This window comes from Schistocerca gregaria, chromosome 2, assembly GCF_023897955.1.
Source record: "Schistocerca gregaria isolate iqSchGreg1 chromosome 2, iqSchGreg1.2, whole genome shotgun sequence".
NCBI classification, from domain to species: Eukaryota; Metazoa; Arthropoda; class Insecta; order Orthoptera; family Acrididae; genus Schistocerca; species Schistocerca gregaria.
The window spans coordinates 153,934,309-154,078,487 of record NC_064921.1 but is presented as its reverse complement, the minus strand read 5'-3'; the positions used below and the strand labels follow the sequence as shown (position 1 = coordinate 154,078,487).

Sequence of the window (144,179 nt, the reverse complement as noted above, 5' to 3'; positions counted from 1 at the left end):
CTGCAAGTACTTCGGAAAGACACCAAAGCTACTCTAATCGTTTTCTTATACAGGGTGTTACAAAAAGGTACGGCCGAACTTTCAGGAAACATTCCTCACACACAAATAAAGAAAAGATGTTATCTGGACACGTGTCCCGAAACGCTTACTTTCCATGTTAGAGCTCATTTTATTACTTCTCTTCAAATCACATTAATCATGGAATGTAAACACACAGCAACAGAACGTACCAGCGTGACTTCAAACACTTTGTTACAGAAAATGTTCAAAATGTCCTCCGTTAGCGAGGATACATGCATCCACCCTCCGTCGCATAAAATCCTTGACGCGCTGATGCAGCCCTGGAGAATGGCGTATTGTATCACAGCCGTCCACAATACGAGCACGAAGAGTCTGTACATTTGGTACCGTGATTGCGTAGACAAGAGCTTTCAAATGCTCGCATAAATGAAAGTCAAAAGGGTTGATGTCAGGAGAGCGTCAGGAATTGGTCCGCCTCTACCAATCCATCGGTCACCGAAACTGTTGTTGAAAAGCGTAAGAACACTTGGACTGTAAAGGCACATGATCTACCAACACAGATAGAGTATCCCGTATGAAATCATGATAACGTGCTCCATTGAGCGTAGGTGGAAGAACATGGGGCCCAATCAAGACATCACCAACAATGCCTGCCCAAACATTCACAGAAAATCTGTGTTGATGACGTGATTGCACAATTGCGTGCAATTTACAATTTGATCAGGTTGGAATGAAGCCTCATCTGTAAAGAGAACATTTGCACTGAAATGAGGATTGACACATTGTTGGATGAACCATTCGCAGAAGTGTACCAGTGGAGGCCAATCAGCTGTTGATAGTGCCTGCACACGCTGTACATGGTACGGAAACAACAGGTGCTCCAGTAGCACTCTCCATACAGTGACGTGGTCAACGTTACCTTGTACAGCAGCAAATTCTCTGACGCTGCCATTAGGGTTATTGCCAACTGCACGAAGAATTGCCTCGTCCATTTCAGGTGTCCTCGTCGTTCTAGGTCTTCGCCAGTCACGAGTCATAGGCTGGAATGTTCCGTGCTCCCTAAGACGCCGATCAATTGCTTCTAACGTCTTCCTGTCGGGACACCTTCGTTCTGGAAATCTGTCTCGATACAAACGTACCGCGTCACGGCTATTGCCCCGTGCTAATACATACATCAAGTGGGCATCTGCCAACTCCGTATTTGTAAACATTGCACTGACTGCAAAGCCACGTTCGTGATGAACACTAACCTGTTGATGCTACGTACTGATGTGCTTGATGCTAGTGCTGTAGAGCAATGACTCGCATGTCAACAGAAGCACCAAATTCAACATTACCTTCCTTCAATTGGGCCAACTGGCGGTGAATCGAGGAAGTATGACATACTTTAGAAGTTTTAATATCTACCATTCTTGAACCATTCTACAATCATTAACGTGCTGTTTTTCGGTGGGCACTGTTGACACTTAGAATAGTTGTTACGAAATTTATGTCGCTTTCAACTCATTTAAGGGATCAACCAGCTTTCCCGTCAACCTAACCACCGTTCTGTATGTTTTGCCGTCCGTGGATGCGCATGCGCGCTCCACATGCACCTTTGCTCCATTTCTCTGCATGGCGCTTCCGCACTTCTGTACTTCCGTTTTGACGCGCCACCTGTTAGTACCCATCCAGTGCAAGCCCTTGCGATGCTAAGAGCGGCCCCTTGCCATATGGTTCTGCAGTGCTCTTCTAAGCCTTAAAATAGTTTTATGTTGCATTTTTTTGGGAAATGACAAACAATTTAAGACTGGATAATGTGCGTTTTTACCAGAATGTTTTTTATACAATTTTAGGTGAATGAGGCATTGGTGCTGATTAATTTTAAATATTCCCGTAGATGATCATATACAACCGGTTTTTGACCATTTTCTCGACATGTGGGAACCCGTTAGCTCACCAGGTACTGGTGAGTAGAACTTTGTAGTATTTTACCTAGCAGCTAGTTTGTTGGTAGGAACTTCACGTTTTAGTTTTTGTCCTTTCTAGGTATCACGGGAGCGTTCTGTGTTGTTTTGTGCTGTTTTGTAATTGTCTTTCGCTACATAGCGAAAAACTGCTGACTATGAATGCTGGGTCACCCCTTCTCTTTGTTGATCATAACATGACATGATTCTGTGAGTGCGTTTCACGTAAATCTTTTCCTTTTTCGAGTGTTTTTTTTTCCTTATATGAGTTCTTGTCTATTACTTTTACAGACTGCAACTGATGCAACTATAATGCTGCGAAACCGGTCGTGCTTATAAATCAAGTAGTTACACCAGAAATAGACCATTTGTCCTGTGGGAAAACCTGCGTGTTCTTGGTATAGACAAATTAAAAATGCAGATGATCCCATCGTCCTAGCTGATGAACTAAACCGGTACTTCACATTACTTACAACGACAATTGAACCAAGAACTAAACAGAGCCGCACTGATTACTTCATAGGGGTAAACGTCTGTAGCCACGAAAAATTCTATCAAAAGTGTATTACTTGCAAACTGTCTAAAACGTCAGCACCCATATCCGATCAGCATCTACTGGATACGATGGTATCACAATCGAGATGACTGAACCACTATTGCACGCTTCAACAGACATCTTCAACCACTCCTTACCTTGAGACTTGGAAACCGGGAGTAGTTAAGCCATTACCTAAAAAGCATAAGGGCGCCTGGAACTGGTCACAAATGAGTGTTCCTTACATCTGTGACGCTCGACTCTTCAAACGTATTTCACCATCATACGTGCAGCTATCCTAGCTACGTGCAGACAAACGTAGGTATTTCCATACACTCTGTCTTCTTTACTGTAGTACCAATGAACACTGTCCCTGGTATCCATCCTCGATATTAACGCTCTTGTCTACACAACACGGCAGGCACCCGTTCCCATGAGAGAAAATCCTTTCTGTCCCACTCCATCGTTCAGCCACCTACCTGTAGTCCTTCTCAAAAGGTGAAACCCTACTCTAGAACGACCTTCCACATCATGTTACAGATCTATGTAACATCTCCTGCTTAGAAGACAGGTAATATATATGCTACAGCAACAATAAGACTGTGAATGTAAATGTGCGCACTCTTTAGCATCGAACATCCATCTTTCCAACCTGATCTTCCTAATTGGACAGTGTTCTTAGCCGATATAGTCCCCTTAAATTTTCTTTTCCCAGAACTCTCTATATCAGCAAAAAATCTATCATTATTGTTATTAATGTCAGAATTACTTTCATTATTATTATTATTTCTTTCCTATCTCAGACGTTATGTCTGGTCAAAAGTAGAAAGTGACGCGGACCTTGATCAAGCGTGACTTCCTTTTAACTGTATGGTATATGTTAAATTGCATTTAGGGACTTTCGGGTAATTGAACATGTATCAATAATTACGGGTTTCTGTAGTTATATATATAAGTTTGGATGTAGCTGTATTGCATGGATGTACTGGTGGATATTGTGGGGTATGACTCCTGTAGTTGATAGTGTAATTGATATAATGTCAAGTTTATCCTGATGCCACATATCCTTGACTTCCTCAGCCAGTTGGATGTAGTTTTCAATTTTTCTCCTGTTTTCTTTTGTATATTTGTTGTATTGGGTATGGATATTTCGATTAGTTGTGTTAATTTCTTCTTTTTATTGGTGAGTATGATGTCAGGCTTGTTATGTGGTGTTGTTTTATCTGTTCCAGTATAATTTGTATTCATCTTTCTCCAGTACATTTTGTGGTGCATGCTTGTATGTGGGAACGTGTTGTTTTATATGTTTATGTTGTAAGGCAAGCTGTTGATGTATTATTTTTGCTACATTGTCATGTCTTCTGGGGTATTCTGTATTTGCTAGAATTGTACATCCGCTTGTGATGTGATCTACTGTTTCTATTTGTTGTTTGCAAAGTATGCATTTATCTGTTGTGGTATTGTGATCTTTAATAATATGCTTGCTGTAATATCTGGTGTTTATTGTTTGATCCTGTATTGCAATCATGAATCCTTCCGTCTCACTGTATATATTGCTTTTTCTTAGCCATGTGTTGGATGCGTCTTGATCGATGTGTGGCTGTCTTAGATGATATGGGTGCTTGCCATGTAGCGTTTTCTTTTTCCAATTTACTTTCTTCATATCTGTTGATGTTATGTGATCTAAAGGGTTGTAGAAGTGGTTATGAAATTGCAGTGGTGTAGCCGATGTACACTCCTGGAAATGGAAAAAAGAACACATTGACACCGGTGTGTCAGACCCACCATACTTGCTCCGGACACTGCGAGAGGGCTGTACAAGCAATGATCACACGCACGGCACAGCGGACACACCAGGAACCGCGGTGTTGGCCGTCGAATGGCGCTAGCTGCGCAGCATTTGTGCACCGCCGCCGTCAGTGGCAGCCAGTTTGCCGTGGCATACGGAGCTCCATCGCAGTCTTTAACACTGGTAGCATGCCGCGACAGCGTGGACGTGAACCGTATGTGCAGTTGACGGACTTTGAGCGAGGGCGTTTAGTGGGCATGCGGGAGGCCGGGTGGACGTACCGCCGAATTGCTCCAACACGTGGGGCGTGAGGTCTCCACAGTACATCTATGTTGTCGCCAGTGGTCGGCGGAAGGTGCACGTGCCCGTCGACCTGGGACCGGACCGCAGCGACGCACTGATGCACGCCAAGGCCGTAGGATCCTACGCAGTGCCGTAGGGGACCGCACCGCCACTTCCCAGCAAATTAGGGACACTGTTGCTCCTGGGGTATCGGCGAGGACCATTCGCAACTGTCTCCATGAAGCTGGGCTACGGTCCCGCACACCGTTAGGCCGTTTTCCGCTCACGCCCCAACATCGTGCAGCCGGCCACCAGTGGTGTCGCGACAGGCGTGAATGGAGGGACGAATGGAGATGTGTCGTCTTCAGCGATGAGAGTCGCTTCTGCCTTGGTGCCAATGATGGTCGTATGCGTGTTTGGCGCTGTGCAGGTGAGCGCCACAATCAGGACTGCATACGACCGAGACACACAGGGCCAACACCCGGCATCATGGTGTGGGGAGCGATCTCCTACACTGGCCGTACACCTCTGGTGATCGTCGAGGGGACACTGAATAGTGCACGGTACATCCAAACCGTCATCGAACCCATCGTTCTACCATTCCTAGACCGGCAAGGGAACTTGCTGTTCCAACAGGACAAAGCACGTCCGCATGTATCCCGTGCCACCCAACGTGCTCTAGAAGGTGTAAGTCAACTACCCTGGCCAGCAAGATCTCCGGACCTGTCCCCCATTGAGCATGTTAGGAACTAGATGAAGCGTCGTCTCACGCGGTCTGCACGTCCAGCACGAAACCTGGTGCAACTGAGGCGCCAGGTGGAAATGGCATGGCAAGCCGTTCCACAGGACTACATCCAGCATCTCTACGATCGTCTCCATGGGGGAATAGCAGCCTGCATTGCTGCGAAAGGTGGATATACACTGTACTAGTGCCGACATTGTGCATGCTCTGTTGCCTGTGTCTATGTGCCTGTGGTTCTGTCAGTGTGATCATGTGATGTATCTGACCCCAGGAATGTGTCAATAAAGTTTCCCCTTCCTGGGACAATGAATTCACGGTGTTCTTATTTCATTTTCCAGGAGTGTATTTATATGAGTGATTGCTTTGTGTATTTTGCTAGTTTCTGCTCGTTCTAGAAAGAATTTTTTTAAATTGTCTACCTGTCCATAATGTAGGTTTTTTATGTCAATAAATCCCCTTCCTCCTTCCTTTCTGCTTAATGTGAATCTTTCTGTTGCTGAATGTATGTGATGTATTCTATATCTGTGGAATTGTGGTAGTGTAAGTGTATTGAGTGCTTCTAGGTCTGTGTTACTCCATTTCACTACTCCAAATGAGTAGGTCAATATTGGTATAGCATAAGTATTTATAGCTTTTGTTTTGTTTCTTGCTGTGAATTCTGTTTTCAGTATTTTTGTTAGTCTTTGTCTATATTTTTTTCTTTTAGTTCTTCTTTAATATTTGTATTATCTATTCCTAGATTTTGTCTGTGTCCTAGATAGTTATAGGCACATGTTTTTTCCATCGCTTCTATGCAGTCGCTGTGGTTATCCAATATGTAATCTTCTTGTTTAGTGTGTTTTCCCTTGACTATGTATTTTTCTTACATTTGTCTGTTCCAAAAGCCATATTTATATCATTTCTGAATACTTCTGTTATCTTTAGTAATTGGTTGAGTTGTTGATTTGTTGCTGCCAGTAGTTTTAGATCATCCATGCATAGCAAATGTGTGATTTTGTGTGAGTATGTTCCAGTAATATTGTATCCATAATTTGTATTATTTAGCATGTTAGATAGTGGGTTCAGAGCAAGACAGAACCAGAAAGGACTTAATGAGTCTCCTTGGTATATTCCACACTTAATCTGTATTGGCTGTGATGTGATATTATTTGAATTTGTTTGGATATTAAGTGTGGTTTTCCAATTTTTCATTACTATGTTTAGGAACTGTATCAATTTAGGATCTACTTTGTATATTTCCAATATTTGTAGTAACCATCATTTGTAGTAACCATCACTATCAAAAGCTTTTCGGTAATCAATGTATATGTAGTATAGCGACCTTTGTATAGTTTTAGCTTGATACGTCACCTCTGCATCTATTATCAGATGCTCTTTACATCTTCGTGCTCCTTTGCAACAGCCTTTTTGTTCTTCACTTATAATTTTGTTCTGTGTTGTATGTGTCATTAATTTCTGTGTAATGACTGAAGTTAATATTTTGTATATTGCTGGTAGGCATGTTATGGGGCGGTATTTAGCTGGGTTTGCTGTGTCTGCTTCATCTTTAGGTTTCATATAAGGAGGAACAAGACTTTTGGTCAGGTGAATACAGGGTTATAAATACAAAATCAAATAGGGGTAATGCAGGAGTAGGTTTAATAATGAATAGGAAAATAGGAGTGTGGGTGAGCTACTACAAACAGCATAGTGAACGCATTATTGTGGCCAAAATAGACACAAAGCCCATGCCTACTACAGTAGTACAAGTTTATATGCCAACTAGCTCTGCAGATGATGAAGAAATTGATGAAATGTATGATGAGATAAAAGAAATTATTCAGGTAGTGAAGGGAGACGAAAATTTAATAGTCATGGGTGACTGGAATTCGTCAGTAGGAAAAGGGAGAGAAGGAAACATAGTGGGTGAATATCGATTGAGGCTAAGAAATGAAAGAGGAAGCCGTCTGGTACAATTTTGCACAGAGAATAACTTAATCATAGCTAACACTTGGTTCAAGAATCATAAAAGAAGGTTGTATACATGGAAGAATCCTGGAGATACTAAAAGGCATCAGATAGATTACACAATGGTAAGACAGAGATTTAGGAATCAGGTTTTAAATTGTAGGACATTTCCAGGGGCAGATGTGAACTCTGACCACAGTCTATTGGTTATGACCTGTAGATTAAAACTGAATAAACTGCAAAAAGGTGGGAATTTAAGGACATGTGATCTGGACAAGCTGAAAGAACCAGAGGTTGTACAGGGTATCAAGGAGAGCGTAAGGGAACAATTGACAGGAATGGGGGAAAGAAACACAGTAGAAGAAGAATGGGTAGCTCTGAGGGATGAAGTAGTGAAGGCAGCAGAGGATAAAGTAGGTACAAAGACGAGGGCTGCTAGAAATCCTTGGGTAACTGAAGAAATATTTAATTTAATTGATGAAAGGAGAAAGTATAAAAATGCAGTAAATGAAGCAGGCAAAAAGGAATACAAACGTCTCAAAAATGAGATCGGCAGGAAGTGCAAAATGGCTAAGCCGGGCTGGCTAGTGGACAAATGTAAGGATGTAGAAGCTTATCTCACTAGGGGTAAAATAGATACTGCCTACAGGAAAATTAAAGAGACCTTTGGAGAGAAGAGAACCACGTGTATGAATATCAAGAGCTCAGATGGCAACCCAGTTCTAAGCAAAGAAGGGGAAGCAGAAAGGTGGAAGGAGTATATAGAGGGACAATATTATGGAAAGGGAAGAGGATGTAAATGAAGACGAAATGGGAGATAAGATACTGCATGAAGAGTTTGACAGAGCACTGAAAGACCTGAGTCGAAACAAGGCCCCGGGAGTAGACAACATTCCATTACAACTACTGACGGCCTTGGGAGAGCCAGTCATGACAAAACTCTTCCAGCTGGTGAGCAAGATGTATGAGACAGGCGAAATACCCTCAGACTTCAAGAAGAATATAATAATTCCAATCCCAAAGAAAGCAGGTGCTGACATGTGTGAAAATTACCGAACTATCAGTTTAATAAGTCACAGCTGCAAAATACTAACGCGAATTCTTTACAGACGAATGGAAAAACTGGTAGATACGGACCTCGGGGAGGATCAGTTTGGATTCCGTAGAAATGTTGGAACACGTGAGGCAATACTGATCTTACGACTTATCTTAGAAGCTAGATTAAGTAAAGGCAAACCTACGTTTCTAGCATTTGTAGACTTGGAGAAAGCTTTTGACAATGTTGACTGGAATACGCTCTTTCAAATTCTGAAGGTGGCAGGGGTAAAATACAGGCAGCGTAAGGCTATTTACAATTTGTACAGAAACCAGATGGCGGTCATAAGAGTCGAGGGGCATGAAAGGGAAGCAGTGGTTGGGAAAGGAGTGAGACAGGGTTGTAGCCTCTCCCCGATGTTATTCAATCTGTATATTGAGCAAGCAGTAAAGTAAAAAAAAGAAAAATTTGAAGTAGATATTAAAATTCATAGAGAACAAGTAAAAACTTTGACGTTCGCCGATGACATTGTAATTCTGTCAGACACGGCAAAGGATTTGGAAGAGCAGTTGAATGGAATGGACAGTGTCTTGAAAGGAGGATATAAGATGAACATCAACAAAAGCAAAACGAGGATAATGGAATGTAGTCGAATTAAGTCGGGTGATGCTGAGGGAATTAGATTAGGAAATGAGACAGTTAAAGTAGTAAAGGAGTTTTGCTATTTGGGGAGCAAAGTAACTGGTGATGGTCGAAGTAGGGAGGATATAAAATGTAGACTGGCAATGGCAAGGAAAGCGTTTCTGAAGAAGAGAAATTTGTTAACATCGAATATAGATTTATCTATCAGGAAGTTGTTTCTGAAAGTATTTGTTTGGAGTGTAGCCATGTATGGAAGTGAAACATGGAAAATAACTAGTTTGGACAAGAAGAGAATAGAAGCTTTCGAAATGTGGTGCTACAGAAGAATACTGAAGATAAGGTGGATAGATCACGTAACTAATGAGGAGGTATTGAATAGGATTGGGGAGAAGAGAAGTTTGTGGCACAACTTGACTAGAAGAAGGGATCGGTTGGTAGGACATGTTTTGCGGCATTAAGGGATCACAAATTTAGCATTGGAGGGCAGCGTGGAGGGTAAAAATCATAGAGGGAGACCAAGAGATGAATACACTAAGCAGATTCAGAAGGATGTAGGTTGCAGTAGGTACTGGGAAATGAAGAAGCTTGCACAGGACAGAGTAGCATGGAGAGCTGCATCAAACCAGTCTCAGGACTGAAGACCACATCGACAACAACATCTAACATGTGTGTCACTTCGTGTTGTATTTGTACTTTTTCTGGTGGCAGTCTTAAGATTTCGTTTTCCTCTGATTGTTTAACTGATGCGTGTTGTTCTTTGTTTGTTTGCTCTGGGATGTGTGAGTCCATTACTGTATTTTCTTCTTCTTCTGATTACACATTATTTTGTTCCAGCATTTGTTGTACTTGTTGTTTAATATTTTCTAATTCTGACTGGGGTATCCTGTTATTTTTTATTATTACACGGATATGATCAGCCAGTCGTTGTTCTGTTAAAAATTTTAATTCTGGGTATCTGGTAATAAATGTTGTGTATACTTGTGATCTGTATCCAGTTGTGTTGGTTCCTAGGTTTGTTGCTTGGTAATAACAGAACATGAGGTGTCGATTAACTTCATCTGACCATCTCATCCTCTGTCTTTGTTTTATTATTATTATTATTGGGTTATTATTATTATGATTATTAATATCACTACTATCAGTTACTGCAGCTGCTGCAATACCAGTGATGGCAGTATTAAATTTGTTAGACCATAGTATAATTTACTCACGTCGCCACTGCAGCCGCTCAAATAATCTCAGTACTAGTAGTCATACCAAAATTGTTATTTCCTTCGGTAACTATTGATCTAACACATACTGTATGTGTGAAATCCTGGTCTGATATGAGAGAAGCCTGATAGTTCTAATCAGATGAGTTTGAACAAATAATATAAATGTAGTCGCATCGCGGAAAATGAGTGATATTTGTTTTTCCTATTTTGTAAATCAACATTTACCTCGTCTACGCCTTTTTCGCTTTTGGGCCAGTGTAATATTCCCTGAGTTCTGTCTGTCGAGTGGGTTTGTATGTTTACTTGCTTTCTATGTATGTAGGGTACTATCATATGTCCTAGCAATGGGTGTGTGGAGCGCGCCTGTGTACGTGTGTGTGTGTGTGTGTGTGTGTGTGTGTGTGTGTGTGTGTGTGTGTGTGTGTACGCGCTCGTGCGCGTTGCTAACCTGGTCGGGGCGAAGTTCATTCCTTACCTTCCCTTTGTGTTAGGAAGGAACTAGTAGATTATCTCTCCTGTCTTTCCTATGTTTGATTTCTTGCCGTTTGCAGATTAGCTTCAAATGCCGGTTCTTTAAATTTTCTCGGTAGTGTTCCTCCAAAAGAACATCGGCTTATCTTCAGGGAGTCCCATTTGAATGCCCCCAGCACCTCCGTAACATTGCGTATTGTTCGAACCCCTCGTGACAGATGTAGCAGACCGCTTCTGAAATCTGCGACGTTTTCCTCTAAGTCGACCTGGTACGAATCGCAAATACTCGAGCAGTACTGAAGGATAGGTCCCAATAGAGTCCTATATATCGTATCCTTCACGGATGAACCCCACGTCCCCAGTATTCTCCCAATGAATTGAAGACGGGGGCCTTCAGTACCACAATGCTCACATGCTCGTTCCATTTCATATCGCCCAGATATTGAAACGACGTGACTGTTTCAAGCCGGACATTACTAATTCTTATTGGGACATTACGGGTATGTTTTTCCTACTCACCCGCACTAACGCACATTTTTGTACATTTAGAGATAGCTGCCAAACATCACACCAACTAGAAACTTCAACTAAGTCATTTTGTATCCTCCCTGCAGTCACACAACGGCGACACCTTCTCGTACATCGCAGCATCGTCAACAAACAACTGATTGCTGCCAACATTTACATTTATAAAGTGTTTCAAAGCTTTTGCGTCAAACTGAAACAGGTGATAGTGGATCCATAACCGATTTTATTGAGATAGGGAACCAGTGGTCGGAATTGCAAATTTGTTGTGTTGCGTACATACACAGCTTACGGTAAATAACAATAACGTAGTTCATAGTAATTGTTCAATGTGATGACTGCCAGTCTTAATGCATGCATGGAAACGGCACATGGCGTTCTTTCGCACTGTCTCGAAGACCCCTGGAGTCTGTTGAACGAAGAGATATGCAGCTTGGACCCTAGCAAGCAGGTTTCAACGGGGGTTCCATTCACCAACAACTCGATGTATTACCGGAGGAAAACGTCGAGAGGTGTGAGATCCAGTGATTGCGCTGAACATTGGACAGGCCCTCCAGTTCCAATACAACGATGAGGGTACATTAAAATCGAAGTGGGCTTTTGCACCGTTGATTTGAAACCATATCCTTCCGCGGACAACAAGAAATGCAGTCTCCAAGAACTGTGGCAGCACATTTCGCAGGTACACCAGGTAATGTGGACAAGTCAAATGGGGAGGCAGCAAATTAGGTCCTATTATGTAATATTGGGCAGAGCCTGTCCTGACAGAGAATCATTGCTGGCGGCCACCGCTGAGGGTTGCGTGGCGATTGTCCTTACCGCAGACATGGATGTTGCGGCACTTGAAAACACCATCGCTGGTGAATAAGGCCTCCTCCTATAACTATACGAAGTTCGGCACTACAACACTGCTGTGGATAATCGATTGAAAAAAAGGGAACGTGGGGCTGAAAATCCGTTGGTTCCAGTGCTCGTCGGAGGTGAGGGTATCATCTGGAGTCCCCCAGGGAAGTGTGGTAGGTCCGCTGTTGTTTTCTATCTACATAAATGATCTTTTGGATAGGGTGGATAGCAATGTGCGGCTGTTTGCTGATTATGCTGTGGTATACGGGAAGGTGTCGTCGTTGAGTGACTGTAGGAGAATACAAGATGACTTAGACAGGATTTGTGATTGGTGTAAAGAATGGCAGCTAACTCTAAATACAGACAAATTTAAATTAATGCAGATGAATAATAAAAAGAATCCTGTAATGTTTGAATACTCCATTAGTAGTGTAGCGCTGACACAGTCACGTCGATTAAATATTTGGGCGTAACATTGCAGAGCGTTATGATGTGGGACAAGCATGTAATGGCAGTTGTCGGGAAGGCGGATAGTCGTCTTCGGTTCATTGGTAGAATTTTGGGAAGATGTGGTTCATTTCTAAAGGAGACCGCTTATAAAACACTAATACGGCCTATCCTTGAATACTGCTCTAGCGTTTGGGATCCCTATCAGGTCGGATTGAGGGAGGACGTAGAAGCAATTCAGAGGCGGGCTGCTAGGTTTGTTACTGGTAGATTTGATCATCACGCGAGAGTTACATAAGTCCTACAGGAACTCGGGTGGGAGTCTCTAGATGAAAGGGGGCCTTCTTTTTGTCAATCTCTACTGAGGAAATTTAGAGAACCAGCATTTGCGGCTGACTGCAGTACAATTTTACTGCCGCCAACATTCATTCCGCGGAAAGACAACGAAGATAAGATAAGAGAGATTAGAGCTCGTACAGAGGTATATAGGCAGTCATTTTCCCCTCATTGTGTTTGGGAGTGGAACAGGGAGAGAAGATGCTAGTTGTGGTACGAGGTACTCTCCGCGACGCACCGTATGGTGGATTGCGGAGTATGTGTGTAGATGTAGATGTAGATGGTTGTACACGTTCTGTATAATTAGGGGTGTAATACTAGTTCCACTAGTACTCTCCACACTGTATTCTCCGAAGTGTACGTCTCACGAGCACGTTGACGGGGGCTTACTGCTGAGTGGTCGGCTACACGATACAACACCACCTCCTCTAAGTTTGGCGTTCGGATATGTGTTCAGCGGGAACCTTGGCCGGTTCTCTATAGTGCGAACGCTCTTGTAAGTTTTTATCCACGCAGATAAACTTCTTGCAGTTAGGAAGACGCCTGTACATTCATGCTTGTTTACGGGTAGTATATCCTGCCGCACCATATATTAAATACATGTCTGCCAAATCTCGTGACGAGTAACGTTCGATATTTGACTACGCGTCACGCACTGTACACAGTAACACACATCATCATGGACACATAACAAGCTGATGCGATAGCAACTGACAAGTTGAGGGCACGGCGTTAGGATCACAATATTTGGTTCATTTGGTTCTAATGGCTCTGAGCACTATGGGACTTAACATCTTATGGTCATCCGTCCCCTAGAACTTAGAATTACTTAAACCTAGCTAACATAAGGACAGCACACAACACCCAGTCATCACGAGGCAGAGAAAATCCCAGACCCCGCCGGCAATCGAATCCGGGAACCCGGGCGCGGGAACCGAGAACGCTACCGCACGACCACGAGCTGCGGACCCTCACAATATTTACACCAGACGTTGTACACCTTTAGTAGACGCTTAAAACAACATACTGTGTAAATAGGAAGGTGCACTACTCTGACAATTCCGAGAAAATTGCAAGAAAAGTTTTACGTGTCTCTTCTGTGGCTTACGCATTTGTGCGTAGGTGCTGGACGTTAGAGTTCGTGGTGGTCAAGTGATTGCTGGCCCGGTAGTTCAGCATGCTCGGTCAGAGGGTGAGCTGCCCTCTGTGATTAAAAAAACTGAGTGAATGGATCAACAATGAACTTGAAGCCGGCACAGTAGCTCAGCGAGTTCAGTCAGAGAGCAGCTTGCTCTCTGCAATAAAAAATAAAAACTGAGTAAAGGACTCAACGATCAACTTGAACGTATGTCATCTGATGTCATGTCAGCCCAGACAAAACGCAACGAACAGTACCAAACAAAATAGAAAAAGAAGAGAAAAAAGTGATGAGCGTTCGAACTTCGTAAGACGAACGTGTATGACGCGACGGTTTGACTCCCGCTCAGACTGAGTTATTAATCTCTTTTTTTTTCGTAACTGGCCATATTATTTAATTTGTAAGACACGTGAGAGGTAAAATAATGAACACGTGCATTTGTACTAAGTATTTGCATGAAGTTTCAGTTTATGTTTTCGACGACTGTAAGGTAAATAATATCCTCCAATGCGTGATGTCGCGAGAAAATATGACGACTAATTCTATATTCCTCTTGTCGGCTGGTACACTGTGGGTTACTACTCTACTGATAGTGAATAACGCCATTCGCAACATTATCTATCGAGGTTTCGTTCAAATGGCTCTGCCGGCCGCGGTGGTCTCGCGGTTCTAGGCGCGCACTCCGGAACCATGCGACTGCTACGGTCGCAGGATCGAATCCTGCCTCGGGCATGGATGTGTGTGATGTCCTTAGGTTAGTTAGGTTTAAGTAGTTCTAAGTTCTAGGAGACTAATGACCACAGCAGTTGAGTCCCATAGTGCTCAGAGCCATTTGAACCATCAAATGGCTCTGAGCACTATGGGACTTAACAGCTGAGGTCATCAGTCCCCTAGAACTTAGAACTACTTAAACCTAACTAACCTAAGGACATCACACACATCCATGCCCGAGGCAGGATTCGAACTTGCGACCGTAGCGGTAGCGCGGTGCCAGACTGAAGCGCCTAGAACCGCTCAGCCACTACGGCAGGCTCACTCTAAGTTAACCCTTCAGTTTTGACTTGGGTTTTCCAAAACCTATACTGCAAATAGTAAATAGTTCAATTACACATGAAATTCACTATAACTTCATGAAAATACACCTGAGTTTTTGTCATTATATTACTTCTCGAACTTCAAAATTTGGAAAAATTGTGGTAAGTTTTTATGGGACCAAACTGCTGAGGTCATCGGTCCCTAAGCTTACATACTACTTAATCTAACTCAAATTAACTTACGCTAAGGACAACACAAGCAACCATGCACGAGGGAGGACTCGAACCTCCGACGGCGGAAGACGCGCAAACCATGAACGACAGTTGAGATCACATGGCTACCCGGCGCGGCTCGAACTTCATATAAATTAAATATGTGACCAGTGATGGAAAAAGTATTGATTAAAAGATTAGTATTAGTGTGATTCGAACCGTTGCGTCCTCCACGGCCATATTACTAAGGGATACGCTACCCACATAACCACAATCACTTCTTACGACCTGCACCTTTGCATTGATACATCATTTATATAATAGGCGTGTAAAAATTCTCTTGCGATTTTCTCGGAACTGTCAGCGTGGTGCATCTTACTACTTTCACATTCACATTGAATGGCCTATTGAAGGTGTACGAAGTTTGAAGTAAATCCGTGATCCAAACGTTGCGACCTCCTCTTGCGAGACCATGGATAGTGGTGTGCGAGCGATGCATCACATGACATACATGCTGTGAGCTAACTTACGTACGGTATACCAGGGGTGTACGCTGTTCATCACACGCTTCGTATTCCAGTGAAGAACAGTCACGCGGGATGTTCGCGAGAGTGCGATAGAGCTGCATGCGCCGTTATTGTGGATACATAGATACTGACGATCGTCGGTTTGAACAATTACTTTAAGCTACGTCGTTCTTACTGGGTGTACGCTGTGTATCTCCACAACGCAATAAACATGCATTTCCGACCATGGCTGGTTGTGGGACTAATACACCCCTTTCAATTTGACACAAAAGGTTTCAGGCGCCCTGTATACAGTGTGTTTCAGATAAGTAATGGTCAAAATCCACACATGGACATTACAGGCCAAAAGTAGTTAAAAAAGCTCCTAGATACATGGGTCCACAAACTAATCGTTCTCGAGATACAACAAATTTTCTGTTGCAGGTGATCAGTGCCTAGGAATACATGGCATCCGTAAACGATAAAACAAGTATTCGAAATGTTGTCCACGTGTCTGAATGCAACTTTGAACTCGTCTCTGATATGAGTTGCGAATCCTTTCAGGGAGTTCTGGAGAATTCTGTAAATGTTGGATGGCTGCTTCAATTCGCAAGCATAATTGCTCACGACCTTGGTAGCATAAATGAGACTTTCGAGATGATCCTACACACACGAAAAAACCACGGTATTTAAAGACGGAGACCTTGGAGGTCATGGCACAGGCCCTCCTCTACCTATCCAAAGGTGACCATACGTTCGACTACGAAGCCGACGCACTCGTAAATGAAAAGGTGCTCTACGCATGAACCACATGTTTAGGCGTTGGTTCAGTAGGACATCATCAAATACATCTGGAAATCAATCCACAGAAACTGCATTTACTGCTGTCCAATTAGTCTCTGTGGTAGGAAGATCGTCCAATTATGCGGTCTCCGGAGCAGTCCTGCCTAGAATTTCAACGCATAACTCTTCTGTTGTCGTGATACGTGTGTTGCATTAGAACTGACATAGGCCCAAATGTGACAGTTACGGTAATTAAAAATACCGCCAGGGGTAAATCCAGCCTCATCTGTGAACAGAGTATTCCTTACAAAACACACAGAGCGAGGTGGCGCAGTGGCTAGCACACTGGCCTCGCATTCGGGAGGACGACGGTTCATCTACATCTACATCTACATGACTACTCTGCAATTCACATTTAAATGCTTGGCAGAGGGTTCATAGAACCACAATCATACTATCTCTCTACCATTCCACTCCCTAACAGCGCACAAGAAAAACGAACACCTAAACCTTTCTGTTCGAGCTCTGATTTCTCGTATTTTATTTTGATGATCATTCCTACCTATGTAGGTTGGGCTCAACAAAATATTTTCGTATTCGGAAGAGAAAGTTGGTGACTGAAATTTCGTAACAAGATCTCGCCGCGACGAAAAACGTCTTTGCTGTAATGACTTCCATCCCAATTCGCGTATCATATCTGCCACACTCTCTCCCCTATTACGTAATAATACAAAACGAGCTGCCATTTTTGCACCCTTTCGATGTCCTCCGTCAATCCCACCTGGTAAGGATCCCACACGGCGCAGCAATATTCTAACAGAGGACGAACGAGAGTACTGTAAGCTGTCTCTCTAGTGGACTTGTTGCATCTTCTAAGTGTCCTGCCCATGAAACGCAACCTTTGGCTCGCCTTCCCCACAACATTATCTATGTGGTCTTTGCAACTGAAGCTGTTCAATCCCGCGCCCGGCCATCCTGATTTAGGTTTCCCTAAATCGCTCCAGGTAAATGCCGGGATGGTTCCTTTGAAAAGGCAAGGCCGACTTCCTTCCTCTTCCTCCCCTAATCCGATGAGACCGATGACCTCGCAGTCTGGTCTCCTCCCCCAAAAACAACCAACCAACAACCTTACAAAACATGGGATTCAGGGAAACTGTTGCACCAAATGGCAGAAATTCTCTCTAGTAAAGAATTCTGCATTGTTGAGGACTTAAAATTCGGTGAAGATAATATGAACAGAGTATTCGCCGATGCAACATCCACCACACACTAGTATGACGCAGGACAATCTCGTGTATAGCAATCTTCCTTGTTGAAGTACTCAGACGTTCTTGTACAATGTGTAACACCCTTACCTCAATGTCGTGTGTTAAGGATCTGAGTCGACCTTTTCGTACAGGATGTGCGAAGCTCCCGGTTTCTCTAAGGCGCTGGTTTAACTGGCTCAATGTACGCCTGTCGGGCTACCTGCGGAGGAGAAAAGCTTCTTCATACAATCGTGCAGCCTCAAGGGCATTGCCATCCGCTTTGCTATGCCTTAAAGTGGGGGGGGGGGGGGGGGGGCGGAGGGGGTAGGACTTCAAACGGGCCGACTTGGAACAGGAGAGGCGCCACAGGACATTTTAATTTCCACTGTCTATACTTTACAAATAAATTCATAAAACTTTGTCAGAATGACCAGGAAGGATTCAGAATTCACACTCATAGGAATGGAAGTTCGAAAACAACGAAATATTTTTTTACATGTGAAATTTCATCATTTTTTTCACTTACTAATGGCAGTATTTGTTGCTATAAGTACACTTTCGTTCATAAGCAAGAGAGATTATTCGATGAATTTTGCACAGCATACAAACCGTACTTAAAGGTAAAACTCTAGAATTTTCCAGATCTACTAATAACTGTGGTAAAAACTGAGGTAATTAACTATAAAATTTGTGTTTTTTCTAAACATGAAGTTTAAAATATATCAGTTCATTCGTTTTTTCATAAATTAAATAAATTCTGGAGTTTCATGCATCTGTGACTATGGTATGCATTCTGTGTAAAATTCATCGAAGAATCTGTCTAACTTATGAAGAAAAGTGTACGTATAGCAACAAATGCAGCCATTAGTAAGTGAAAATATGATGAAATTTCGCACGTAAAAAAAATTTATTTTGTTATGTTGTCGATCTTCCACTGCAATGAGTGTGAATCCCGAATCCTTCCTGGTGTTGCTGACAAAGTTTTATGAATTTATTTGTAAAATTATAGACACTGTAAATTAAAATGTCCTGTGATGCCTCTCCTGCTCCAAGTCGGCCCGTTTGACAAGCGCATGTAGCGTACTCTTCATTGGTGTAACCTCTGTCTGTGGTGCTTTCACACTCGTAACTGATTGTGAAGCTGTGAAGCCTGTACGGCAGAGTGCACGGAGCGGGAAAGTAGGTTTTTTATGTGTGTGTGTCTGGCTAGGACCTCCCGTTGAGCAGACCGTTCGCCGGGTGCAAGTCTTTCGATTTGACGCCACGTTGGCGACTTGCGTGTCGATGGGGATCAGGTGATGGTGATTAGGACAACACAACACCCAGTCCATGAGCACAGAAAATCTCCGATCCAGGCGGGAATCGAACCCGGGGCCTTAGGATTGACATTCTGTCGCGCTGACCACTTTTCTTCTTTTTTCTTTTTTGTTGATCTCGTTTTGTTCGTCATTGTTAGTTGTATTTGATCGAGGCGGACGTCCCGTGACACCCGTTAAAGTTCATCCTTGATGTATTCACTCAGTTTTTTTTATTACAGAGGGCAACTATCCCTCCAACCGTACACGGTGAGCCACCGTGACGTCACCACTCAGCTACCCGGGGCGGACAGGGAAGTAGATGCACATCCGTAAACAAACAGATAGTCGATCCCAAACTCTGACATATCAACGCAAACACTGTGATAACTGGTGGCGTTTACAGTTGGTTCCCAACTCGAATTATGCGATATCCCGGCAACCCATGTTTCTTGGAGCTTTTTAGCTACTCTTGGCCAGCACTTTGCGTTATATCCACAGATTAACACCCATGTGCGAACAAAAATTTTTGTAAGGTGGAGCATGGCCACTGCTTAATTTTACAAAAAGTTAAACTTTCTTCGAAAACAAAAGGCTTTTACGAAAATTTTATAACGAGCCAAAGAATATGCCACCTTATTGAATTGAAATATTAGCAACTGAACTGAATTTACGTTCCTTTGCCGGGTTTTCTCTCGACGCTTTCCGGCGGATGTACAGGAAGTAGACGGGCGCAGAGTCCGGGGTCGATGGCCGGCGTAGCGAAGTCGTGGCATCCTAGACTTTCCGGCTGCGTCGAAGTCTCTTCCGGGTGGCGGTTCGAAAGACGCCTGCTTCCCTTTCTTCCGGCTTTTTAACACGGCGGCTCCAGTCTTCCTCCGCTGATTCCGCTGTGATGATTGGCGGCCGTTGGCGATCCCTGACTGGTGGATGGTGATACCACAGTGTGACCATCCGCGCCGGAAAAGGCTCGTGCGCGTGCGTTGTTCGGCGGTGATTGAATGCTTGGCGGGAACGCCTCTAGCGCCGGCTGGCGGAAAGCTCCTGCACTAAGTTGCAGGCGCCGCTTAACTCTGCCGACCGTTGCTTTCGGATGCTGTTGCTTTTTCCACTGATAGCTCTAAATCTGCTGATCATGTGGGATGTGCCTTCCCGTCCTCTGTTGCAACGGAAAATAATCTGCTGCCACCTTCATGTGGGGTGTTTACTGCGGAACTGGTGGCAATTTCCCAGGCCCTTACCTTTATTGAACAGTACCAACACAACCGCGTATTGTTATGTACGGACTCAGTGAGTGGCCTTCTGGCTACTGACCGGTGTTTTTCGCGCCATCCCTTGGTCTCTGCCATCCATGACCATCTCGCTGATGTTCACCGTGCTGCTTGTTCCATTGACTTCCTCTGGGTCCCTGGCCATGTGGGTATCCCGGGTAATGAGATCGCTGATCGTTTGGCTGGGGGAGCAGTCACTTACCCCCGTTTTCTGTAACCCCTCCTGCAGCGGATTTACGGCTTCACATCCCACTTCGCACAATCATGGGCCAACTCTTGGGAGGCTACCTCCCTGTGTAATAAACTTCGTGCGATTACAGTGACACCAGGCCGGTGGCGTTCTTCCTTTCGCCTCTCCCGAAAGGACTCTACCACACTGTGTCGTCTCTGCATTGGCCATACCAGGCTGACCCATGGTTTTCTTTTGCGTGATGAGCCACCCCCACTTTGTGGTTGTGGAGCCTTCCAGTCAGTAGTCCACATTTTGGTTGAATGCCCCCTTCTTTTGGCTCTGCGTGCTGAGTACAGACTCCCCCGCACTTTACCTTTGATGTTGGCTGACGATTCCCGGATGGTCGACGTGGTTCTCGGTTTCCTCCGGGAAAATGGTTTTTATTCTCAGTTGTAAGGTTTTTAATCTCTCTCTGGTGTTGGGGCAGGGCGGTGAGTGTTGGGGTATCTGCCACTGTAAGCCGTGTTTGGGCATTCCCGACTCCCTTCCCTGGCTGAGATCCTCTTTTCTCTCTCTCTCTCTCTCTCTCTCTCTCTCTCTCTCTCTCTCTCTCTGTCTCTCCCTTTTTTTTAAAAAGAAAAAAGAGATTGGTTAGTTTCATTTTCCCATGCACAGTTCTATATTCTAGTGGTTGCACCTTTTAAGTAGCAGGTGGTCTTGCCTCTGCTGCTTCAGAGGTGAGATATTTCCTGCCTCTAGCATAGCGTTGGATTCGCTCTCTTGCTGACTTACCTCATTTTGTTTTTACCATTGACAACCAGACTGCCCTTTCATATTTTTTTAGCCTTTTCCTTTTTATCATTCTGAATTTTCTGAGATGTCAAACTATCGGAATGGACCACATTTGAAACATGGGACTGATGACCTTGCTGTTTGGTCCCTTCAACCCCAACTAACCAACCGCTGCGTTTGTGTGGCTGTGCGGGCCACGGCACTTTCCATGTGTGAATTGTTGACCATCACTTGTGAAAAACCCTGTAAAACGTAATATTGGTCCTTTGACATTAGTAACCGTCCGGGGTGGCCGAGCGGTTCTAGGCGCTACAGTCTGGAACCACGCGACCGCTACTGTCGCAGGTTAGAATCCTGCCTCGGGCATGGGTGTGTGTGATATCCACAGGTTAGTTAGGTTTAAGTAGTTCTAAGTTCTAGGGGACTGGTGACCTCAGAAGTTCAGTCAGAGCCATTTGAACCATTTGACATTAGTCTGGGTCACTGTTGACGAAACCCCTGGGGCTGTTTCCTTCTTCGACGTGTCTTTTGAACCCATTATCTCCTGTAGCCTGTCAGTGTGCACGTCTCTGGATGACCGCTGGCGGAGCGGCCGGTAGGTGGGCCTTTGTCGCGCCGCGAGTCTGCGGGCAGACGCCGCGTGGGCCGCGCCCGTGGAGGGGGCCCCGCCAGGTTGCCTGCGCCGAGCCCTTGTCCGCCTGCCCCGGCCAGTCTTCCGCTAGACCCGGCCGCGCCGCGACCGCAGCCGCAGCGAGCACCCGCGCGTGTGCCGAGAGCGAGGCTGAGTGGTGTGTTGTGGCCGGCGTGTTGCAGAGCAAGTGCGTGGTGCGCGGCGCAGCGGCGGAGGCGGCGCCGCGACGCTGGAACAGCGAGGACCACCAGCACCAGCAGCGCCTCAGCCCGTCGTCGGAGGCGTCGGCGTCCCGCCAGCGGTCGCCCAGCCAGCAGCAGCTGCGCGACGCCGCCATGGCCACCACCAGGTCAGCACCCGCTTCTTTTCTTTCTGCCGCTGTCCTTTCCTGCAGTGAGGACACTTTCAGATGGCTGTCGCTTAAGTATTTATCAATGAAAGACACGATGAACACTATTTGTTTGGGCTGACTACAGTAACACAACGCAAAAACGAAACTGCAGCTATCTGCTGAAACAGCAGAGAAAATGAGCCTACCGACTCTTACGAGAGACAACCTGCATAGTTAACGAGGCACAGTTCACAGTCGACAATAATGCGATCCAATACTTGATACAAGTATCAGCCAAAATACTCAATAAGGGCAGCGTCCTAAAAGACTCGAAGGCAACTTGAAAGACGTCACTCGTACACCAACGAATAACACCGCCTCCTAAGAGACGTTCCTCAGAATAGAAAACCACAGTTACTTCCTAGAACGACGTTTGAACACTGTTATCCCACGCTTTAGGTACAAGCCACGGCCTCGTCAGAGAGGTCCACCGCATGGGCGTCTAGGGAAGTGATTCCAGTGGTGGTTTCCCGTTGCTTTCCACTGATTATGATGAAGTGATAATGAGGACAACACAACACCCACTCCCTGAGCGGAGAAACTGTCCGACGCAGCCGGGAATGGAACCCGGGCGTCTTGGCGTGAGAGACCGCTGCGCTGACCGCTCAGCTATTGGGGCGGACGCACTAAATAAGAAAACAGACAAATTACCTCTCCCAGAAGAGACGCTCAGTGAACCAGAACGAACTGACCATAACTTCACTTTGACAAAGACTCGCGTCCTCTTGCAACCACAGCCGTAACCATGCTAATACGCTCCCATCATCTCCACATCCACAAGAACGTGACGAACACAGCATGAACTGTCCATTATAATTGTCCGGACTGTGATGCCGTGGTCGGTTGATGAATTTTGTCTCAATTCCCAACTGCGGGAGACATCTTCAAGGGGGTCCGTAGGTCGATGGAAGGTCCAACACACCCACTGGCTCGCTACTGACTGCCGCTAAATTCCGTGTCCGCGCGCTCCCGCGCCGCGGTGTGACGTCACGTGTTTTGAAAACGTCAGTGCAATTAGCCGCTGTCCGTCGCCGTCGATCGCCGTTGCCATCGCCCAGTAGTGGACGGGTGGTACACATCACCGGCATCCATATACCATTTAATTTCACGCCTTCCTCCTTTCAGTTGAAATTATTTGGGTGTTTAGCGATTTCGATTGCCTCCCTGTAGAGCCTTTCGTAGTATCCGCATGTGGCCGCTAGTACTTGCGTCTCCTCGAAACGAATACTGTGGTTCCCTGGCTGGAAAGCATGCTCCGCAACAGCTGATCGTTCCGTTTCTCCTCTTCTACAGTTTCCCTTGTGCTCTTCCAAACGTTTAGAAACAGTTCTTTTAGTTGTACCCACATAAACATCACTACAGCTGCATGGGATCCTATACACTCCACCTTTTCCCAAAGGTTTGCGAGCGTCCTTGGCAGGCTTAAGGAATTCCTGTATCTTCCTGGTGGGCTTGTAAATTACGGTAATATTTCGCTTCGTCAAGATCCTCCCTATTCTTTCCGTTACATTTTTAACAAACGGCGGGAAAACCTTAGATTTTGCAGTAGCCTGTACGTCAGTATTATTTCTGCGTGGCTGCCTCAACGCACGTTTTATTTCGGCGGACGAATATCCGTTCTTCATTAGTGCATTGTGGAGATGTTCCATCTCAGTGTCGAATAACTCAGTTTCACAAATATTTCTAGCTCTGTCCGCTAACGTCTTGATAACACCCCGCTTCTGTTGTGGGTGGTGGTTCGAATCCCGGTGCAAATAACGGTCCGTGTGCGTGGGTTTGAGGGATATTGAGTAGCCCAAACTACCATTTTCGTTTCTAAAATCAAGCACATGGAGGAAATGTTATTTGCCGTCCACCTCTTCCTCCATTGTAAACTGAATTCTCGAGTTTATGTTGTTTAGATATTCGTGGAAGCGGCTTAGTTCCTCCCTACCATGTCTCCACAGCACAAACGTGTCATCCACGTATCGGAACCGTACATTTGGTTTTTTGCTGGCAGTACCTAAGGCCTGTTCTTCGAATTTCTCCATAAAGAAGTTTGCAATTACGGGACTTAGGGGGCTTCCCACAGCCACGCCATCCGTTTGCTCATAAAACTGTTCATTCCACTTGAAATATCGGCAAGAAAAATTGGATCCAGCTGTTTCAATACATCATTAAGTGGAACCATGGTAATCAGCGATACCACATCGAAGCTGACCAATATGTCCTCCGGCTGGACCACTATGCCATTCAATCTGCTTATGAAATGTGTCGAATTCTTTACTTAAGAGTCCGAACGGCGCACATGTGGTTTCAACAGCGTAGTCAAAAACTTGGCTAACGAGTAGGTGGGCGAACCAATGGCACTTAGAATCGGTCTTAACGGCACATTTTCTTTATGAATTTTGGGCAATCCATAAAGCCTCGGTGGTAGCGAAACCGAATTGCAGAGACCTTTCTGTACACTCTCTTCAACGGAGGACTTTTTTTATTAACCGCGACACAGTTCTCAGAAAGTTGTTATTGGAGTCCTTATTCAGCTTCCTATTGCTTGCGGATCCAATAGGTCAGTAATTTTACTCTGATAGTCGGCCACATCTATAACCACCGTTGCGCTTCCTTTGTCAGCTGGGAGAACTAATATACTATCGTCGTCATTCAGGAGTTTTAAAGCTCTTCTCTCACCCACAGTTATATTACTTATCGGCTTTTGCAGTGAGACAGCATGAACTGTCTCATTGCAATTCATACCCAGCAATGAGAAGAAGGCAGGCAGAGAGCCTGCACTCGTCGCCTGAACTCCCTTCATCTGTCTAGACGCCATACTACATACTCAGCGACGAACAAAGAAAGGGACGGAACCTGCGTTCATTGTTGGCATCTGCGCACATTCCATCCACTCGCCGTGCTCCAGACACGGCAGCAACCAGATGACGCCCAGTCTGCAGCTGCCGACAGAGGCTCTGCTCTCTGGTTCAAATGGCTCTGAGCTCTATGGGACTCAACTGCTGTGGTTATCAGTCTCCTAGAACTTAGAACTACTTAAACCTAACTAACCTAAGGACATCACACACATCCATGGCCGAGGCAGGATTCGAACCTGCGACCGTAGCAGTCTCGCGGCTCCGGACTGCGCGCCTAGAACCGCGAGACCACCGCGGCCGGCCAGAGGCTCTGCACTGACCGGATGCATCAGTGACCGCACCTCAGTGGTTCCATAAACAGACTGACCGTTTCTCAGTACACACCTGCCGGCTGTGTGTGTCTTCCTCATATGCAGGCCATGTGTGTCTAAGGTTCCGCATTAGCCGACGCTGCTCCACCTCCGTCTCAGCAACAGATAACACTCGCCACATAGCAGTCGTGGTAAGTCCATCTCATATCGATCGCAGAGACTTCGGAACTGCTAATTATTTTACGCAGAACAATCTGAAACAAGATCCTAACGAGACCCAAGTCTGCAGCTTCAGACTCCACAACAAAGAGACAAGGAGAAAGCTTAACATCAGATTTGAAGACGTACTCCTGTAGCAAGAACGCCACCCCAAGTATCTGAAAGTCAGATTGGGCCGTTATTCTTTCTTGCAAATAACATTTAAAATGGAAATGTCGTTCATGGACTGTATACTGGGGAAACAAACGTGCACATGATGGAGAGCGCAATCCAAGATCATAAAGACTACTGCTATTACTGTATATCTAGGAGCGGGAGGGTATGCATCGCCAGTGTGGCAAGCATCTACTCACTTAAAGCTAGTAGATTTTTCCTGCAGTGATTCAACAAGTATTGCTACGAGATGCTTGAGACCTACACCTCTGAGCACTGTTTCCCTCTTGCAGTTAGAGCATAAGAAATTAGAACAGCGCTGTAGAAACAGAGGAAAGATCGTAGACATGCTATACTACCACAGTATTGTCAAGGAATGCCTGAGGTCGACAAAGCGTTTCCTCAGGAGTACTATCCCTGTAATAGTTCCACCTGAGACCAGGCACATACATCTACGACAGGAGACAGAAGTACATCTTACTGTCGAATTGAAAGAAGAACTTTTTTGGAAGCTACACACTCACACACCACACGTGGAGAACGCTGATTCGTCTAAGATCAGGAGTCTCCAAATTTAAGGACGTTCTGAAGAAATGGGGATATGTAGAGGATGACTGAAACTAATGTGGGGAAATCAAAACATAATATCGCATGCTACCCGGGATACTCCCGGACAATGCAATGAATTTGGAAGACTTAATTTTACCGGCCTGCAACGCTGTAAAAGCTGCTGAATACTTCAGATTCAGTACGCAATGGACACTGAAAGTGAGTAAGGTAAGTAACGTGGTAGTGGGCCGCGCGCGTAAACAAACGAGACCTTAGACCGCCGGAAGGGAGCAGAGCAATGCGAGGAAACAAAGCCCGCCTCCCTGTCGCACGGTTGGTAGTCAACACCCGCAATTTGTAAATGACTGGCTCTGAGCACTATGGGACTTCACATCTAAGGTCATCAGTCCCCTAGAACTTAGAACTAATTAAACCTAACTAACCTAAGGACATCACACACAACCATGCCCGAGGCAGGATTCGAACCTGCGTTGTAGCGGTCGCGCGGATCCATACTGAAGCGTCTAGAACCGTTCGGCCACACCGTCCGGCCGCAATTTGTACTAACGTGAAAACAGAACTGGGGCCTGGTCATAGTGATTTCAATCGCTTCTGGTGACGCGAAAATTCTACTCAAACACCGTGGTAGTCCGGAATTAGTGTCTTCTTTCATTTCAAAATTAGAAAGGAAACGAACGAGCAGTGAACAACACGAAGTACGCTGAGGTGACGAAAGTCATGGGATAGCGATTTATACCAGGTGATCAAATAGTCGGTATAAATAACCCAAAGCAGCCGTTTGTGTTGCGCTGACGTCATTCTACGCACTGGATGGTTATTATCTCGTCTGACTGCTACCAGTCTCCGACCAGTGTAGCGGGATGGCCCAGATTCCATTGTTTATAGATCTGATAAAATTAAATTTTTCTCATGACATTTGAGTCTCATCTTTATCTGCGACATCAGTCTTTATCTACGATAATGATTGAAGCTGAAGAAATCAACTAAAATTTGTGCAATAGCTAGGAATGTAACCCGGGTCTCCTTGCTTGCTAGGCAGGTACGCTAGCCATTACACCACCACACACTATAGTGGCATGGATTACCCAAATCCAACGCCCTCCGTAACACAAACTTTAGTTCACATCTTCAGCTTTTTTTCCCATTCAGATATTCCATTATTTGTTCCTGGACGACAGGCGTAGCTGTGAAGGTGTTACTATATATTCTTGGTGCCCATTACAACGACCATCCCTCGTGGTGGTCAGGCGAAGTCGACCAACGCGTATCCCATGCAATGCGACATCAGTCCTCCGTTACATCCAAATGCTCTACAAATCTGTATGCAAACGGAGCGGGTCAAACAGAGATCCACAATACTGCCCCGTTCAAACTCACACTTGTACACGACATCGCCGTGTCATTCACAATGATCATTTAACATGTTACGCTGTTCATACCTCTACCCTCCCAAGCCTGTTAACAACACTAAACAAGATCAACCCTAACACACTCCGGTGGCTGTTCTAACTCTCACAGAGAACTACAGCTCTAATTGTTTACGTACCATCCGTTGGTATGTACGTGTGTTCATGTGTACTGAGTTACTCTGACATTAGAACTGTCTTCAGGGTGTTTTATTTTCTTTTCCCAGGCAGTTTATTTACAGAATCTTATTAAAAGTAATCTACATCAAATAGCAACTGCGTACATGAAATATTTATAGGTTAGTGAGAACTGCTTTTAAAAATGATACTCCAATAACTGCCACAAGAAATATACAACAAAAACTGTAAGAAGTTCACCAGCAGTAAATTTATGCACCCATACGTGTATAATTATTTTATCACTTCACTGTAATTTGACGTCTCTAAATCTGTAACGCTGTAACGATATTAAGCTTGTGGATCCATATGATATCAAGAAATTCGTTGTCCAGTATCTCGCACATTTGCCATTGCAATATTACACATGATCGATATAAACATAGAAACACACAAACTGAATCAGGAGTCGACTCATCGACTCATTCCTTCGCATTACAATGCCGATCCATGAGCGGTAAAGTACTGCATAAATCCGAGGTGTAAACATTTTTCTTTGTTTCCAGTACTATTTTTCACACTAAGAGTTCCAAGATGAATAAAGTAGGTCAGAATCGTGCTCAGATGTGTACACGTGTATCAAGAAAGGTTGGAGAGGCTTCATTGTTAGACAGGTTTTTGTTTGCTTCATATTTCAGTCCCGGCACCACTCTAACGAATTCTAACATCTTGCTTAGTATCGTTCTGCGCTTTTTCATGTGTTACCAGTATGCAGCTTGCGAAAAATGAAGCGGTCCTTACGAGTAAAATAGTAGAACGCGTTCGCCATGTTTTTATTGTAAACGGCAAAATCTGTTATGAAGATTTTTGCACCAAGTAGAGGTTTATTTCAGTTCCCATTGAACACATCAGTCCACGTTTGTCGCCTGTAAGGATTTTCTTTTATACAGTCGTCATGTTACATGGGCTTAGTAACACAAGAGACGCATGTTAGACAAAGTCTCGATTAGATAATTACATCATTAGTACATTTCCTAATCTCTCTCGTTTCGGAGATTTCGTGAACTCTGATTCTGGGAGCAGCCTTTGTAAACAATTCTGCAACATCAGAAGGGACTGCAAAAAGTTTGCAAAGGCCATTGTCTGCTTTGACGCTCTGGACTACCGTGAAGTTTGGTCTCAGCACACAAACGAACATAATTTATGATTGAAACAGGGTTTTAAGAGAATTAACTTGTGCTGTTCTGTTTTAATTCATGTCTCTAGGTTGCAGGGATTATGATAACTGCAAAATGGAATTCTATTTTGTCGCGTGAAGAACTCGAATTACTTGATTAATGTCGACAACAACTTTTCGGTCAAAACTCCTAATAACAATCTATTAACTCACGTAGGTTGAACAACTATAGTTAATAAAACGTCATAGTGAAGGATGTAAGAGAAAGCAAGGCTAGGGTTTAACGTCTCGTCGATATCGGAGTCATTAGAGATGGAGCACAAGGCAGATTGTTTTGTTAGGAATGGGAAGGAAATCGTTGGTGCCCTTTCAACAGAACCGTTCCGGCATTTAGGGAAATCGTAGAAAACCTAAATCTGGATGGACAGAGGCGGATTTGAAATGCCGTTCTCCCGAATGCGAGTCCGGCGTGCTAGACACTGTACCAGCGAAGAATAATATTTGCGCTTCTATATTCACGGCACTCGCTGGACGGTATAGCTGTAATGATTTCTATACCGGCAACTTTTACATAAATATTATTTCATAACAATGAAGCAGTGCATGTCTATCCACGTTTCACGTCATTAGCATAGCTTTTCATCTGTCGTTCACTGGAGATTAATTATACATTGACGGGCACTAGCAATCATTTACGAATAATGATATTATGAATTTATTGATACCTAGGGTTACACTTACTGCAGAGTACCATCGTTTTATCTTTCACTGTATTACGTGAAGACTGGAGTTTTTCGACCGCAGCGGTTGACTTCAGTAATTTCTCAATCCAATGTTGGATTTTCGCACGAAAGGCAATGAACAAATAGCTGCACTGAGACAAGAGAACGGCCCATCTAAGAGTGTTACCAGTTTCTTGCCCCGCAGAATGACTGTTAACACAAATAGGTACCGCATAACTTGGCAGCGTACCTCCTACCTTCGACCATGGCGGCCAAGGTCGCTACGATGCAAGGCCATTACAAAGGCGGCGCCGCAGACGATTCAACGTATGCTGGAGTCAGTGAGTAGACCAAGTGTGTCAGGCACCGCCCGTATATAACAGATACAGTGGAGATATTTTCTGTTTAGTTCGGCGTGGTGATACAGTAATTAAGTCTTTTTACGCATAATAACTGAACACCTGCTGCAAACAAACTTCCTTCACATAAATTACGGTCCTCACCACGAATGTCGAGACTTCTGCATCCAATTGAACTATTCCGGATTTCTCGAGCACAGTTTGACTTAGTTACTACTGTTTACAGCAGATATTGATTACATTGCGGATCGTCTGAGATCCGAGCATATATGTTTTGCACATCGTGTGGGTCTTAATGAGAATATGTTAGATTACACAGATTGCAGTAATACCAAACAAGACACACGCACAATATCGGTCTGATACATAGATTGATCAGTAGTTCATAAAGCAGTTCTAGATATGCATAGTACACAAAAAGTAAGGATGCGTTAACTTTCGATCTGACGATTGTTTACGTACCACAACTATTAATACGTACACTTATATGAAAAAAGCCTCGGGATTGCACGAAATACCGTGTCGGACCTCCTTCCGGCCAGCGTTGCGCAGTACCTTGACGTGGTATAGACTTAAAGACTCAAAAATTCGCCGGAAGTCCCCAGCAGAAATATTAAGCCATGCTACCTCTGTGGCCGTCCTTAATTGCAAAAGTGTTCCTTGCAGGTCCAGGATTTTGTGCATGAACCTTTCGGTTATTCCCCGTAAATGTTTGATGGTATTCATGTCAGACGATCTGACTGGCTAAATCATTCTCTCGAACGTTCCAGAATGTTCTTCAAACAATTGCGAACAACGGTGTCCCGGTAACCTGACATCGTTGCTTGGGAACATGAAGTGCATGAATGGATGCAAATGGTCTCCAGATAGCCGAAAATAACCATTTACAGTCAATGATCGCTTCAATTGGACCAGAGAACCCAGTCCATTCCATGTAAACTGAGCCGACACCATTACAGAGCCGCCACCACCACCTTGCACACGCCCCTATTGAAAAATAGGCTCCATGGCTTCGTGACGGCTGCGCAACACTCTAACCCTACCATCAAATTTTACCAACTGAAATCGGGACTCATCTGACCAAGCCACTGTTTTCCAGTTGTCTGGCTCGAACCGATATGGTCACGAATCCAAGAGAAAGGCGCTGCAGGTGATGTCGTTGAGACGTTTTGCGGCTCACGTTGATGCGGTCGCTAGGTTGGCAGCGCTTAGTTGGTGTAGTTAAGGTTTTCGACTTCTTTTTGTGTTCTTTGGCGCCATTCCGTTTGGAAGCATTGTCTGTCCGCTAGTGGCAGCAGTGGCGGTTATCGATATGTAGTAACGGTGGTACCACAGTCTAACATAACAGTAGCGACACCCACTGCTGTAAAAATTGTTGCCGTTTGACAGATGGATCGACAATAGCGTTCCAAGCGGCGGGTAAGGTCAACTCCAGACGCGTCGTAAGCATAATGTTTGTTTGCATCCATTTCCTACGTAATTTCCGATTTATTCGAGTTATTTTCTTGCCTCCAAGAGTTTGTGTAGTATCAGAAGGCATATACGTTTCTAAAAATGATTCTAAAATATGCGCAAGTATGGACAAAAACCATGAATAGAGTGGCAAGCTACAACACATTCGTGAAGAAACACTTGTGACATATGTGAGAATTGCAGCTTACCACGTTGATATCAAAAGAATATAAACACACAGATTCACATGTAAGAAGCACAGACACGTACCTCTACATGCAAAAGCGATCGATAGCTCGTTTATCGTTCTGTAGGCTTACTGTGTTTGTCACTGTCGCCTGTTGCCACAAGTACGACCTTCATCTTTATATTATTCTACGTGGGACAAGCAACAGCTAAATAATGGGAGACATATGCTGAAAACACTATAATGAGCTGATTTCACGAAAAACCAAATATTTTAATAATTTTCAATCTGTCTGTAGGCACTTTCCTTGTCCCGTAATAGTTTCGCTTCTGCACATTCTGACACTTCACATGCTTTTGTAAGACACGAACAGCTGCACTTAATTTAACCACTTCATCGTCAAAGCAGGTCTTTGTTAATGATTCACTGATCTGGCACTGATACATGGAGAGTCGAACTGGCTGCTTCTGTGTCATACAACTGTTTTACAGCTTTAGATTGACTATGCAATCTTTGTGGCACTTTCTTCTTCATCGTCAGTTGAGGGGGTTTATTTGGAATGTCAAACAGTGTGGGTACTGCATTCCAAACGAGTTTGTTATTGTCTGCGTTCATGAACCGGTTTTGTTCCAAATGTAGCTATCAAAAGCTAATATTATTATACAGGTAAACTGGGTCTTTCTTCATAACGTCTTCTCGTCTGCTATTAACTAGCCATTTTCTGCTCCTAAAACGAAGTATTCATCATTTATACACATATAGTTTGCAAGTGAATCCTGACGATACAGTTTAGTAACATGATGGTATATACCTTCCAGGATCCTTAGGAAACCTAAAAAAAGACAGCTGTGGTGTCTTCGTCCTGTTGTTGCTGCAATTTATTGCGCTACAAACGCCCCCGATGGTAAAAACCATTGTATAAATCAAAATAAACAATCACTATTCGCTTTCACGATCGCGCCGAACTCACAGTTCAACCTACCGGCGGCTTGGGGCGCTGCTGGCGCTGTAGCAACAAAATAGAGGCGAATTGTCGCGACTGTTACGTTAGACTGTGGTGGTACGATCTCTGGGGCGACGTTGTGGTGTTTCTGGGAGGTGAGTCGGCAGTTCAGTTGGGGACGGACGAGCAGCCAGGTCCGCGCAGCACGAGAGCATGCTGAGACCGCTGGCACCACACATGCACTGCCGGATGGAAGGGCTGTAGTCTCGACGGATAAAAACTCGTTGTCAGTCGGGCCCAGGAAGTTTAAGTTGAGTGGAGCTTAATTCAAGTAGTGAAACCTCCACCATTGTGAGATCTCGCCATTTGCTTGCGTGTTGCTGCTCGCAATGCCCCCAAGCCGAAGAGCAGCGAGTGGAGAAAGCTTGCAAGGGTGTTGCAGGGCAGGCTGTGCTGAGAAACAATTGTTAACAAAATAGTTCGGTACACTGCAGAGTATCCGAGTAACTTAGTCCTCAAGTTTGCCAATCAAGCCATTGCGCATGCAAATTCAGGCACTAGCGTGCGCTAAAATGCCATAATGCACAGGAACATGTCCTTGTCGGTCCACCGACCGAGGTGGCGCAGTGGTTAGCACACTGGACTCGCAATCGGAAGGGCGACGGTTCAACCCCGCGTCCGGCCATCCTGATTTAGGTTTTCCGCGATTTCCCTAAATCGCTCCAGGCAAATGCCGAGATGGTTCCTTTGAAAGGGCACGGCCGACTTCCTTCCCCGTCCTTCCCTAATCCGATGAGACTGATGTCCTCGCTGTTTGGTCTCTTTCCCATAACAATCCAATCCAATCCAATACTTGTCGGTCTGTGAATTAACACTTGTTGAAATGTTCGTAACCGGTTAAAATGTATCTTTTTCGGATGCGATGAATTTACGCTAGGTCAGTAGAGGCTACGTTTGTTGTGTTTGAGAAAACCAAACAAAGTACACGTTTGGCGACACTATCTCTGGCAGACTGCTTCAATTTCCGCGCTTGGGGATGTGATTGGCTACTTTCCATGCTAAATAACGCATAAATGATCCAGTTTTTTTGTTAACAATTATTTCTCAGTACACTCTTTTCTGCAACACCCTTACAAGCTTTCCAGACTATTTCTGACCATCCTGTGTAACCCAACACTCAGACAAGCCGAGTGAAAAAAGTTCTGACGAGATATGAGTAACCTAGTGTGACGTCAGCACTGTCTGCCATCCCAAGTGCTTAAATTTATACTATATATTTAAAAAATTCTAATTTTCATCATTGATTTTCTTGATATAGCCAGAAAACATTTTAAATCGTCTCTACTTCCTCAATCGTCTGTTATTTTCCTGACCAAATGGCAAAACTCAGCCGTTACTTTTGGTATTTAATTTCGTAGCCCGATTCCCTCATCATCGCCTGATTTAATTCGACTATACGTCATTACCCTTGTTTCACTTTTGTTGATGTTCATCTTGTGATCTATTTTCAAAACTCTTTTCATTACGTTCAACAGCTGTTTCTAGATCTTGGTTGTCCCTGAGAGAATCAGAATGTCATTGGCAAACCATACAGTTTTTACTTCTTCTCCCCTGACTTTAACTCATTTTCCATATTTTCCCTTGTTTCCCTTTACTGATTGCTCAGACTGAATGACCACGACGACGGGTTACAATCCTGTCTCACTCCCTTCTCAACCTCTGCTCCCCTTTCATGTCCTTCGACTCGTACAACAGCAGTCTTGTTGCTGTACAAGCTACAAATAACCTTTCGATCATTGCATTTTATTGCTACTACCTTCATAATTTCAAAGATTGTAGTTCAATCCACGTTGTCGCCAAAGTCTACGAGTGCTACAAACTTATGTATGTTTATCTTTAACATATCTTCGATGTCAGCCATATGGTCATTGCTACCTCAAGTGTTCCTACATTTCTCCGGAATCCGAACTGTTCTCCCCAGCGTTCGGCGTCCACGAGTTTTTCCATACTTTCATAAATAATTCGTGTCACTCTTTTGAAACCATGACTTCTTAAACTGATGTTTCAGTGGTATTCACACTTGTCAGCAGTTACCACCCTTGGGACTGGACTTATTAAAAAAATGCTACATTTTTATCGGCGCTTGTCACTTCAGCTTTCACTTCCTAGCAATAGCTTTCTAGAAATGACTCTCACTCGTGGTGGATACGTCACTGAGAGTTGAAATACTTTTTGTACATCATTTATTAGGGTTCCATGCCTCAGTCGGTAAAAACGGAACCTTTATAGGTCCACTTCGTTATCCCTCTGTCTGTCCGACTGTTAAAAAGCCTATTTCTCAAGAACGATGAGACACATCACGTTGAAATTTATGTCATATACCGGTACTGAAGTCTGTGGTCCCTTGGTGGCATAAAAATTTCAAGCTTAAAAGTCAATGCGACCAAAAGACGTGGCCATTTAGGACACATATTTTGATACTCGTAAACCCAGTTACCAGAGTTATGGGTACGTCCCGTTGACCAAACATCATGAAATTTGGCAAGCACAAGTAAAGGGTAAAAATCCTAAAATTGTAATATGTAATTGTATGACATGAAAAAAAATTCTCCTGTCATTTCTTATCAGACGTCAAAGTTGAAATTAAAACCATCAGTAGTTCTGCATTCAGGCTGACTGGGTCTCGAAGTTAGTCAAATACCAGGCAGAGATATGATTTTGTTGCTCACGTGAGACTTTCCGAAAATTATTCATCAGATACCCATGAGTGATTACTGCACGGAACTAACTGCCCTATCCACAACCGCCCAATTTTGACTTTCATGGAATCACAATTCACAATATGTTGATTTACGAAACGTCTTCTATACCTCGTAAATCACCAAAGCTTAAATCCTCAGCCTTATTTACGTTCATAATCACGAATCGATCCCATACTTTCTCTGGGATATATTGGGACTACGAAGTTTTAATAACTGCGAGTATTAATAACGTTGCTTGTACAGTACACCAGGGCATAACAGAATGTGAATTTGTAGCTACGGATGGTTGCTACCAACTGTCGTGAGAACTCGGAAAAAATATTTACTGTAAAATCTTTTGAATCTCCATTTCAACTCCCGATAGGTGTCTTAAATAAAGGCAAAGTTATTGTTTACTCCTATAATGTATTGCAACTATAAAAAACAGTTTACACATCTAACACATTTATTTAGGTCGTCAATGATTCTTTGCACAAGATAACTTGTTCTATCTTCCTCTAACCCCTTCTGCATACGCAAACCTGATCAGTAACCTTCCACTACTTTATTCTACCTAAAAGTCTAATTTTATAGGTCACCGAAGATCGTCCTATGGCTATAGAACCAAAATCTCCTTAATTAATCCATACCACTATCTCTCCTTGCCCCTCATAATCCCAACACTGCTCTCTTTGGTCCACACACAGGCCTCCTGCGCGACTTAATGCCGCGACTTAAATTAATAGATTACATTAAATGTGCGGAAATAATTCATATTTAGAACAGAATCAGAAATAAACGTAGACAGCAACACAGTATCCTATAAGCCATTAAAAATTACGAAAGACATTAATGGTTTGTGTTATTCTATGTGCCGGCCGCTGTGGCCAAGTGGTTCTAGGCACTTCAGTCCGGAACCGCGTGACAGCTACGGTCGGAGGTTCGAATCCTGCCTCGGGCATGGATGTGTGTGAAGTCCTTAGGTTAGTTAGGTTTAAGTAGTTCTAAGTTCTAGGGGACTGATGACCTCAGATGCCAAGTCGCATAGTACTCAGAGCCATTTGAACCATTTGTTGCCGGCCGCGGTGGTCTCGCGGTTCTAGGCGCGCAGTCCTCAACCGTGCGGCTGCTACGGTCGCAGGTTCGAATCCTGCCTTGGGCATGGATGTATGTGATGTCGTTAGGTTAGCTAGGTTTAAGTAGTTCTAAGTTCTAGGGGACTGATGACCACAGCTGTTAAGTCCCATAGTCCTCAGAGCCATTTTTTGGAACCATTTGTTAGTCTATCCTGCTCATCTACAACAATGGTTTCCTTCTCTTTGTCTAGTTTACAGCCACGGCATATAATGTGGCATCCCAGGGAAAGCAAGAATTGCTGAATTCCTTTCAGCATTACGCACCATGGTAGCTGAGTCTCTATGCACGATGTATTGCCCTCCTTGACTTTTTCCCGTTCGCCTTACCGCGCACTTTGTTGCGCGCACCAAAGATCGTGTAAATCGTCACTAACGGAAAGTGAGCTCAGAAGACATCCAGGAGCATCAAGGATGCGAATAGCTAGCTGCATCCAATAACAATGGAAAATACCTAAAAGAGTCTTGTATACAGCTATGTATGTCACATGAGTGTTGTTGATGATGATGAATAAGGAAATACTCGTGTTTATGTAACAGAAATGTAAATATTAAAACGCTATGTTAAAAAGCTTTATGATGAAACCTTTACGCTCAACTAAAAAAATTTCTTCAGTAACTTGTTATTACCGGCTTTTGAGTGTGTTATCTACATCTACATAGATACTCCGTAAGCTACCATACAGTGCATGGCGGAGGGTACCCCGTACCACAACTAGTCATTTCCTTTCCTGTTCCACTCCCAAACAGACTTAGGGAAAATGACTGTCTATATGCCTCCGTATGAGTCCTAATTTCTCGTATCTTATCTTCGTGGTCTTCCAGTTAACGTCATCCTAGCATTGCTTTTCCTACAGTTAATATTTTGTGATCATATCACTTGTAGGCCTCTCTGGAAGGTTACACCTTGTTACTTTACGGTTGTTGTTGTTATTTTCAGTTGTGTATTCGAACACTAATGACTCCTTTCGCCTATTAATGCGCAAAAAGCTACATTTATTTACGTTCAGGTTCGACTGCCGGTCGTTGCAGCAGTATTCCATTATCTACAGGTGTTACGCGTTTCAATGCTGCGACGTTCAAAAGAACATAATGAAACTCTGCCTGAGATGAACATTAGCAGAATGACACTTCTTTTGATAAAAACTTACGAATGATCCAAAGAAAGAGTGAAGTTTAATGTTTATTATGTGAATGTGTGTCCTACCTTCGGTGCACTTTCAGTGTCCCCTTGAGACCGTATTTGTTTTCACATGAATCAGCACATAGTTTCGACACTGGCCTTTACAAGGTGAACCAGACTGCCTGACGCCCCCGGGTCCACACCGCTTAACCAAACCAGATCTTGTTGTGCAGACCACGTTTCGTGCAGTCTGCAGGTGTCTTTACATCAGGCTGAACTAATTCGGCTACAACTTCGCCAGTGGTGAGGAAAGAACTAATAGGTGCAAGGTTGAAATCTTTACTAGGATTAACCGTGTTATATTTCGACTGTGCTGTTGAAATCTTTACTAGGATTAACCGTGTTATATTTCGACTGTGCTGTGATAAGTCTAAGTTCTGTGTATTTTCTTAAATCACCTGGGTTCTTTCTTCTCTTTTTTCTTTAACTGCCTTTTCTGTGGAGGAGAGTAACCTGTAAGAATGTGATGACTCTACATTTTTCATAGCTTGCTTAGTTTTCTTCCCCCGAACGCCTATTATTATCGAAGGAGAATATTGATTACTATTGTTATATTCGCGAAAGAGGTGTACTGTACTCCCTGATTTTAGTATACAGCATCATTGCGAATGTAATTAAGGTTGGTTATGTACGTTTGATTCTTGTCTTCTTCAACTTTGATTTTTGCCAATTTTATGAATATTTAAAACTTCATCGTCATCTGCATGTACGTAGATACTCCGAGAGCAACCGTACCATGCATGGCAGAGTGTACCCTTGACCATTACTAACAATTTCCTTCCCCGCTCCACTCCAAACAGAGCGAGGGGAGAAAGACTGTCTGTATGCCTCTGTATGAGCCCCTAATTTTTCGTACACTGCCATTGGTGTCATTTGCAAAATTTGGGATGGTGGCAATAGAATCGTTTTCAGTCAGCTTCTAATGTCGGTTCTTTAAATTTTCTCAGTAGTGTTCCTCGAGAAGAACGTCACCCACCCTACAAGGATTCCAGTTTGAATTGCCGAAACATTTTCGTAACACTTTCCTGTTTTTCGAACATACCGGTAACAAATACAGCAGTCCGTCTCTGAATTACTTTGATAGCTTCCTTTAATCAGACCTGATATGGCCCAAAACACTCGGAACTGGTCGCACCTAGCTTTCTATATGTTGTCTTGTTTACAGATGAATCACACTTTCCTAAAATTTTCCCAATAAATCGAAACTGACTATTCGCCTTCCCTTTCACTATCCTCATATGCTTCTTCCATTTCATATCACTTTGCGATGTTTCGACCAAATAATTTAACGACGCGACTGTGTCAAGCAGGACTTTTTTTTTCATTTAACCACTTTACTGAATTCAGTATATATGCAGCAAGTCATGGTCTCTTAGTCGTTGCAGCCACTCACAAATGTTTTGTTTGCGAGTGACTGCGCCGTTTCCCGTCCCTAGCCACGAGAAGGCGGACCAGATCTTCGCTCTCAAATGCTGCGTACGTTGTTTAGTGTTACTTTAAAATGTTAATAAACTTTTAACAAATGTATGAAACCAAGAAGAAAAGAACATACTGAATTGAAATCGATATCACTTTAAAAATAAAAAATTATAAATTTTGAAGGAGAAGGAAGATATGTAACGATAGATGGATTGGAATTGTGCAGAGAAGAGCAAAGACAAAATTACTTTAGATATAAAGTTAGGATTGAAATATCGAGGTATAAATCTATTTGTAGTGGTTATGGAAAAGAGAAAGTTAGAGAACTAGAGTTATGTAGAGGAATATAGAAAGTAACGGGTTCCCTTTCCCCATAAAAGGTACAATAACTCGAAAGGTGTGAGCGTATCGTACTCATGTGTTTCATACGATGTGCAGAAAAGTTTATATAGTGCTATGTGTGCGCCCTACAAATGTGCTGCGATGTATACTGTATTATGTTTTTAGCGTATTATTGACATACACATTTACTAAAGGATTTACATTGGTGATGTCTGCTGATGGACACATATACTACATTTTTCCAATAATTACTACTGTTCTTACTACTTGGCTCTGTATTGTATACCACAGCAAAGTTCTTCTTTCTGTTTGAAGGAGATGTATCATATGTCCTACTCCTGAGACTGATTTCGTGTGTATGAAGTATTATACTTTTATACAATATATACCTCCTAAAGACAATGCTGACATATTAATTTTATGTTACTTTCAGGGATACAGAACACATATTAATTACATATTACAAGGAAATACTTATCTCAGTACATAACACAATACACAAGTAATCATAAAATACCCAGAAAGCACGTAAAAACAGGCAAAATCTGTTCCTTTTGTGAGTTTTAAGTGATGGTACTTCCAAATTTGCACGCACTGTCATGGGTTTATACACGTATCGTCCTATTTGATGCATGTCGTTTGTGAAGTTGTCAGCCCAAATAATGGTTCAAATGGCTCTGGGCACTATGGCACTTATCTTCAGTCCCCTAGAACTTAGAACTACTTAAACCTAATTAACCTAAGGGCATCACACACATCCATGCCCGATGCAGGATTCGAACCTGCGACCGTAGCGGTCGCGGGGTTCCAGACTGAACCGCCTAGAACCGCTCGGCCACCCCGGCCGGCGCCCAAATAATGGGATTAAGGCTTTAAACCGAAGCAACACATGACAAACAGATGTGATCCTACAAGTGTGCAGTACAATTTTACATAATGATTTTAAATTACAACGGAATTACATGTGAGAGAACTACATTGAACTGTGTAGTGTACAAAAGGCAAGCTACAATATTACCAATACACAGTTATATACATTTTTTGGATCTTTGCGTTAATCTGGTCTCGGTTATGTTCATTCGAATAAAACTGATTTAAAAGTGTGCTTACAATCGTTTCATAACATTCTTATTACTACTTTTTACAGAAGCTACAAACATGCTAATTGTTCAAGGCACGTCTGGTTTTCTTATAGTTGATTGCCCTTGTTGCTTAGAAGCTGAATTAAGTACAAACACACAATTACAAAAACAAACAGACAAACAGACAATCTGCTTCAAAAAGGAGGATAAGCACAGCACAAACACTACAATATTGTCATTGGTCTACATACAGCCTTGTCTCAAATAATATTGTTTTAACATTTAAAGTAAGATTTTAATAAATTACTTCATACTGGTATTAGCCGATGCCTGTCAAGAATGACAGTACTAATGGAGTATTGGAGCATTACCGGTTCTTTTTTCCTACTCAATCCCATTAACTTACATTTTTCTACACTCAGAGATAGCTGCCACTCATCACATCAACTAGAAACTTCATCTAAGTTACCTTCTATCCTCCTACAGTCTCACAGTGACGACACCATCCCGTACAGCACAACATCATCAACAAACAACCGCAGATTGCTGCTGAACAGTAACTTTTGCCCTCCACAGTATAAATCTTGTCCATCGCTGTCCGCTCTTACAGAATTCTTCCTCAAGGTTGTTTCTGATGGCACAATGCAAACGTTCCTTAGTTCACGCGTTATGCGTCTGAAGTACTAGGCACGCCCTCTCCGAGAGCAGCCATATCGGCGGCAATTCTGCATGTGGACGGGCGGGCGAGGGCGTGTAAGGCGCGGGCGGGCCGCCATGAGCTCACCAGCGAGGGCCGAGTCGTCGGCTCTCCATGAGGTCAGGTCATTCTGTGGCTCGGAGGCTGTAAACGCACGTGGCACCACCGCCTCCCTGTCTGTCCTGCGGTCGCCGACGAATGGGCGCTTTGGCGGTGATGGCTCGCTAGTCTTATAAGCAGACCAGTTACACCACACTTACTGGCACTTCCTCTGGTTAAGCTCCTCCCACCGTCGCACCTTGTCATAAGAAACTGCAGTGAGAGAAGCAGCTGGAATCTACAGCCCCTACAGTGCTATACTTTCCCCAGAACAGACGTCTGGGCGTGTCTTCACGAATATTGTGGGCGCCAGAAACAGTTTCCTGTGTTTAGGAGGTGTAGGCCTTTATCTGGTCAGGAGATGATGTGCCGGTCGTCACAAATACGGTAGTGGTGTGGGCTGTCTATGCTGATTTTAAGGCTGTTGTTTCCCAGCACGTATTGTAAATACAGTATGAAACCCCTTATGCCGTTATGTGATAGTCAAGATCTGTTGTATACTGGCTTTGTCAGTAACAGCTCCTTTATTGCCTTAGCACCTTTCCCTCTTCCTGCACTAGTACACAGTGCAGGTAAAAGTCACCCACTTGCTGAAGTTGGCAGTAAACACTGGAAATTTTGTGTCATAGTTGACACTGTAGAGCCAACGGCCTTGCTGCAGTGATAACACCGGTTCCCGTGAGATCACCGAAGTTAAGCGCTGTCTGTTTAGGCTAGGACTTGGATGGGTGACCATCCAATCTGCTGAACGCTGTTGGCAAGTGGGGTGCACTCAGCCCTTGTGAGGCAAACTGATTAGCGGCTTCGGTGTCAGCTACTGACATACAGCCAGGAGAACGGTGTGCTGACCACATGCCCCTTGAACGGACAGATTTAGATTGTCCTTTTTCCACGCGCCATTCGAGAGTGGAATGGTAGAGAAGTAGTATAAAAATGGTTCGATGAACCCTCTACCAGGCACTTTAGTGTGAATTGCAGAATAACCACGTAGATATAGGTGTAGATGTAGATGCATATCCGCATCCAGTGATGCCTATGAGCCTAGGATGACACGGCGGCCGGTCGGTACCGTTGAGCCTTCATGGCCTGTTTGGGAGGAGTTTAATTTAGTTTTTAGTTGACACTGTAGAGTCTTGTACCAGGGGAGGTAACGAGAGGATGTTGTTTGGTTGCCAGTACCCTCTTGCTACAACACAACTACACACATGTATTAACAGGATTCTTTATCTACCAGAACAGAAAGCTTCTTATCTTTAAGCTATTCCATGTGTTGCAGTACAAGCTCTTCTGTAATAGCCCACGTTATCCTCGCTGCTGGTGAAGTTCATGTCTGCTATACACAGTACTGTGGTCGCTACTTGCAGCCTCAGGCTGAGACTCTGATTGCGGCTGCGACTGCGACTAGCTGGGCCCTCCGGTCTTCGGCGGCGATCTAACTACTGGTGGCTGAGAGAGCATTGGCGGCATGTTGCTTGCGAGTGTGTCCTTCACCTCTTTCCTGAGAGGCGCGCTTGATTCAACGCCTATTATCGATTTTCTTGCAACTTCTTTACCGACCAGCGTGCTGGCGACAGATTACGCCAGCACATGAAACACAAGGGAATTGGCGCAGTACCCTTGTGAGATGAAGAGTTTGGCACAGGAGAGCATTTCGTGGTGCGACGCATCAGATCACTCAGAAGACTGGCGACTCAAAAGAAATCGGTTTCTTTACCAATTTGGTTCTCCAATATACCTGACATTGTCAAATGCAAAAAGTTAAATACATGCATCAAAAAAAGTTTTCCATCAGCCCAGTTACAAGCACTCCTGAAGATAGACATTGACTGTGGATATTGTATCACAGACACCGATGAGTGTCGCATATGCCTTCGACAAGACAATCGTCGGAGACGTGTTTGGAGGCAACCCGGTTAGGCTGATCGTCTTATACACGCTGCCCAGCGAGTGCAGCAAGGTAGAGGTTCCCTGCTGTTTTGGGATGGCATTACGTGGGGCCGACGTACGATAATGATGGTCATGGAAGGCGCCGTAACGGCTTTGCGATACGCGAATGCCATCCACTGACCGATAGCGCAACCATATAGGCAGCGTATGGGCGAGACATTCCTCTTCGTCGGCCGCGGTGGCCGAACGGTTCTAGGCGCTTCAGTCTGGAACCGCGCGACCGCTACGGTCGCGGTTCGAATCCTGCTTCGGGCATAAGTGTGTCTGACGGCCTTAGGTTAGGTAGGTTTAAATAGTTCTAAGTTCTAGGGGACTGATGACCTCAGCTGTTAAGTCCCATAGTGGTCGGAGTCATTTGAACCATTCGTCTTCACTGACGACAATTCGCGCCCCCATCGTGCACATCTTCTGAACGACTTCCTTCAGGATAACGACATCGCTCGACTAGAGTGACCAGCATGTTCGCCAGACATGAACCCTATTGCTAATGCCTGGGATAGACTGAAAACGGCTGTTTATGGACGACGTTCCCTACCAACCACTTTGAGAGATCTAAGCCGAATCGCCGTTGAGGAGTGGGACAATCTGGACCAACAGTGCCTTGATGAACTTGTGGACAGTATGCCACGACGAATACAGGCAAGCATCAGTGCAAGAGGACGTACTACTGGGTATTAGAGGTTCCGGTGTGCACAGCAGTGTGGACCACCAGCTCTGAAGATCTCGTTGTACAACATGCAATGAGTGGTTTTCATAAGCAATAAAAAGGGTGGAAATGACGTTTGTGTTCCGTACAGGTTCTGAAACACTCGGAAACGATGTGTTGCATAACTTTTTTGATGTGTGTAGTTAATTTTTTTGTGGTAGTACCGTCAACTTTATGTTTGCCTTCGTATTTAGTGGAATGTAACAGCTACATACTAACATACTAAAAGATGTCGCATTTACTACGAACAATAAACACTGTGCTCCACAACACCAGTCTGCCCTAGCGCCGACCGAGGTTGCCGCTGATGACACAGTGTAGCCCTCCATTAGTGCAGCCATTATGGATCTTAAGTACTATGAGCGCCCTTCCCTAGTGTTAGAAAGGGAACTCGAGCCGTAGTGGCGGCAGTTCTGCAGACGGACGGGAGGGCGAGGTCCTCTCGGCGTGGGAGCACCGCCGTGAACTCATCAGCGAGAAGCGTGTCGCCGCCTCTCCACGAGGTCGTTCTGCGACCCTAGGGCTGTAAACGCCCGTGGCGCCGCCATCTCGCTGCCCGCGCTGCGGTCGACCGCGAAGAGGCGCTCGGCCGGTGATGGCCTGCAGGTCTTATAAACAGAGCAGTTACACCGCCCTTACGGCCCGTTCCTCTGGATACGGGACAGAGGAAGCTCTTCCCACTGTCGCACCTGGCCGTAAACAGCTGAAGTAAAAGACACAAAGAAGCAGTGGTATTAACAGCCACTGCGCCGCTGTACTTTTCACAGGACAGACGTCTCGTCAACATATCGTTTTCTGGCCCTGACTGTTTGTGCGTGCCGTGGCTACTGTGTAGGCCAGTTTCGGTTCCCGCTAATCAAGAGAAATGGGGGGCTTAGGTGGACTGTCTTCCCTTAATCCTTCGAACTGGGTTGTGATCTGGGCTATCTATACTGATATCAATTTCAGTATGAGATTTTCACTCTACAGTGGAGTGTGCGCTGATATGAAACTTCCTGGCAGATTAAAACTGTGTGCCGGACCGAGACTCCAACTCGGGGCCGTTGACTTTCGCGGGCAAGTGCTCTACCGTCTGAGCTACCCAAGCACGACTCACGCCCCTTCCTCACAGCTTTACTTCTGCCAATACCTCGTCTCCTACCTTCCAAACCTTACAGAAGCTCTCCTGGTAGAGCACTTGCCCGTGAAGTATTTTTTTTTATTGGTAACGCCGCCGCCACGTAGCGCAGTGTATGAGGGTCGCTGGCTGTGCCGTGTGCAGTCTGTGGCTGGTTTGCATTGTTGTAATACTCGCCATTGTATCGTTGGGCGGTTGGCTGTTGCCGGCGCGTAGCGTTGCGCACTTGGAGGTGAGCCGCCAGCAGTGGTGGACGAGGGGAGAGAGATGGCGGAGTTTTGAAATTTGTAAGAATTGGTGTCATGAACTAATATATATATTATGACTATAAAGGTAAATACATTGTTTGTTCTCTATTAAAATCTTTCATTTGCTAACTGTGCCTATCAGTAGTTAGTGACTTCAGTAGTTTGATTCTTTTAGTTAGCTGGCAGTAGTGGCGCTCGCTGTATTGCAGTAGCTTGAGTGACGAAGATTTTTGTGAGGTAAGTGATCTGTGAAACATATAGGTTAATTTTAGTCAGGGCCATTCTCTTGTAGGGATTATTGAAAGTCAGATTGCGTTGCGCTAAAAACTATTGTGTTTAAGCACAGTCGTGTATAATTTTTCTAAGGGGACGTTTCAACTTATAATAATTACATTTACTAATTTTAAAAATTGCACTTGGATGCAGGATTTTTAATCAAAATCAAATAAAAGGTCTGAGGATACAGCTGCAAGAATGCAAGAACACAATTAAAGAATAATTCCTGTAATATAAGTCCGCACAGAGTCTCCAATTTTCCAAGGATAGTATAACCACCTTGCCCATGTAACAATTTATCTAAGCCTGCATGCTAAATGTGGAAGCTAAAGTGGTTGCGCCCGCCCGGTTGGCCGTGCGGTCTAACGCACAGCTTTCCGGGCGGAAGGAGTGTCTGGTCCCCGGCAAGAATCCGCCCGGCGGATTTGTGTCGAGGTCCGGTTAACCGGCCAGTCTATGGATGGTTTTTAGGCGGTTTTCCATCTGCCCCGGCGAATGAGGACTGGTTCCGCTTATTCCGCCTCAGTTACACTATGTTGGCGATTGCTGCGCAAACACCGCGTACACCACCATTACTCTACCACGCAAACATAGGGACTACATTCGACTGGTGTGAGACGTTCCCTGGGGGGTCCACCGGGGCCCGAACCGCACAATAACCTTGGGTTCGGTGTGGGAATACAAATTGATTGCAGTCACTTTTTATAAAAACTATCCTGCCACTATTAACAAATTTTCATCTCATTGAACTATGTTTTTCCTTATAAAATTAAAAAAAGGGGCCCATTTCGTCAATGAAAATGTCAGGTGAACTTACGTGGATGTTTGTCATTAACCTGAGACAAACAAACATTGGCAGGTGAACTTGAACTTGTATGTGCTACTGCTTTTCATTGTCTGCCATTACGTGGATAGTATGGTGACGCAGAGAGACTTGTAGAACTGAATTTTGTGGTTCAGCAGTGGTTCCCAGGCGACAGGTGTGAATTTGGATGCAACCTGTGATCTGTGTCTACCAGAAGTGACTTCGGTTTACTGTTGTTGCGTACATCCTCAGTCAAATGTTGCTGTGCCTCGCATCAGGTCTAGTAGGAAAGTTTTTAGCAGCAGGATTATCACTCTGTCTCTACTCTCTTGTGGTGTACTGAAAATTTTCTCTGCCCGCCTCACGTGCAACTTTTCTCCAATAAAATTATTTGTTATCAACTTTCGGTGCTAAAACTGGCAGAAGTAAAGCTGTGAGTACCGGGCGTGAGTCGTGCTTCGGTAGCTCAGATGGTAGAGCACTTGCCCGCGAAAGGCAATGGTCCCGAGTTCGAGTCTCGGTCGGGCACACAGTTTTAATCTGTCAGGAAGTTTCATATCAGCGCACACTCCGCTGCAGAGTGAAAATCTCATTCTGGAACTTTCGTTGCTATTTTCTTTAACTCTTTCATTACCCTCCCTAGTGATCATTCTCCAAAGATGATAAAAATGTTCAATTTGGGCCGGCTGTTGTGGCCGAGCGGTTCTAGGTGCTTCACTCCGGAACCGCGCTGCTGCTACGGTCGTAGGTTCGAATCCTGGGTGTGTTTGTGCTGTCTTTACGTTAGTTAGGTTTAAGTAGTTCTAAGTCTAGAGGACTGATGACCTCAGATGTCAAGTCCCATACTGCTCAGAGCAATTTGAACCATTTTTGTTCAATTTGGAGAGATGTTTCCAAGGGTACTAATTCTTTCTCATACTTTCAAAAATAATACTTCTTAATTCTTAGATTTTTATCGACGTTAACGAATTTCTCTTTCATGTAAATACTTTTGAAGCCATTGTCAGACTGCCCTTCACATCACACTTGAGTTTGAAAGTGCCACCGGTCGTCGAGTTAGCACGACGACTGTATGTAGGAAGCTAAAATGAATGAGGTTGCAATGTTCAACTAGCTCCTCACGAGACAATTTCTGCAGTCAGTGCTAAGCGACACTTGAGGTACCACAATATTGGCTTCTCATAGCAACAGAGCGCTGGACTGCAGGTATTCAATGGTGAGCACAGCATGAGGATACGGAGGGTAGCTGAACTGCTCAGTCTATGAGTAACCCACAACAGTGCTACAGTGATACTGGTTTTGACAAAAAGAAGAGAAACGGCAACGATAAACAAAGCAAATAATGCATTAAATTTACAACAGCAGTAGCTGAAGGTGACATTAGGTCAGAAATGAAAAGAAAAGGAACTTCGCAGAGTGAGAAAGAAGTGGCAGTTCAAATATTGGCGTTTCTGCAAGATGAGTCAATGGAATGAATGGTGACATACACGCTCGACTGTAGGGGCAATGTACATGACAACTTCAGAGATGACGGTACGTACTTAAGAAGTGGAAACGATATTGAAAGATGTATGGAGCCATGTAGTTCATCGTCCTTGTAGAACGGGGAACCAGAAATCCCGTACCAAGTGAAACGTAGTGAAGGCCAATTGTCCAAGAAGCAGGTACTGAACATAACTACGTACTTGGAGGATTATCCGAAGCCTACTTAAAAAACAATTATGAACAGATTTCGAATAAGTCTCCTGCAATATGACCATGTAGTGCACAAGAGAAACTACAAATATTCAATGGAGGACAAGGGTCACTTGTTACAAAAACTGTTGTTTCTGGGTTTCAAGGATGCTCGATACAATTTACTCGATGTGTATGATCGTAGCTTATGTACTTAAAATTGCGCGCGACGTAGATTACAGTGATTTCAAGGGAAGCAGTAGACTGTTGCATAACTTCAAACAGTGCTACAGGATTGGAAGACGTAGATGACGAAATTTCAAGCAAACTTGACCATCCATTGCAAACTACAGAATCTGCACGAAAATTTGTAGATGAGATAAACAAACTTATCCCATCGTTTAGGAAGCAGTTTGTTTCCAACTCCGACCAGTCGAGATTTGAAGAGGAAATGCATTGAAAGGAACCCTGGAAATTAGTAGTACCAAGAGAGTTGTATCAAGTTCAACTACTATCAATGCCTTAACGCATTCGTGTACAGTTACGCCCACTGTTGATCTGGATTATAAATAGGGTGGAAAATTACTTATTGTGCTGCGAGAAGTTGGAGGTACTCCTCACACTACGATTCTTTCTCGTGTGCGTAATCTTGCAAGGCCAGTAGGGGAATATTTACGGCATAGCAAGTAAGAGCGGGAAAACGGGAGTAACAGAACTACAATTGTGGTAAGAGCACTGCTTTTGGCCAATAGCTAGTCCAAACAACTTCTTTTGCTTCATTCCTGGTATGGGCATAATAGTGACACTCCCTTAGAGGAATCCATCTCCCTCAGAAAGCGTGTAACTTTGCAATTCATACCATCTAGAAACATTGGAGAATTTGAACCTCTGGATGTTTGATTGACCAGTCGACGGGTGCACTGCTCGTTCACAGTGTCCAACGGGCACAATATTTCGGCAATCAGACACGTCGCCATCGTCAGGTTCGCTGAGTAATTGAGTTCCAGAGGGCGCGTGGCCGTCTAATATCCCCTGCCCCCGCGAGCCGCTCCGTCCGTGGACTGCGCCCGCGTCCGCGTCTGTGATGGCGTTGATGTAAGTTCTTTGTCCGCCCTGGCGGCCAGATAGTTTTGTTTGGTGAAGTCTTCTTAATTAAACCCAGTGCTGGTTCTCAAGCCTTACTAAGATTATAGCCGCAATCTCGGTTAATGAGATCGTCCCTGGTACGAATTTCTATGGCCTCTCTAACGACGCTGTCCCAGCATTTGGAAGTCAGTGAGAAGATCCTAGTGCGTTCGTACTCCATCGCGTGATTCTCGGACAAGCAGTGCTCTGCGACCGCTGACTTGGGATACACCAATCGAGGCTACCTCTGGTTGTTTCTGCAACGATGTTCGACACTTCGCACTGCCCATGTTTTCCCGCATTGATATGGAATCTGGTATACGCCAGCCTTTGACACTTCCCGATAATGCTTGTGTTTTATTGGACAGGCAAAAGACAGCTATTACTCGGTGTTTCTTCAATATGCTTCCGATTTTTCTCGATAGTGTGCCAGTGTGCGGTATAAGGGCAGTGACTGAGTCTTCTTCCGTGGCTTCTTCCGCCTCCACAGGTTGTACTGTTGTGGTGGACAAGAGAGCGCTCCTAATCTGCCACTCTGGGTACCCGGAATACGGTTCCGAGGTGGTCCAGCTCCTTGGGCACACACTCTGCGTCTGAAATAGTGGGTGCTCTGTGTACTAGTGTTTTAATACCCTATTCCTCTGCCTGTTAGATGACATGAATCGGCAGTACGCCGTGGACTGTTCGACCAGCAAATACGCCGGGTGAAACTGAAGGATCAAGATAGTTGTTTGTTTTTTCTGTGCCCATAAAATATATTATAGCACTATCTGTAGCTACGCCTTAAAGGCTAGCCAGTTTCGACGATGTCCATACATGCATACATCCCATAGGGGATTGATCTCTACACTTTCCGGAAAATCATTTTCTGTCGCCCCCTGATACACATGGTGAGTCGCTAGCATCTAATATTTTACCTGTCATAATTGCTAACACAACACTTTAAAATGAGCCTTATTAAACATCTACATCTACATCTACATCCATACTCCGCAAGCCACCTGACGGTGTGTGGCGGAGTGTACCCTGAGTACCTCTATCGGTTCTCCCTTCTATTCCAGTCTCGTATTGTACGTGGAAAGAAGGACTGTCGGTATGCCTCTGTGTGGGCTCTAATCTCTCTGATTTTATCCTCATGGTCTCTTCGCGAGATATATGTAGGAGGGAGCAATATACCGCTTGACTCTTCGGTGAAGGTATGTTCTCGGAGCTTTAACAAAGGCCCGTACCGAGCTACTGAGCGTCTCTCCTGCAGAGTCTTCCACTGGAGTTTATCTATCATCTCCGTAACGCTTTCACGATTACTAAATGATCCTGTAAAGAAGCGCGCTGCTCTCCGTTGGATCTTCTCTATCTCTTCTATCAACCCTATCTGGTGCGGATCCCACACTGCTGAGCAGTATTCAAGCAGTGGGCGAACAAGCGTACTGTAACCTACTTCCTTTGTTTTCGGATTGCATTTCCTTAGGATTTTTCCAATGAATCTCAGTCTGGCATCTGCTTTACCGACGATCAACTTTATATGATCATTCCGGTTTAAATCACTCCTAATGCGTACTCCCAGATAATTTATGGAATGAACTGCTTCCAGTTGGTGACCTGCTATTTTGTAGCTAAATGATAAGGGACCTATCTTTCTATGTATTCGCATCACATTACACTTGTCTACATTGAGATTCAATTGCCATTCCGTGCACCAAGCGTCAATTCGCTGCAGATCCTCCTGCATTTCAGTACAATTTTCCATTGTTGCAACCTCTCGATACACCACAGCATCATCTGCAAAAAGCCTCAGTGAACTTCCGATGTCATCCACCAGGTCATTTATGTATATTGTGAATAGCAACGGTCCTATGACACTCCCCTGCTGAACTTGCAATGTCGCACTCAAGAGGCTTCTTTTAAGTAGTTGAAACCATCGACTTTCTTCAAGTTTTGTGCATCCAACTGGAATGTTTCTTCCCCTTGTCCTCCTAGGTAATCAGAGTTTCACAGAGAGTGATCTTTCTTATCGCCGAGAAATTCATGAGGTTGTAACGTAGCAATGTACTACGAGTTGTCGTCTTGGATTGAAAGCATAGGTTGCCATGGAGCCGACAGGAGTGCAGATTTGGTGCTAACGCTGGCTACCTGGCAGAGCGGGCGGTGTACTGGCTTAACGCTCCGTGCAATACGTTACACGTACTCGCTATAAGCCTAAAGAAGCACTACTAAATATTAACTGATATTTTTCGTACTTAGAATGCGAAGTTCTATGGATAACATGAGCATACTGTTAAAATTTCAAATGAACAATTTCAGTACTTTCGGAGATATAAATTTTTACATAAAACACATATGTGCTGGCATTGTGTAACCGAGTTAGTTACTGTAATGTATTCATCTATAGTATCAGTTGATACTACAACCAAGAGGATAGCTTCACGTAATCTAATTTTCTGAAATTTTCTTTAGTTTCATTATAACAGATTTCTGACGTAATTAAAAGTACATTGGAGAATTATTATTTCATTGCGTTTCGGCTGTGTGAGTGTTTTCGAGAGACTGAGAGAGTTAACAGAGGACGTACGTATTTTAATAAAACTACGTATATGTACGTATGAGAAGCTTGTTGTACAATAGGGGAATTGGTGACGTATGTCCGAATGAGCTTGATTATGTAAAAGGCAGCCAGAAGGGGCTTGGAGTCATAAATTGTTTAGTAATTTATTTTGCGGAGCCGGCCGATGTGGCCGAGCGGTTCTAGGCGCTACAGTCTGGAACCGCGCGACCGCTACGGTCGCAGGTTCGAATCCTGCCTCGGGCAAGGATGTGTGTGGTGTCCTTAGATTAGTTAGGTTTAAGTAGTTCTAAGTTCTAGGGGACTGATGACCTTATCAGTTCAGTCCCATAGTGCTCGGAGCCATTTGAGCCATATTTTGCGGAAAGCAATCGTATTTTGTTTCGTTAAATTTGTCGTCTAAGTTACTGTATTAGAAATACCGCGAGCGTAGAAGAGGTCGAGATAACCTGATTGGCTGTTTAACATACAAGCCAATAGGGATTCAGCATTTCCCGCGTGTTTGAGTAGGGCTTTGTGCCTCAGATCTGTGAGTCGATAGAGTCGCTCGGGCGCCATCTTCTGGTGAACACCTATGTTAAACGACGCTGCTCAAATTTGTGCCAAAACGAAGGAATTAGCGCTTTTGATCCGCTCTCTTGTCGTTGACGAAAATCTACTACAATATTGAATATTTTGTGAAAGTTTGAGAGATGAAAATGGTTTATTTTTTTAGATGTTTGCGTGTGAACCTTTCACTTCGTATATAAACACAGCGTGGTGTGTTTCGTGCAGATTACGTGACATCATGGCCAGATCTTCCTTACAAGAAGCCTACTGAACAACAGAATTTCTTAACTCACAATTGATCGTGAGTCAGTAACTGTTTAGAACGTTCAAAATACGGGATCGGACTAAATATCTTCTGGCGGCTTTCGGATGTGAGCTTTAATAGAGACAATCAGTAACATTGCGTAATTGATGTCGGGATATTAAATACAGACCTGATAGACATTTTCTATGTCTTAAAGACAATAAACCAACTTAAAAACTCCAAACATCATCAAGGAGACGCTCACGAGTACGTCCTCTAAAGTCAGATTCGTGGGCGAACCATCGGAACCTTTTGAAATCAGAACAGGGGTCCGACAAGATGGTCTCTCACCCCTGCTATTTAACTGTGCACTCGAAAAAGTTCTGAGGAAATGGAATGCAAGAAAGAGATGAGGAATAAGACTTGGCGCAAAAAAACAAAGGAATCACGATTAAGTGTTCAGCATTTGCGGACGACATGCCGCTGCTCGCGGAAACGTGGGAGGAAGCCAGAGAACAAATCGCCGAGTCACAAGAGCAGCTCTACCGAGCGAGGTGGCGCAGTGGTTAGCACACTGGACTCGCATTCGGGAGGACGACGGTTCAATCCCGCGTCCGGCCATCCTGATTTAGGTTTTCCGTGATTTCCCTAAATCGCTCCAGGTAAATGCCGGGATGGTTCCTTTGAAAGGGCACGGCCGACTACCTTCCCTAAACCTATGAGACCGATGACCTCGCTGTCTGGTCTTCTCCCCCCCCCCCCCAAAAAAAAAAAAAACAAACACAAGAGCAGGCAGGGAAGACAGGACTTAAGATTTCTTATAAAAAACGAAGATAATGACGACTATACTAGACACTCCTAAAAGAAATAAAGTAGGAGCTCAAAAAATAGAGGTGGTTAGGAGTTTCAAGTGCCAAGGGGAATGGATTGAATGGAACAACCTTGAAAGGAAAGCAATGGAAAAGAGGACCAAAATGGAACCACCTTTCCAGAAAATCAAAAACACATACAAAAAGAAAGCCCTCTCTTGAAACACCAACATAAGGCATTACAACACAGTAATTAAGCCGGAAATACACTATGCAGCAGAGACACTTGTCATGGGGAGTTTTTTTTTTTTTTTTTTTTTTTTTTTAGAGAAATGAAGCCCTTTATGCAAAGATCCGCCAGGTTAGCCGAGAGCGCTAACGCGCTGCGTCCTGGGATTGGGTTGGCGCGCTGGCCCCGGATCGAATCCGCCCGGCGGATTAACGGCGACGGATGTGGTTGTGGATGTGGTTTTTAGGCGGTTTTTCACATCCCTCTAGATCAATACCGGGCTGGTCCCCACGTCCCGCCTCAGTTACACGGCTCGCAGACATCTGAACACTTTCACACGATTCCAGGGATTACACTAGCTGCAGACAGTCGGGGAACACTAATTGCGTCCCAGGTGGTATGGGGTGGCAGCAGGAAGGGCATCTAGCCACCCCTTCCAGTAACATTGCCACATCCGATTAACCATACCGACTCTGCGTATCTGTAGGAAACAAGGCACAAGCAGAAAGAAAAAGAAAGAGCCCTCTATGCCAAGTCGGACAGACTCTTGCAAAACAGTGAGGAAAAAGAGGGTTGATTTCTATGACCTCATAGTCAGAATTATTCCCGACACACTAACAAACCTTAAATCCAGTTGGTTTCAGGAAGTGGAAAAGGATTTGAGAGAACTCCAGGCTATGGAAGTCATGTTAAAGAACGGTACAGCCAAGACCGTGACGAAAGACAAGACTAAGAGGTATCAAGTTAAGATCAGCACCAGGAAACCTTTTCATATATCAGTGGACGAAAGAAAGAAAGAAAGAAGACATCAGATAGAATGAAGAAATATTGGGGGGAAAAAGAGAGCACAAGCATCTAAAAGTGATGGATCTGACGTACCCCGAAGATGGGTATTTCGAATTGAAAAAATCACTAACTTAAAAGAAATTTTAGGCATTTCTTCAAATTACACAAGAATTCCGAAATGTCGATAGCTGAACTTTCAGATACTGCCCGTGGCCATTGCGTGGTAAGTATTTAGTCGAATTTTCGTCAACGCTGCAGTATATACCATCGCAGACTGAAGGGCCAGACAGCCTGAAACGCATCCGAGTATATGGACTGAGTTTTCTTTGAGGGGGTAGGACGTCAAACGGGCCGATTTGGAGCAGGAGAGGCACCACAGGACATTTTAATTTCCACTGTCTATACTTTTACAAGTAAATTCATAAGACTTTGTCAGCATGACCAGGAAGAATTCAGGATTCACACTCGTAGCAGCGGAAGTTCAAAAACATAACAAAATAATTTTTTTACATGTGAAATTTCATCATTTTTGCACTTACTATTGGCTGCATTTGTTGCTATAGGTGCACTTTTCTTCATAAGTAACAGAGACTATTCGATGAATTTTGCACAGCATACAAACCATACTTACAGGTGTCTGAAACTCTGGAATCCATTTAATCTATGAAAAAATGAACGAGCTGTTACGTTTTAAACTTTATGTTTAGAAAAAAGTAAAATTTTGTAGTGGATTCTCTCAATTTTTACCATAGTTTTAGTAGATTTGGAAAATTATAGAGTTTCATACACCTGTAAGTATGGTTTGTATGCTGTGCAAAATTCATCAAAGAATCTCTCTTACTTGTGAAGGAAAATGTACCTATAGCAACAAATGATGCTGTGGTGTATCGAGAGGTTGTAACAAGGGAAAATTGTACTGAAATGCAAGAGGATCTGCAGCGAATTGGCGCATGGTGCAAGGAATGGCAATTGAATCTCAACGTAGACATGTGTAATGTGCTGCGAATACACAGAAAGATAGATCCCTTATCATTTAGCTACAAAATAGCAGGTCAGTAATTCGAAGCAGTTAATTCTATAAATTGTCTGGGAGTACGCATTAGGAGTGATTTAAACTGGAATGATCATATAAAATCAATCGTCGGTAAAGGAGATTCCAGACTGAGATTCATTGGAAGAATGCTAAGGAAATGCAAACCGAAAACAAAGGAAGTAGGTTACAGTACGCTTGTTCGCCCACTGCTTGAATACTGCTCAGCAGTGTGGGATCCGTACCAGATAGGGTTGATAGAAGAGATAGAGAAGATCCAACGGAGAGCAGCGCGCTTCGTTACAGGATCATTTAGTAATCACGAAAGCGTTACGGAGATGACAGATAGACTCCAGTGGAAGACTCGGCATGAGAGACGCTCAATAGCTCGGTACGGGCTTTCGTTAAAGTTTCGAGAACAGACCTTCACCGAAGAGTCAAGCAATATATTCCTCCCTCCTACGTATATCTCGGGAAGAGACCATAAGGATAAAATCAGAGAGATTAGAGCCCACACAGAGGCATAGCGAGAGTCCTTCTTTCCACGAACAATACGAGACTGGAATAGAAAGGAGAATCGATATAGGTACTCAAGGTACCCTCCGCCACACACCGTCAGGTGGCTATCGGAGTTTGGATGTAGACGTAGATGTAGCAATGCAGCCAATAGTAAGCGAGAAAATGATGAAATTTCACATGTAAAGAAATTTTGTTATGTTTTTGAACTTCCACTGCTATGAGTGTGAATCCCGAATTCTTCCTGGTCATGCTGACAAAGTTTTATGAATTTATTTGTAGAAGTATGCCGGCCGCAGTGGCCGAGCGCTTCTAGACGCTTCGGTTTCGCGACCGGTACGGTCGCAGGTTCGAATCTTGCCTCGGGCATAGATGTGTGTGATGTCCTTAGGTTAGTTAGGTTTAAGTAGTTCTAAGTTCTAGGAGACTGATGACCTCAGATGTTAAGTCCCATAGTGGTCAGAGCCATTTTTGTAAAAGTATAGACAGTAGAAAATATAATGTCCTGTGGTGCCTCTCCTGCTCCAGGTAGGCCCGTTTGACGTCCTACTCCCCCTTAAGAGATAGCGAGAGCACAATCCACCTCACAGCAAGTTCGTCGAAGATTACAAAAGGATCACTTTCGGCCGGAGTAGCGAGATTCGGCTGTCTGCGGAGGAAAGTGGCACAGGCGACCGGCACGCCTCGGAGACGCGGTGCATCGTGCGAGGCCGGCCGAGGTTCGTGGACCCTGGCGGAGGTCACTCAGCTGTCCGCGGTGGCGAAACGGCGGCCCACGCGGCGGCCAAACGGGGAGCGAGCAGGCTGGACTGCCCACGCCGGCCGTCAGGCGTCAGACCGCTCCCAGCGCCTGCACGACGCGAAGCGACGCTCCGCCGTTTCGCAACGTCGGACGTCTGACGCCACACGGCAGGGGCGCTCTCTCGCCAGAGACGAGTGTCATACTCGCACCGCTCTGCCAGTGACACACGTCGCACCGTGCCGCGCGTCTTGTCAGCGTCAAGCATTTGCTTGCTTTGCCTGTCAGAGTTCCACCAACGCATGTTCCATTGTACGAGTGGAATTTCTGCTGCTATTGCGCCACACTCTGGTGATACTTTGCTTCCCTACACGTATGCAGAACATTTATAAAACAGTCACACATACTCGTATTACTACAGGAGATGCTATTGGCCAAAACTAGAAGAAAATTTATCCAATGATACACAATGTAATCAAAAGTATCCGGTGCAGCGACCCTTTTTTCTATCCCGACTTCCGTAACTTGCCTGAAAGTAGGAATGTTAATTTATCTATACATTGACTGGTATAGAGGGGTTTTGTTTTATCCCGGCAGTGAGTCACTACACGTATTGTCTTCCCAGTTCTGAAGGAAAAAACCATAAGTAAATTAATACTAGTGTTTTCAATAGAGTCTCGTTCATTTGTTACAGTTACTAGTCTGCAGTTCATACTAGGTGAAAATCACGTAACCTAATTATTTATGAACCTAAATCGAAGTAAAGTTCAACACGAATAGTCACTTTCAAATTAACACGTTATTTTAATTAACAATAATTATTAACAAATCAGTACATTCACACGATCGCATTCAACATAAGTATCTAATCAAGAATCCCATCAATATCAGAGATATTACACAATGTTCTGTCACTTTCGATAAAAATATTGTTTCCGTTTAATATCCATAAACTGTCACGAACTATGATTACCAGTCGCGTGAAGTAATGCTTTTCCACTATCAAAGACGGAATCTGTCCAAAAATCGTTAATTCCGTATAATATTTAAATCTTCACACGAAGTGACGTTAAAGTCATAGATTATTGATCACCTCCCCGTTCCTCTAATATGACAAAAGTTCTAATTCTGATCTGAAATTAATGCTTCCCAAAAAACAATCTCGTCGCGATTTATTCTTGCGCCCTGGTTTAATAAATCTCTTGTTGTTGCTTACTAAAGCTGTACGTCCTAACTAACTTCGAACAGACTAGAGGGTACTGACTGGAGTATCATAATTGCATTGTATGTCTTTTTATTCTTTAGTAAGGATCTTTGGTGTTCAAGACCTACGTTCTGTGACTATAATATTGATTTTCTCATATATATAAGAATAACTAATAATTTAACCATTTCTATCGTTTCCTCCCCCCCCCCCCCCCCCCCTCCCATGCTTCCAAAATTTATGATTAAAATTCTTTTCTTTTTCTATTATTTTTCTACTATAGGTTTCCCTCTATTTGTCTCTTATTTCTATTTCGTAAATTACTACTTGTGGAGCGGCTTGAGACATTTTCTGAATTTATATTTCGAGGGCATGGGAGATAATTTTGGTAGCTATTTTGGTTTATTAACACCGAGAGGCGTTGTAGGTGTTACACCGGCCACCTCTCCTCACACACACAGAACATACGTTTTTCGTATTAGGTGCATTTCGTTGCCACCTACTGCCAGGTACTCCATATCAGCGACCTCAGTAGGCATTAGATACTGTGAGAGAGCAGAACGGAGCTCTCCGCGGAACTCACGGACTTCGAACGTGGTCAGATGATTGGGTGTCGCTTGTGTCATGAGCGAGATTTACACACTCCTAAACTTCCCTAGGTACACTGCTTCCGACTGTATGGTGAAGTGGAAACCCCGAAGGGACACGTACAGCACTAAAGCGTACAGGCCGACCTCGTCTGTTGACTGACAGAAACCGCCGAAATTTGAAGAGGGTCGTAATGTGAAATAGGCAGACATCTATCCAGCCCATCACACGGGAATTCCAAACTGTATCAGTATCCACTGCAAGTACTATGACAGTTAGGCGGGAGGTGAGAAAACGTGGATTTCATGGTCGAGCGGCTGCTCATAAGCCACACATCATACCGGTAAATACCGAAAGACGCCTCTCTTGGTGTAAGGAGCGTAAACATTGGACGATTGAACAGTGGAAAAACCTTGTGTGGAGTGATGAATCACGGTACACAATGTGGCGGTCCGACTGCAGGGTGTGGGTATGGCGAATGCCCGGTGAGCGTCACCGGCCAGCGTGTGTAGTGCCTATAGTAAAATTCGGAGGCGGTGGTGTTATGGTGTGATCGTGTTTTTCATGGAGGAGCCTTGCACCCATTGTTGCTTCGCATGCCACTACCACGGTACAGCCCTACATTGATGTTTTAACCACTTTCTTGCTTCCCATTGTTGAATTCTGGGATGGCGGCTGCATCTTTCAACACGATCGCGCATCTGTTCATAATGCACGGCCTGTGGTGGAGCGGTTACACGACAATAACATTCCTGTAATGGACTGGCCTGCACAGAACTGAATCCTATAGAACAGCTTTGGGATGCTTTGGAACGCCTACTTCGTGCCTGGCCTCGTCGATCGACATCGATACCTCTCCTCAGTGCAGCACCCCGTGAAGAATGAGCTGTCAATCCCCAATAAACCTTCCAGCATTTGACTAAGCGTATGCCTGCGAGAGTGGAAGCTGTCAGCAAGGCTAAGGGTCGGCCAATACCATATTGAATTCCAGCATTACCGATGGAGGGCGCCACGAACTTGTAAGTCATTTTCAGCCAGGTGACGGGATGCTTTTGATCATATAGTGTATGATTGAATTTTCTAATGTTGAGTAATCAGGAGGAAGTAACAACGTCCTAAAGCCAAGAGCGCATAAATAATTTCTTCATGAATAACAACCGATTTCGACAGCCTTTCCCGTCATCAGTTCTTTAGCAATTTTATATGAAACCGTGTTCATTTTGAGTTGGAACCTCACGCCAAACTGTCGCGTTAGCCGGTAAAACGTAGCCATTATATCTGAGGTTCCAACTCAAAATGGTCACTTTTTACACAAAATCTTTGAAGACCTGAAGATGCCGGCAGTAAATAAAGATATTATTTTCACGATCTTTGCTTTAAAAAGTTTTTCCTATAAAGATTTCGTAATTTCTTCAGTTTTAAGCTGTAGTTCACAGCCAATAAATTACAGTCAGAGCCCACCTATGACCCAGCAAAATTTTTAGCTATAAAATTTAATTTCGAAATCTTTGTCTTACCGCTATAGAATCTATCTTAAAAGTACTGGTATCCTCACTCTTCAACGTATACAATTTTCTTTCACGATTCTTAAACCAAGTGCTGGCAATGTTTAAACAACTCTCTGTGTTGATTTCACCAGATGGGTTCAACTTTCATTCCTTTTCTGCACTTCATTATTCCTTCTCTTGATTTTTCCTACTATAGAATACCAGCCACCCATTGCAATTAAATTTTCGTGTCACAATTAAAGTTTCGTCTCCCTCAACTATCTGCGTAATTTCTTTTATCTCATTATCTCATAATACATTCTATTCGTTGTATTCAACAACTGCGGAGTTAACAGGCATGGTTGAAATGGCTCTGAGCACTATGGGACTCAACTGCTGTGGTCATTAGTCCCCTAGAAATTAGAACTACTTAAACCTAACTAACCTAAGGACAAAACACACATCCATGCCCGAGGCAGGATTCGAACCGGCGACCGTAGCAGTCGCACGGCTCCGGACTGCGCGCCTAGAACCGCGAGACCACCGCGGCCGGCAAACAGGCATGTTAAGTTGTTGTGTTGTAGAGTGTGTTGACTTTTTATCTATTTTGGCTACGATAATGCGTTCATTAAGCTGATCATAGAAGCTTACTCGCATTCCTATTTTCTTATTCATGATTAGAGACACTTCAGCATTACTTTTATTTTATTTTGTATTTATAGCCATGAACTGACCAGTAGTTCTATCCTTCACTTCAGTAATTCGAACTACGTCTGATTAAACTATACATTTACCTTCTTAAATCCTCTAACTTACCTACACTACTGAGGAAAATAATAACGGATACTCTGTCGCCCAAGAAGACGATATCACCATTAAGCTACGCAGTAGAACTCCACATCCTCTGAGAAGCTAACAGCTGAAATTTCCTCTTATTCTGAGCCGTTCGCAGCATCAGCTCAGCAGTCTCTCACGGGGGCCTTCAACGCACTCACCTATGCATTTAATTGTGGAATTCCCATTGCACTCTTAATGTTACAGCTCTTGCCTTTAAATTGACCAAAGGTTATTTTGACTTTTCTGTATGCTAATTCAGTTCTTCCGACAATCTTTTATTTCGGTTTGTTCACATTTTTCATGCAACCAGTTCGCCTTAGCTTCCCCGTACTTCCTATTTATTTCATTCCTACTTATTTCATTCCCAAGTGACTTGTGTTTTTGCATTCCCGGATTTCTCTGAACATTTTTGATCCTTCTTTCGTCGATCAAATGAAATATTTCTTTTGTTCCCCATGATTCCTTCGCAGTTACTTTCTTTGTACCTACGGTTTTCCTTCCAACTTCTATGATTGCCCTTTTTAAAGGTGTCCATTCCTGTTAAGTTGTTGTGCCTACTGAATTAATCATTACCGCAGTATCTATGGCCTCAGAGAACTTCAAGTCTGCCTCTTTATTCCTTAGTAATTCCGCATCCCTCATTGTTGGGCACTGGTTGTTGCTGACTAACCTTTTAAATTTCAATCTACTCTTCATCGTCACTAAATTGTGATTCGAGTCTGTATCTGCTCTTGGGTACGCCTTACAATCCAGTATCTAATTACGGAAGATGATGTAATCTAACTGGAATCTTCCCGTGTCTCCTGACCTTTTCGACGTATAACTCTTCATTTTGTGGTTCTTAAACCGAGTATTCGCTACGAATAGCTGAAGTTTACCGCAGAACTGCTTTAGTCGTTCTCCTCTCCCATTCCTATACCAAGCCCACATTCTCCCGTAACCCTTTCTTCGATTCCTTCCCCTGCAACTGCATTCCAGTCCCCCATGACTACTAAGTTTTCATATTCCTTTACGTAATGAATTACCCGTTCAATATTCTCATATACTTTCTCTATTTCTTCATCTTCAGCTAGCGAAGTTGGCGTGAATGCCTGTACTATTGTTTTCGGTGTTGGTTTTCACTCTATTCCGATGAGGACAACCCTATCACCAAACTGCTCACAGTAACTCACTCTTTGTCCTACCTTCGTATTCATAGTTAATTCTACTCCCGTTGTATTATTTCCTACTCGCATTGATATTATTCCATACGCGTCTGACCAGAAACCTTTGTCTTCTTTCCATTTAATTCATAACCTCCAATGTGTCTAGATACAGTTTTAGCATTTCCATTTTCAGATTTTCTAGTGGCCCTACCAAGTTCAAGCTTCAGAAATCCCACGCTGTGATTGGCAGAACGTTAACCTTTCGTTGATTTTTCAATCTTTTGCTCATGGTCACCGCCCCTTTGGCAGTCGCCTCCGGAGGATACGGGATGTTTTGCCAGTGGAGAGATTATCATGACATTTTAAATGTAAAAAATGATAACGGTACATACATAACGAATCCCCTAACTATTACCAGAGCAGGGTACACATGTGTTCTGACCAGTTGTAATGACACAGTTTTGATTGCTTTCTACATTATGATGAAGTAATTTTTCTCAAGTACTAAATTTAGGTTTTGTTAACAAAGACTGGACAAAAATGTTGCTCTTCTTTACAGGCGTTGAAGTCACCAGCGACACTACACTGGAGACTGTAAGCACAAATTTAGGAAATGAAACACGAAAGGTACAACGAAGTGTTTCATCAATAAATATATGAGAAAATAGACTAAGAGAGAAATAACTATCATTTGTCTTGGTGTTCTTGTGTGTATTATTGTGTTAGAAGGCTTCAGTCAGTTACTATCTTGAATGGCTTTGTGAACTGAGTGGCAACATCTTAAAGTTTCTGACCGCTAGAATCGGCGCCAATGCCCTGGATTAAATTCCAAACCTCTCTGCAATGTCTCATGTAGTGAGGGCACTTGAAACTGTTGATTGCAATTAGTCCGTCGGATGGACATACTAATCTCGTTGTGCGCCATGCTGTTATTCGACTAATATCTACACTCGACATATATGCTTAATACACGACTTCCAAATAACATTAAGAAAAGGACTACTGTACGTGGAGGAAGAAAACTATTTCTATGTAGGCTGCTGAAACTACTCCTCGGGGATCCTCCAACAATACTATGCGAGCCTTCTTTTCCTTCTACCAAAGGTCGACTGAAAATTTCATTTACTTGTGGACTTATCTGACTAAGGAAGGAATGGGAGTCGATATGGAAGACATGGAAGATCCAAAATTAGAGCCAGAACTTAACAGAGTTTTAAAAAGCTGGCGGTCAAATAAGGCAGACGGGACAGACATCGCCCACACGGTCCGTCTGAAACTATAGGGGGAAGTGACAACGAGACGACTATTCGAATTGGTGTATACGATCTATGACTCTGGAGTCAGACTTTCGGAAAAGTATCATTGATACAGTTTCGAAGACAGCAAGGGCAGATAAGTGAAAGAATTATCGCACAATCAGCTTAACAGCTCGTTCCTCCAAGTTGCAGACAAGAATAGTATACAGAAGAACTGAACAGAAAATTCGCTCGACGAAAGATTACTAACTGTGAATTGGAAAACTGTACAGGTCACACCAATACTGAAGAAAGGAAATGGGAGTAATCCACTGAATTACAAACAGATACCACTGTCGTCGGTTTGGAGTAGGATTTCGGAACATATTCTGGGTTGGAACATTATGAATTATCTTGAAAGAAACAATCTACTGGTATATAGTCAGCACCAATTCAGAAAATATCGTCCTCGTGCAGCATAACAGGCTACTTATTCACACGAAGTAATAGGTGCGATCGACAGAGGACCTGAAACTGGTTATATATTTGCAGGCTTCCAGGAGTCTTTTGAAGTCGTTCCCAACAAACGGCTTCTAACCAGACTGTGTGCCTATAGAATATTGTCACAGTTTTGCGACTGGTTTCGTTATTTCCTGTCGAAAGGTCATAGTTGGTAGTAATTGACAGAAAGTCATCAAGTAAAATAGAAGTCATATCTTCTGTTCTTAATCTACATATATGATTTAAAACATATTCTGAGCAGTCCTCTTAGATTGTTCGCAGATGATGCTGACTTTTACCGTGTAGTAAACTCATCAGGAGATCAAAATCAATTGGAAAATGATTTAGACAAAATATCTAAACGGTGCTAAGAATGGCAATTATCTTACATAATGAAAAGTGTGAAGTCAACCACATGAGTACTAAAAGTAATCCTAAAAATTTAGGTTACACAGTAAATCACACAAGTCTAATGGCTGTTCAAATGGTTCAAATGGCTCTGAGCACTATGGGACTTAACATCTGTGGTCATCAGTCCCCTAAAACTTAGAACTACTTAAACCTAACTAACCTAAGGACATCACACACATCCATGCCCGAGGCAGGATTCGAACCTGCGACCGTAGCGGTCACGCTGTTCCAGACAGAAGCGCCCAGAACCGCACGGCAACATCGGCCGGCTCCAACGGCTGTCAGTTCAACAAATACCTAGCTATTACAATTACCAATACTTTAAATTGTAATGATAAAATAGGTGATGAAAGGATGGCAATGGTAAGGTTCGCTTAGAGAGAATGAAGAATGATTACAGGACACACAGAATCGAATAAACTGTCTAATGAGCACAGAATACTGACTGAAAGTGAACCGAATTAAGATGAAAAGAATGAAGGAGATCCATAAATGGTAGCGATAAATTGATATCAAAATTTGGGATCATATGTAAACAAAATTGAGGAATTATGCTACCTTCGAAAAAAATTACACATGATGGACGAAGCAAAAGTGATACAGAAAGCGGATTAGGGCAGATAAAGAAGGCATTCCTGGTCAAGAGAAGTCTGCTAGTAACAAATATTTCTGAGAATGTAAGTTTAGAGTACGGTACCTTATGGTAGTAAATTGAAGCGTTTGAAATGTGGTGCTGAAGAAGAACTTTTAAAATCAGATGGACTGGAAAGGAATGAGGAAGTTGTCCCTAGATTCGGCGAAGAGAGAAACTTGAAGAAGGGACAAGATGATAGGATATCTGTTGAGGGATCAAGGAATAACTTCGTCAAGTTCAGGGACGAACGGTGCCATAGCAAGTAACTAACGTGGTCTCGGAGAAAAGTCATTACATCACCGTCTTCCACATCTAGATGCTTCTAAATAAATGCGTGATACAATTACTGTAACTTTATTTGAACCGCATCGGCTATCTACGCAGATTTACGAAAGGGTCGCTCGTCTGTCTTTATTTTCGTTCTAAACTACGTTTCGGACGTAAAAAAAGGTAATGCCTGCCTCTGCCATATTATGTCTTAGTGAAGTGTTCGTATTGAAGTACTGGTCTTCGGCCTCACTTAAAACAGGAATAAAATGTTGGGCTGTTTTGTCGCGATGTATACTGCGTTCTCGACGAGTGAGAATTGGCGCTAAAATGAAGTTTTCAACTGTTTGATGATGAGAATTCATCCACAAAAGTACATAATTTCAAAGTACATACTCGGAAGTGACTGTCAATTCAGCGCTTTAACGCTGAGGGGGTATGTTTGACACAGGACTTGTAACAGACCAACAGACTTCAAAGACTCATCAAGATGGCGGAGAGGCTTCAACTGATGTCTGTACTTGACACAGATAACGCCATCTCGCCTTTATTCTGTTGTGGCCAGACGAAACTACTTTCGTATAGTCGTAACTGCGGGTTCTATGGTCGCTCTGGGATAAGGCTCATCACCCTAAAACACATGAAATATTAGTTCACTTTATTACATAAATCGACAAGAGATTTACTTGACTCTGCCACGCTACTTTGCTACAGAACTGCTTGATAACTTGCTACTGTTGTTGATTATGTAAGAATTATTTGATGTACTAATTAACGAACTATTCTCTTGTGGTGCAATGTTCAACATTAACAACAGCGCAGGTTCATCTGAAACTTTAACTGCTCTTTGGTCCTACGTTATGATGTTGCCTGCTGTATCTCGAACTGGGGACAAGCTATTGCATGCCTTAACACTACATTGACCTCAGTGTCAGGGCGCTGTTCTTGCTGAGAGGGCGTGGTCTTCTGTGTGTCTCCCATTCGATGTTGCAAGATTCTAGCGAACCCTCGCTAATGTCTTTGGTATCACTGACGTTGCCATCTTTGCTGTGGCACCGCGATCTCTGGACATTACCGTATATTCTAACCTCCTTGGTTTGAAGAGGCTCCACTGCCTCGCAGCGTGTGCGCTATCTTTGGGTAGCTGTGCATGGGATGTCTCGCTTAACTTAAGGACTTTGGACTGATGGAATCCGAGTGCTTTGAGCAAAAATTTTAGTCTCAGTCGATGTTGTCGCCACAGGCAACCACTCTGGGCTCGGCTTTTGCGTTGTAGGAACACTCTGGTGCTCTGGTGCAGTTCCCTGGTTCCTGCTCCATGTATTTAGGTGTGTGTTTTTGGCTTTATCCTGTTTACCACTTCCGTTTCTCGCTGATCGAATTGCTTTCGAGTCACGTCTATACACAGTAATCTCTCGCACTGCGTATTTGTTTCAGATTGCAATGTACGTCAGTATTGATTTCTGATCAGTGTATAAACATGAGCCAAGGAAATAGAGAAGCTCGTTTGTGATTAACACATCCGTGAAAACCGCTGGCATTCGAATACTTTCTCTAGCAGCTGAAAGTAGGAGAAACGCTTTCTTCTTCTTCTTTCGAATAACCCATTTAGAGGGTACGATGAAACAACTTTGGCTACTCCTCATTGTATCAGATTGCCTTAGTTTCCAAATTCCCTTCATCCTCTTAGAGTGTTGCTCTCTTTCTTTTTGAGTCCACTTTCATCTAGTTGCTTCCTTTCTCTCCTGAAATTCTGCCTTTTGAACTGCCTTTCTGAAATGTGTTCTATTTTCTGTTGTGTCTATTATAATTCCAGCGTTTTCCGTATCCTTTTCAGTCTCTATCAGCCACGGGGGCTTGGATTTGTAGCTATTGAGCAACTTGAATATCCGCTTGGTTAGTCAGTTGTTATCCATTCTGAATATATGTCCAAAAAGTGTAGTCTTCACTTCCTCATTACATCAGTTAGTTTTTCAGTTTTCAACCTTTATTCAGCATTATCGTTTCTTTTAGCTCCCAGTATCTTCCTTTCATTGCATTATTTTTACGTCTTATTAAGTAACTACCACCCTGATGACTATCTGGAAAAATAGGAGCTCAGTTATAATCACCCACATGGATTCACCTATGCTCTAAATAAAATTTTTCAATAATACAATATCATTTTACCACAGTTTACATTCGTCTTTTCATTGTATTAAAAAATTCTTCTGTTTGAATTTACAGGCACGTCGGTTTATATGTTTGCTTCAGTAATGGGTTTTTTCATGGTATCTTAGCCCTTTACGGATTTGTTTTGATGAGAAATGCACCTGCTTTAATTGACTACGCACTCGTATGCTGTCTTTCGTGGCATTCATAGTTATCAGATAGATTTCTCTACATATGTTTCGTAATTGTTTATTAGGATTTGAAATTTCTTGCCGTGAGTGCTTACTTCCAGTAGATGTCAAATAGATTTGCCTCTCGCGAGTTTAATCTACAATATGACGCTCGTTGCACGTCTATTCAATAATGGGACAGCACTCCTGATTAAATCTTATCAGTCTCCTTCCTCTAGAATCTTTTCTGTTAAATTTCCGTTGCGGTTGCGAAAACACTTCCATTGTCATTAAAATTTCCTAGTATACTGCGTTATTAGGAAATCATGTCAGAAAATTGGCTAAAAAGAGGGCAAAAATTTAACATAATGTCTCAAGACAGTGGTAGGCTTTCAGTGTGCTGCCCAAGAAATTAATTGACTGCATGTGATTAAATCAAACGGTGAACATCATCAATTTGCATCCACGGCACCAGAAAAACATTGAAATACTGCAGAAACGTGAAACTGTGTGGTCTCCGTTCACAGAGGGATCCATTAAACAACAAACAGGATTTGATTAAAGAGTTCCTTTCTCCAGCACACTCCCGCGAAGCGTGCTTATCGGCCCTTGTGTGTTTGATTGCTTTTTGCCTCTTTCTTATTTTCTTTGAAATTCCCTTTAGATAACTTGTTTTTCACGCAGATGTGATTGGAACATTCGTAGGAGTTTTTTTGTTATTGGCTCCTTTCCCGCGGCTGCTCTAAACTCATCTTATTGTCGCTCCCGGACACCGTATTGCTGTTCGCTTTGCATTTGTTTCACCATAAAACGTAGAATATGGAGCTGCTCTTCGCTCTACTTTACTTCTTCATTTTTCCTGTTCCTTGTAGAAAGGAAGTAGTACCTAGATAACAGCATGGAGACGTCAAGGGTACACCTGTGTTCGTTGCAGCCGACAACTCGAGTAGACGGGTCTCTCTCATTCCACGTATACAACTACATACATACTCCGCAAGTTACCGTACGGCGCATGGCGGAGGATACGGTACGGGGTACCACAACTAGTCATTTCCTTTCCCGTTCCGCTCGCAAATAGAGCGAGGGAAAAGCGACAATCTGTATGTTTCTTCACGAACGATAATTTCTCTTATCTTATCTTTGTGGTCCTTATGCGAAATGTACATTGCTGGTAGTACAATTTTTCTTCAGTCAGCTTCAGTTGCCTGTTCTGAAAATGTTCTCAATAGCAATCATCTTGTGATGCAGTACTTGTTTTTGTATCCGTGCCTGTTACGAAAATGGGATGAGAAGTTCCGCTTTATGCAAGGCACCTTCCTTTGTTTTGTTTCAGCCATACATGTTTCAGCACTCTTGTGCTATCGTCAGTGGGTTCAATTTTTATTTTTGACTGTAAAAATTGAACCCACTGACGATAGTACAAGAGTGCTGAAACATGTATGGGTGAAACAATACAAAAAAAGCGAAACTTCTCATCCCATTTTCTCAATAGTGTTTCTCAAACAGGACATCTCCTTTCCTTCAGGGATTCCCATTTCAGTTCCTGAAGCATCACCATAATACTTGCGTGTTCCTCGAACTTACCAGTTTAATCGTTCAGCCCTCCTCTGAAGTGCTTCGATGTCTTTCTTCAATCTGATCTGGTGCGGATCCCAAACACTCGAGCAGTACTGTAGAAAGGGTAGCACTACTCTCCTGTATGCGGTGTACACACGTTTCTAATATTCCGCCAATAAACCGAAGTAGACCAATCACCTTCCCTACTACGACTCTCGAATGCTCGTTCCGTATCTTATCGATTTGCAACGTTACGCCTAGATATTTAATCAACGTGACTGTGCGAACCAGCTCACTACTAATGATTTATTCGAGCTTTAAGGGTTTCTTTTTCCTCCTCATCTGCATATTTTGTCTAACTCATTTTGTGTCCTACCGTCACTCAGCGTCGACAGTGTTTCCCTTCACCACAGGGTCATCGGCAAACAAGTGGAGAATGTTGTACACCCTTTCCACCAGATCATCTTCTGACTGGTTAGATGCGGCCCGCCACGAATTCCTCTACTCTTCATCTCAGAGTTGCACTTGCAGCCTACGTCCTCAATTATCTGCTGCAGGCATTTCTGTCTCTGTTTACAGTTTTTAGCCTCTACAGCTCCCTCTAGCACCATGGAAGTTATTCCCTGATGTCTTCATAGCTGTCCTATCGTACTACTTCTTGTATGTTTTTTCCACATATCCCTTTCCTATCCGATTCTGCGCAGAACCTCCTCATTCCTTACCTTATCAGTCCATCCAATTTTCAACAGCACCACATCTCAAATGTTTCGATTCTCTTCTGTTATGCGTTTCGCACCGTCCATGTTTCACTACCATACACTGCTGTGCTCCACACACATATTCTCAGAAATTTATTCCTCAAATTATCATCTATATTTCATACTAGTAGACTTCTCTTGGCCAGTTACGCCCTTATTGCAAGAGCTACTTTGCTTTTGATGTCCTCATTGCTCCATCCGTCATTGGTTATTTTGTGCCTAGTTAGTACAATTCCTTAACTTCAACTACTTCGCTACCATCAATCCCGGTATTAAGTTTCTCGCTGTTCTCATTTCTGCTATTCCTCATCGCTTTTGTCTTACTTCGATTTACTGTCAGTCCATATTCTGTACTTACTACACTGTTCACTGGCGTAGTCCAATGCTTAAAATGAAGGATGTTACCAGTATAAAAGAACACTGACGTCGTCAACTGTATCAGTGTGGGAGCAAGTGGCAAATGCTAGATAATTATACACCTTGGCATCGAAAAAAACTTATGGCTGTCTACCGCACATCACAGTAACCTACGGTGCTGTGACTGCATTAGTTTTATATAAGAATAGGATCATTGTATTTTATTCCGTGTTAATACACTAACTAACTGATCTTTCCTACTTCAGTTTTTAATTGGAATCGTTTACCTATATGAAGTCGCTTACTTGATCTTCAACCTAACTGAGAATCGTCATATTAATATTTCCTATGAGAAGTACATATTTCACACAATTTAATAACTGTAACGAATGCTATGATGAAATTCAGCATTCTGGTATATAAGCTTTAAATCTCTAACAAATGCATGTCTTAGTGAGAAAATAATAAACAGCCAATTACGTGCTAACTGTAATGTTTATTTAAAGCGTTTGGCCATTGTTTTGAACTTTATAAAAAGTCTTATTCAGTAGGGAAATAGTGACTACCGAAACAGGTTAACAGTGAAAACATGTTACAATTATAACTGGTCACGAATAGAATAATTATTCAAACTTACTGGGTTACATGTTGTAGTGGACGTACGTTGAAATATAACCGAATGATAAAATAGAAAATTTCCTCTGTATAATATTTCCGTTAACTTACGGAGCAGATATTTTTGCGAAATGGAAAAAAATGACAAAACAAATAAGTAGGCAACAAGATCAAAGCGTTTATAAAATACTGTATACTTGCTGCAAGAGGACATCATCAAACATTTTTACCAAAGCAGATTAAATTAATAACTAGCAAAGTTGCCAAATAAAGGCAATACAGAGGAATGGCAAAATCTAAAGAATGTGATCTACAGGATAAATCATTTAAAACTTGCGCCGCAAATATTGCGGAAATGGAAAGGGCTGTTGCTGTGCGGTTTTCCGCAGGATGGGTTCATAGTCAGACTCTCATAGTTGACCAAACAACAGATTGTAATAATACTTAGAAAGTGTATTTTTTTGGGCAAGATACCCTTTTTTAAATGAAATAACGCCTATTGACATCAACAGGCTAAAAGATGGGTAAATAGAAATGACAGGGGTGTTTGTTGCTATGATTCTAGCGCGTGTCGTTTACGACATACTGTATGTTGAAAAGTTCTCACACTGATGTGTGGTAGCTCACATATGAGCTGATGGTTCACCACCCGACACCACACGTTTGGAATACATGGACTCTGACGTTCCACATGACGAAGCCAACGGGGACTGTCAACAGACCAATACTGAACGTTTCAGCGTTTTACCTGGCCGTGGTCATTAAATGTGGCTTCATCACACATACATCCGGAGTATTCTGCCTTAATGTCCAAGTACACAAGTTAACACGATTCGCATTATCGTTTCCGTGCAGCTCTTGTTGGAGAAAGATGTGATAGGTATGGACCCTATGCAGACGGAGAATGCGAAGGACACTTCACTGATTCATGCCACTCCCTTGTGTGACTGTGTGGGAGCCAACGTGCGGATCAGCTGCAACAGCACCAAGGACATTAATTTCCGCCTCTTCTATCATCTCTTGTTCCCTTCTGTTACGTTGTCTATATTTACATCAGCACTTCCATGTAACTAGTTGAAGAGGTTGGTAAATAGTTGCCGACATGGTTGATATTTATTCGATAAAGAATTGCAATCTTGCTATACTCTCTATACGCCATGAGCATGTCGGCATTTTCTGCATTGCTAAATCCCGTCGTCACTCACGATCTACTGTTTGGACTGTTACACACTGACTAGCAAGTCGCAGTACACTGCAGGAACACACAGGCACAATGTAAAGGAACATAACAACATCGTAGCTAGCAACTACGCAGGCTGAATGGCACAAAAAATTGGCAGTGTGGAAACTTCGCGGAGCGTGATATCTCGTATAAAATTATTGCTATGTGGATGTTTCATCCTTTACATGACAGTGCTGCAAAACCTCTACGTTATTTGATTTTCAAACAGCTGAGCAAAACTGAACGTACTCAGACATTTCTCTCTTTACTTATTCTGATCAACGCTAAACTGACACTCAATATTTTTAGCGCAACGCAACCTGACTTTCAATAATCCCTACAAAAAAATGGCCCTGACTGACAGTAACCTATACCTTTCATGTATCATTTACCTCACAAAAATCTTCGTTACTCGAACTACTGCAATACTGCAATACAGAGAGCGCAAGTATTGCCAGCTAAATAAAAGATTCAAACTACGGAAGGCACTAACTACTGATAGGCGTAGTTAGCAAATGCAAGATTTTGATAGAGAAAAAACAATGTATTTACCTTAATAATGTTCAAAAGTCATCATATATATATCATTTCATGGTATCCAATATCACAAATTTATTCTGATGGACACACGTCCAGATTGTCCGCTCTCAAAATTCTGCCACCTCTTTCCCCACCACTGCTGGCGGCTCACCTCCAACTGCGCAACGCTACACGCTGTTCACATCCAACTGCCTAACACTACAATAGCAAATATTCCAACAATGTAAACCAACCACAGAGTGCACACAGCACAGTTAGTGATTTTCATACAGAGCGCTACGTGGCGTTACCAACATAAAAATTTAAACAGCCTACTTACAAGGACTCATACTAGACTGCTTAACAAACACCGCTTACATTCTAATTTAGCTTAATTTTAGTTTGTTAATGTCAATAGGCATTGTTCCATTTAAAAAAGCGTATGTTTGCATAAGAAATACACTTTTCAAATATTATCATCATCTGTTGATAGGCTAACAATACGAGTCCCTGACCATCGATGCATTCTGTGAAAACCACACGTCAGTAGCACTTTTTAGACGCTATTTCTCGTGCTAGTTTGAGTTACCCTGTGTAGAGTAGCAGGAGTTCTCTGTAAAAAGGAAAAAATAAGGAAAAGAAAGGGCCAAAAATTATGGAAGAAATGCTGCCAAAGAAAAGCAGGGTGCATACATAAAATACTTAAAGAACCCCCACAGTTCACGCAATACTATAAGGAGAGAAGAAAGATTGCTAAATGTGTAGTATGAAAGCAAACCACGAATATTGAGATAGATTTATTTCTAATATCTAGAATGATGTTGACAGGAGACAGCAAACGGCCTATAAGTTTTTAAAAGCTTTAAGCACAACACAAAAAGAAAAGATAGAAATACAAGGTACTGAAGAAGAGTTGTGGATAAATTATTACAAGGAATTGTGGTACGTTGTTACACCACAAGAAGCTGAAAGACGAAATGCAGTCTGACGAAATAAAATCTGCCTGAACATCAATTAAGAACAGAAAAGCGACAAGAAGAGGTGGTATTAATGTTGAATTGCTAAAATATGGAGGCATGACGCTGCCTCTACGACTGCTACATCTCTTAGACGACTGTTGGAAGAACAAGCTGTCCCCCCAGGACTGGAAGGTTGCTAGACTGATATCAGTTTCTAAAAAAAGGGGCAAAAGCCTGTGCAGCAGCTATGGAGGGATACGTTTACTAGACCCAGCATTCAAGACATACGCTAAGATTTTTAAGCACAAGACTTAAAGAACGTAACGGAAGCAATATTGCATGAGGAACAAATGGGTTATAGGAAACAGCAGATAAAAAAAAACAGATAATCTAATATAGCCATATACTTTGCTCTAATAGATTTTTAAAATGATTTTGACACCTTCAATAAGTAGAAAATTTGGACGATACTGACGAATCGAGGGTATCTGAAACAATCAGCAAATGCGATAAAAAGTTTGGATGACAACACGACTATCACTACAGACGTAAACGGAAAAATTCCTAATGAAATACCAACTAACAAAGGAGTACGACAAGGCTGCAGCATCTACCCAACTTTGTTTACATACATTTACATATGTTAAATAATGCGTGTTCTAAAAAGTTGTATACCTAGAGAAAAGGACCCTTTTAAATAACTTGCTATGCGCCAACGATGCAGTGGTCATAGCACAGAAAGAAGAGGGCCTTCAGAAAGGAATTTACTTACTGAAACAAGTAAGTGAGAAATTTGACATGGAGTTCTCAACAGAAAATCTAAGACAATGGCCTTCATGGGGGAAAGAACACATTACAACCAAAATAGTGGTAGATCAGAAGATTTTAGAGCAAGTAAACCACTTCAGTTACTTAGGATGTGAGGTGACATACGGCGGTCGCAAAGATACAAAAATTAAGCTTAGTAAAGTCAGCCAGGTATGTGGAACAATTAACGGAAATCTTAAAAATTTAAGTAGGAAATCTACCCAAATTCTGCAAAACAACTTCAGTCCCCAAACTGCTCTATGGTAGGGAGACCTTGGTGATTAGCAAAAAGTAAGAAAGTCGTATTCAGTCATAAGAAATGAAATTCCTGAGACACGTTAAAGGCTGCACAGTAGAAGACACACTAAGGAAACAAGATATTAGAGAAGAACCGAAAAGTTTTAGTCTAAACGATAATGTTCTATGTCAGGAGAAAATGGAACAAACACCTAGAAATAATGGACAGTGACAGACTCCCCTTAAAGGCTGTAAACTATAACAGCAAAGGAAGGAAAGACAGAGGCGACACCGGCAGCGATAGCTACTGTAACAGGCAAATTACCCTAATACCTGAAGAGAAGAAGAAGAAGAAGAAGAAGAAGAAAAACATGCACTACGTGGAAGTCATCATGGTGTACTTCTTCACATATGTACAGCTAATGCACTAGAATCATGTACATTAACACTTCGACTAAAACAAGCTTTCGAGTGAGAGAGGTCGTGCAATAGTAAATAACATTGTAAATTAGCTTAAAACGTTAAAATTAAAATCATGGCGTTAAAGACCAGATTATATATGGCTGCGTACTTGAATAGAATTAACAAATAGTAAACAATCAATGTTATTATCAAGAAAAGATAACTGTCGTAAAACCAGATAACGTAAACTACGGGGTAGCATAAATAATAACCAGTACAATAAGACGAGGGGAAAACTAAAAGCAAACGTTTATTATTATTTGAATGATCTTACTACTTTTATGGTCTGGTAACTAAAAGCAAACATGTGTTGCTTCTTTTGGTTATCTCGTAGGCAAATCTCTGTTTGCAGTGACTGACTGTAACGAAAATAATGACATAGACGTTTCACTGCAGAGTGTATATGTTTCAATAATTGCTGTTGTAGATAGCGTGGCGCATTCTACAAATTAGTCTTTCTTCTAAACAATTATTTTCTTATTCATTTGTCGATACATAATATGTCAGCCTATGCGTTCGTTTTAGGGTGTACATAACGGATTTTACCTGAAAATTTGAAATAAGAACATTATGGGCGATGCAACGCTGTTACCCGTTGCTAGTTCCATTTGTAATGCTACATGTGGCATGTTCGTTCCCTGTAAATTTTTAAAAGCAAGCAAATAGCAATTCTTACATAATCCGCCACTTAACGGCAATTTTACTTTTGGTTTGTGTGTTCTCATACATGTAGATGGAAGTTAAGCTACCGAAACTGGTCGTTGCTTTCAGAAAGGAAATTTAATATTAAATTCAATTGAGACAATGTACAAAAAATTAGTGAAAATTTGTGAAAATGTTTAAAAGTTTTATAGAAATTTTTAAATTTTTTTTATAATTTTGTGTTTCATTCAGAACGACTTGCACCAGGCGACCGAACTACCTAATTGGGTTCCCCCTACCAAACATGTCATACGACCATTCCATTTTTAAATTTCTTTTTCAGTTCCTTAGTAATGCGATCAATGTATTAGCTTTCATCGAATGGTACCATACCGCCCCACCCGGCAGTTGTGTAGTTATTCAGGTGGTGAGCCTTCGATATGAGCAGTGTATTCATTTAAGACATACGTTCACTACTGGCCATTGAAATTGCTACAACAAGAAGAAATGCAGAAGATAAACGGGTATTCATTGGACAAATATATTATACTAGAACTGACATGTCATTACATTGTCACGTACTTTGGGTGCATAGATACTGAGAAATCAGTACCTAGTACAACCACCTCTAGCTGTAATAACGGCCTGGACACGCCTGGGCATTGACGCAAACACATCTTGGATGGCGTGTACAGGTACAGCTGCCCATACAGCTTCAACACGATACCACACTTCATCAACAGTACTGACTGTCGTATGGTGACGAGCCAGTTGCTCGGCCACCATTGACCAGACGTTTTCAATTGGTGAGAGATTTGGAGAACGTGCTGGCCAGGGCAGCAGTTCAACAGTTTCTGTATCCAGAAAGGCCAGTACATTACCTGCAACATGCGGTCGTGGATTATCCTGCTGAAATGTAGGGTTTCGCAGGGATCGAATGAAGGGTAGAGCCACGGGTCGTAACACATCGGAAATGTAACGTCCACTGTTCAAAGTGCCGTCAATGCGAACAAGAGGTGACTGAGACGTGTAACCAATGGCACCCCATACCATCACGCCTGGTGATACGCCAGTATGGCGACGACGAATACACGCTTCCGATGTGCGTTCACCGCGATATCGCCAAACACGGATGCGACCATCATGATGCTGTAAACAGAACCTGGATTCATCCGAAAAAATTACGATTTACCATTCGTGCACCCAGGTTCGTTGTTGAGTACACCATCGCAGGCACTTCTGTTGTGTGACGCAGCGTCAGGGGTAACCGCAGCCATGGTCTCCGAGCTGACAGTCCATTCTGTTGCAAACGTCGTCGAACTGTTGATGCACATGGTTGTTGTCTTGTTAACGTCCCCATCTGTTGACTCAGGGATCGAGACGTGCCTGCACAATCCGTTACAGCCATGCAAATAAGATGTCTGTCATCTCAACTGCTAGTGATAGGAGGCCGTTGGGATGCAGCACGGCGTTCCGTATTACCCTCCTGAACCCACCGATTCCATATTCTGCTAACAGCCATTGGATCTCGACCAACGCGAGCAGCAATGTCGCGGTACGATACACCGCAATCGTGATAGGCTACAATCCGACCTTTATCAAAGTCAGAAAGGTGTTGGGACGCATTTCTCCTCCTTACATGAGGCATCACAACAACGTTTAACCTGGCAAGGCCGGTCAACTGCTGTTTGTGTATGAGAAATCGGTTGGAAACTTTCCTCATGTCAGCACGTTGTATGTGTCGCCACCGGCGCCAACATTGTATGAATGCTCTGAAAAGTTAATGATTTGCATATCACAGCATCTTCGTCCTGTCTGTTAAATTTGGCGTCTGTAGCAGGTCTGTTTGTGGTGTAGCAATTTTAATGGCCAGTCGTGTAGATTCGTTGCGACGTTCCGCCATGTCCATTATGCCCGAGTGCCTCGCCCTACAGCCGTTGCAGACCGGTGGCGCGCCTATTACCGCTGGCTGACCGGTTACCATTGTGTGCCGTGGGCCGTGGAACAAGGAGCGTCCGAGGAGCGTTAGACACAGCTGGCTGGATCGCACGTCGCGGATAAGCAAGAATTAGCCACCAAATTGACACCTGCGCTACCGCGCAGACACCGGCGATTCTCGGTGCCTCTGCAGCCCTCCGACCTTTAGACCTTCCGACCAGTAACATCTGTGTAACGGCGCTGTTGCGTGTGTTTCGCCACATTTTCCAACGTACAATTTCTGATAACTAGACTGCGGACTTTTAGGAAACAACCTTCTCCTGAGTTCGTAGTTGCTAATAACGTTGTACTTTCATGACTAACTAAACTCGAAACCGTTAATTTTATAGCACTTACAGTAGGATTAATCCACTAAATTACATGCCCATATCATTAACGTCAATATGCAGGATTTTGGAACATATATTGTTTTCGAACATTACGAATTTCCTCGACGAAAACGGTCTATTGACACACAGTTCAAATGGCTCTGATCATATATGGTACTTAACTTCTGAGGTCATCAGTCACCTAGAACTTAGAACAACTTAAAGCTAACTAACCTAAGCACATCACACACATCCATGCGCGAGGCAGAATTCGAACCTGCGACAGTAGCGGTTGCGCGGTTCCAGACTGAAGCGCCTAGAACCGCTCGGCCACGCTGGCCGGCTGACACACAGTTAACGCGGATATAGCAAACATCATTCTTGTGAAACACAACTAGCTCATTAACGCACGCCGTGATGAATGCTGTCGACAAGGTATTCCAGATTTCCGGAAGGCTTTTGAAACTGTACCACCCAAGCGACTTGTAGTGAAATTGCGTGCTTATGGAATATCGCCTTAGTTATGTGACTGGATTCGTGACTTCCTGTCAAAGAGGTCGCAGTTCGTAGTAATTAACGGAAAGTCATCGAGTAAAACAGAAGTGATTTCTGGCGTTCCACAAGGTAGTGTTATAGGCCCTTTGCTGTTCCTTATCTACATAAACGATTTGGGAGACAATCTGAGCAGCCGCCTTATAGTGTTTGCAGATGACGCTATAGTTTATAGACTAATAAAGTCATCAGACGATCATAACAAATTGCAAAACGATTTATAAATGATATCTGTATGGTTTAAAAATTGGCTATTGACATTAAATAACGAAAAGTGTGAGGTTATCCACATGGGTGCTGCAAGGATTCTGGTAAACGTCGGTTACACGATAAATCAGTCAAATCTAAAGGCCGTTAATTCAACTAAATAAAAAATGTTCAAATGTGTGTGAAATCTTATGGGACTCACCTGCTAAGGTCATCAGTCCCTAAGCTTACACAGTACGTAACCTAAATTATTCTAAGAACAAACACACACACACGCACACACACAAACACACACACTCATGCCCGAGGGAGGGCTCGAACCTCCGCCGGCACCATCAACTAAATTCCGCTCTGACAGAAATTTCACATAAGTTCTCTTGCCTACCGAGCGTGACCATGAATCGTGGAAGAAAGGAGTGCACAATGCTGTAAAACGTTCTATCATCCTTCCACATTTAGCGTTTACTTCAGCGCAATAAGGAGGCCACACCCTAACCACGAACAGTACCCTGAAAATGTAAAACCATCATGTCTGTACTTCGCCGTTGTCATTACACATAACTGCAGGTAACGTACTCCAGAGGTTCACCAAACCGAAACCCTTCCATCGGATTGCTACAGGGTACAGCGCTATTCATCACTCCAAATCAGTCTTTTTCAGTCATCCACTGTCCAGTGGCGCTCCTTTCTACACTACCTCAATCATCATTTACCGCTGACTACTAGAAAGTGTGTCTTACGGCGAGCTGCTCCACCATTGTGCCCCATACTTTTAACTCACTAAGCACTACTGGTAGCGCTTTGGAACTCACAAGTGATTTCTTCCGCTGATGTCATGCGGTTTTTTTTTTTTCAGCCGGTCTATGAAATTGTCCACTGTACGATCTGTCCGTCATCACGAGAGGTCTCCGCGGTTTTAGGACAGCTCTGGTTGTTCCTTCCGTTTCCAGTTCACATTCACATCACCGTCAGTCGACTTTGGCAGCTTTAGGAGATTAGAAATGTCTGTCGTGGATTTTTTTACTCACGTAACATCAAATAACTAGTCCACGTTCTATGTCATTGAGGTCTGCTGACTTCACTCTGCTGTTACTGCTCGTCTATTGACAGTACACCCCGTCCCCTTTTATGCTGGCAGGTCCGCCTCTCGTGACATTCACACTACTGGCCATTAAAATTGCTACAACAAGAAGAAATGCAGATGATAAACGGGTAGTCATTGGACAAATATATTATACTAGAACTGACCTGTGATTACATTTTCACGCAATTTGGGTGCATAAATCCTGAGAAATCAGTACCCAGAACAACCACCTCTGGCCGTAATAAAGGCCTTGATACGCTTGGGCATTGAGTCAAACAGAGATTGGATGGCGTGTACAGGTACAGCTGCTCATGCACCTTCAGCAAGATACCACAGTTCATCAAGAGTAGTGACTGGCGTATTGTGATAAGCCAGTTGCTCGGCCACCATTGACCAGACGTTTTCAGTTGGTGAGAGATCTGGAGAATATGCTGGCAAGGGCAGCTGTCGAACATTTTCTGTATCCAGAAAGGCCCCTACAGAACCTGCAAGATGGAGTAGTACATTATCCAACTGAAATGTAGGGTTTCGCAGGGATCGAATGAAGGGTAGAGCCTCTTGTCGTAACACATCAAAGTGCCGTCAGTGCGAACAAGAGGTGACCGAAACGTGTAACCAATGGCAGCCCATATCATCACTCCGGGCGATACGCCAGTATAGTGATCGCGAATACACACTTCCAGTGTGCGTTCACCACGATGTCACCCAACACGGATGCGACCATCATGATGCTGCAAACAGAATCTGGATTCATCCGAAAAAAGAGCTGATAGTCCATCCTGCTGCAAACGTCGTCGAACTGTTCATGCAGTTGGTTGTTGTCTTGCAAACGTCCCCATCTGTTCACTCAGGAATCGAGATGTGGCTGCACGATCCGTTACAGCCATGCGCATAAGATGCCTGTCATCTCGACTGCTAGTGATTTGAGGCCGTTGGGATCCAGTACGGCGTTCCGTACTACCCTCCTGAACGCACCGATTTCATATTCTGCTAACAGTCATTGGATCGCGACCAACACGAGCAGCAATGCCGCGATACGATAAACAGCAATCGCGATAGGCTACAACCCGACCTTTATCAAAGTCAGAAACGTGATGGTACGCATTTCTCCTCCTTATGTGAGACAGCACAAGAACGTTTCACCAGGCAACGCCGGTCAACTGCTGTTGGTGTATGAGAAATCGGTTGGAAACTTTCCTCATGTCTGCACGTTGTAGGTGTCGCCACCGGCGCCATCCTTGTGTGATTGCTCTGAAAAGCTAATCATTCGCATATCACAGCATCTTCTTCCTGTCGGTTAAATTTCGCGTCTGTAGCATGTCATCTTCGTGATGTAGCAATTTTAATGGCCAGTAGTGCATATGGAAGGTTCTTTGTATGTCCATCCTTGCAATACATCGAAGCGCCAATGAAACTGGTATAGGTATGCGTATATGCCCATATAAGACAAGTGTCTGGCCCAGTTGTTGGATCAGTTACTACTGCTACAATGGAAGGTTATCAAGATTTAAGTGAGTTTGAACGTAGTGATATAGTCGGCGCACGACCGATGGGACACAACATCTCCGAGGTAGCGATGAAGTGGGCATTTTCCCACACCACAATTTCACGTGTGTACCATGAATGTCAGGACTGCGGTAAAACATCGTGTGGAGTTGGAGTGATATGGCACCCCTGACACGTCTATATACGACTCTGACATGTGACACGTACGTAAGCATCCTGTCTGGTCACCTGCATCCTTTCTTATCCATTATGTATTTCGACGGAGTTGAGCAATTTTATCAGGACAATGCGACACCCCACACGTCCAGAATTGCTCTAGGAAGAGTCTTACGAGCTTAAACACTCCCGCTGGCCCCCAAACTCCACAGACATGAACGTTATTCAGCATATCTGGGATGCCTTACAACGTGCTGTGCAGAAGAGATCTCCACCCCCTCGTACTCTTACGGACTTATGGACAGCCCTGCAGGATTCATGGTGTCAGCTCCCTCCAGCATTACTTCAGACATTAGTCGAGTCCATGCCACGTTGTGTTGTGGCACTTCTGCGTGGTCGCGGGGGCCCTACACGATAGTAGGCAGGTGTACCAGTTTTTTTGCCTCTTCAGTGTAGATCATTAAAAGGACTTCGGCTGTTCAATATGCAAACATTTTGGCTTGGAAGACTTGAGTATCACCGAGACTACTGGACTGCTGCAGAAGACACCCTATGCCACCTTGTTTCCAGACAAGCATTTCAACAAGAAGAAAGAAGCTTCTCTCCTATGTTCGAAAGTTGGCAACAATAACTGTAAAATAAAGGCTATAGGTGACTGTTTGTTGTATTATAGACAATAAATTTCAATATGAAATAAAAGTTAAAACAACCGTCTCTTTGGCATTTCATTTATTTATGCAACCAGTTCCGATGTTTCGTTACGCCACCTTTAAGGCCCCTTGACCCACTTGAACTGGGAGAAATCGAATCTCGTCTGTTGTCATTACCGCAGCCAATATTAAATAATCGCAGTCCATAGAGCTCTGGTTTGCACGACGCTATTCCTTTCTTTATCAGGTAGTCGAATGGTGAACAGAGGGATGGATAGTGTCGTTAAGCCAGAGAGCTGCGGACACGGGTCAATATTGGCTCCCGTTATGCTGCACACGGGATTGGATTTCTACCAAATTAAATGGGTCAAGAGGCCTAAAGATTAATAAAACACCGAAACTAGTTGCATAAATAAATTAAAGGCAAAAGAGACGGCTGCAGGTGTTAATTTGACAATGCACATTGAATCATTAGAAACGTGTAGTCTTCTCGGATGAACACGTTTCTTGTTACACGATGTCGATGGACGTAGGGACGTGTCCATATGAGCCGTCATTCAGTTGGACGGCTGCTCTAAATATGCATGCACATGCTGGTGGTGGGTGGGTGCAGTATTTTGGTATGGCAGACATTCACCTGGGTTTCCATGAGACCTTTGGTAGTACTCGAGAAACAGTGACAGCTGTGGATTATGTGAACATTATTGCATGTCACCTGCATCCTTTCACGCTTCATGTCTTTGCCAATGACGATGATAACTTCCAGCAAGATAACTATCCATGTCACAGGGTGAGAATTGTGCTACGGAAGTTTTAGGAACATGCTAGTGAACTAATCTTAGCACGATAGCTATGGGGCGTCGGATGCACCGAATCAAAAGGTCTTAATTTTTTTTTTTTTTTCATCAGTCTACTGACTGGTTTGATGCGGCCCGCCCCGAATTCCTTTCCTGTGCTAACCTCTTCATCTCAAACTAGCACTTGCAACCTACGTCCTCAATTATTTGCTTGACGTATTCCAATCTCTGTCTTCCTCTACAGTTTTTGCCCTCTACAGCTCCCTCTAGTACCATGGAAGTTATTCCCTCATGTCTTAGCAGATGTCCTATCATCCTGTCCCTTCTCCTTATAAGTGTTTTCCACATATTCCTTTCCTCTCCGATTCTGCGTAGAACCTCCTCATTCCTTACCTTATCAGTCCACCTAATTTTCAAAATTCGTCTATAGCACCACATCTCAAATGCTTCGATACTCTTCTGTTCCGGTATTCCCACAGTCCAGACGTACATCCTCAGAAATTTCTTCCTCAAATTAAGGCCGGTATTTGATATTAGTAGAAGCAATGATGGAAATAAAAGAAAGGTTCAGGAGTGGAATTAAAATACACTCCTGGAAATTGAAATGAGAACACCGTGAATTCATTGTCCCAGGAAGGGGAAACTTTATTGACACATTCCTGGGGTCAGATGCATCACATGATCACACTGACAGAACCACAGGCACATAGACACAGGCAACAGAGCATGCACAATGTCGGCACTAGTACAGTGTATATCCACCTTTCGCAGCAATGCAGGCTGCTATTCTCCCATGGAGACGATCGTAGAGATGCTGGATGTAGTCCTGTGGAACGGCTTGCCATGCCATTTCCACCTGGCGCCTCAGTTGGACCAGCGATCGTGCTGGACATGCAGACCGCGTGAGACGACGCTTCATCCAGTCCCAAACATGCTCAATGGGGGACAGATCTGGAGATCTTGCTGGCCAGGGTAGTTGACTTACACCTTCTAGAGCACGTTGGGTGGCACGGGATACATGCGGACGTGCATTGTCCTGTTGGAACAGCAAGTTCCCTTGCCGATGTAGGAATGGTAGAACGATGGGTTCGATGACGGTTTGGATGTACCGTGCACTATTCAGTGTCCCCTCGACGATCACCAGAGGTGTACAAAGAGTGTAGGAGATCGCTCCCCACACCATGATGCCGGGTGTTGGCCCTGTGGGCCCCGGTCGTATGCAATCCTGATTGTGGCGCTCACCTGCACGGCGCCAAACACGCATACGACCATCATTGGCACCAAGGTAGAAGCGACTCTCATCGCTGAAGACGACACGTCTCCATTCGTCCCTCCATTCACGCCTGTCGCGACACCACTGGAGGCGGGCTGCACGATGTTGGGGCGTGAGCGGAAGACGGCCTAACGGTGTGCGGGACCGTAGCCCATCTTCATGGAGACGGTTGCGAAAGGTCCTCGCCGATACCCCAGGAGCAACAGTGTCCCTAATTTGCTGGGAGGTGGGAGGTGCGGTCCCCTACGGCACTGCGTAGGATCCTACAGTCTTGGCGTGCATCCGTGCGTCGCTGCGATCCGGTCCCAGGTCGACGGGCACGTGCACCTTCCGCCGACCACTGGCGACAACATCGATGTACTGTGGAGACGTCACGCCCCACGTGTTGAGCAATTCGGCGGTACGTCCACCCGGCCTCCCGCATGCTTACTATACGCCCTCGCTCAAAGTCCGTCAACTGCACATACGGTTCACGTCCACGCTGTCGCGGCATGCTACCAGTGTTAAAGACTGCGATGGAGCTCCGTATGCCACGGCAAACTGGCTGACACTGACGGCGGCGGTGCACAAATGCTGCGCAGCTAGCGCCATTCGACGGCCAACACCGCGGTTCCTGGTGTGTCCGCTGTGCCGTGCGTGTGATCATTGCTTGTACAGCCCTCTCGCAGTGTCCGGAGCAAGTATGGTGGGTCTGACATACCGGTGTCAATGTGTTCTTTTTTCGATTTCCAGGAGTGTATTTCTGTATTCCTGATTTTCCCGGAACATGTTTGTACTTCCTCCTTTCATCAATCAACTGAAGTATTTCTTCTGTTACCCATGGTTTCTTCGCAGCTACCTTCTTTGTACCTATTTAGTCTTTCCCAATTTATTTGATGGCCCTTCTTAGAGACGTCCATTCCTCTTCAACTGTGTTGCCTACTGCGCTATTCCTTATTGCTGTATCTATAGCGTTAGAGAACTTCAAACGTATCTCGTCATTCGTTAGAACTTCCGTATCCCATTTCTTTGCGTATTGATTCTTCCTGACTAATGTCTTGAACTTCAGCCTACTCTTCATCACTATTATATTGTGATCTGAGTCTATATCTGCTCCTGGGTACGCCTTACAATCCAGTATCTGATTTCGGAATCTCTGTCTGACCATGATGTAACCTAATTGAAATCTTCCCGTATCTCTCGGCCTTTTCCTTGTATACCTCCTCCTCTTGTGATTCTTGAACAGGGTATTCGCTATTACTAGCTGAAACTTGTTACAGAACTCAATTAGTCTTTCTCCTCTTTCATTCCTTGTCCCAAGCCCATATTCTCCTGTAACCTTTTCTTCTACTCCTTCCCCTACAACTGAATTCCAGTCGCCCATGACTATTAGTTTTTCGTCCCCCTTTACATACTGCATTACCCTTTCAATATCGTCATACACTTTCTCTATCTGTTCATCTTCAGCTTGCGACGTCGGCATGTATACCTGAACTATCGTTGTCGGCTTTGGTCTGCTGTCTATTCTGATTAGAACAACCCGGTCAGTGAAGTGTTCACAGTAACACACCCTCTGCTTTACCTTCCTATTCATAACGAATCCTACACCTGTTATACCATTTTCTGCTGCTGGTGATATTATCCGATACTCATCTGACCAGAAATCCTTGTCTTTCTTCCACTTCACTTCACTGACCCCTACTATATCTAGATTGAGCCTCTGCATTTCCCTTTTCAGATTTTCTAGTTTTCCTACCACGTTCAAGCTTCTGACATTCCACGCCCCGACTCGTAGAGCATTATCCTTTCGTCGATTATTCTATCTTTTTCTCATGGTAACCTCTCCCTTGGCAGTCGCCTCCCGTAGATCCGAATGGGGGGCTATTCCGGGATCTTTTGCCAATGTAGACTTCATCATGACACTTCTTCAACTACAGGACACATGTCCTGTGGATACACGTTACGTGTCTTTAATGCAGTGGTTTTCATTGCCTTCTGCATCCTCATGTCGTTGATCATTGCTGATTCTTCCGCCTTTAGGGGCAATTTCCCACCCCAAGGACAAGAGAGTGCCCTGAACCTGTATCCGCTCCTCCACCCTCTTTGACAAGGCCGTTGGCAGAATGAGGCTTACTTCTTATACTGGAAGTCTTCGGTCGCCAATGCTGATTATTTATCAAAATTTAGGCAGTGGCGGGGATCGAACCCGGGACCGAAGACGCTACCCCTAGAGCACGGGTACGATGTGTATGTAAAATGTTATAAATATGTTTTATCAGTGTGAATGATGCGTGAGTGTGATTTAAGGTTAATATGAAGATAATTGTTTAACGAGTTATGTAGTGGAATTTAGTGTTTGAACATTTCGAGGAAGTATGGATGTGAACAAAGCGAATTTTTGTAGAATAGATTTGTAAAGTAAGTTTGTGGTAAAGGGAAAGTTAATTCAGGTATAAATAATAATAGTAAATAACTTTATGTATAAACAAAAGTTCAGTATATTAGAGAATTACATCGGTAAAAAGTGGAGTCGTTAGGTTTACTATTTTGCGCTTGGTTATTGATGAAAGGCGCGGGAGAATGTTGAGTAAAATGACCAATGTTAAAGCAATATTCTTCGCGCTCTTTTCTGTGCTGGTACAGAAGACTTGGAGTACTCTAGAGAGGAGTCGGAGCCTAGCCATGAAACAGTTCGGACGTGTGTAGTAGTATTTCCGATGGAAATGATAGGTTGCCGGATCTAGCAGTGTTTCATACATCAAAAGTGTTGTAAAGTGACGGCATAATTATTCCGATGGGTGTGTAGAAATTTCGGAATTTTTAAGTGAATATTGTGACGAGAAAAGACATAAATTCCGCGTGGCGTATCGAGCAGGTTGGTGGCTAAAAACTGTGACTGCATTTGGTACCGACAGACTTAATATTTGGGGAGCATTCTTAATCAAAAACAATCCATATTTTTGTAGCTATTACGTTTTCGGGAAATGTAACACCATAAACTTGCTAACGTGAGTGAAAGGGATTGTAAGTGACTGTGTTAAGACTAGCACGGGCTTGGCAGTGATACTTGTTCACCTAAGTTTCAGAATACATTAATTACGGACAAAATTTCCAACCTATCATTTCGTGTGAAAACTTTCTCCCGAAACGTAGATTAGTGACTTTAATGGCAGCCTGGCTCACGTCGAAGTACAGTAGGTTTTGCTCCGCTTCCCTACTGATGATCTGCTGAGACAGTGTTCACAGGTAGGTGCAGGTTCGTCGTAAAAGGGACGGAAGGAAACGCGCCGCCGCAAGGGGAGACTGTCAGATCAGCTGTTGCAGAACATCCTTTACAGACAGGAGACCACCACAGTCGTTTTGACAGGACTCAAGTACTGGCAGCCACAAGCGAATATCACGAAAGGCTATACAGAGAAGCCATAGAGATCGTGAAACAGCCCAGGAATTTCAATAGAACGGAGGAGAGCGAGAAATTGAACGAAATTTCTATTCTGATGCTGGAGAAGATGTGTACTAGTCTTCCACCATGGGATGGTAGAAACAGCGGACAACGGCAGCTGACAACGGCCAACTGCGCTCGCGTATTCAAAACATGTGACGTCATGCCATTGCACGGGAGCTCGCTGAAGCGACATTTTGCTGTAGTCAGTAGCAAAGCCAGGGTGCAAATCGGACATTCATTAAAGCTACTATCCCCCTTGAAAATGTCCGCAGACGGGGACGAAAGGTCGTGTTTGACCACGGTATTGAGCCGTCCACGGCTCGTGTTCGTGCCATTTATTGTTTGTCATCTTCTATTACGGCTCTGCCACATCGTTTTCTTATTCCATTTACTGGCGTCACTACTTCCTGCTTTACTTGCCCATGAGTGGCAGCAGCAGCGCTTATCGATAAGTGCTCTGTCGAACCATCTCTGGAACGACCGATAGTATTTCCGGATCGTCGTGTGTCTGGAAGTCAGTTGGAGACGGACCAGCAGTGCAGTCGGGGACGGAGCAGCGGTCGGCAACGAAGCAGCGTCGCGGACGGAGCATCAGTGAGGCGCGGACAGCCGGTACTCGATGACTGTTGGCGACACACATGGACTGCCCCACTGAAGGAGACTGGAGCGGGAACGACCTTTGGTTGGTCGTACGGTCGGTCGTCCCGTCAGCCAACGTTTTTTGCGAGGGTTGCGAAGTTCGTCGCCCACCGATCTTGGACTCTAAAATTGAGTGCTCCCTTAACCTACCATCAAGCCTCAAGTGCTATCACTTCTCTTCGTTTGATCCTGGTTGTTGCTTTCCCGCGAGCAACAATTTGTGTGCATTGAAGTCGGCTAGAATTGCAGCCGTTTTCTTGGATGGGGTTTAACTTAATTTAATTTACTTCTTCATTAATGAAGTGCACCAGCGGTATCTCCTGCCTTGTGGCCGTTAACGTTCCGGTTACTTGCCCTGTGCGTTGACGTAGTCTTTAGCAGTGTATTTTCCTCGTCGTGTTGCTGCTGTCCAGCACTGCGTGTAGTTCGACAGCTGAGGTGTGTTGGTAGTTTTGGACGTTTATTCTGACTTGGCTGGATTGGGCACCAGCATCCAGAACGTTGTGCTATTGACGTCTTGTTGTCGATTTGCTTGTCGGGTGGAGCAGAACTGATTTTGTTGGTTGGTTTGTCGGCTGGCCTTTGGTTGGGTTGCCTTCCGATTAAGAGGCTGTCGGTCTGGCTGCCAGTCTCACCTAAACGTGTATTAGTGCCGGCCGGAGTGGCCGAACGGTTCTAGGCGCTACAGTGTGGAACCGCGCGACCTCTACGGTCGCAGGTTCGAATCCTGCCACGGGCATGGATGTGTGTGATGTCCTTAGGTTAGTTGGGTTTAAGCAGCTTCACGTTTTAGGGGACTAATGACCTCAGACGTTAAGTCCCCTAGTACTCACAGCCATTTGAACAATTTGAACCATTAGTGTTTCTTCCCAGACCAACCCTTGGGACTTTCTGAGTGCCACTCCTTGTGTTTTGCATAGTGATTTCCTTTTAGTGTTAAGTACTGTGTGTGACCTTCAGCCGAGTTTCAGCTTATTAAAATTGTAAGCTTTGTCCTCTTTAGGCCTTAAGCCGTGAAATTATTTTCTCCATGGTGTGTGGTCTTCAGCAGAGTTTTAAACTCTCTTAAACTGAAAATTCAAGATCTTGCTCTTGCCCTTAAGTCATGACACTGTTATTTTTTTTTAGTATGAGGCCTTCAGCCGAATTTGCATGAAATGTTTTAAGCTAAGGCCCTCAGTATTTTCAAATTGAAAGCCCTTCTTCCTAGGCTTTAAGCCGCTAAATTGTTTGGTTAATATGCGGCCTTCAGCCAGGTTTGGCCCTATTTAGAATTAACATCGAAAATCTTTGTTTTGGTCTTAAGCCGTAACAGTGTTGAAATTCTTTCAATCCATATCCATATGTGGCATACAGCAAACCAGTGCTTAACAGTATTGGTTAAAAACCGTCTTGGTTGAAATTTTTATTTTTTATTTTTCAACGACGCTTTTCGACTTATTTAGGCATCTTCAGGTTATCTTCTCTAGATGGACGCGAGAGGCACCAAGATCTCATAACTCGTTCCCGTTCACAGGATCGAGTAACAGAGTAAGATGGGGGCTCAGGTAGTAAGCATAATGCATCATAGCGTCGTGTGCCTCTCGCGTCCATCTAGAAAAGATAACCTGAAGACGCCTAAATAAGGCGAAACGCGTTTGAAAAAAAAAAAACTAAAATTGTAACCAAGACTGTTTTTAACCAATACCGTAACACTGTTCTTGCTTAATGGTTGGCCTTCCGCCTATCTTTATTGAAGAAAGAAATTTTTTTTTCGAAAGAAGTGAAACTTCCAGAAGAACTCCTGTACCTCAGTTCCTTTTTTAAGAACCAAAGGAGCTCCTTCGTTAAAACCTTGAGAATTTTTAATTCTTGCTTATGTTATTTTGTGTTTTAACTAATAAAATTTATACAGGGTGAAAAGCATTTAAACCGACAAACTCTGGGAGGTTGTAGACATCAAAACAAATATTTTTCCCTAATGTCATTTTTTCCTCTGAGGATTATTTAAACCTGTGGAGGCCGTATTACGCTCTTCAGCTGTAGGCAACTGCTGTCCACCAGTGTAGCAGTGCATTGTCTCTGTTTACTAATGGAGCGATACACCTGGAGTGAGTACACTGATATGGTTGGTCCGTACTACTTAGCGCACCACAACGGACGATCTGCACAGCAGGTTTATCAACAACAATATCCTAATCGCCGTATCCCGCAACATACGACCTTTTCTGCTGTCTACCAACGTCTGCGTGACACCGGGTCATTTAGCAGATTACCTGGACACGGACGCCGTCGCACTGTAAGAACGCTGCAATTTGAGGAAGCTGTCTTGCAGCATGTGGAGCGGGATCCTTCAATCAGCACTCGTGCAATTGCACGTAACATGGGAACGAATCAGAATGTAAGAACAGTCCTTCGAGACCATTTCATTTATAGCGTGTCCACAACCTTGAACCAGTTGATTGTCCACCCAGATTTGCAGTGGTACCTGGAACAGTGTGAAATGCATTCTACATTTCCATTCTCTGTGTTGTTTACCGATGAAACAACGTTCGTGCGTGATTCACATAATTGGTGTGAGGATAACCTACATGCCACAGTTACTAGCGCTCATCAAGTCGGTTCTTCGTTAATGTGTGGGTCGGTGTTGTTGGGGACTGTTTAATTGGGCCGTATCTGCTACCTAGGCCATTAACTGGCAGACACTATTACAATTTTCTCGCCAGAGCATTGCCAGAATTGCTAGAAGACGTCCCGCTCCCTGCAAGACAACGTATGTGGTTCCAACATGACGGGGCGCCGGCACATTTCAGTCGTCGTGTGCGTCGATTTCTGGACCGACGGTTCCCAGAAACGTGGATTGGCAGAGGTGGTCCTGTACCATGGCCTGCTCGATCCCCAGACATGTCCGCTGTGGACTTTTTTGTGTGGGGAGAGATGCGCAACCCTGTTTACGCAACTCCTGTTGCATCAGAAGAGGATCTGGTTGCCCGGATAGTAGCAGCAGCAGGAACAATTCAGGATTCTCCTGGGGTTTTTGCCCGTGTCAGACAGAACATGATCTGTCGGTGTAACCTTTGTTTACGTGTCAGTGAAGGCATTTTTGAAAATCTGCTGCAATTTAAATTGGGTTGTGTTAATGTGTTGTGTCTTGGTCTTAAAGAAATGGATAAGTGTTTGTTGGTTTAATTAATTTGCCGCCAGAGAAATCTTTCTCGACCGGTTCAAATACACCTGATAGGAAAAAAATGACATTAGGGGAAAATGTTTGTTTTGAAGTCCCCTACAACCTCCCAGAGTTTTTCGGTTTAAATACTTTTCACCCTGTATGTTGTGTGTAACTGACAGCAACTTATTTTGGCCCCTATCCACACATATAACCTCACTCGCTCTGTCCTGCTAGTCCAGGGATTTCAGGTATAATAGCCGAGAATATTTTATTAATTGTCTCTTCCCGATTGTATAACGCTGCAAATGGTGGTTATTCAGGCCTTTGATAGGTGGTCACATTAATCCGACTGGACCGTTGTTAGCACTGATGCGCATGCGTAAGGCAGTAAACGGTTGCCCCAGCGAGCTCGACCGCCACTGCAGAGTCCCATTCGCCGGCGACGGCGTGTACCGGAGACACAGAGAGCGGCAGAAGGCAGCGGCGGACGCTTTTTTGGTGCGGATCGGCCGGCCGGCCTTGGCGCCTCGCCCGCAATCACGTGCAACCATACAAGGCCGCGCCACGACGCATGAGTGTACGTGCGTGAGGCGGCGGCGCTCGCGAGAGCTGCGCACGGCCGCCCGCACGGACTGGCCGACTGGCTGCTAGGCTGGCACAGGTGGTCGCGTACTCAAGGGGAGGCGCTGGGGCGGGGACAGCTCGTACACAATGCACAACACACTTGAAGTAGCACTTTTTTCAAACCCCTATTCATCTGCCGTTGCGACGCGAAAGTTTTAATTTTTGCTCAAAGGTGCCTGCAACATTATCCCGTAAAGCTGCAAAAAGCGTGACGCATCGTGACGTCACCCTGGGCTTCATAGACGCTTCAAATAGCAAGGTACTGACACGTGCTAAAGTGCGCGTCATTTATGACGGCGGCCGAGTTTAGGTTCGTTCTGCGCATCTGACGTCACAAAACACAGTCAGCCAATGAAGAGAGAACGACGTTGCCAGAGCTCGACTGCAGTGCAGTGCGGACGAGTGTCTTCAGTTTTAGAAACGTTCAGTCATAAATAAAGTAACTGAACAAAAGCAGTCTCTTGATAGCAGACTTCCTCTTACACAAAGTTTGAAAAAAGCATTCTTTATACCAATTGCTTCATATTCTATTAATTAATTAAACCAAACAAGCAATAAGCCTCCTAATTCAGGCGATAGCAAGGAAAGGTGTTTGTATCATTCTCACTAACCGCTATAAAGAACAGTGGTAATTTTTGTTTCCTATTGTATTTCGACGAAACGTGAGTAATTCATAATCACACCAACAGTGTTTGTCAGTATTTTAAACTTCTCCAGGAGATACATTCAACGACAAGCTGTGTTAACGTAATGGTGAAAGTGTATGCCTGCCAAGCGAAAGCTTCTGAGTTCAAACCTTGATCGGTGATTAATATTTTCTTTATTTGGAAACAATATCGAAGTGTCTTACTTTATGAATTTTATTCGTTTGAATGTAATTTTTTGAAATTTCTCTTGGCAACTAAAATCGACCATATGGAAAATTTGAGCTATGGACTTTTACCTCTGTAAACTCTTCAATATTTCGTGCAATGGTTTACTTCATCTAATGCTGCACAATAACTGCGTTGAACAATGAAACAAAATCAAGTCATTTGTGGGGGAAAGGTATCAGTCAAGAAGATGTGTAAAAATCAAATTTTTGACCAAATAGTTTTTGTGAAATCTAATGATAAAGCGTGTCAGGGCAGTCGAAACACCATGTGTCTGCACAGGCGAGCAGTGCAATCATGAAGAAATCGCGCACATCACAGAATGCGGGGCGCAAGTCTCTTTAGCAGCGAAAGGGTTAATGCTGCCATGGTGGCTTTACTTCATAAACTGCGCGCTCCTCCGTAAACGTATATTTGCGAACTATAATATGGCGCTGCTAATCTTGGCGCGTACAACTGGCAACGCAGCAATCTCCCGCGTCTGGGCGGGCATGCGCGAACCGCCAAGATAAAAGAATTGAACTATAGTAAAACGCCAGAGCTCAGAAGTTCATGTGAGTTGTCAAGTACCAGGGTCACTGCAAAAGAAATGCACTTTATTTTTGTAAAAATACAGTTTCCATCTGCATGTGTGAAAGTTATACACTGTGTAGACACATCCTTCTCGCTTGTTTTCAAACTTAGTTCAACCTGCCCCCGTGAGTGGCGCCGTCACAGCATGTCTTCAAGATGGCTGCTACACTTGACGTTCGTCAGAAGCAACGTGCTGTCAAAGAATTCCTGTGCTGTGAAAACGAGACAATGCGGAACAGCCACAAGAGGTTGAAAAAGGTGTATGGAGATGCTGCTGTCGACCGCAGTACAGTCAGTCGCTGGGCAAGCAGGTTACGTGATGTAAGCGGGCACGGCAATATTGAGGATTGTCCTCACAGCGGCAGGCCTCGTACTGCACACATTCCAGACAATGTGCAGAGAGTTAACGAATTGATGACTGCTGACAGACCCGTCACAGTGAACGAATTGTCACGCTACGTTGGGATAGTGGAAGGAAATGTTTGCAGAATACTGGAAGTGTTGGCGTTAAAATAGGTTTGTGTCAGGCGGGTTCCCAGGATGTTGACAGTGGATCACAAATAAACAAGAAAAACGGTATGCAGCGAACTTTTGGAACAGTACGAGAATGTTGGAAATGAAATTCTTGGAAGAATTTTGACAAGTGATGAAACATAGATCCATAATTTTTTACCAGAGACGAAGAGGCAATCAGTGGAGTGGCATCAAGCAAATTCACCCAAGGAAAAAATTTAAAACCACACCTCCTGGAAAGGTTATGGCTATGCTGTTTTTCGATTCCGAAGGACTCGTGCTTGTGAACATCATGCCAAGTGGAACCATAAATTCTGATGCATATATGACGACACTGAAGAAACTTCAAGCTCGACTGAGTCGTGTTCGACCACATCAGCAAAAGCAGGAGGTTTCGCTGTTGCACGACAATGCTCGGCCACATGTCAGTCAAAAAACCATGAAAGCGATCACACAACTAGGATGGACAACACTGAAACACCCGCCTTACAGTCCTGACCTGGTTCCATGTGACTATCATCTCTTTGGGAAACTGGAAGACTCTCTTCGTGGAGCAAGGTTTGAAGATGATGACTCCCTTGTGCACGCTGTCAAACAGTGGCTCCAACAGGTTGGTCAAGAATTTTACCGTGCGGCTATACAGGCGCTGGTTCCAAGATGGCGTAAGGCAGTTGAGAGGGATGGAAATTATGTGGAGAAATGAATATATTGTTCCTAAAGGATGTATCTACACACTGTAAAACTTTCAAACATGTAGAATAAAAGATGGATTAAAAAAAAATAGTGTGCATTTCTTTTGGCGTGGCCCTCGTAGATTAATGATGTCATGTTGGCACCAAATTTCACTACAATTCCGCTCAACGCTGCTATGGAAATGTCACATGATGGGAAGGTCATTGCGTCCCCTTCTTAACCACTTATGAGCCCTTCGTTTGATGTTTCTTCGATACAGGTCAGAACCGCGAAGCCTACCGTCAAAATCACATGGCTTTCTTATGGGTGGTCTAGAAAAACATTACGAACACACCGTCGCTCAGCGACGACACAAAGAGGCCTCAAGACGTGGCATTACATTGTGTTAATTTGCCTGTTCCCTAGCAGCGTTCATCTTCACAATATTCGCGCTCGAAAATGACAGTTTGAGTGCGACCTTCAACAGGAGTACGTTCTTGGCAATTTTGGCACTTCAAAGACCCTCTTCTAAGGATATCGTAGGGCTGCAAGCCCACCGAACTGAACAAAAGATCACTGACGTCGTCAACTGCATCAATATGGCAGCAAAGGCAAATGCTAGATAGTTATACACCTGGGCATCGAAAACACTTAAGGCTGCCTACCGCGCATCACATTAGTTTTATGAAAAATAGGATCATTGTACTTTATTCCGTATTAATACAGTAACTAAATGATCTTTCGTACTTCATGTTTTAACGGGAATCGTTTTACCTATACGAAGTTCCTTACTTGATCTTTAAACAAACTGAGAATCATCACATTAATATTTCCTATGAGAGGGGCACATTTCACGCAATTTAATAACCAACGAATGCTATGGTGACAGCCGGCCGATGTAGCCGAGCGGTTCTAGGCGCTTCATTCTGAAACCGCGCGACTGCTGCGGTCGCAGGTTCGAATCCTGCCCCGGGCATGGACGTGTGCGATGCCCTTAGGTTAGTTAGATTTAAGTAGTTCTACGTTCTAGGGGACTGATAACCTCAGCAGTTAGTGCTCAGAGCCAATTGAACCATATTTGCTCACTCTACACCCCCTCGTCCCCCCCCCCCCCCAAGCAACCATCTGCCAACACCGTTGCCTCTTCTAGAGCACCATTGTTAGGCACTTATGCACGTCAAAATGTCCCTGTACAGAGACACTCATTCACGATACCCTATCCGCATATGGGACAAGCAGCCCCCTCTACTCCAGCGCCTGCTGGCTGCATACAATATCAGAGAGGTGTCGAAAGGGTTGCATTTCTGGCCCGTGGCTACTGATCGGCATGTGGATGTCTCTGTGCAAAGGGATTTTTAAGGTGCCCAGCAAAGACGCACGGGTGACAGCGATGGTGTTTCTGAACTGAGGGCTCATAGTGGGATTCTTTACTATTTTATTTGGGTGTGATTCAATGTCGCACCCCTCTGTAGACACGCCACACATTTAAAAATGTCCCTGCGCAGAGGTTCTCATTCACCAGTCCATTCATGCATGTGGGACAAGCAACCGATTCCACTGTAGCGAGTGCAGGCCACATACGAAATCAGGGGAGTGTCGAAAGGGTTGCCTATCTGGTTGGCAGATAGTGATCGATAGTCTGACATCCCTGCATAGAAAGATTTTTAAGGTGCCCAACAAAGTGTGCATGTGGCACCGATGTTGTTTCCGGACTGAGAACTCTTAGTGGGACCCATTGCCATTTTATTAACGTGTGTTTCAATGTCGCAGCCCTCCACCCCCGTACACACGCCACAGGAAGGCGCGAAAAAGGAGGGATCACGTTCACATTTCGTCGAATGGTTTTGAACCGTTCCTAGTTGTTCCACCCTTTATAGCAAAGTGGAATTTGCTGCCGGGCTACACTCCAAAGCGTTGAGATCGAGTTCAATATGACTGCAGCGCTGCGGTGTCCTTAGAAAAGGGCTGAATCGCCCTTGTGCTTTAAGCATTGCCGAAGTGTATCAAGAACTTCGTCCTTTTATACATCGCCCTGCAAACTGTCTTACTCGGGCTCAAAGTGTTTGAGAATCAACGACCCAAAGGAAGGGGTGGTTTGACTGACGCCATTTATGTACCCCCTAAGGCCTTTTCGCGTCGATACCAAGTGGCAAGGTCGGGGTGGCCGAGCGTTTCTAGGCGCTACAGTCCGGAACCGTGCGACTGCTACGGTCGCAGGTTCGAACCCTGCCTCGGGCATGGATGTGTGTGGTGTCCTTAGGTTAGTTAGGTTTAAGTAGTTCTAAGTTATCTGGGACTGATGACCTCAGAAGTTAAGTCCCACAGTGCTCAGAGCCATTTGAACCAAGTGGCAATGTGTTTGAAATGTTTTCCTCGGAAACCTATCAGAAACTCGTGTGATTTCAACGCTAGGCATCGCGATGTAGAGCTCTATCGCGGAGCAGTCGATGAAGAGGTAAAATGTGGGTCAGAGGGGGTGTCACGAGTTACCCATTGTGTGGCATGTCCTAAGTGGCGGGGGCTTGGGCGGAATTGTTGTGAAACTTGGTGCCAATGTGACACCACTAACCCATCTGACAGCTCACATGAGCTTCTCACCTCTGGCCTTTTTCTTGCATGTGTCGACACCTTGCAGTCTTAAGTGTCACCGAACCCGCAGGTGACGTCGCAGGCGGCCATGCTATTGCATAATTACAGAGGAAGCTTGGAGACATATCTGAGTTAAATTTCGAAGTTCTTGTTGCGACGACAGACAATTGTGGAATTGGAAAAAAGGGTTCCTTTTTTTCTCACCAAGAGCGGTGGCGCAGTGGTTAGCATGAAAGATTGCCGTCAAACCTTTTCGCCTAGGGATGCCAGATGAAAGCTGATGTCGTCAAGCTCTGAATGAAAATTGTGCAACGGATAACTGGGGAGGGGAGAGCACTACCTAGAGAGCGTGCCCTTTCTTTACGATACTAGGCAAGGGGCTGGAGGGCTCACACGCTGATGTGTGGGTCCCTGCATTCTATATCTTTTATTTTGAATGAATTCCTTTAACTTGACTCCTACGTCATTTTTGGGGTATGTTAAAGATTGATGACAATTGATTACCTATTTTTTTTTTCAAACATTATCACTCGACTTTACAGCGATTGCAGCAATTGTTCCAGTTTACAGATATTACAATTTTACAACTTATAGCGCGAGTATATGATATACTAATCTGTACGCACATTTCTATTGGCAAGACGGAATTGCGTTGGCCAAATGTATACCACCAGTCTCCCAATATTTTACATGCGACATCCACTATGTGAAGAAGATAACAAACAGATAGATTAACACAGGTGGTCAAATTTCCGAAATTAACCGAGAACATTCATTTCCTTACACAATCCGAAGCTGGAAATAAAAAAATTAGTGCAATATTCAAATGCCTCTCTTCCACGCGTGAACATCGAGACAGACACACAGACGGTATGTCTGCTCACTTACCCGTCTTCTGTAACACTCCCAGAATATCGCGGGCACCCAGAGGTCTTCCTGGGCCCGGTGGAGCAGATGGTCGAACCACTTGGCCGTGACTAACCTCTCCACCCCAAATCTTGTGACACTGGAACGTCTTTGACGTCTTCCTGCTTGTGCTGTCTCTCTGATCCCCTACCCAGGAGTAAGGTTGGCACTACTATACTACAGAACTACTTCCCAACTAAGATTTGGCCACGCTTCATGGAAAGGTGTGAGGATGGTTAGGAATGTTCATGTGCTGATTCACATTCACGTACAAGAAATGCATAATACACGACACATATACATACGTACTACTAAGCCTGACACGCTTCTTTCCAGCCGTCCACATGGGTTCTGTTGTACCCGCGACCGGCCGCCCCGTGCAATATACTTGGGGGCGGAGCCGCCTCCCTTTGTATTGCCCGGTGCGAGAGAGCTGCGAAACCTGGAGCGGAAATTACTGTACTGTTTCAAGCATACTGGACTCCCATTCCGGAGGACGATTCAGACTTGCGTCCGACCATCGTGACTGAGGTTTTCCACAATTTCCCCAAATGCCAGGATATTCTTTTGGAAGGGCCAGGCTGATTCCTTCCCCATCCTTTCCTAATCGGATGGGACAGATGACCTCGCTGTTTGGTACCCTACAACAAACCAACCAACCAACCAACCTTTAATTCTGTTGCGGAGCGTAGTTCCTGGTTGTGACACCTTGTCTGATTGTTGCTTTCTTTGGCGAAACCAGAATTTTTCTCAGAATCTAGAAACTTAATATGTCAGTTACTATTATTATTATTATTATTGGCGAATTCTCCACAGAAATGTAAGACATTAAGCAAATAACCCAATAATTTTTTCTTTGAGTTCTTCTTGTTCTTCCAATAGGCTCTCATTCTTTCCGAAAACGCTTGTTTACTCTCATCCGACCACTTTGCTATGTTCCTTGTTTCTTTTGGTTGCTCTAATAAAACTTCCCATTTGTCTACTCTTTGTCTGAAGGTGTCTCTAGAATATCAGCTGGTCTTATGTTTGCATCATTTAGGTCCTTTCGAATTTCATCTAGCCAAGGTGTGGAATTCTTAAGTGAGGTAACATAGCCTATTATTCTCTTCGTCAATCAATTTTCAGGTAGTCGGCAGAGATGACGAAAGAATTTCATTGGCCTTTTCCTAATATCAGTATCGATGTTTGAAAACTTTTCTGTCCTGTTAATTGATTGTAGCCTATAACCACATTGGGTATGTGTTCCTCCTAGAATTTTCCTGATGATCTTTCTCTCTTCATTTGTGACGTCTTCAAGTTGTTGTTTTCAGTTCAGGGTTAGTGTTTCACTTGCGTAGAAGATTGCTGGTTTTATGACAATATTGTAGTGTCGAATATGTGGCCCTTTGACATTGATATTTTGTTCTAGAAGTTTGGAGGCGATGTTTCTGTGAAATTTTTTCAATGCCTGTCGGTTCGATGAATTCTCCAAGGTATTTAAAGCATTGGAACCCGTTAATTTTATCATATTTTGCTTTCAAGCTTGCAATTTCTGTTTTTGAACAAAATAATTCAATTTTCTCAAATAAAATTTGTAAACCTACTTTTTCTACGCATTCTTTGAGTATTTCCAGCTGTTTGACTGCAGCCTGCTCTTCGTCTGTTAGTATCGCCAGGTAGTCCGCAAACGCAAGATATGATAGAGATTGTTTTTGGCAACGGTTAGTCGGATTGGTTATGGCTATTATTACACTACTGTCCATTAAAATTGCTACACCAAGAAGAAATGCAGATGATAAACGGGTATTCATTGGAAAAATATATTATACTAGAACTGACATGTGATTACATTTTCGCGCACTTTGGGTGCATAGATGCTGAGAAATCAGTACCCAGAACAACCACCTCTCGCCTTCATACGCCTGGGCATTGAGTCAAACTAAGCTTGGATGGCGTGTACAGGTACAGCTGCCCATGCAGTTTCAACAAGATACCACAGTTCGTCGAGAGTAGCGACTGGCGAATTGTGACGAGCCAGTTGCACGGCCACCATTGACCAGACGTTTTCAATTGATCAGAGATCTGGAGAATGTGCTGGCCAGGGCAACAGTCGAACATTTTCTGTATGCAACATGCGGTCGTGCATTATCCTGCTGAAATGTATGGTTTCGCAGGGATCGAATGAAGGGTACAACCACGGGTCGTAACACATCTGAAATGTAACGTCCACTGTTCAAAGTGCCGTCAATGCGAACAAGAGGTGAACGAGACGTGTAACCAATGGCATCCCATACCACCACGCCGGGTGATACGCCAGTATGGCGATGATGAATACTCGTTTCCAATGTGCATTCACCGCGATGACGTCAAACTCGGATGCGACCATAATGATGCTGTAAACAGAACCTGGATTCATCCGAAAAAATGACGTTTGCCATTCGTGCAACCAGGTTCGTCGTTGAGTACACCATCGCAGGCGCTACTGTCTGCGATGCAGCGTCAAGGGTAACCGCAGCCGTGGTCACCGAGATGGTAGTCCATGCTGCTGCCAACGTCGTCGGACTGTTCGTGCAGATGGTTGTTGTCTTGCAAACGTCCCCATCTGTCATCTCGACTGCTTGCGATACGAGGCCGTTGGGATCCAGCACGGCGTTCCGTATTACCCTCCTGAACGCACCGATTCCATATTCTGCTACCAGTCATTGGATCTCGACCAACGCGAGTAGCAATGTCGCGATACGATGAACCGCAATCGCAATAGGCTACAATCTGACCTTCATCAAAGTCGAAAACGTGATGGTACGCATTTCTGCTCCTCACACTTAGGCATCACAACAACGTTTCACCTGGCAACGCCGGTCAACAGCTCTTTGTGCATGAGAAATCGGTTGGAAACTTTCCTCGTGTCAGCACGTTGTAGGTGTCGCCCCCGGCGCCAACCTTGTATGAATGCCCTGAAAAGCTAATCATTTGCCTGTCACAGCATCTTCTACCGCGTCTGTAGCACGTCATCATCGTGGTGTTGCAATTTTAATGGTTGGTAGTGTATTATTATTATTAGCACTACGATAAGAGCTGTAGAAATGCCTAGAATTTTATTTGTCTTGATCTACACTCCTGGAAATTGAAATAAGAACACCGTGAATTCATTGTCCCAGGAAGGGGAAACTTTATTGACACATTCCTGGGGTCAGATACATCACATGATCACACTGACAGAACCACAGGCACATAGACACAGGCAACAGAGCATGCACAATGTCGGCACTAGTACAGTGTATATCCACCTTTCGCAGCAATGCAGGCTGCTATTCTCCCACGGAGACGATCGTAGAGATGCTGGATGTAGTCCTGTGGAATGGCGTGGAACGGCCATTTCCACCTGGCGCCTCAGTTGGACCAGCGTTCGTGCTGGACGTGCAGACCGCGTGAGACGACGCTTCATCCAGTCCCAAACATGCTCAATGGGGGACAGATCCGGAGATCTTGCTGGCCAGGGTAGTTGACTTACACCTTCTAGAGCACGTTGGGTGGCACGGGATACATGCGGACGTGCATTGTCCTGTTGGAACAGCAAGTTCCCTTGCCGGTCTAGGAATGGTAGAACGATGGGTTCGATGAAGGTTTGGATGTACCGTGCACTATTTAGTGTCCCCTCGACGATCACCAGAGGTGTACGGCCAGTGTAGGAGATCGCTCCCCACACCATGATGCCGGGTGTTGCCCCTGTGTGCCTCGGTCGTATGCAGTCCTGATTGTGGCGCTCACCTGCACGGTGCCAAACACGCATACGACCATCATTGGCACCAAGGCAGAAGCGACTCTCATTGCTGAAGACGACACGTCTCCATTCGTCCCTCCATTCACGCCTGTCGCGACACCACTGGAGGCGGGCTGCACGATGTTGGGGCGTGAGCGGAAGACGGCCTAACGGTGTGCGGGACCGTAGCCCAGCTTCATGGAGCCGGTTGAGAATGGTCCTCGCCGATACCCCAAGAGCAACAGTGTCCCTAATTTGCTGGGAAGTGGCGGTGCGGTTACCTACGGCACTGTGTAGGATCCTACGGTCTTGGCGTACATCCGTGCGTCGCTGCGGTCCGGTCCCAAGTCGACGAGCACGTGCACCTTCCGACGACCACTGGCGACAACATCGATGTACTGTGGAGATCTGACGCCCCACGTGTTGAGCAATTCGGCGGTACGTCCACCCGGCCTCCCGCATGCCCACTATACGCCCTCGTTCAAAGTCCGTCAACTGCACATACGGTTCACGTCCACGCTGTCGCGGCATGCTACCAGTGTTAAAGACTGCGATGGAGCTCCGTATGCCACGGAAAACTGGCTGACACTGACGGCGGCGGTGCACAAATGCTGCGCAGCTAGCGCCATTCGACGGCCAACACCGCGGTTCCTGGGGTGTCCGCTGTGCCGTGCGTGTGATCATTGCTTGTACAGCCCTCTCGCAGTGTCCGGAGCAAGTATGGTGGGTCTGACACACCGGTGTCAATGTGTTCTTTTTTCCATTTCCAGGAGTGTATGTATAAAATCAAGAGGATTTTATTCTTGGCTTTCTTTCTTTTTCTTTTTTTTTTTTTTAGATGAGCTCGGTAGCTGACAGCAAATAAGTAGTGTTATCCTCGGTATTTTCACGGCATTCATATTCAGCGCGGACGCCCGCCTCGGCGTTCACTCCGCGCCTGCTGGTCCAGCGGCCGCACTGCGGCACTTGCTGGCGCCCCTCGATTCTCGTGGGCGTCGCATAGCGGACGGCGTCGGGCGCTGCCTGCGGCCGGCCGCTCGTCACGTAATTAGTTATTCCGCGCGGTCCCCCTGCCGCTGCCGCTGCTGTGGAATCCGATAGCGAAGCTAACAATAACGTGGAATTCTGTAGCCGTGGACAGCGACAAGCGAGCCGGCCACCTGAGCCCTCCAACACACTCGACTGCCTGTGGCGCTCTGTGTGTGTGTGTGGACAATAGAGGATCAGACGCCAATACACGGAGCTGTCCTGCGCCCAGACATTGTCTTCACGCGATCATGTTATGGAATGAGCTTAAGCTTAGTCCGTAGGGCACGGTAAGACTATAAAACATAGATTCGTGGACTTGGTAGAGAATGGGAGAGAATATCAGTCATACGTTTCGCTCATGACATTCATGTCCTCAGTGAGAGATGTAAAGTATTAGACGACATACTGAATGAATCAATATATTTGCACGGTTACCGTCGGTTGTGTTTAATTGAACTATGGTGGATCAACTTAAATTACACTACCGGCCATTAAATTTGCTACACCACGATGTTGAGGTGCTACAGACGCGAAATTTAACCGACAGCAAGAAGATGCTGTGATATGCAAATGATTAGCTTTTCAGAACACTCACACAAGCTTAGCGCCGGTGGCGACACCTGCAACGTACTGACATGAGGAAAGTTTCCAACCGATTTCTCATACACAAACAGAAGATGGCCGGCGTTTCCTAGTGAAACGTTGTTGTGATGCCTCGTGTAAGGTGGAGAAATGGTTACCATCACGTTTCCGACTTTGGTAAAGGTTGCATTGTCGCCTATCGCGGTTGCAGTTTATCGTATCGCGACACTGCTGCTCGCGTTGGTCGAGATCCAATGAGTGTTAGCAGAATATGGAGTCGGTGGGTTCAGGAGGATAATACGGAACGCCGTGCTGGATCCCAACGGCCTCGTATCACTAGCAGTCGAGATGAGGGGCATCTTATCCGCATGGCTATAACGGATCGTGCAGCCACGTCTCGATCCCTGGGTCAACCGATGGGGACGTTAGCAAGACAACAACCATCCACACGAACAGTTCGACGACGTTTGCAGCAGCATGCACTATCAGCTCGCAGACCGTGGCTGTGGTTGCCCTTGACGCTGCATCACAGACAGGAGCGCCTACGATGGTGTACTCAACGACGAATCTGGTTGCACGTCATTTTTTCAGATGAATCCAGGTTCTGTTTACAGCCTCATGATTTTAGCATCCGTGTTTTGCGACATCGGGGTAAACGAACATTGGAAGCGTGTATTCGTCATCGCCATACTGGCGTATCACCCAGCGTGATGGTATGGGGTGCCATTGGTTACACGCCTCGGTCACCTCTTGTTCGCATTGTCGGCACTTTGAACAGTAGACGTTACATTTCAGATGTGTTACGACCCGTGGCTCTACCCTTCATTCGATCCCTGCGAAACCCTACATTTCAGCAGGATAATGCACGACCGTATGTTGCAGGTCCTGTACGGGCCTTTTTGGATACAGAAAATGTTCTACTGCTGCCTCGGCCAGCACATTCTCCAAATCTCTCGCCAGTTTAAAAGGTCTGGTCAACGATGGCCGAGCAACTGGCTCGTCACAATACGGCAGTCACTACTCTTGATGAATTGTGGTATTGTGTTGAAGTTGCATGGGCAGCTGTACCTGTACACGCCATCCAAGCCCTATTTGACTCAATGCCCAGACGTATGAAGGCCGTTATTACGCCCAGAGGTGCTTGTTCTGGGTTCTCATTTCGCAGGATCTATGCAACCAAATTGCGTGAAAATATAATCACATGTTAGTTCTAGTATAATATATTTGTCCAATGAACACTCGTTTATCATCTGCATTTGTTATTGGTGTAGCAATTTTAATAACCAGTAGTGTACTTCCCTATTCTCTCACGATTTCGTCTTTTTCTGCCTATACAACTTGTACTTACTCCTTTCACTACTCTTTCCACTTTACTAGACAAATCTCAGCCTCTTACTGTATGTTATTGCTCTTGGTACATGGGTTTTATATGTTGAAATCGGTTCGAATTTATCTAAGTATTGAATGGTTCTACACTGAGCACGAAACTTAAATTGACCAAGGATGTAACGGATTACGCTTTATCTCGAAGCAACACACAAAATGCTACTCTTGATTCTGTCGATTTTTTACAAAGCTCTCAGGCAATGTATTTGTATAGCTTTGCCAACATATTTTATTTCGATAAAACCAGCACCTTCTGACTATCTTTGGTTGGTCCCTCACCTTTTTATATCCAACATATTCAAACGCCAAGCAATCATACACTCATGGTTACATATAGACATGTGATGGGTAGTGTGACACATTAAAATAAAACACTGATGGATCCATTCTCATATCCAAAGAGCGTATTTCAAGAGTATCGAGTGGATAAAATTGTCCTTATACCACAGAACACCACGGCAATCAATCTACACTCATGTAATATTGGCAAGCAAGTGTTAATTGGAGCTTACTGTCAGTACCGCTTCATTATCATCGCGGAAACCGAACTGAGGGTAAAACGAAAAAAGATGAAAGTGATGAGGGATATTTGAGATGAATGATGAACTTAACATCAAAATTGGGGACGATGAAGTGGACGAAGTTAACGAATTCCGCTATCTTGCAAGCAAAATAAGACATGACGAACAAAGCAAAGAGGACAGACTCGTAAAAAGCAGTTTAGCACAGTCGATGAGCGTGTTCAGGGAAAAGTCAGTATGAAACGTCGGCCTTAATTTGAGGAAGAAATGTAGGAGTTCGGCATCCTACAGTAGCGAATCGTGGACTGTGGAAAAACCGCAAAAGAAGAGAATCGAACCGTTTGAGGTAGGTGCTATAGAAAGGTGTTTGAAAAGTGTCAAGCCGTTTCGGCTGGCCACATCTCGATCATTCTGATATGTAAATTCGACTTTTTCACGTAAGATAAAGCTATAACATTGATTTTAAGGGGTGATTTCATTTGCTTTTTATACTAATATAATTATTTTTTTTGGTAAACGTTCAAGTTGTAGGGCGCTGCTGTTATTTCGTTGGACAGAATCTTCAGAGTGAAGACGCACGTGAAACGGAACGCTAGCAGATATCGGACGAAGTGTTTCGTTATTGGCAGGTGGCCTACGTAGGTAGAGGCAGCTAGGGTCGTAATCAGTCTTCCGACAGGTTTGATGCTGCCGGCCACGAATTCCTCTCCTGTTACAACCTTTTCATCTGAGATTAGTACTTTCAACCTAATTCTTCAATTATTTAGTGGATGTATTCCATTCACTTTCCATACCATTTTTACCCTCCAGAGATCCTTCTATTACCATGGAAGTTATTCCCCGATGTCTTAATAAATATCGTATCACCCTGTCCGTTCTTCTTGCCATATCTTCTATATATTCTTTTCCTCCCTGATTCTGCGAAGAACCTTCTCATTCCTTACCTTATCAGTCCTCTAAATGTTCCTCTGTAGCGCCACATCTCAGATGTTTCAGTCCTCCTCAGTTTCGGTTTTCACAGTATACACGACTTACTACCATACAATGCTGTGCTCCAGACGAACATCCTTAGAAATTTCTTCCTCAAGTTAACACCGATGTTTGATGCTAGTACGCTTCTCTTGGCCCGACAGCTCTTTGTGATAACTAGTATGCTGTCTGTGTTCTCTTTGCTCCGTCCATCATAGGTTATTAAGATTTATCTACTTCGTGTTCCCCAACTCTGATGTTAAGGTTCTCGACATTCTCATTTCTACTACTTCGCATTACTTTCGTCTTTCTTCGACTTTCTCTCAGTCCATATTCTGTAGTCACTAGACTTCATTCCATTGAACAGAACCTGTAAGTCTTCTTCACTTTCACTGAAGGTATCAGTGTCATCAGGGAATATCATTGATGGTGATGATGATGATGATGATGATTGGTTTGTGGGGCGCTCAACTGCGCGGTCATCAGCGCCCGTACAAAGTCCCAATTTTTACACAGACTTTTTCTTTTCACAGTTGAATCTAGTCATTCTCAGAAATGATGATGATGATGATGATGATGATGATGATGATGAAATGAAGAGGGCAACACAAACACCCAGTGTCCGGGCAGAGAAAATCCCCAACCCGGCCAGGAATCGAACCCGAGACCCCGTGATCCAGAGGCAGCAACGCTAGGCCCAAGACCACGAGCTGTGGACAAACTTATCATTGATATCCTTTTACGTGGAATTTTAATCGTCCTGTTGAACCTTTCATTTCCTTTATTTCCGTCATTGTTTCTTTGATGTATAGGTTGGACAGTAGGGGCGAAAGTCTGTCTTGCATCCTATTCAATCGGAGCATTTCGTTAGTGGTCTCCCATTCTTATTGCTTCGTCTTGTTTCTTATATATTAGCCGTCTTTCTCTATAGCTTACCCCCCATTTTTCTTGGGATTCCGAACATGTTGCATCGTTTTACATTGTCGGATGGATCTTCCAAGTCGAAAAAACCAACGAACGTGTCTTCATTTTTCTCCAGTCTTACTTCCATTACAAACCGCTACATCAGAGCAGCCTCTCTGGTGACTTTACCTATCCTAAAGCCAAAGTGGTCGTGATCTAACAGATCGTCAGTTTTGTTTTCCATTCTTCTCTATATTAGTCTTGTCAGCAAGTTGAATGTATGAGCTGTTAAACTGACTGTGCGATAATTCTCCCACTTATCGGCTCTTGCTATTTTTGGAGCTGTGTGAATGATGTTTTCGAAAGTCTGATGGTATGCCGTCAGTGTCATACCTTTTACACACCAACACAGATATCAGTTTTTAACAAAATAACTTAGATAGTACTTTTATTGCTACTTCCCCCAGTGATTTTAGGAATTTCGATGGTATGTTATCTGTCCCTTATGACTTATTTAGTCTTAAGTCTTCCAAAGCTCTTCCAAATGGTGACTGTAGTACTGGATCCCCTATCTCTTCCCTATCGACTTCTGTTTCTTCTTCTGTCACGTCACCAGACAAGCCCTCCCCCGCACAAAGGCCTCTTTCTACCTACCCGCTCTCTCCTCTGACTTTAACAGTGGCATTCTCGTTTCATTCTTAATGTTACTGCCCTTGCTCTGGGTCGCCCTAAAATACATGGCAACAGTCTCTACAAAATTGTAGCTTGCCAGGTGGCCCAGCAGGCTGTCGTGTGGGGACAAAGTTACTTTTTTCTCTTAATTCTTTTCGTATGGCTAGAGAAAGCCGTCTAGCTGTCGAAAAAAAAAGACTGATTGGTGGCTAAAGTTTTGGCTGAATTTTTCGCGAATACACGGACGGAAATGGACTCTTTTTGGATTTGACGTTTTAGCCAGTCTGTGGCAGGGCATTTTAAACAATAAAACAGTTACGCTATTGCTGAAGAAAATGTAACTTTTTAAAGGTTAATAGACAAGATTTTCCAGGCGGTAAACGCAGGCAGTCTTCGTTCTAACTTCTAAAAATGGCAGACTTGAGTTTCTGATGCAGTGTGAGACAGTAGAGGTTTTGGCTTCACTCTCAACCGGAATGGCCGACTTTGAAAGCAGCTCTCCAGTGCAGTGGAGTTTGATGAATTCCAATGTTCGAGTTCACAGCAGAACACTTGCAGGGGCACATGTGGTTGCAGCTAGCCACGCCAGCAACAACCTGCTCACGGGACATCAACGAGTGTGCGAACAGTTTCCTGCAGCAACGATGCGTTGCGAAGAACGTAACTCAGGGACTCGACATCAGTTGCGGTTTAGGTTTCCCGTATTCGGCAGTATGTTCAAAGTTGTATGGTTTACTTCAGTTTCTCTTTCAAGCCACACAGGCATTGTTACTACTGTGTAGACAGATTACTGCGAATTCATTAGGAAAAGGAAATGATTTACAGCAAATACCTATTTCCCACTAAATAACTTTGTAAAACATTCCTTGATTTACGTCCATTATATCGAAATCATTGTTTTACTGTGCATCGTGTAATTTCATGCTGTCCTTTTATAGTTTCGTCCACTTAATCTTTTGTAATAAATTCGGACTTTTTCAAGATCCCCTCGCTTCTGAACTGATACTGTTATTACTCAGCTTAGCCGTGAGTCCGTAGGGGGTGGTATATGATAAGTACAGCATAATTGGTCAGCATTTTCACCCGGAATTTGCGAGTGTAAGTCGGATCTTCCTTGATCCGCCTTGGTGGGTCGTGTCGTCGGATTTCCTCCTACCTGTGCGCTGTGCAGCTCTCGTCCCATGCAGATTCTTCATTGGCGCATTGGATGTCTTGGTCGGTGGAAGCTAATTATCTGAAATTGATGTCGATCAACTTTGGGGTATCTGTTTACTCGAAATTAACATTCAGAATGCCGTAATATCACTTTTATTCCTATTAGATCAATAATGAAACACTCATGTCACAAACTACTCGTAACCGAGAGCATGGCTACCATCGAACAAGACTGCCGACTTTGGCGCGCAGTCCGTATCTCTTACTAGTTTCGTCACAGTTCGTAGATTTCCGATCAAGTTCGTACTTACTAAGATATGCATTTGTTAATGAACGAGTCTGAATTTTAACGAGGCAAAATTATGACAAATAGTTTTCAACATCCAAAGGCTCCTCCTATTATTCATGTTGGCATAAATTACTTTAATTATTAAGTATAAAGAAACAAAATCGGAGACTTTGGAGCCAAGATGGCGGTACTTCCCGTCATGTATGTTTCCCAGGCTGACACTTGTTGCTACGGTCCAGCGCCGAGCCCCACCCCACTACGCGCGACATATGGTCGCTTCGTCACCTAGCCAGCCAGCGTGGGAAATGCTCTCCTACTCGTGGCCCTGGATTACAGCACTTCCTAACTATCATGAATACATCAATGAGAGACAACAATTTATTAAAACTGATAAAAATGTATTTCTCAAATCACACTTTCAATTTGTAGTTAGCAAATCTTTCGCCATGATCAGTGTTTTTGATTGACATCTTGTGAATACTCCACTTCTAGGGCCGCAATCTTCTAAAGTGTTAGTTCGATGTTTTCTGCACAGTTAATCCACACCTAAAGGGTGGACCTGTCTCACAGTTGACTCTACCACAGAGTATTTTTCATAACAAGGGGATTTCGTATGTTTACATCAGGTAGTCAAAAAGATAAGGAACAAGGGTAGAAAGACAATAACTGAGGAAGGCCTCCGCCGAATGGGCGAGGAAGGAACCTGTGGAGAACATTGATAAGAAGAAGAGACAGGACGGTAGGTTATGTGTTAAAACATCAGGGGCGAGCTCCCATGAAATTAGCGGGAAGTGCAGAGGGTAATAACTTTATGGGAGAAGACAGGGACTGGAACAGATCCAACAAATAATTCAGGTTATGGGTTACAAGTGCTGCACTGAATCAACAGGTTGACACAGAAGAGGCTGTTGTGTCAGCCCGCATCGTACTAGTCAGAAGACAGACGACAAAAAAAAATAATGAAAGATTGTCGTCATGGTCGTTAGAAACGTCGAGAAGGAGAGCAGGTAGGAGATCTGTAATGAAGTTAGCATAAAAAAATAGCGACCATGTAGTTCACCAAGCCACGGAACTATAGTAGTTTGGAAGTAAAATAACGTATGGTACACTAAACAATGTAACACAAAAAAGATTCCAAATCTTATCAAAAATCTCTGCGGGTACCAAACATAATCCTTGATTTGACGAACTGAGACTGTACGTCTGGAGCAGGGCATTCCGTGGACGTGAGTCATGGACTGCGGGAAAACTAAAATAGAAGAGAATCGGAGCGACTACGTTTTGGAACTTTAAAAGGGAATAACATCAGAGAATAACTTTTTTGTGCTGAAGGTAGATGTCGAGATCAAAAACTGTTATGGAAGACAGAGACTGGAAAGTATCCAACAAATAAATTTGGAGTCTGAGTGCCGGTGCTACTCTGAGATAAAGAGGTTGGCGCAGGAGACGAATATGATACGAGAAGCATAAAACCGTACGGAAGAGGATAATGTAAAGGTAAAAAATGGTTCAAATGGCTCTGAGCACTACGGACCTTAACTTCTGAGGTCATCAGTCCCCTAGAACTTAGAACTACTTAAACCTAACCAACCTAAGGACATCACACCCAGCCATGCTTGAGGCAGGATTCGAATCTGCGACCGTAGCGGTCGCGCGGTTCCAGACTGAAGCGCCTAGAACCGCACGGCCACACCGGCCGGCACTTAATAATCAATTATTCAAAATTACAGTCACAAACGCATTATTCATTATGCCGCCAACCAGTTTCAACCCGCGAAGGGGTCATCTTCAGGGCAATTTACACCATTTGGTCGCTCGCAAACTATGTTGTCTAAAATTGTTAACTTAATAAAATGTATTTTCATTAACGAGTCGAAAACTGAAAATTTTCGGAAATATGTGTTTTAGGACTGGAGTTACCAGATTAAATTGACAGAATTACGGAATATTGCCTGGCGAAAGGATTTGCTGAGGCGAGAGCTGAGAGGGAACACAATAAAATACTTGGTAAACATAAGCCGGACGCTGTGGGCGAGCGGTTCTAGGCGCTTCAGTCCGGAACCGCGCTGCTGCTATGGTCGCAGGTTCGAATCCTGTCTCGGGCATGAATGTGTGTGATGTAGTTACGTTTAAGTAGTTATAACTCTAGGGAACTGATGACCTCCGATGTTAAGTCCCATAATGTTCAGAGCCATTTTTTGGTTAAACATAAAGAATTTTATTTATTATTGCTAGTTACTGATTTCAGCAAATTTTTGTTACCTTTAATATTTCGGTAAAAGTTGTTGCATGCTGTAAATTTCAAATTACAAAGAACACATAATTCTGCTTTCACCGTATGCGCACTCAGTTTGTTTCTAGCGCCAGACCGTAAATAATTAACGTGACTGACGACTCGTTCCAAATAGGCAGTGCTGCGTGAACCGGTGTTATCCTTTTGATAGTTTTGTATGTTAGGCGTTTTTTCTCCCCTTACAAACGTTTTCCATAAAAACGAGTTTGTGGGTGTAAAAGCTTTACATTGTAATTGATCCAAAGTTTGCTTTTTTTTTGTATAAGGATCTCTTCGTATAAACTACCTTTGTAAGTGTCTTCTTCAATACCCTCCCCTTTTGATGCTTGTACACGTTTTTATGTTAGATACACGTACGAAACGCTGCACACAATCAAATCAAAACCCTAACTGAGTTCAACTCTGAGATTCAACTGATTAATTGGTGTGCGGCGCAGGCTGGCAGGTGTGGCTGGCGGCAGCCGAATGTAGACAAAGAAATGGATCGACAACGATCAACAAACGTCACGGATGCATTACGTGAAAGCTCACAAGAGCACGCAAAATGTTTATTCAAAAATGTTAAAAATGTGTGTGAATTCCTAAGGGACCAAACTGCTGAGGTCATCGGTCCCTAGACTTACACACTACTTAAACTAACTTATGCAAAGAACAACATACACATCCACGCCCGAGCGAGGACTCGAATCTCCGGCGGGAGTGGCCGCGCAGTCCGTGACCTGGTGCCTTGAACCGCGCAGCCACTCGCGCGGCAAAATGTTTATTGACTTGAATTTTTCCAGCCAATGAATGAGAAATATGAATGAAATTCTAATAATACTGAACCACTCACACTTCGGTACCAAACACCGAACACGGGGTTGAAATACCGAATATTTCGTAAATAACTGTACATCTAGAAACCCAGAACAGAAGTGTTTTATCTTGCTCGAATCTGCAGCATCCATCACCGAATTTCGTAGAGAAATTTCTCATCACCTAATGTAATATGAGCCGTAATCGACCCACTGCAACTCATTGGGACACATGCGATGTTGATTTTTGCATACTGGTTGCCAACGCTTTAGCACCCAAAGTGCATTCTGCCTATTTAACTAGGTACAACTTGTTGTTTGACAATAGTTGGGCGTTAATGGACTCGACTGTTGGCGCTCCAACAAGTTTTTGTAACCAGGAACCACATTGTCCTTCTCTGCAGTCAGTCACGATAAGAACAATAGTGGTAACAGCTTCCTAATTCCATTAAAAGCAATCGCAGTCCGGGCGTTGTTAATCACAGAAATGGAACGGTCACAGATTTGTGGCCTACGTCTGCTGTGGCAGACAAACAGGGGAAAAGGGGGGGGGGGGGGGACGCTCCTTTCATACGGTCCACGACACAGGAACACGTTTACTGTAGCGTTTTAGGTTCTATTGTAATATGCTTTCACCCATGCCAGTTTTCGTTATTAATTAGAGACATCGTAATTCCCTATTATATAAAAAACAATAAAAACTTTACAAACATTTTAGAATCTGCGTAGCGTGTTTGAAATTGCACACTTTCTGTTATGACCAGACGGAACAACAACTGTCCAACCATAACTGTGGGTTCTTTGCCTGTTCTGGGAGATGGTTTATTGGATCTACAATGTATGAAATATCAGTTCACTTTATTACATGTCTGATAAAAACCTTTTCTTGACTTGATACAATTCTTTGCCCGAAGAGCGCTTTAAATATAAACGACTGTCATTGACTATTAAAGCATTCTTTGATGCATACAGCAACAAAATCTTCTCTTGAAGTACAATGTTCAACATTCACAAAATTACATGTCCATCTGAGACCTGAATAACTTTTTATCCCCACTAGATGGTGATGATAATGATGATGGTGATGATAATGACGATAATGATAGTGATGATGATGTTGACTGCTTCATCTGAGGTCATCAATTGGGGCAAAACTGTTACCATTTCGGCTCTGTCTTGACCTCTGTGCGAGCGCGCCCGTGTGCTGAGAGAGAGATAATGTGCCTTTTTCAATTTCTCCCATTCGTAGTTGTGGATTGCAGCGAGAGATCGTTAATGTCAGTGGTATCCATGTGCTATGTCGACTTTGGTGTGACGCCACGATATTTGGGCGATACCACGCTTCCAGTGTCTGACAGTGTATCTCTCTCAACTCATATTCTCGTCAATAGACAAGGGCATCGTCTAAGAAAATTTTAAATTTCGACTGAATTTCACTGTCATTTTACCGCCGGTAACCAATTTTTATAAGCTTTAATTTCGTGCAAGATACTCTATTGCTTACGTGAGGCAGAAAACAGACCTCCCATCCAACCTCTTGTAAGCCTTGGTTGACTTTATTGTTTTGCTTATCGGCTCCGGTTTATCTGAAACTGACGTTTTTTCGCTAATGCTGACAAACATAACATGAATCTGAGCTAAAGGGAAGGTACCGGCGTGAAGTGGTGAAGCGAGGGGGGGGGGGGGGCGGCAGGGAAGATGCGTGAGAGGGGGAGGGGGGCGGAGGGCGGTTGAAACTCATGTTTGTTCTCAGGGTGGCACACATTGAGCAGTATATTTTCATTGGGTTATGAAGAAGTTTAGCGTATATTAACAGCGATATGACTTATAAATAACTGTTCCACACTCATTGCCATTACTGAGGAGCCAAACACTCGATTATTTTTTACAGATTACACCACGAAAATGGCTTCCACCATTGACGATGCTGTTCTGAACACGTTCGCGGAAGCTTCTCATAACGTTAACAAACTCTTCTTGAGGTTTAACCTTTCTCTCATCCCTGACTGCGGCTTTCAGCTCGTCAGTGTATTATGTTGCTGAAATCAATTCGTTCTTGAGAAGACGCCACAGTAAAAGGCAGAGTTGGAATATCAGGCGATCTCATCGGCCATCGGATGTCATCGAGTCGTGCGAGTAATCGATGTAGAGTGATACATCAGTGTAATCGCTGAATTGTGGGCCCTAGGGGATGAAGCGTTATCTTGCTGAAACCATATCGCATTTAAACAGCGATGTATCTGCAGCTGTGGAGTGAAGAAATTGTTAGTCATGGCCGCTCGGAATTGACATTCACCGGCCGGCCTTTGTTCTCTTCAAAAGAATATGGCCCGACCGTTTCAACGCGCTGTACATTAGAACACCAGACGACAGCCGTTGGATTACCCTGGGCCTTTTCATGAATGAGCTGTGACTATATGTCTGACTGATATCAAAATTTTTGTTTATGGAAAAATCCGTTCTGATAAAAGTTTGCCTCGCCAAACATCACAAGTTTTGTGAGAAGTACGTCATCCTAGTCAATTCTGCCCGGTAATTTTGTGGAGAAATTGCTCCTATAACTGTTTAGCCAATTGCAGCTTATAAGAATGGAACTTTAATTCCTGTTTCACAACCCTCTGCAAAGACGTGCGAGGGATTTGTTACGTACTGTAACGGTGACAGACAGGTCACTGTGGGCTTAGTTGCAGAACTGCACGAACTAGACGGAAATTTTCCGGCGTTCGAACCATTATTTCACATTCCTTATGCTTCACACTAGCTACAGAACATATAGCATTCCATTGTTCATTCCTTTGCTTTATCCATGTGAATATTGTACTTCTGCCTGGAACACGGAAATGGCTGTATCTTCCACAGTGCACTGTGCGTTAAACGACCGCAACGCTCGAGCACGATAGAACACGTACACTGCCTAAATACGCCCCCACACTGGGATTCTGTCCACACTGAATTCGATGGCTTGTTATGTGGTGCAATAAGATGCGGTAAATGGCGCAAGCATATCTACGTCTTATCGAGGAGACAAACTGGAAGTGTGCTCTTTTCCGTGGGCCAACATGTACTTTCGAGATTTTGTGATTTTGTTGATCGAACTGCCAACGTCCGTTACGTGTTCTGGCTTTCTCCAGACTGAGACGATAATTCTGTCAGTTGACGGGGCAGACTGCAAATTTAGTTTGTGAAGGTTTTTTTTTCTTCCCTAGAAGGGTCGATGGGGGAAGGACGTATCTGCTACCCGACATTTCTCCTCCGCTGGTATGCTCGTGGTGACAAACGCGATTACATAGCAGGAAGTACAGTAAATCTACATCTACATCCATACTCCGCAAGCCACCTGACGGTGTGTGGCGAAGAGTACTTTGAGTACCTCTATCGGCTCTCCCTTATATTCCATTCTCGCATTGTTCGTGGAAAGATAGATTGTCGGTATGCCTCTGTTTGGGCTATAATCTGTCTGATTTTACCCTCATGGTTTCTTCGCGAGATATACGTAGGAGGGAGCAATATACTGCTCTCGAAACTTCAACAAAAGCCCCTACCGAGCTACTGAGCGTCTCTCCTGCAGAGTCTTCCACTGGAGTTTATCATTTCTGTAACGCTTTCACGATTACTCAATGATCCTGTAACGATGCGCGCTGCACTCCGTTAGGTCTTCTCTATCTCTTCTATCAACCCTACCTGGTACGGATCCCACACTGGTGAGCAGTATTCAAGCAGTGGGCGAACAAGTGTACTGTAACCTACTTCCTTTGTTTTCGGATTGCATTTCCTTAGGATTCTTCCAATGAATCTCAGTCTGGCATCTGCTTTACAAACGATCAACTTTATATGATCACTTCATTTTAAATCGCTTCTAACGCCTACTCCCAGATAATTTATGGAATTAACTGCTTCCAGTTGCTGACCTGCTATATTGTAGCTAAATGATAAGGGATCTTTCTTTCTATGTATTCGCAGCACATTACACGTGTCTGCATTGAGATTCAATTGCCATTCCCTGCACCGTGCGTCAATTCGTTGCAGATCCTCCTGCATTTCAGTCCAATTTTCCATTGTTACAACCTCTTGATATACTACAGCATCATCCGCAAAAAGCTTCAGTGAATTTCCGATGTTATCCACAAGGTCATTTATATATATTGTGAATAGCAACGGTCCCACAACACTCCCCTGCGACACACCTGAAATCACTCTCTCCATTGAGAATGACATGTTGCGTTCTGTTATCTAGGAACGCTTCAATCCAATCACACAATTGGTCTGATAGTCCATATACTCTAACTTTGTTCATTAAACAACTGTGGGGACCTGTATCAAACGCCTTGCGGAAGTCAAGAAACACGGCATCTACCTGGGAACGAATGTCTATGGCTCTCTGAGTCTCGTGGACGAATAGCGCGAGCTGGGTTTAACACGATCGTTTTTCTCGAAGCCCATGATGATTCCTACAGAGTAGATTTCTAGTCTCCAGAAAAGTCATTATACTCGAACATAATACGTGTTCCAAAATTCTACAACTGATCGACTTTAGAGATATAGGTCTAAAGTTATGCACATCTGTTCCACGTCCCTTCTTGAAAACGGGGATGACCTGAGCCCTTTTCCAATCTTTTGGAACGCTAAGCTCGTCTAGAGACCTACGGTACACCGCTGCAAGAAGGGGGCCAAGTTCCTTCGCGTACTCTGTGTAAAATCGAACTGGTATCCCATCAGGTCCAGCGGTCTTTCCTTTTTTGAAAGATTTTATTTGTTTTTCTATCCCTCTGTCATCTATTTCGATATCTACCATTTTGTTATCTGTGCGACAATCCAGAGAAGGCACTACAGTGCAGTCTTCCTCTGTGAAACAGCTTTGGAAAAAGTATCTGGACATCGCTCCGTAATGCTGGATTGATCACTAGATGTAGAGACGAGACCCGCCAGAATAAAAGGAGGCCGCGAGTGCAGTGTTGTGAGTAAAGAAGTAGTAATAGTAGAACGAGCCAGTGAGGAGAGCTAACAGACATCGAACGCGGACTAATCACTGAACGTCACCTAAAACATACAATCGTGAAGGAAATATTCGAATGAGGCGGAATTTAGTAGGTTTGATTTACATGTACAAACACCCAAATTATCGCAGTTTCAGAAAACTTGGATCATTCATTCAAGAGAATGAGCATCACGAAATTGAGCAAACCATTTACTCATTGGTCCATCTCTGGACTAACGCAATTGGTATTGACCGATAGAGTTTTTAGGTGTCCTCCTCAGGCTTATTGTGGCAAATTCTGTCAGAGTGCCACTTTAGATCCTCAGTATCCCGAACTGGATGCTGGCCAAGGTAGGGTTTGGCATGCATGAAGACAAGCAATGGAATCTCTTACCCTATGTGGGCGAGCATTGTTTGCTGGAATGTACGCCCAGGATGGCTTGCCATGAAGGACAGCAAAACGGGACATAAAACCGTCGACGTACCTCTGCGCTGTAAGGGTGCTGCGGATAACAACCAAAGCGGACCAGCTATGAAAAGAAATGGCACCACAGACAGTTATTCCTGGGTCTCAGTCCTTGTGGCGGGGCGGTCAAGTTGGTACCCCAACACTGTCCGGTCGTCTCCAGACATATGTTCACTGGTCATCGGAGCTCAGTTCGAAGCGGGACTCATCACTGAAGACAAGTCTACTCCAGTCAATGAGATTCCACTACGAATAGGTGTCTGCAGGCGCCCCAGACAGGGGTGGGATACCAAATTGTCTATTGCTCGACATCTGGCGAGACAACTAAGGTAGTGTGTGGTGTCGTTTCTTTTCATTGCAGGGCCCCTCTGGTTGTCATTAGCAGTACTCTTACAGCACAACGGCGCGTCGATGATATTCTACGCCATACTTGTTGCACTTCATGGTAAGCCGTGCAGGGCTTACATTTCAGCAAGATAATGCCCACCCGCACACAACGAGAGTTCCATTTGACTTCAAGCTCTCCCAGCTGTATCTTGGCCAGTAGGTTCGCCAGTTGTCTCCCCAACTGCGAACGGTTGTAGCATTATGGGCAGGGCCCTCCAATCAGCTTGGGATTTTGACGATCTAACATACCAACTGGACAGAATTTGGCACGATAACCGTCAAGAGTACATCCAACAACTCAGTTAATCAATGCCAAGCTGAATAACTGCTTGCATAAGAACCAGAGGTGGACTAACGCGTTATCCACTCAATCTTTCTCTTGAATATGTAGTGTTAGAATATAGCGTCAGTGATGGCTTAGAAACACTTATCGCACAAGGACGGTAATGGAAATTAGACGAGTCGTTTTCAAAGGAATCAACCAGTCATTTACAGCAATAGATTTAGGAAAGTCGTGGAACGTGGTTAGAGGAAAATGCATGACCCGTGTAATATCAGAAGATTTGTGATACATGTATGCCAACGGCCTTGCCGCAGTGGAAACACCGGTTCCCGTGAGATCACCGACGTTAAGCGCTGCCGGGCTGGGCTAGCAGTTGGATGGGTGACCATCCGGTCTGCCGATCGCTGTTGGCAAGGGGGGTGCATTCAGCCCTTGTGAGGCAAACTGAGGAGCTACTTGACTGAGAAGTAGCGGCTCCGATCTCGTATATTGACATACGGCCGGGAGAGCGGTGGGCTGACCACGTGCCCCTCCATATGCGCATCCAGTAAAGCCTGTGGTTGAGGATGACACGGCGGCCGGTCGGTCCCGTTGGGCCTTGCAAGGCCTGTTCGGGCGGAGTTTATTTTTGTAATACATGTATGTCTGTATAGTTATCATCCTCGGCAGCAGATGTGTAAGAATTATAGTTTGTATTTTTCCTGTATTAAGAGTACTACAGTTGAAGAGAATGATATTTTATGTATTTATGCATTTAACCTTATCAGATCAAGGCCTTCAGCCCGTTTCTTACATCGGACATGGATTTCACACATCAAGTAAGTTACTTAAGAAATGGCAATAATTGAAATGAAATAGCATTACGAGTAATACAACCGAAACAGATATGATGTATATGAAGACAATATGAATAACATTCCTGAGTAAGTAATAACGTTAATGCTAGCAATACTAGTACCACAACTGCTGGCACTAGGAGGAAACTGGGTTCGTAGCTGCGATGAACTCTTTAAATGATTTAGTACCGCGTGCAGCTATCATTTTCTTTTATTGGGTGTACGGTTCTAAGACCAAAGTCGTACAATCTCAGCTGCAACTGAAAAGAATAACCTCAACCAGCCTTCTGAGTTACATTGTGCATATATGTATGTGTAACATATCAGTATTTAATGATTGGACTGTATACTGTATACATAATCACGGATGTTGCTGAATCATCGGTTTCTTTTTTTTTTTCAGGTAAAAACTGAAAAGCTGTTACAACTTAAAGGAATATTACTGCTTCTGGGGCACACACATTCACATCACTGTAAGTTCCAACGTTTCCATAAGCACTTTTAATTACTAAAGTAGTGTGTAATGGATAACCTCAAACTAGAGTTTCGTGGTAAACTACAGTTTGGTGGATGCCCTTCGTATTTCATTATATTCCATTGCTTACATCATATAACAATAGGAAACACTATGCTAAGCTCCATCAAAGCTGAATGTTTTTTTTTTCAAGACTTTTGCTTTTCAACAAGCTAGCATAAAACGGATACTGGTGAAACAGTCGTTTCTAAAACGAATTTCTTCTGAAAGTATGAGTTCTGCTACTTTCTTACTCTAGTGCTATGACCTATCTCGTACAATCTGTAAGAAGTAACAAGCAGACTTGCACGCCTACAGTTATTACAATACGTTTTTCTACTCTTCTATCCTGATTTGTTTTCTGCTTACAACGTGTATTACGAATCGATTACACTGTATCGTGTGAACCTTTTCTCCTGTATGTAATTAGTTCTACGTACAACAACATAAAATCAAGTGGACAGGTTGAGCATGATATGTGGCACCCTGTACGGAAAGAAACCCAAACAAATATTTACTTGATGGCTTCTCTCTGACGATTGTTGTACGGCGTGTTAGATAAGAAAAAAGAAAGATATTTTCAAAGTATAAAAATTAATTATTTTAAGAGATACGAAAGCATGTAGAGGAGCGAGGGGCTTGTTGTAACAGCGTTAAGTAGTAACAGGCTCTTTTCACAGGGATTTTAAACTTTATTAGCGTATTTCTTTGACTCGATTTGACCTATAAACCGCGCCGCATCATGTTGCCGTAGCCAGTGTCCCGCCGGCCGGAGCAGTGAGCGGAAGTGTGCACGCGCTTCACTTTTGCTAGGTAATATAAGATTGTACTGTCGTAGCATTTTGGTTCGCGTTATTATTATCAACTAATTGCAAACTATCTATATCTTATCTACATTCAAATGTATCTATCTCTGATTGTGTGTAACAGTTTTCCATATTACTCAATTGTTTAAATAGTTATCTCGATAAATGTTAAAAATCATACTTACACCATGGGGTTAGTTGTAACAAAATCCCGGGGTTTGTTGTAACGTGTTATAAGGTGCGCCACGTTATGATGTAGATACCTACTTATTTTTTTCCATTCTTCTAGAATCAGGGTGTATAAAAGAAAGTCAGAGCGGGCAACACAAAGCCAAGAAGTGTACGAGTCAGCGGCAGCTGAAGTTGTAGAAAAAAAATGCAGTATTCGGAAAGCTAGTCTGACTTTCGGATTATATCACGTCTCTCTTTATAGATACATAAAGATAAAAGAAGAATAATGAATGTTTAAGAGATCGTTATGTTAAGTCTAGACAAGTATTTACTGCAGAAGAAGAGGGTAAGACGGCTTCCTGCCTACTCAAGTGCGCCGAAATATATTTTGGACTACTTCCCATAGAAGTAAGGAAACTAGCTTACCAATTCGGTGTGCAGCTTAATGTTGAAAACATTCCTCCTTTTTGGCATCAAAATAACATGGCTGGTACTGACTGGTTCCAAAATTTTATGTGCAGAAATCCACAGTTATCTTTAAGGACACCAGAAGCGACGTCTTTAAGTCGAGCGACGTCGTTCAATAAGACTAACGTTAGTTCATTCTTTGCAATATATCAACGACTTCTCCAAAAATATCAGCTTAGTGCTTCTCGAATATGGAACATTGATGAAACAGAGGTCACAACGGTTCTAAAATCTAAGAAAATAGTAGCTGATCGTGGCCAAAAGCAAATTGGAGCTATCACATCGGCTGAGAGGGGAACTCTTGTAACACTTGCTTGTGCCTCTAACGCTGCGGGTAATTTTATCCCACCGATGTTCGTTTTTCCCAGGCTCAAATATTCTGAAATGTTTGTTCGTGATGGACCTCCAGATTGCATTGGAGCTGGTAATTCCTCTGTATGGATGACCGAAAAAGACTTTAAAATTTTTATGGGTTATTTTATCAAACACGCCAAACTCACTAAGAAAGAGCCAGTTCTGTTGCTACTTGATAACCATAGCTCACAGGTGAATATTGGAGTTGTTGAAGAAGCCAAAGAAATCGTTTACCCCGCAGTGTTCCCACAATTTGCAACTTTTAGACGTAGGAGTGTACGGCCCTTTTAAAAATTACGTAAGTAGGGCACAGACAGCATGGATGCACAACAACCTGTTATTGTGAAAGAGTCGTTAACGGTTGCCTTAAATCCTGCTATATTATGAGTGGATTTAAAGCTTCTGTTGTGCGGCCTTTGAATGCTGATATTTTCCAAGACTTCAACTTTGCGCCATCTTATATTACTGTTGGTCCAGATCCTACACAAGAGCCAGATGACGTAAATGTCCCAGAAAATTTATCATATCTTGAAAATCCAGAACTATTAGATTCTGCCCCTGAATTAGATATCAGCACCACGGAAATTATAAGCCAAATTGAAACTGCGAATGAACCAACTCCGAGTTGCTCCAGTCTACAGAAACCTTTTTCGCCATCGAAGATTAGACCTCTACCAAAGGCGCCGGCAAGAAAAAGTAATACAAATAGCAGACGCAAGAGAAAATCTACAGCATTTACGGACACTCCTGAAATAGAAGCTTTACAAAAGGAATATGAGGAAAAGATGAAGAAAAAACTGCAAAAAGATGACAAAATTAAAGGAAAAAGTAAACGAAATGGGGAGGGGAAAGGCAAAGGTAAAACAACAAAACATAAAACCGGAGTGGACAGAGCAAAAAATAGATATATATTTTTTATGTTCAGATTCAGAATCTGAATCAGAAGAGTGGTATTGTCTGGTATGTGGTGACGCTTACACAGATTCAAATAAAAAAGATTGGGTCGAGCGTTGCATTTGTAATATGCGGCACATGTAAGATGTGTTACAGGAGACACTATTTCTTTTATTTGTATTAATTGTAGCTCAGATGAAGACTGAATTAAATTATAATGAAACCCACCAAATGGTAATTCGTATATAAGTGGAACACTTTGTTAGATAGATATTAAAAAGAGATAATTACGAACCATATCCCAGATATTTAATTGCTTGCAGTGATTGAAAAGTGCCATGATGATTATGAGTAGTGTTTAACTAAATAAAACTGTTTAATTACTTAATTTGTAGGTATTTAAAAAGTGTATTTAAGTTGATTTTTGATAAGAATTGCATAATACCTACTCTACAAAGATGTCAATTTTGTTAACGATAAACAAGGAATAAATTATTAGAGGTATTGAAACCTATTAGAGGTATTATTGTTGCTTTTTTTTTGTCGTTACTACATGCCCCGGTAGACGTTACAACTTGCCCCAGGCACGAGGTAAGTTGTAACACCGTACTTCTTCTAGCAAATAATTTATTGTAAAATAATGAGCGACAGTTATGGTGTTATTTTTACTTGATTTGGTGGAGGAAGAGTTACAGCATCCATCCATCTTTATTTAGTAGCAATTTCATCAATGGATCTCAAGATATATTAGTTTTCATGAAAACTGTTACAACAAGCCCCTCTCTCCCCTAATGGGAAAAGTAAAATAAATAATAAATTCATACAGTTGGTGAGCAGAAATAGATGAGAACACAGGAATATGGAATGAATATATGTAGAGAATGGCTCCATGGGTGCGGTCAATGAATTTAATTACATTAAAGTCAAACGCGGAAAGAGATGTTGACAGAGCGAGTGAAGACGAGCGATGTAAACAGGCAATAAATGGCCTGAAGCTGGAACTGAAGTCTTTTCAATCAACGCTGAGTAACGGGAGCGTGACGGAAATATCGCCAGGACTGTTTAGCTGCGTTCTGCCACAAAATTTCGTGTATAAGATCTGACGTCGCAATTTTAGTGTGTTACCAAGCGGGTTCAATTAGTGGAGGTCGCTTTCGATGTAGATCTAGCTGGTTCTACATATACTCCTACTCCTTCTATACTATAAAACATTTCTGCACGTCGTTTTGCGTGAAGCAGTGCAGAACAGATATCTTTGCCGCCAGTGGAACGCAAAAATATGTATGTAATTAGCGACTCGTCCGCCGTTGCTTAGTAGTAGCTTTGATGAAACTTGTTACAGAGTAACCACACAGCTCAAGATGGAGAAATAGTTGCGCGCTACGGGCGCTTTTGTAGGGGCAGTTAAACGCCATAAAAAATTTGTCCCAGAGGTGTATGAACAAAAATGTATATATTCCAAACTTGATACACTTGTAATAATTTAGTTTTATTATTGTAATACGTTTTCTAAAGTATTTTGTGAAAATGCACCCTAACAACAACAAAATATTGCTCATTGTGGTTAACAAATTTTTATTAACAAAATATTAGCATTAAATGTGGTCATCGCAGATAACCATCTGCCCATCCCACTACACAATTTAGACAGCTGGTGTTACAGTTTTGGTATAACTTTCTTTTAATTTTCGTGGTATCTCTTGAAACAGTTGTCTGCTCTCGGGCAGAAAGGTACTTTGTACTCTGAACACATCCACACATTTCGGACTAGGGTTTTCCTTGAACTGCAAACTGCAAGTCTTCTAGATGATGAGTGAATAGGCCTGTGTTTACTGCTTTCGTGGCGAATACTCTCGTCTACGTATGGTTAGTGTGCCTGGATCTGGGATGCTAAATTATTTTTGCGTATAGAGGATGACGCAGCATCCATTGAAACTATTTTTGAAGTCAAGAGACTCTTTTACACCTCTCGACGAAAGTGAATGCCGGTTCATGGTCATCATTTTCAACCCTATCAACGCTGTTGTCGCTAGAAGGAATTTCATTAAATAATATTCAGTAACATTCTTCATCTGTTGTTCCTTTTTGGGGAGACATGCTGGATGGAGAAGAAGGCGGGGGGTTAGTGCCGCTAATCACACAGAAATCCGTCTATGAAATGCAGAAAATTATGTTCGAATAAAAATTAACATTTCATGTAGATTTACGGACGGTCGACACATAAATATAAAGATTTACAACCAAAATCAGCTGTATAAAGAACAGAGAAAAGTGCATGAGATTTCCACGAACAACACCACAAATGCCTGAAATATCACCTCGTGTACTAAACACGTGACAAAATTCCTACACTATGATTCTCGTACCGTCTAGTGAAACTTAAATCAACAGTTAGTTGGTTAGTTGAGAGACCTGAGACAAATATGTGGTTAGCCACACTGATTACTTCCCTTTCAAAGCGTCTACATATGTGATCGGTAAAAGTGATGCTCGGCCTTCAGACAGCTAGAAGGGTGACAGTGGATCAAGATCACATGTGAAGCGATTCGATTTGCATTCAATCTTATAGATTTGCATACATGGGAAGAAGGATAATCCATAAACCTCCATCTGAGCTCCGACGAATAACTAACTCCATGTGAAAGGAATTCAAGGAGCTGTTAGAGCAAGATCAGTTTGGATTTAGGAAAGGAAAAGCAACCAGAGAGACAATTCTGCTGTACTGTTGTTTACTGGTAGAGTACGTGCGTGGAAACCGAGGGGTCACGGGAACGTATCCTAGACGGACCACTGACTTTTTCAGTATGCTTTTAACCTAGCCTTCACCTGTCCATGACGTGAAGTGCCGCCAAAAGGGGGACTTGCCTCGGATTCCGCGTTCAACTGCAGTTTCCCTTTCCCCGATTGGATAAGCTAGGTTAGGTCAGTGACATGCAAGTCGCTAAAGTGACAGTCACTAGAAAGACTTACATTCGGCGAGTTAGCCACAAGAAATTATTATTATAGGATTTTTCTCCTTCGAAAAAACGTTTGTCAGTGTAAAATGGAGCAAGATGACCAGCACTTTAGGAAGATGTAAACCACAGGGAAACACGGGTAATATAAAATTTGTACAAGAACCAACAGGGAAAATAAGAATGGATCACCACGAACTTATTACTGTAGTGTTCAGTCTATACGTAAAAGACGTAATCACGGATGTAAAAGAGAGGTTCAGGGAAGGGATTTAAGACTAGGAGGAAAGGATGTCAGTGATAAGATCCGCTGACAACATTACTTTGCACAGCGAAAATGAGGAAGAACTACAGGATATATTTAGTGGAACGAGCAGTATAATGAACTCACTCTAGTGTTTGACAGTGAAGCAAATAAATAGGACAGTAATGCAGTGTAAATGGAAATGCCATGTGACTAGGGCCTCCCGTCGGGTAGATCGTTCACCTGGCGCAAGTCTTTCGAGTTGATGCCACTTCAGCGAATTGCGTGTCGATAGGGATGAAATGGAGATGATAAGGACAACACAACATCCAGTCCCTGGCCAGAGATAATCTCCGAACCATCCGGGAATCGAACCCGGCCCGTTAGGTATGGCGTTCCGTCGCGTTGACAACTCAGTCACCAGGGGCGGCAATGTAGAGTAGTCGAAATGAGGTTACTTAATAACAAAGATGGGGACCACGAAACAGAAGGCCTGAGGGTATTCTGCTCATTGGAAGCAAAATAAATCATGACGGGAGAAGCAAGGAAGACATAAAAAAGCGGACTAGCATTGACGAAGATGGAATTTCTGGCCAAAGACAGTCTACTAGTAGGCATTAATTTGAGCAAGAAATTGCTGAAAATGAGTATTTGGAGCACAACGTTGTATCGGTTTGAATCATGGTCTGTGGAAAACCCTGATTAGAGATTAGGAACATTAGAGATGTCGTTCTGAGGTTGGATGGCGAAAATTGGGAGGAGTGGCTATGTAGGAAATAAGATGGTTTTCTGCAGAATCAATCGGTAGATGTAAGTGCAACTCTGATTTAAGCAAGTTGGCACACGAGAGAATTCGTGGTAGGGTGCCTGAAACCAGTCGGCAGAGCCTATTGTTTCTGCCTGCTGCCCACTGTTGACCGTCAGTATACAGTAAGGGGAAGATTTACGGGTCGTGTCTGACGCTAGAGGAAACTGAATTCAGATGTTCTAAAAAGCTGTCCTCAATACCATGTTGATGAGTATTTCATTGCAGACAACGTCTGACATAAGTAGCGTATATGTGATGGAACTAGCTGTTTACGGTGTGTGTTGTCTTCCTGCGTACGTCGTCGTTTGGTTTTGTGGTTGGCGTAACCCCGCTCACTGAGGATTTGTCACGCAGAGCCGTCACTCGTTTCATTTGTGCATCCAAAATGACGCGGTGTTCACCTATCGACAGACGTCGAATTCATTACTTTGATCCATTAAGCTAAGTTATCTGAACTTTGATAAGCTGTTTGAAGCTCATATTTCACAATATTGTTGCCTTTTCTTACTGAAATTTGTTTTTTAAAATTATGATCTAAGTCTAGCTGTACGTATTACGCCGGAGTGATAGGGAGGCAAATGTAGAACAGGAAACGCCGTTTCTTTGAAAACAGCAAACCCCTGATTCTTCAAAAATCGATATCCCATGTGTGAAACGTCCTGGCTCACGAACCATGTGTGGTACGGTGATATAATGTTGCAGCTACATTCAACGGTATATTTAGATACCGTGTGCAGTATGCGTTGTGAATAACAAATGAAAATGCCTGATTCTGTAGTTCTACAGTCTGAACAGCGAAAATGTAGTAAGCGATAAGCGTTTTCCTTTCATCATTTTGCGGGGGATGTCAGCAAGGCTTGAAAATTCCTGTATTTTGTTGGGAGTCACTAAATGCTCTCATTCTCAAATACTGGACGTATATAGTCAGGATAATAACGCACCGTGAGTCACACCGCCCCGAACCATAGACACAGAACCTTATTGTAATACACTGCAAGATAAAAAAAAAAAAAAACGGCGGACAACAAAGGCTTTACCCGAATGGGATGGAAATAGAAAGGCTTTATGTACATGAACAAACAAACAAATGATGATATTTGGTTTGTGGAGCGCGCAACTGCGATGTCATCAGCGCCCGTACTAAGTCCCAATTTGTACACAGTCCAATTCTTTACACAGTCCATTCGAGCCACTGTCACGGACGCTGATGATGAAATGATGGGACAACACTAACACCCATTCCCCAGGCAGAGAAAATCCCCAACCCGGCCGGGAATCAAACCCGGGACCACGTGATCCAGAGGTAAAAACGCTAGCCACTAGACCAATGAGTACTATTACAGAAACATTGGAAAATTTAGCCAGGAGAAAGAGCTTACGAAACTGAGCTCGTGGATAACGCGGTGGTCCACCTCTGGTCCTTATGCAAGCAGTTATTCGGCTGGGGATTGACTGGCAGTGTTGTTGTATGTTCTCCTGGGGAATATCGTGCCACATTCTGATCACGTGACACGTTGGAGGGCCCTTATCCACAATGCTTCAGTTGCGAAGAGATCCAGCAACATTGCTGTCCAACGTAGGGTTTGGCAAGCACGAAGACAAGCATTAGAAACTTTCACCCTCTGTCCGCGCGCTTACCTGAGTGATAACTTGTTGGAGTTCCATGCAACGGGCCCGGGTTCGATTGTTGTCACCATCACCGACACGCAAGTTGCCCAGTGCGGCAACACATGAAATAAGACTTGCAACCCGACGGCCGAATTTTCCCGGTTGAAGCCTCCCGGCCAACAGTGCCAAACGAACCTTTCTTCACCTGGTGCAGGCAGGCAATATCTTGCTGAAAGGTAAGCCCACGATGACTTGCCATGAAGGACAATAAAACGGGACATAGAATATCATCGAGGTACCGCTGTGCTGCAAGGGTGCCGCGAATGACAACCAAACATGTACTGCTAAGGAAGGAAATGGCATTCCAGACCACACTCCTGGTTGTTGGGTCGTATGTTGAGCGACAGTCAGGCTGGTATCCCACCGCTGTCCAGGACGTCGTCAGACACATCTTCCTGCAGTATTATTGACTGGAGTAGAATTGTCTTCAGTGGTCCACTTCAAACTGAGCCTCAGTGACCAGCTAAGACGAGTCTGGAGACGCCCCAGACAGTAGTGGTATACAAACCTGACTGTCACCCGCCAAAAGGAACGTCATCCAGGATTATTTTCGGGGTCGCCAGTTCTTTTCATAGCAAGATCCCTTTTGTCATCCACATTATCCGTACAGCACAGCGCTACATAGACCATATTCTAAGCCCCGTTTTGTTGCCCTTCATAGCAAGCCATCCTGGGCTCACATTTCAGCAAAATAATGCTCGCCCATACATGGCGCGAGTTTCTACTGCTTATCTTCGTTCATGCCATAACCTACCTCTTGCAGCAAGGTCGTCGGATCTCTCCCCAATTGAGAACATTTGCATTATGGGCAGAGCCCTCAATCCAGCTCGGGAGTTTGACGATCCAACGCACCAGTTGGACATAATTTGACACGACACCGCTCAGGAAGATATGCCGCAACTGTATCAGTCATTTCAAAGCCAAATAACTCGTTGTATAGGTGCCAAAACGGTCGTTCAGCGACGGCACAGAGCGTCAAATTTGTAGGCGTCGGTGCCTGTAAATGTATGTATGTAGAGGGTGTTGGGATATTCCCGTTACAAACTTCTAGCACTTGTAGAAGGGAGTCAGTAGGTAATAGTTTGAACTGGGACGCTTGTGCGGAAACGTACCGTTTCTGTGCTACAAGCATTTGAAAATATGTTGGTAACGTGGGTGCTCGACTGTTTTCCATTTGAATTGGCGTAACTTCTGACTGACCTCCGATATCGACTGGCGCCTTGCGTCTAATTGCTACCAGAGCGGAATTAGTCGCAACATTCTAAAACCGTGGTTTTCTACAGACATGCTGCCCCATTGTCCGATGGATGTTTACCGGTGTTCGTGCTTCGGCAGCCAAGAAAAGAATAACAGCACGTTGGTCCTATTTGGATGCATCTGGTAGTAGCTTCGCCATAGTTCAGGTTCTTCATTTACCGCAGTCACGTCGGAAGGAACGAATGCACACTCATCCTTTAGTTACATGTCGGTTTTTATACATCGACATCCGACTCGCGCTAATTTGCACATACGCTGCATCAGTGCCTTCAAACGTTAATTTTTTAATCACCCCTTATACTGTATAATGAAGTTCTGAGAGACAAACTCTGTTCTTTATTATACATTTTACTATAACCATTTTGCTGTAGCAGCTATAATGAATAAGATATGCATATTGGTTGACTTTCAACTTTATACAATTTGCAATCTATTTACTATAATGATTCATTTGTAACTTTTTGTTCGCAATACTTTTTATCACTATACTCCTTCAAAGTCCATTTTTCTATAATGCTTCACTTTTGTTAAACCTACTAACGAAATTATACAAGTGATAAATCGGCATAGCAAAAATTCCAGAAAAGTGGTTTTATGGAGGGGCTGGGTTACAGTTTTTGGCAGTTCTACCATTTACGCAGGAACACGCGCTGTGTAGACATGCTTCAGTTCATTTGCCTACACGATGGTTAGCAGCTCCCCACTGGCCATATCTTCCGCTGCTCCGCTGTTACTGCCTCCCGTAATAGACGTCGACTAGGAGAGAAATCCAGAGAGAAAATGAGTGACTATTTTCACGGCATTCCCACCGGACGACTGTTAACCCGGCAGCCGGCTGAAAGGGGAAAGAGGAACGAACTCCCGGGAAGACACTTTCCCAGGGCTCTTGTAATTTCTGTCTCACAGCCCACCGCGTATTTAATTACGCAAGGCATCTCGCGCACTTGCAGCCTTCGGTCGTTAACCTGCCGTGTGCGTGGAGCGTGAGACATGCAGGCGGAGGACGAGCAAGGCCGTCCCCAACATGCCGTGGCAGGCACTGATTTGCTGAACGGTGATAGCAGCAGAAAACTGCCAGAATCTCCCACGTTGGAGCCTAAGTGCAAGCAAGGCCTTCCACGCCACGATTCATTTTTAATAATATCGTCTTGGGCCTCCTTTTTCCCAGCGGAGTGCAGCAACTCAACGCCCACGGACTCAGCAGGTCGTTGCAAGTCCCCTGGAACATACTGAGCCGTACTGCCTCTGCAGCCGTCAAAAAATACGGAAGCGTTGCCAGTGCAGGATGTTGTGCACGAACTGAACTCTCGATTATGCCGCACAAATTTTCGATGAGATTCATGTCACGCGATCTCGGTGGCCAGATCATTCGCTCGAATTTTCCACAATGTTCGTCAAACCAGGCGCGATCCGTTGTGGCCCAGTGACATGGCGTATGATTGTTTGGGAACATTAAGCTCATGAATGACTGTAAATAGTCTCCAAGTAATCTAATCATTGCGAGTCGAAGGTCGATTCAGTTGGACCAGAGGAAACAGTCTATCACGTGTAACCACAGCTCATACAATTACAGAGCCCCCACTGGCTTGCATAGTACCTTGTTGACATCTTGGGTCTATGACTTCGTGCTGTCTGCGCCACATTCGAACTCAACCATCAGCTCTTAACAACTAAAAGGGGACTCATCTGACTAAACCATTGTTTTCCAGTCGTACAGGGTCGGACCGGTATGGCCTCGAGCCCGGAAGAGGAGTTACAGGCATGTTGTTGTGTTAGCAAAGGCATTTGCGTTGGTAGTCTGCTGCCATAGCCCATTAAGGGGGTAGGACGTCAAATGGGCAGACTTCATGCAGGAGAGGCACCACAGGATATTTTAATTTGCACTGTCTGTACTTCTACAAATAAATTCATAAAACTTTGCCAACATGACCAGGTAGGATTCAGAATTCACACTCATAGCAGTGGAAGTTCAAGAACATGAGAAAATAATTTTTTTCCATTGAAATTTCATGATTTTTTTCACTTACTGTTGGCTGCATTTGTTGCTATAGTTACACTTTTCTTCATAAGTAAGAGAGATTCTTCGATGAATTTTGCTCAGCTTACAAACCACGTGTATGAAATCCAATCTATGAAAAAAATGAATGGGCTGTTACATTTTAAACTTCGTGTTTAGAGAAAACTCGAATTTTATAGTTAATTATATCATTTTTACCACAGTTTGTAACAGATTTGGGAAATACTGGAGTGAGTTTCCTACACCTGCAAATATGGTTTGGATGCTGTGCAAAATTCATCGAAGAATCTCTCTTACTTATGAAGAAAAGTGTACCTACAGCTACAAATGCAGCGAAAAAAATTATTTTGTTAGGTTTTTGAACTTCCACTGTAATGAGTGCGAATCCTGAATCCTTCCTGGTCACGCTGACAAAGTTTTATGAATTTATTTGTAAAAGTGTAGACAGTGGAAATTAAAATGTCCTGTGGTGCCTCTCCTGCTCCAAGTCGGCCCGTTTCACGCCCTACCCCCCCCCCCCCCCCCCCTTAATGCCAAATTTCGTCGCAGTGTCCTAACGTATACGTTCATCGTACGTTCCACATTGATTTCTGCTGTTATCTCTCACATTGTTGTTTGTCTGTTGCCACTGACAACTCTGCGCGGACGCCGCCGCTCTCAGTCGTTAAGTGAAGGATGTCGGCCCCTGCGTTTTCCCTTGTGAGAGGTAATGCCTAAAATTTGTTATTCTCGCTACACTGAACATCTCGGAACATTGAATTCCCTAACGATTTCCGAAATGGAATGTCGCATGCGTCTAGCTGCAACTATCTTTCCGCGTTCAAGTCTGTTAATACCCTTCGTGCGGCCGTAATCACGTCGGAAACCTTTTCACGTGAATAACCTGAGTACAAATGACAGCTTGGCCAATGCAATGCCCTCTTAGACCCCATGTACGCAATACTATGTATATGTATATATATATATATGTATATGTGCATATCGCTATCCCATGACTTTTGTCACTTCACTGTATTTGTTCTACGACTAGGCCTTATTTCCTTTCCCTTTTCTGGCATCACCATCTCTTCGTAGGCCTTCCCACGCTCCTCCTTCCAGTGGCATTGTACTCCATTCCTAGTTGAGAGTTGTCTGACGTGGCATACTCAAGACATGCCCTTTCCAATCCTACTTTCATTGGATTACTTTTTCAGTTAATGGCCCGTTCTTTGCTTATTTCATATTTGGCTTCTCTTTTACCATATATATGCGCCACATTGCAGAAAACTATGGAGATTCATTTCCGATCTTTCAAGGTTTCTTAATTCTTTTGATGTCAGTCTCCAACTTCCTACTCCACACAGTATTCTCGCTAGCGCCAAGAATTTATAAAATTTCATTTAGGTTCCTCTTCTCTTTTTACCCTTTAACATTTCTCTTACCGTGCTACATATATGTTCACAGGTATTAATTTTCTTGTTTATGTCTTCCGTAAGTCCATTGGGCGAAATGCTGGACTGGCAGAAGAAGAAGAAGATTTACTTGTTCTTTAACCGTTTGATATGTTAGTATAGGACAAATACATTATAGGGATATTTACATATCAATTTAATAATTCACACCAACAAAATACTAACTCCAGTAACCTACAGAAGAATGTAGCGTCTGGTAGGAACCGACTATGTAGATGTTCAGTTTGGGTTGCTAAGGGCTATAGCCACACGTAAAGCAGTACTAATCCTATGACTGACAATAGATTCAAGAAAGACAGACCTACATTTACAGCATATATAAATTTGAAAAAAAGAACTTTTTGGCGATGTTCAGTAGAATAGACACTTTCAAACTCCGGAGTAATCAGGTATAAAATACATGGAGAGCAACTTTATCTGCAGGTTGTAGCTTGTGTTCCCAGACGTCCCGATTTTCGTGAAATCTCCCAATTTTTAGAGGTGCCATCGCCAATCTCGCGTGCACTTCACACGTGACTCCAGATGTCCCGCCCTTTGAACGTAGGTAACATTTCCAAATATAATGCGTAGTCTCTTCAAAATGGTCGTGTACATAGCAACTCCGTAACTAGTTCTGAATGCGTCGATGGTTGTACCCAAGAAAATCAAAATACGTTGCGCCAGAGGTCGCTATAAGCTAATCACTAAAGCTGACCTTAGAGCATGGTGGAACTGTACATCTCGAAAAGACTCATGTCCTTGTCTACGATTGTTTTATAATTATCGCCACGCTTCTGTCTTCTGAAAAATATTTCAATATTTTCTCCCCACCCTCCAATCTCGCCCCTTTCCCTAGAACACTGGTCCCTACTTCTCTTAGTGACCCCAATAAGTGCAACAAAACCAAATGGGAGCTCCTTAAAAGCGGATTCGCAGGGAGAGCTGGAATTTCAAAACCTCTGGCCAGAGATGCAAAAATCGGTAACAGGAAAACGTTGTTCCGAAGCCATAAAATCTGGACTGGAGCATTGGAAGAAAATCATGTGGTCGGATGAGTCTTGTTTCGCATAGTTTCCAACTTCTGTAATAGTTTACGTCGCAAGGGTGAAATAAGGCAGCGGTTCGGTGATACCGTGGTTTTCCAGGGGCCCCATGGTTACTCGTCAATGTCGGATTACTGCTAAGGATTATGTGACTGTTTAGGCTGGTCAGGTACATCTAGCGGTGGATTGTTTCTTCCTGAATGGTGATGCTGTGTTCACACAGCCTGCATCGACCAGGATTGATTTCTTGAGCTCGAGGACGTGTTATCGCATCTCCCCTTGCCACCACACTCACCAAATATTAATATTTTTAAGCCTTTGTGGTCTACTTTGGGGAAATGGGTTCCTTATCGCTATCCTCCTCCAGCATCGAAACCTGAATGTGGCACCATTTTGCACGAAGAATGATATAAGACTCAATTGAAAACCATACAGGACCTGTATTTATATGAGGGTTGTTCAATAGGCAATGCCCCACTTTTTTAAGGCCATTAATATACATAGACGTCCTTTTTGGTGCTTCACATTTGATGTCTGTTCAGTGCGCCGGTGAAGTTTCTAACCGTTCTGACAGATGGCAGACCTGTAGCACAGTGTCAAAATGGCGTCTACATACGAGTCACGTCACAAGCAGCGTGCTGTTATTGAATTCTAGTGTGTAGAAAAAGAAACCATGGTGAACATCCATAAACGTTTGCGTGCAGTGTATTGCGATGCTGCAGTTGATAGGAATACAGTTGGACGATGGGTAAAGAATGTTACAGCCTCAGGAAATGCAGAAACAGAGCTCCATCATCAGCCACGGACGGGGCGTTATGTCGCAGCCACTGCTCCAGACAGGCTGAATCGTGTGGATGCCATTATTGGTACCGACCGGCGCATCACAACTCGACGGTTGGCTTTACAGTTGTCGGTCAGCATTGGAAGTGCGTCTGCAATGATCGAGACTCTCGGATATTCAAATAGGTGCTCACAACGGACCACAAGGTGCAAAGAAAGGTTATTTCATCTAAATTGTTAGAGCGTTTTGAGACCGACGGAGATGCCTTTCTGTCGCAGATCGTTACGGGAGACAAAAGCTGGGTGCATCACTTTGCGCCGGAAACAAAAAGGCAGTCCATGGAGTGGCATCATCCTCATTCACCACAAAAGAAGAAATTCGAAACAACCCCCTCTGCCGGTGAAGTCATGTCGATCGTCTTAACCCAAGAACCGTTTCCGACGTGTTCGGTCCGACAAAAATCCAGCTGAAATCTTGCTCTAACACGATAATGAATGCCCACACACAAGTCTGAGGACCCGGCAACACATCGCCAAATTGGGTTGGACACTATTACCTCACCCATAGTACAGCCAAGACCTGGCATACTCGGACTTCCATCTCTGCTGATAGCTTAAAGATTCTCTACAGGGAACACGCTTTGAAAATGACGAGAGTGCAGTCATGCAGTGAACACATGACTACACCTACAGGAGAAGAGCTTCTACCAGCAGGGATTACATGCTCTTCCACAAATTCTGAATCTTAACACTAAATATGTACTGAGAAAAAAAAATGGGGCATTACTTATTGGACGATCCTTGTACGTTCCGAGACGAATGGACGCTATTTCGAATGCGAGTAATTTTCCTGCACAAAACTGGACATGATAATGATTTTACTGTTGGGCATGATAATATTTTCGTCCATCCGCTGTACTTAAGTCATAAGCGCAAGTTCTCTCCAAACTTTTGGAGAGCTGCTTTCGCAGATATAATCTCGACTGCTCCAACACGTCAGATAGCAGCCGTAGTTCTTTTGGAGGAGTTATTCTCCCAAATATTAGCGCAGCCAGCATCACCTTCGTGTACTGGCGTTACTAACCTATAACATCCTAATGTAGATAAGCTACCGGGTAGAAATTACAGTTTATCGTACACGCATAAAGTTTTAGTTACGGCTGACTCTCTTGTGGCAACTGTATTGTCTTCGACGCATTCGCATTTACTGAACAGCATACCAATGTATCAGGTGGTTTTAATTCAGTCAGCGACTCATATCCAAGATGTGTGTACGGTTATCAATCAAAATATCGTAAGAAGAGATATTGCACTCCCTGGTGCTCGCCGGAAAATTTGTTGGAACAACTGGTTCGGCTGGTTGACTGGCGAGAGAGTGTAAAAGAAAACACTTAAGTTCCAGGAACTTGAAAAAGTCCCCCCCCCCCCCCCCACCGCGAGTACTGCTTAGAAAAATACAAGAATATTTCGCCAGGGTTGAAATTACGAATGCTTTCCAGCCCTCTGAGGCCCCTTCCCGCAAAGATCATGCAGATAACATCATGCAAATAACTGCTCAAAAGTGTTTTTAAACTGATTCACCACTAGTGGCCTTTTGACTTCTTTAAATCTTACTGCATAAATCGTTTTAATTTTAAAAATCCGTTTTCCATTTTAAATTGAATTTGGTTGAGGACAAATAACGTGCTACTCAGGAGGACGTCGTTATCAGGAGAAACAAAACAGGCGTTCTACGGATCCGAGCGTGACATGTCAGATCCCTTAATCGCGCATGTAGGTTAAAAAATTCAAAAAGGGAAATGGATAAAGATAGATATACTGGGAACTAATGAAGTTCGGTGGCGGAAGGAACAAGACTTCTGGTCACGTGAATACAGGGTTATAAATACAAAAGGCAAAATTGGGCTAATGCAGGAGTATGTTTAATAATCAATAAAAAATTAGGAGCGCAGGTGAGCTACTACAAACAGCATAGAGAACGTAGTACTGTAGGAAAGATAGACACGAAGCCCATGCCTACCACAGTAGTACAAGTTGATATGCCAACTAGGTCTGCAGATGACGAAGAATTGAAGAAATCTATAATGAGATAAAAGAAATTATTCACATAGTGAAGGAAGACGGAAAATTAATAGACATTGGGGACTGGAATTCGATAGTAGGAAAAGGAAGAAAAGGAAAAGTAGTCGATGAATATGGAATGGGAGTAAGGAATGAAAGAGAAACAAGCCTTGTAGAATTTTGCACAGAGCATAACTTAATCATAACTAAGAATCATGAAAGAAGGTTATACACGACACTGAAACGTTTCAGATAGATTATATAATGGTAATACAGAGATTTAGGAACCAGGTTTTAAATTGGAATGCATTTACAAGTGCAGATGTGGACACTGACCACAAACTATTGATTATGAACTGTAGATTAAAACTGAGGAAACTGCAAAAGGATGGGAAATTTTGGAGATGGGGCATTGATGAACTGAAGAACCAGAGGTTGTAGAGGGTTTCAGAGAGAGCACTAGGGAACGATTGACAAGAGTAGGGGAAAGAAGTACGGTAGAAGAAGAATGGGTAGCTTGAGAGATGAAGTAGTGAAGGCAGCAGACGATCAAGTAGGTAAAAAGACGAGGGCTAGAATAAATCCTTGGGTAACAGTAGTGATAATGAATTGATGAAACGAGAAAATATAAAAATGCAGTAAATAAAGAAGGCAAAAAGGAATACAAACGCTCACAAAATGAAATCGACAGGAAGTGCAAAATGACTAACCAGGGATGGCTAGAGGACAAATGTAAGGATGTAGAGGCATATATCACTAGGGGTAAAATAGATACTGCCTACAGGAAAATTAAAGAGAACTTTGGAGAAAAGAGAACCACTTGTATGAATATCAAGAGCTCAGATGGAAATCCAGTTCTAAGCAAAGAAGTGAAGGCAGGAATGTGGAAGGAGTATACGGAGGGTCAATGCAAGGGCTGTGTACTTGTGGGCAATATTTTAGAAATGGAAGACGACTTAGATGAAGATGAAATGGGAAATATGATACTGCGTGAAGAGTTTGACATAACACTGAAAGACCTAAGTCGAAACAAAGCCCCGGGAGTAAAAAACATTCCTTTAGAACTACTGATAGTATTGGGAAAGACAGCCATGTCAAAACTCTACCATCTGGTGAGTAAGGTGTAAGAGACAGACGAAGTACCCTCAGACTTCAAGAAGAATATAATAATTCCAATCCCAAAGAAAGCAGGTGGGAAAATTGCCAAACTGTCAGTTTACTAAGTCACGACTGCAAAATACTTACACGAATTCATATAGGCGTATAGAAAACTGGTACAAGATGACCTCAGGGAAGATCAGTTTTGATTCCTTAGAAACGTTGTAACACGTGAGACAATACTGGCCCTACGACTTACTTTAGATAAGATTCAGGATTAAGATAGATTAAGGAGAGGCAAACCAACGCTTAACGTCGAGTGTAGATTTAAGTGTCAGGAAGTCTTTTCTGAAAGTATCTGTATGGAGTGTAGCCGTGTATGGAAGTGGAACATGGACGATAAATAGTTTAGACAAGAAGAGAGTAGAAGCTTGCGAAATGTGGTGCTACAGAAGAATGCTGAAAATTAAATGGGTAGATCACGTAACTAATAATATAGCACTAAATAGAATTGGGGAGAAGAGGAACTTGTGGCACAACTTGACTAGAAGAAGGGATCGGTTGGTAAAACATCTGAGGCATCACGGGATCGCCAATTTAGCACTGGAGGGAAATGTGGCGGGTAAAAATAATAGAGGGAGACCAAGAGATGAATACACTAAGCAGATTCAGAAGGATGTAGATTGCAGTAGGTACAGGGAGATAAAGAAGCTTGCACACGATAGAGTAGCATTGAAAGCTGCATCAAACCAGTCTCTGGACTGAAGACCACAACAACAACAACAACTGTCAGCCAACGAAGGAACACAGCGGCGCGATGATAAACGAAACGAAAAAGCTATAGCGTAACAAGTTCGTGACTGGCACAGCGGCGAGATCACAGGGACGCTCCGTGTGTCCTTGGAGCACACAGTAGGTGACCTCGTTAAACACGATTCGCTATGCAGCATTTCTGAAAGGGCCCTCGCACAATTATTTATGGAGAAAGTGATTGTTAGTGTCCATGAAAGCGTCGAAGTGTTAATTGACGACACCGACAAATTACGCTCAAATAAATAAGAGTGCTCCTGATACTTTGTGTATTGCTTTTGCTGAACCGAAAGATAAAGTAATCGCTGTTTTAATGATGCCGACAATTGTCAATTAATTAAAAACACGCCCATAAGAAGAATCTGTAAACATATGACTGAGCGAATAAGCAACAAATTTAATGAATACAGTTTGATTCAGTTACGGAAGATTGCAGGTATGTTGAACAATGTGATAATAATGATTGAACGATTGTCTACAGCTATTGTTTGGATTTTTCTGTCTTATGTGCAATGCAAGTTAGGTGCATGTTACACCAAAAGCATTTCGGTTATGCTGACAAAGCATCATTACCGGCAGTACTGCAAGAACGGTATACATAACATGTTTCCACTTTTTGTTTGTTATGGATTAAAACAGTTTTTGCTTGTGAATGTTGTGTATAATTTATTAAGGGCGTTTCAAACACCGTTTTTACGTCTTGTAGTGTAGACAGGTATTCTCCCATTGCTAGCGCAACTTCTAGTCAAAAAAACTAGGACGTCCTTCGTATAAGATTCCACCTCCATCTTGTTTCATTTCATCCGTTGTTAGTGGTCACAAATGTAACTTAGTGCTGTCGGAAATTATTTAGTCGGAGCGCAGTTTGGCTCCAGGTAAAAAGTAACCACACAAAATGTCATTTATTATGTTTAGGGTGACCAAATTATTTTCGGTGAAAATCGGGACACATTCACCTGGGTGCCAATGGACACATCATTCCACATGTACCCAGATTTCTTAATTTTAAATATTAATGTTTTGTTGATACATTTCGTTAACCCGATTATTATAACTTATAAGATGATACAAAAGATTGATATAATCTAGATTATCTGTATAATTAATGACATTTAATAAATGTATACAGTAATAAAGAAATGTATTACGATTTTACATAATTTTACAGCCATTCAACTTTTAATCAGTTAATATTAACATGAGCTTTAATATTACTGAGCACTTGTAGAAGGAATTGACTGTCCTTGGAGAAAAGGGTATTTTTCACTGCCTCCAGCCTTCTTGGTCATGTCTTTGTTCTTTGAGACACAGTGATAAAACTCGGCACAATCCATTTTGTAGTTGTACAGGATCTACAGGATTGCTTCAAGAGAGTCCATCTCCATTCTGTTTCTTTCATCTGTCCACTGGATATTCGTAAACGAAAATATTCTTTCCACATTGGCATTATGGGCGGGGATTGCAAATACCTAGCAATTATTACCAACTCAGAGTAATGCTGAAGACAGTCACAGCTTTTAAAAAAACTCACCCACTTCTCATGACATTTCAATGGTTTTTCTTTTTTTCATTATCCCACTTGTGAAGACTTTCTTCAACAAAATTTGTCAGGATGCCGAACTGTTCAAAGAAAATGGAATAATCGATATCAATCTCTTTACTCTTTAAATAAGAAACTGTCTCTTCAGCACTTCCCCATTTTGACATACTCTTCAGTAACATCCAATCAAACACCGGCGATGAGGGTAAATATGAAGCGCTCCACTTGCAGAGATATTCTACACAAGTGTCATAAAACTTGTTAACTTCTTCTCTAACACTCCTTTCCGCTGCTTCTGATACTTCTGCTCTTTTAAGGACAGATTTAACATTAAAAAAATGAACTGCTGTTCTCCCCTCTTAGGAACAGTTTCCAGAGTATTTTTCAAAACATCATTTACCTCTATTACACTTTTCGTGCTTCCCTCAATTTCCTTTATCCCATGCTGCAAAGTGCTAAGCTGACTGTGAACCATAAGTAGGGTTACTGAAAAACTGAACCAATATTTTGGGGGCTTTGTCTTCATTTAGGAAAAAATCTTTTAACGGTTCAAACAGGCGGATTACTCTTTCAACCCCTGGAAACAGTGATAAGCAGCGAATTTTCGTGTGACACATTACATTCAGATATTCAGTTCCCACATAATCACAGAACTCCTTAAGCCTCTGTTCTAACAATATATATGTAAAAGTGTGAGTATATCTTCATGACGGTAGTTTCAATATCACAGCTTAAACTGTCAGCAGATGTCTGCACGCTATTGTGTAAAACATGTGCAGGGCACCCTATGCCTTCAATGTTTTCATGCAATGTTGCCTTTAATTTGGTAAATACGTTGCATTTGCCTTGTCTTTTTAAACCACCAAAGTGCGTTGGCATTGTCTCCACAAAATGCCACACATTTATTTTTCTCAAGATAAAACATTTCGATTGTATTCATACAAAATCTTGAAATTTCGTCAGATGTTTCATTAGGTAGGGAACTCACATTCAAAAGTTTGGTCTGAATCCCCTGATTAATATCGAAAAACTGAACAGCAAACGGAAATATTTTAGTGGCCTTATGATTGCTGGCATCAGTGGATATCCCGTAGAAAGAAGACTTTTTGATGTATTCAAGGCTTTCCTTTACACTCTGGGGAGCAATAACCCCTTTCACTAAGGCCGACACTTTAATTCTTGCTGAACTAAACTGTTTTGCAATGGAAGAATCATTAAACATAATGCTGTTAAGCTTATTAGTACAATCACTAGATCTATAAGTTTGGTGATGTTTTCCCCTTGTGGTAGGCTAGTGTAAGCTCGACTGCTCGAACTTTCGTCTCTTCACTTGACTGATGTTTCACAAAATAATTTTGTAGAGTTTTACTGCAGCTCGGTGCACTGTATCTTTTAATGTGTTTCTTTGACCTGATGTGATCAACAATGTCGGAACGTCCACCATGACTTGTACTAATAAAAAAGTTACATACAGAACACTCTGCTTCGTAATCAAAACGGCCTTTCTTAATGAAATTCCATTCCTTGGAATAACAGTCACTGAACTTGCAGGCACGTTTCGGCATTGCGTTTCACAGTACTGCAGCAATAATACCACTAATATGAGAAAAAACTATTGCAGTTTGTCTGACAAAACATCAACTACTACACTGTTCCACAATTAGTGTGTGAGTAAGTGGCGCGACAATCGGACGGTTTCATAGCTCTGTTACAATAATACAACTTACTACTTATTGACCAAAGTACCGCTCAAAGTAAATTATTGCCTGAGTGTTCTAGTATTTCTAGTATGGTACAATGAGGTTTTAGACAAATAAGCTAAAATATATTAATTTCTTGTGTTGTATTTCTTTTAACATGGCGAAGTCCTAAAAATTTGAGAAAGTTTCACTAAATGTATTTAAAAACTGAATTCCGGGACTTTTGAGCGTCCCGCAACAAATTTTCGGGACTCCGGAACACAGGGATGAAAACCGGGACAATTCCGGTTTTCCGGGACGTTTGATCACCCAAATTATGTTGTGTGTGAGGCGCTAGGATCTGCAGCGCCAAGCGCGCACTGTGACATCACAAAGCAACGCCCAGAGGCGTATCTACTTTCACAGTTTTGTCTCTGATAAATGGAATCCCTAACATTTCACTTGACATGACACAGTGTAATAATAATTTTCATGAAATGAGGAAGGTTGTTAAAGACCGTTTTGCAAAACCTAAATCAAATACGAAAGCCATATTTAGTTCTACTAGAAAGTGTCTCTTATATTTAAACTCGGTTTCGTAAGTGTCAAGTTGGTACCTGAGAAATTTGTAAAACTTATTTTTGATATCGAAATATGTAAATCTCAGTACAGGGGAACAGAACTACACGAAAATTTATTTTTGAACGGCAATATGTGGAGCTTACGGTACATGACGCGAAATCCTGGCTAGCCAGTACATAGAACAATTCGTTTCCGAGAAAGTAGTCCGTTTTCAATTAAATTTACGTACGCTGCCTGATTGCTAAACAAAATGCTCAGTTTAAAACGTTGGCTCTGAATACTCTTTAACTTCAGTCTTGCAAAGAATCACTGTACCAGAAATGTTATTGTAATTACACAGCAAATGAAAATAAAAATTACAGTATCTGACTTTCTGATAAAACTGTTTGAAAATTTACAAGGCAGCATTTTACTGAAATCATTTCGAGCATTAAGTCTCTGAACTGACACTGATATTAGTTTCACTGTGCCTTTCAGCGGACATGAATTTTGATGGTAATTAAATATGTTGCCGTACCTATGCGCACGGAACGGTCGTCTGCTCTGCGACTTGTTGCCATTAGGAATAATGATGTTACTGTCAAAAATCAAATTTTACCTGCCGTATTTGTGATGTGCAATGCAAGAGGATATTGAACCAATTTTCATAAATGCCTTTCAGTACACAACCCGCGATGGATAATGCGAGTGAGCAGACAGAGTCATTAAAGTAAATGAAAATGGGGAACTACTCTTAACGACTGACAAATGAGAACAAAAACTCCAAATGTAACTGTGCTTCATTAAGCCGCAACAACATTTTCACAAAGGTCTCACACCTAGAAAAGTTAGCAAAATGCTTCTTAATATCTCTCCCGTGTACAGTTGCCTTTCCTGACACTTGTTTGGACTGTATGACAAGATCATATGCTCCATTATAAAAGTTCTACGGCAACTGTCAACTGTAGGTAATGTTCTAACAATAAGCAGCTACACAGTTACAACTACAGAAAAACTGGATTACCTTAAAAGTTGGCTATATCATTCCTCCATTGACATAATGTAATTTGCTCAGTATCTTTCCTCTCAACAAATTACTACAAAATCGTTTTTAAATAATGTTTCCACTATAGAGCAGGCCAACTTCCATCCTTTTTAAACTATGTCGCCAGAATTTCCAATACACTCTGCTACTAATACTCTATGACTTACTCTGACAAGGAAAAGATAACATCTCTGACCAACATCTCTGGTTTCAAACACAGCCTTACAAAGAATATGATTATGTCGTTATTTCAGAGGTTGAGTACATTATCAAATTCGCAAGTTCATTCACATTTATGACCAAAACTTTTTGAAAATCGTCATGACAAATAGAACAGCCCCGTCTCATACCGACAGGTGAAATTTCGAAATTACAGAAGACACATACTTTTGCTTGTCCAAAACTAGATGGTACCTAGAAAAATATTGAAACATTTTCACATCAGTGATATAGTAGTTGCAGGGGCAACAGTCTGGATGATTGACTGATCTGGCCTTGTAACATTAACGGCCTTGCTCTTGGGGTACTGCTAACGACCGAGCGAGGTGGCGCAGTGGTTAGCACACTGGACTCGCATTCAGGAGGACGACGGTTCAATCCCGTCTCCAGCCATCCTGATTTAGGTTTTCCATGATTTCCCTAAATCGTTTCAGGCAAATGCCGGGATGGTTCCTT

General features: G+C 43.5%; 1 pseudogene; it reads left to right on the top strand.

The window, feature by feature from the left end:
* Positions 1-118,761: 118,761 nt before the first annotated feature.
* Positions 118,762-118,879, top strand: LOC126337242 (5S ribosomal RNA; annotated as a pseudogene).
* Positions 118,880-144,179: the final 25,300 nt, after the last annotated feature.